The sequence below is a fragment of the Chiroxiphia lanceolata genome, chromosome 3, assembly GCF_009829145.1.
Source record: "Chiroxiphia lanceolata isolate bChiLan1 chromosome 3, bChiLan1.pri, whole genome shotgun sequence".
Classification (NCBI taxonomy): domain Eukaryota; kingdom Metazoa; phylum Chordata; class Aves; order Passeriformes; family Pipridae; genus Chiroxiphia; species Chiroxiphia lanceolata.
In genome coordinates this window covers 68,604,136-68,748,314 of record NC_045639.1, presented here as the reverse complement: position 1 = coordinate 68,748,314, position 144,179 = coordinate 68,604,136, and the positions used below count along the sequence as shown (strand labels likewise).

At 37.0% G+C, this 144,179-nt stretch overlaps 2 long non-coding RNA genes across 2 annotated transcripts; both read left to right on the top strand.

Moving 5' to 3' along the window:
- The first annotated feature begins 83,492 nt into the window (after positions 1-83,492).
- LOC116785223 lies at positions 83,493-103,027 on the top strand. Its single transcript, XR_004356431.1, has 3 exons — positions 83,493-83,966; positions 85,262-85,310; positions 102,339-103,027. It is a non-coding gene; the product is annotated as an uncharacterized LOC116785223 (long non-coding RNA).
- A 456-nt stretch (positions 103,028-103,483) lies between these two features.
- On the top strand, positions 103,484-126,619 carry LOC116785224. Its single transcript, XR_004356432.1, has 3 exons — positions 103,484-103,496; positions 108,024-108,029; positions 126,528-126,619. It is a non-coding gene; the product is annotated as an uncharacterized LOC116785224 (long non-coding RNA).
- Positions 126,620-144,179: the final 17,560 nt, after the last annotated feature.

The following is a 144,179-nucleotide window of genomic DNA, read 5'->3' as shown; positions in this document are numbered from 1 at the left end:
CTTTTGAGCATGTATTTTCAGGAAACAGAAATGCATTTTTATGACTTAAATAGCACACTCATTTCCATGCTTAATTTGTACATGGTTATCACAAACCTTTAAGAGCTTTCCACACATAATCAGTTGGATATTATTTAGCAATTTGCATAAAAAATTTTCATTGAGACTTGGATTTTCCCTGTCTGCTTTTCTATATATACTCTCTGCCTAACATAGTTTGGCATTTCATTATATTTAGGTAGTTTTACCCAGGATGAGTCCAATGCCATCCAGAAAATCGCTGCAGTTAGGAAGTGTTCAGACAGGGATTCTTCAATTGAAGAACTCTATGAAGACCATTTTATCACAATAATATCACATGGAGAAAAAGTGATCTAAAATCCTTCTTTTTTTTTCTAAAAACTCTTTTCAAAGTTCCTATTGAAGAACTGTGTTTTCTGTACAGCAGATTAGATGAAACTTCAGAAAAATCTGGAGGTCATGACAACTGCCCATCTTTCAAGATAACTGGAAAAGCTCTTAAGCTCCTGTGTGGAATAGACAGCTGAAGCAGTAAGAGTCACTTCCCAAAGCACATTTTGTTTCTGAGAAATTGGTTACGATTCAGATACATAGTGTGAGTTATCAGTCATCCAAATGCTCAGCTGGGAAAGCCAGTGTCAGATGACAGGAGTGTTTGTGTGCAGAGTAATGGAATCACTAAAGAAGCACACAAAGAAACACCAGAAACACAGAGTATTTCTGTGCATCTAAGTGAAAACTAAAGAATTCACACTCAGGTAACACATTTGCTGTTAAAAGTAGATGTGCTGTTAAAAGACCTAGTACTACAGATGAATAAAGCACTGCTGGTCGTAAGGCCCTAGAGTGTATAGAATTGAAATTTTTTATATGGTATTTATATCCAGGATGTAATAGAGGAATGCAAGAGAAATATCTGACTTGATGATTAATTTCTTCCCTAAAGGAAAAGCAAAATATAAAATCCCTGAATATTAACTGCTGCAATGTGTTGTAGACTGCTATGAGTTCTGTTATCTCCAGAAGTATTTGAGAAAAAATGTAAAGATTCTTCTTTAAGAAGAGGAGAGAGACTTGATTAAGGAGAAAGGGAGAAAGGGAAGGCAGGTGCTTTGTATCTCCAACATCAAAAGTGAATTATATCTACTTTTACTACTTTATCAGTTGTTAGCAGGTACTAAACAGAATGGGAGCATCAAGTAAGATGAAACTGCTTTGAGCCCAAATACAAATTTCATATTTGATATAAAAGAAAAACAGTTTTGTGTAGCCTCTCTGATTGTGAACTCAGCTATATGGGAAGAACTATCATTACTTCATCTGAAACCAGATTTCTGCTCCAAAAGCTCGATGAAAGGAATGTTGAACCTTTTTTTTTTCTGAAGGAATTATAAAGTTTCTGCAGCTGTGCTCTTTGGGCTCAAAGGGAAGCCCAGAGGCTAAGATCAGCCTCAGATCATTTGTTTGTGCACTTTTAATACTTAAAACTAGAAACACTGAACCAAAGGATTTATGTATTGGCCTGCACAGTACAACCAATACCTTTGAATTTTGTTAGGTTAAAGATCACTATACTTGGCAGGAAGGGGGAAGAAGGCCAAAAGATCTCTATTTCTCTTAAAGTCCCACCTAATCCAAAAGATTTTCACTGGGTGAAGTCAATTACTCTGAAATACTTGGTTCTTCCTCAGCAGCTGCATTTGGTGCTTGCCCATCCAAGACCTCAGCTGAATGAATAATGAGACAGAAATTAAACAATATAAGATTTATTTACTGAAAAAAACCCACCCTGAATTAATCAGTGATGTGTTACAGGTTTCATAGGGAGCTTCAACAGGTTTACAACCTGACCTAGTGATAGTTGTTGTCCAGGTATTGATCAAAATTTTCATGCAGAGGATCAGAGAAAGTTTATGTCATATGAATCTTCCTTTCACCACTGTTTGTATGGGTTAGCTGGAAGGTTAAGATGCTCTTTCCACCGTTAATTGCCTTGGGAGAGTTTTTTGCTGTGCATGTCTAAGCAACTGCTCATGATCCAGTCTATGTTTCTCACGCTTACTGCTTCTTGAAAAACTCTTAAGAGAAAAGGCCTGAAATTTGCTCACATACGTCTATTCTTACAAGATTCCTCCTTGTACAGACTCTTATGGTAAACCCCCTAATAATCATCCACTCTGTAGTGCTACTGCAATAAGATTAAACATTTCAAATTATTGCTGTAAAATTTAATAGTACTTTGTAAACATGATAAAGCTAAAAAATATATGTTCTTTGAAAATATATGCACCAACCAAGAGCCCTCAGTAATTAATTAACACATAATTGAATCCTAATCTCAGGTCTTTCAACATGAATGTTGAAACTTGCTTCATTGATGTCAATAACATTTACTCATAGTAACACTTCTGTAAATAGAGTCAGTGGTTGATCTTTCATATTTGCAATTTCTATTGGTAGATTTTTAAAATGCATTTGTTTCATAGCTGCCAGAGCTATAGAAAATTTTCCAATTGATTTGTAAAAGGTAACTAAATTAAATGGATGAAATTCCTTTAATATTTTAAAAGATATATTGAAATTTTACTACATATATTTCTTTCGGTTGCAACATCACTTTATTAAACATCTTCATAAACATGAAATACATAATAATAGATGATCATGACAACAGTGGCTAATCTTTACTGAAAGACTGACCTTTGCAACTGGAAGGTTGTCTTGGGAATTTTTTTTAGTAATCTAATTGCTCTGAATCTTTGTTGCCAGACCAATTACTTGGTAGAAGGGCTGATTTTCTTCTTTTACTGCTTTAAACATCAAAATGATATGATGATTTATTTAAATTTCCTTTCAGTTTTTTTTATTCTTCTCAGTATGAAAGAGTGAATATATTTTTTTCTTCCTTTGCGGTTGTCAGGTATATTGTAATCATAGAATCATAAAACCTTGGAATGGTTTGTGTTGGAAGGGGCCTTAAAGATAATCTAGTTACATCCTCCATGGACAGGGTTGTAACCCACTAGATCATGCTGCTCAGAGCCCCATAAAACCTGGCCTTGAACACTTCCAGGGTTGAGACATTAAATGCTCAAAAAGGATAGTTCTTTATGCAATACTACTAAGCACCTGGAGAGGCAAACTTGGTATTGGGAATAATGCATCAGGTGATCTGGGAAAATTTCTAGCCAGATATGATGGAATTTAAAGAACTTGAATAACACTCATTAAACTGCATCATCAGGATCATGAAATAAAGCTTGTAAACATCTGAGTTTCTCCAAAGGAGAGGAGATTTCCCTGTGACACTGAAGCCACATTCTCACATCATTTTGAGTACCCTAAACTAAGTGAATAAATATTAAAATAAAAGAACCAGATGCTCCAAGTTGGCACAAGCAGATATATTCTGTTAAAGTTTTGTCAGCAAAATGGGGAAGAATGTAGGGAGAGATTAATTTGGTGAGAGAGAGGCTGTGGGAAGAATTTAGGAAATGAAATCCAGGTGGACGGTCCAGAGAGCTCTCATTGAGCAACATGCCTTTTGTTGATGGTCCTTCCTGGGACCCCTGCACCATGATTCAGGGGTGACCTGGGCAGATCTCAGATGTCCCTGCCATCTAATAGAGCTGATACCAACTGAAAGGGTATTGCAGCCTCAGGGCCTCTCATTGGAAACCCTGGCAAGTGTCAGTGCTGCTGCCTGTGGCAAAAAACTTGACCCATGGAGCAGAACTGTGTACATCTGCCCCAGGAGCTGGAGGGGATGCTATCATTGGAGAAGAGAATTGGAGGAGGCCACTGGCTTCTGTCTTACAGAGTAGAAGGCATAACAAGAGTAGTGTCCCCAGTATCTTCTCAAAGAGTAGGCCTTGCTCAGTTAGCTCCTGCTCCAATATCTTGTGAAAGTTATGAGGCAGCTCTGAGTTCACATCCACCAGAAGCCCATTTGTTTCCGGGGGCCGAGTTATAGATGGCTTCATTGTCTGAAAGACTTCTTGTGGAAACTGTGCACTGTAAGCGACTGTCAGAAGCCTTTTTCTGCTTCTTAGGATCTTTCATCTAGAGACAGACAGACACTTTCAGGCATTTTAACAGTGATGCCCCAAAAACTAGAAGTACACAGGGTGATTGCTTGTGCCATACTCTTAGTCTGTGAGTTAGCAAACTAACTGTACAGAGGTCAGGCATGTTTAGTGAAAAGAGGGTGCTGTTCTGTAAAATATCATTGTATACTACAGATGTTTCTAAAATTTTTTAATGGTTTTGTATGATTTTTTCACATTTCTAATGGCTATCTTTGCCGCAGTTTGCATGTAATTCACAGAAGCAGAAATCAACAATGAATGAAAAATGCATGTGACAGACGAAAAATTCCCTCTGGAAATAAAAAAATCCCTTAGGAAACAGTGCACCCATTTGAAACAATGTCTACACACAGATGCAGAAATGTGCTGCCAGTCACTGAGAACTGTAGTCTTTGGGACCAAGTACGTTTTTCTGGGGTGCTGTTTTCTGCTGACTGAGTGACTGGCAAATAATCAAAGCTACCTACCAAAGAAAAGATTTTTTCAGTTTCAACAACATTTTGAGTCCAGCCTCATACTAGCTTCACACTGAGCCTAGGTTCAGGAAGAGTTGGGGTGTAAACAACATTATTTCAGAGTGTTTCCTTCTTTCTGTAACACTTTGATGTTTGCACAGACATAAACAGAGTTGTAAAGCTTGCTCCATTTTGATTCTCTTGGTTTTACTGTGGATACTAGCATGTGTTTTGATAGCTTCTCTTTCAAGATAAGACTGTTTTATTTCAATTTTGCTGGAATGTGGAACTATGAAGAAAAAGCACTTAGTTTTTTGGCCAACTTGTTTTCCTAGAGTTTCCAAAAAACAGTAATCATTGTCACATTCTTGTCTGTCACATTCCTGTCCACTCCTTTCTCTGCCTCCTATTGCTGTCACCATTTGCCGTGGACATTCCTGCCTGAGCAACAGCCAGGAAAAAAGAGCATGCTGAAGTAATTTATCTGGAAAAACAAGAAGGGTGATACACAGTGTATAACTTCCAGGATGTCTCTTTACTTGCTTTGTTTCCCACATGTAGTACTGGGTGATGCATGGCAGCTGCAAGAGAGATCAGTCTCAATGTTTGGGCTTAATCTGAACTAAGAACTCAAAGTAAAGGTCAGGAGCCATGACCCTAAATAGATTAAACTAAATAGAAAGGTATAAGGAAACCCTGCCATATGAACTGTTAACCTGAGGGGGAAAATCACTTTGCATTCGTCTCTGGACAGAGGTTAAACTGATTTTGGAGTTGTGTGCTTAAGCTTCATGTAGAATAAATTAATATGTCTGCAAAATTGATTAGATGAGAAACAATAATGTATTCATCTTAGATGTTCTTATTAAGTTTTAGTTAAGAGATTACACAAAGCATTAGCATTCACCAAGCTTTTCAACTATTTTTAGGTGGAAAATAAATCTCATAGCCCTAGAGCTTGACATTTTTATTTTCTTAAAGATTAAAATTTTAAAAAAGCACAGTTTTTTTAGAAATAAAAATCCAGAACTTTAATTAGAGACCAAAAAACAAAGACTAAAAGAGAAAGACATTGATAGATGGACAGAAAATGCTGTTATGTTACAGAAAAAGGTTCTGTTTCAAACTTACACCAGAAGTACTTCCTACAAAACAAGGCACTCTTAAAGGAGTTGCTCTGCTAGAAGCCTAACACTATTAATGAATTAGTGAACACTGATTCTGAGTTAAGACATTTGGCTTTTAATAGATTACTTTCCCTACACACTGCTGCCTGTCTTTTTCACGCTACTATGCTGCTGATCACATTATCTTGAATGGGAGTGAGAAGCAAGTTCAATGTATGTGTTCTAGGTACAAAAAATCCTGAATAAAGTAAATAAATATATGTACCTTCTATGAATGTATCCTGCATTCTTGATTAATATATGTAGGTGCAGGAAAGAGTCTTTTATAGACTATGATGAAGTTTTTTTTCTTGTTTTACAAATTTATTAATTCACTTGTTTGCAGTACATTTCCTGGGCTCTGAAAATATGAAGATCGTGTGAAATCATGTGATAATCCTGATGCAGGGGACTTTTTGAATGTATTTTCTGAATTCAGAATTTCTTGTTGCATATAGTTTTTCTGTTGAGTTTGTGCTAGTATATAACAGTATTTGAAGAAAATGTCTTTGCTTTCCAAATTTCCATGTATTTGTACCATTAGACTCACATTATCATCGAAATAACATGAATTTGTGATCAGAAATAGTAATAACATCAATCTTATATTTAACATGTTACACTACAAAACTAAGACTGGTTCAAAAATGGGGATAAGTATGATTTTCGTGTTATTATGAGGAAAGAGTAACAAATGGAAAAATAACTTATGTCTGTTCTAGATCTTCCCAAGTTTTTTTCTTATCAGACAATGTTTCTTCTGAAAGAGATATGTTGTGAGCACGTGGACTTTTATAGGAACAAATATGTATGTCCAAGCCTTGGCAGACAAGGTTTTTCAGGTTTTGTGTGAGATTGTATGGGATTCAAAACCAGAGACATCAGTGTTAATAGAAGACACTATCTATTTTAAATATCCAAGAGTTGTAGTATGAAACACATATCTGGGAAGTAAGAGACTCTGGGAGTATACATACGAAGGAGAGGGAAATTCTTTCCCATCCAACTCCATTTCTCACATCAGGTCCTGAGCACTAACAGACAAGCAATATAATCTGAAGTAATGAAAATGATATGTCATAGCTACAATGAATCAAGAATGATGACATTATGTGGAGAAACAAAACATTATCTCAGACCAAGTAGTGGAGCTGGGAAAAATGCACCATTTTTTTTTCTTTGGACAAGTCCTCCCTGCTTAAAAATATGACATGTGAATATAATTCCATCTGATCCCAGACACATTAATTTCCAAACTAAAATGTTACACGTGTGTTCAGTCTTTAAAGTCTTTTAATTAATTTGTGAATGCATTTGTATAATTTGATTTTCTGGCTTAAATATGAGTCTTTGACTTAAGATAATCTGGGGTTTGAATCTTCCTGACATTTTACTATACTGCTTATTAGAAGACAAGAGGAGTATGTACAAGTTACTTCTTTTCTTATTAATGTTATTTTGCAAATGAAATTCAGAAGGCAATTCCCTCCCTTACTAGAGCTGCCTTGGCTCCAAGGTTAAAATTCCTGGCTGTTTCAAATTTGGAAGGCTTCCCATGATAATCATATTCTATATCAGAGTGTGGTCTGTGTGCTTGGCGTTGCCTTATTTAGATCTGTCAGGCAGTACTGACGAGCTGAAACCAGTTTAACTTTCAGCAGGAGAAGAGTAACAAGAGCCCAGTGCCAGTTTTGAATAAACCAGCAGGAACTCAGCAAGAAGCTCTTCTCAGATAAGCAAAAGCACTGTCCTATGGAGAACTTGTCTCTGCTGAAAGACTGGAGATACATTGTTTTAATGAACTTGCCTCAAGCTGTTGAAATCATTCGACGGAACAGATTTGGGTTTATGAATCTCCTAAATCTCTTTGATTTAAAAAAATATGTGGAAAGTTTGATTTGTATCAAAATTATTTCTATTCTTCCATTATCCCTACCACACACATGCACTCTGCAGGAGTGGCTTTGTGTGTGTCCATGGGTATTCTCTTAGGAAGATGAGGAGCTTTCAGATCAGGATTTGATTTTTTTTTTCTGTACACTGCTTAGCTGTAGATATAAAACTAGCTCATAATTTAAAAAGAGATAAAAAACATTGCTTAATTTGCCTGGCAACAGGAGCATTCAAGTCTGTGTTCTTTTGCTTCAACTCTAAAGAAAGCTCCTTTTTCTTCCCACAGACCAAGATAATTCTGGTGTAAGATTCCTATCTTTCATGTAGCCTCTCTTTCCACTGTCGACTTACTCTGCAAGACCTCATATCTCTGTTGCTTCTGTGCCCACTTTCCTTCAGTGCAAATTTCAAGACTGAGGACAGCAGTATGTGTGGGAGACTGCTGGTGCCTCCTGGCACACAGCCGTAGGGTATAACAGCTTGGCTGACCATCCAGTCAATATTTTGGATAGCAGTCTGAAATTACTGGTACTTGAAATTACTTGTACGAAGCTGCTGCTTAGACTCTAATTCTTCCTGACTGCATTCCTTGTGTATTTAATTCTTTCTTTATTAGTGAAATTGGAATTCTAGCTTAAGAAGGATTGATTTTTCCTTTAAACCTGCTGCTTTTGAGAGGTGGGTATTCAGGATGAAGGAATAGGCTTGTAATCAAACTCCCAGCAGACTCAAGGCATCAGTATTGTATCCTCTCTTGCTATTCCTTGTCTGACCACTGCTGACTGCCTTTAACACATCAGATAGATATTGGACAGGACAGAAGATGATTTCAGTTTTCGCAGTTTGATGCCTATTCTTTGAAAAAATGACGTATCCTGAAATTATTTGGTACAAATGACCCAGCTGAAAATGTATAAATTTGGTATCATGAAGCTATGGATTTTGCAGGAGGTGGCAGTCTGATGGATCACTGTACTAGCTCAGTCATACCATGACATGCTATCCTACTTCTTAAAGTAAAGGGTGATGAAAAAAAAAAAAAAAAAGTCCTTTACCCTTGTCTGTTGACATGGGGTTCAATATGTAAATAGATTAATCTGCATTTTTTACAATTGTTTCTCTGTCCAATTTTCTCAACACCTTTCTTCCCTTTTCTCAGAATGAAAGAAAAGTATGAGGCTGGTTTGCAGGCTTGCCTTCCAAACACTTAGAAAAAAATTAATCTGATTCGGAGCTTTGTGATTAAAATCCAAGGTGTCCCATGCAAAAGTTACCGAGCTGTGAGAAAATCAGAGCTGGGACAGAATCTCAGATAAAGCTTCTGCCTTATGCAAGTAAGCCTGAGGCTGAATTAGATGCTCACTTCTCACATTCTTATACTGAACCCACTTTACATAGGCTGCCTAGCTCTGCATTACAGAGCTGCATGAGGAGAGGCTCTGCCTGTAGTGCTGGGTGTGATGCCTCTTCCTGTGAGCTCAGGCACACGCCTGTTTGGCACTGTGCTCGTGTGCTGGGACTGGCTTTTGCAGGTTGTTTTCATCTATAGCTCCCTTGGTCCTCTGTGATCCCTAAGAAGAGATGCTGGCAAATCAGGGGGTATAGCTCCATTGATGAGGGGGAAAGTGGGAGAAGTTTCTCTCCTGTGCCCATGGGGATTTAGTTTTCTACATGTCTGTAGGGAGGATTTGCAAAAGTGCACAGTCTTGGTGACTGTGGCTTCAGGACTGAGAAGATATGAACTTTCTGTTTTCTTGAAATTATTTAGTTTTCCAATGCCATTGAGACAAATAAAGGTGGAATTATTTCTAAAACCCTTACCTAGGAAAATCAAGGTAGCAGAGAAAAAGGAAAGAGGAAGCATCCCAGTTTCTGGCCCATGGGCTGTTCCTAACAAAATGGAATGATGAGATCACGTTATCCATTTTTACTTATCTATTTGTGGATATAATAACAAGCTATAAATAAAGGCATTTATATCTCTATTATGTAGCAATTTTGTTATAATAGAAATTATAAATCTATATGTCATATTATCTTTTCATATGGATGTTTTTGGACATTTTAAGACAAATTATAAATAAAAGAAGACTTCTCAATGAAAGCTTCCAGCAAATTCCATAAAAATAAGTGGCTGAGCAGAAGACAGAGACCCAAATCAATTCCTGACTAATGAAAAAGTCAGACAGAAGACACTGCTTTATATAGCCTTGTGGGGATGAATCGGCAATAGAGCTTTGGGGACCCAGGTGGGAGATAATGACATAAACTCATTTTATTAATTCTACTTCAGAAAATAACTTATAGTTTATATTAAACCACTAATCCTGTAAAATACTATTTTCTTTCTATTGTATATCAACCTCTTGTCTTGTAATTATTATATACATAGAGTGAGAAAAGCTCAAGTGCCCTCACTGCCCAAAGCTCTTCAGCATCAACGAAGTGAGGTATGCACAGACCAGCCATGTTTCATACTGTAAAGGGAAGAAAAAACTTACCAAAACCAATCAGACTCATGATGATCTAGGGGAAATTATGGCAATCAGTTTGATGCACTAAACTGGGAGAAGAAGTAATTTACCTCTAAATCCATTATTATTGTATCTCATGTTGTGGCCAGTTACCCAGACTGGATGTCTCTATTTCAGGTGCTTTTGCAACCTTTTCTAGTCTCCCTCCCTTTAACTATATGAGGAACTTTGGCTCCTAAGCATAGCAGTCCTGAATCTCAACTTTAAATTTGAGACATATTTAAAATAGTGTGAATAATACTCGACTTAATGTAAAGTTGTAAAGTTATATAAATTCTCAGGGCAATATTGATTGTCCTGGTCTTTCTAAGACCAGTGAGAGCAAACGTTTAGTGGGAAGGAACCACAGTGTAGATTTAATGGCCAGAAGTTAGAATTAGCAACTGACAGTGTTTCTGTGTCTGTGAAAATTATTGCATAAATGATTACAAGTAAAGCCTTACTATATTTAACCATCACCACTGCAACAGATCCATGATAGCTGAAGTATTACAGGGACTTTCACCTGAAGTGAAATCCTGAAGAATGTCCTTCCTGTTCAAGGAAAATGTGTGATACTAGGAACACTAAAGGAAGATTATTTTGCCACATCTGTTTTGCTGTTTCTTGTGTACAGATAAGCCAGGTTCCATCTGCCAGAGTTGTCAGTCTACCACCTTTTATGAGAGCTACATTTGCTACAGCAGTGAAAATAAAATAAAAAATATTGGAGGAAAAAAAGGTTGTTGCCAAATACAGTATGCACAGGGAAACCTAGACACATATTATAGGGTGGAAATGAACTTTAAGTGTGATAGGGATACATGGATATTAGCCCACTTACACTATGGAAAAAATGAAAGTAGCTGACCATGCCTTAAGCAGGAGATATGAAAACCAGATGGCTCTTAAAACTAAGTAGAAATCCACAGCATGTGTAACAAGAGCAACTAGTGAACTGTGGAAACAAGAGCCATTGCAAAGCTTAATTAGCTTTTTTATATTTGATCCAGGATAAAACATTCTGGTGATCCTGTGTTGAGGCCTCTGTCTTTAAAGAAGTATCTCTCCTTGTTATTGCTGCAAAGATCTCCTCTAGGTACCAAATCACTGGAAACAGAGATGTGAACTCAGCTAAAGAGTTGTACTGAATGAGGTAAAATGGTAAGAAACGTTCAAAACAGAAAAGCTTCAGTACAGTTGCAGACAACACATTTTGCAAACACTTAGAAATAAAACTAACTGATGTATAAAAATACAAGCTGTGATGACAGAGCAGTGAAAGTTTATCAACCTCACTATCCACATGTGCTTCTGAACTGTAAGCAGTGGTCAGAAAACTCTGGGTGGAAAATAATGTCAAATACAGAGCTGTAACTGGTAGCACTGGAATAAACAATGTATTATTGACCCTGGGATGAGGACACTGAGAGGAGAATTGAAAGATGTTTGTTCAATAGATAATTCCTGAAATATACAGGTAAAAGAACATTTTTTCAAATTATAGTATTTAGAATAATTCTTAGCTACCCTCATCATTCATTGTTTACAGTTAAATTTAACTTATTACTTTAATCCCATTTTTCAGAGTGGGTTTTCATTATTAAAAGGTATTTGTTATCTTTAGGCCATGCTTCATAAATGTAGCTAGGAATTTCTGAATACAGCTCAAATGTTATCCCAAATGTTATGAATTTCTGAATACAGCTCAAATGTTATCCCAAATGTTATGTTATCCCATGCAGTTTTGTACCATCATTTAATAGCCCCTTTTCTCACTGTTACCAGTTTATTTTGATGACTCTTTAGCACCCATATACATAAGTAACTGCAGAGACTTCCATCCTGATTTAAGGAACAGCATAATAAAGGTTGCCTCTTGGGCAAACTTGGACATCCTCCTGTGTGTGTCTGCATTTGTGCAGATAAAAATTTTTATGTATTATCATTTTCTAGGACCCTTGCTACAGCTTCTGCCCAGCATGGCTGGGTCCCACTTAAGCAAGTGTTCACCATTCTCTTTCCACCTCCTCACTGGTGTCAAGTTTAATGCCTGAGTTTCTGAATGGTTCTGAAATTCTGCTCTGGAGACAGAGTTAATGATTTCTTACCTTCCTCTCTATTTTTCTGTTTCTTATCACTGAATATCTGAGTTCTTCATGAACACCAACTACTTTACGGTCACAAAAATGCTACTCAGAAGGAAGAATTCTTTTTTTTTTGTATTTTGGAGAAAATAGACAATGGGGAATTAATGACTGGATTATTCGTGTCCATCCTGAGACTGAGAAGATCTTAATTTTTTTCCTTTACATTATTAGCAGTGCTCTGTAAGTTAATTTCTACAAATCAGAATCGAGCTCTTAGGTGGGGGAACCAGAAACTGAGGAAAACTCTATTTAATGAAATCTTTCAGAGTTTGTATTAAGTGACTCAACTTGCTACTGCACATGTATTCCTGGCACTTCCGAACCATGTCACTTCCTTCAAGAAGGCTGATGTGAGGCAGAGCACAGAGCAGAGAAGATTCTCTCTCTTAATAGCTCTGGCTCAATTCACCATGCAGACAGCTGTCATACTTTTAAAATACTACTATTTGCAATGGTTGATTATTGTCCTGCTTCTGGATGGTACCACCAGAACTGACAGAATAGGATTTATAATAGTACTTCAGCTTCCTCTCATCTTCCTTGTTCTACCAGTCTGACATGTTTGCACAAATCGGCCTTATGTGGCCTAATCTGTTTGATTTAGCATTCTAGAAATAGCTGATAGACTTGTAAGTTTGACTTACAAGTTTAGTTATGAAAAAGATATTCTGAATCACAGAATGATTATTAGGAAAAAACCCACCCTACCCCTTCCCCCAGTCATTGCCTTATGTTTGCATTCCATTGTTAATAGCTGGTTTCTAAGGGGTTTCCAAGAATATTTTTAAAAAATCCTAAATTTTGAATATTTATATACAGAATTCAGCAACATAATAATAGAATAAGCATTGTCAGTCAGTCAGTAATAATGTAAATGATGTATCTAAATTATTTAAATTCTGGCATTGTTCCTTTACTTACATATTTTTGCTATAAAATTCTAAGCAGTGACTTCAGTTATACAGTCTTTATACAGTTATATCAAGTTTGACAGTCAAGTAAATCAGTATCAGTATACACAGTGTGATTTTGGAGCAGATTTTGGGTCTAGCTTGGTACCTTGCACCCCCTTTTTATTCCAGCACAACAGGTCCCCTTCTGCATGAACCAACTCATTTGTACCAAAATGACCTGTGATTTGTTGCTGGATTAAATGCTAATCATTCTCTGTGTTCCTCCTCCATGGTTTCTGCCACCAGAGTCCTCTTAGTTCTCTTAGTGTTTAATAAGGCATATATTAAGTAAACTCTGAGTGCGTTAACCTTTACATTCCTCTACCCTTCCTACCAACAAAATGAGTTTGTTTGCTGAAGATCTGCTCCGGAGATGCAGGGAAAATATCTGAGAAATTATTCCTTCTCACTTCCCTATGCCAGCAGAGACCCCCACTCCAGGATAAGACTCACATGCCTTGGGTGACACTCACCCCACTCAGTAAGCCAGGTAAATCCTGAAGACTTCTCTGAGTCTCTGAGTTTCCAAGCTCTTGAAGCTCATACTTAGCTAATCAATGAGTGTGGGCTTTCACTCTAGCTGTGAGGAATATTCTCCCCTCCTATTCCTATGGTCTGGAGCATCTGGAGTCACCAATACCTGGGATATTCCTGGCACTCATCTAGTGTGGGCATAGGGAATTTCAAGGTTGATGTGAGACACAGTGCCAAGGCATCGGATGGTTTGGGAGGACAGCATTTTGCAGGACACAGTGCTCGTCTGCATTGGGCACTTCTTATGCTCAGAGGGGAGGCAGGATGGGAAGTACCAGCAATACCAGTGCTTGGACCATACTGGTAGTCATGCGTACTCTCACTCCATATTCCAGACTACATCTCTGGCCATTTGGTTACTCCCTGGCTGTAGAGCTGGTGCTTCAGTCATTCCTAATAGAAGGAGCTGGTAAAATGCCAATGAGTTCTGTTCCTGGATGTCTGTCTCTGCCATGATAAATGCATTATGCTTGATTTACATGCAGAAAAAAACCTCCTAAGACTAATGTTTGGAAATCTCCCATCTCTTACCAGTGGATGGGAGTCTCCCTTCCCTGATTCTTGACTCTATTGTTGAGCTGACTTCTGTTCTGTCAAGTTCCTTTGGGCAATGAGTCTTTGGGTTAATCTTTTACAATATTACAATTTTTTTTTTATTTTTTTTTTTCACTTCTACAGTAACAGGAACTTGGAAAGGAAGAAGAAGAAAATATGAACACATTCTCCAGCACAGCTAAAAAAGATGTTTTTTCAGGCCTACACATTTTTGGGACACCAACAAAACTCATTATCTTACATATGTAATATATATACAAACGTATATATATATATATACACATAATATTATATTATATACATAATATTATATATTATATATCTATTATATGATAGATATATAATACAATATATATACTAAATTATATATATTTATATAAATTATATATTTTATATATTATATATATTGTATACTATATTTTTATACTTATAAATATGTATATTAGATATATTTTATATGCTTTATCGCCTTTAATAGCTTATCTGGATTGTGATCTGCAGAAGTTTATATGTGCAAGCTGGAAATCATTATTTTACTATTATTATTTGTCCATCATATCACAGATGAACTGCAAGGACATCATTACAGAGCTGATAATCGAGGTTTGCCTATGAAGTGAAATGTAACAGTACCCTGCCCTAATTGTGATAGCTTTACACTTTATACCAAGTGACGGTTCCAGTCAGTGCAAATAATGCTTGAGTACATGCGCTTATTTAAACCTACTGTGGTGCATATTATGTTTGATATGAGAAGATTTTTTTCAGGGTAAAGAAATGCCACATTGAGTATGCAATAGTTGTACTGATATACCATAGTAAAAAGGAACTAATGAGATTACATTCACTTTTTCACTACAATCCCCTCTTCAGAAATACTTGTAATGTTCTGAAAACGATACTAAAACTTCAAGGAAGTTCCAAAGATGTTGCAAATGCCAGCCCCTCAATTTTAAGACAAAGAAAGTAGAAAAAGACAGAAGAGAAATGATTATTCTGCTCAGTTGTGGGAAGAATTATTGCATTAAAGATAACATATTGGGTAGTTGTTCTTGGAGCAAGTAATAAGGTGCTGTATAGTCACAGTTTAGACTGTCAAGACTATTCAAGAAGCTCAAAAAGGCTCTATCTGCAAAGGTGATTCCCTTATGTTTTATGTGTCACATGACTGTTCTGAAAAATAATGAGTTAATGATTATAACTTGCAATTAAATAATCTAATTAGTAATTAATGTCATGTTTGCAAATTACTTTAGAAATCATGAGTTCTAAGTGTAATCTTCATCTATAACAATATCTCAATGATAAGTTATTAATTTATTCTCACTGAAGTGAAAAAATCCATACACCAACAGTTTGCTAGGCATTTGTGCATAGTTAAAAAATAGCTTAATTTGAGCTCTTGTTTTTTATTCTGTATTATGAACAGAACCCTCTAGCTAAAGAAATCTCAATCATTTAAAGAAAGGACAGTCAATTTTCAAAGCTCTCTTAGAGAGACAAACAGTTTAACTGGGAGGGTGAAAGGCTCCAGTACATATAAGGTGCATAGCTATTATGCATCCTATAAATACATATGTAATTAAGGGAGGAAAGATTCTAAAAGTCTGACATGTAAATAAGGCTTGTTATCTTTGAATTTTATCTGATCTTAGCTACTGGTGTTAAAGACAAGGCTGCTGAAATAATTAGTCCTCAGGCTAGAATTATATGCACAGTTAGAAAACCTTAAATTGCATCTAGAAATGCCTAATTATTTTATAATTAATAAATAGATTCATATATTATTAATAACTAATAAAATAAAAGTGAATGGATATAATTAATTCATGAACCAGGAAAAAATCGAAACATGGTAAGTGACAAATCATATCAGAAATTTATTTGTTTTTCAGTATTGTTGAATAGTAAAACCAGTGTGGTCATTGTATATGGAAATATGTGTGCGAACTTAGCTTCAGATGCACTTCTCTGTTCCCTAGCTGATTATACAAAATTATTTTTGTTGAAGGATGAAAAATATTTAAAGTTTTTGTAATGCTCATCAAGAAGAGATTTTCCATACCAGTGAGAAGCACATTCTCGACACTGCAGCAGAATACAACGCATGGTTTTAAAGCCACTCAAAACTATGAAACAATTTATAGAACTACTTTATTGAGAACTGTAGAAAAGACATACTACTTAGGCTCAACCTGGTGGTATTGCTGGTGCTAAAAGGTGTCTTGTGTGCAGGGGATCTTAGTAAAACTCTGTCTGGCACCTTGCTGCACTGCCTGTGTCAACCAGTGCCACAGGAATAGCCTTTGTCTTGGGTACCAGAAGAAGTATTTGTGGTGGGCCTGAAATTCTAGAGTCTAAGACAGCCTTTATTCAAACTCATAATAAATTGCTTTTGTTGAACATGATATTCATTTGACTGTGCCATTTTGGGAGGAAAAATAAATGACTGTGGCTATTTCTCCAGCTGAGCTTGAGAGCCTTCAGCAGTTTGCCTTCATTCTGTGAGCACTGGGGATTGCTATGTACAAACAATTTTGAGTTAAGGAACAACAGGACAAAAGCTCAGTGAATGGTGATGGATTTTACTCAGCATAATGGCTAGTTGGTAAAATATTTGTAAAAAGGCACAAGGAACTGTGAGCAGAAAACAGTAGTGATAATTCATATCATTTCAACTCTAGCTGGCTTCCTCCCTGAGATGAAGGAGGTTCCATGCAACCTGGACCCTTTCTCCTCCCTGCAGACCTAGATCTTGCCTTCCTGTCCCTCTGGCTACCTCCCAAGCCCAGTCTGCAGCTGTGGCAGCATCTTTGCCTTAGCCTTTTCTGAAGCAGGAGGCAGCTCAGCTATGGAAGCAAGACTTTCCAGACTGCCGGAGGAATGGGAAATGTCCCACATGGCATTGCTTAACCTGCAAGGCAAAGCAGAAGGCGGCTTCATTCAGAGTTCTTTTATAAATGATGTAGGTCTGTGTTTTTGAAAAAAAGCCTTTATCTTTCCTATATACCCCACTCTTTTGAATGCTTGCCATTCACCTTACCCTTGCCAGTTTTCAGTCCTGAGCTCTTTGCTAGCTGTCTGATATGTCAAATGGTAGTTCCCTGTGGAGAGAGATGCAGAGCCATTTTGTCTGACTTGCTTTGAAATCAGTTCCTGTTACCTCAAAACAAGAAGTAGCAAAGAGTTTGACATAACCTAGCCCAAAGAGGAAAAAAATATGCTCTTGCAAGGAAAAACTGGAAGAATAGCCTTGCACAGGAGAAACACTATGCTCTGGTTTATGTTACTTTGAGGTTGTTTATATTAACATTAAAAGACAAACTCTAGGAAGGAGATAAGTTTACACAATATAGAATATGTGCAGATTCTGATTGCATGATGGAAGCAACACCTGCTGAAAATTTTAAAACTTGCTTATATGTGCAAAACGACACACTTACTTTACTCCTACATCCCAAGTATTATATACATTCCTTACTCTTCTTTGTATTCTTCAATGAGGATTAAATGTACAGGATGCCAATGGAAAATACAGTCTCCACATCTTCTATGTAAACAAGAACTTTTAGCATTTACCCTGAGTAGACTTTTTAAATAAATACCGTATCACTCAGCAAATTTTGCTGAGGCTTGTGTAAAGCTGGAGTTGTTCCATTTTACATACCATCATTATGAACAAGCAATTAGTTCAGAGTGACTGGATTTACTGATTACAAAATCTGTGAATGAACATCCACCATCCCTTTCAAGATCCCACCACGCGACACATAAATCTTTCTTGTCTCTGAGCATGTTCTGATGTCAGAACTGACACCTCACCTACTGAGAATAATCTCCTCATTCAGCCAGGTGAAGAGAAAATAAATGGGAAATGTGGATTAAACCCCAAGAGCACATGAGCTAGAATTAGCAGGATTGATGCAGACAGCTGCTATAATGAAGACTCACTCTCTTGTGCTACATAATATTACACACCTCTTTTCCTCTTTTTATGGGCTGCCTGAACTACGCACCATTGTGAGAGTGGAGATAGCCTGCTTCTCTATGTCTAGCAGAAAGATGAGAACTGGGCAGTGACTTGATAGCAGGTCTGAAATGGCATTAGCAATAACCTGCACTGACACAGCCTATTTCAGCCTGGGCATAAGTGAATAACCTGGGTATCAAAATGTGTGTGTACTCTGCCATCTCTGCAACCATCAATTAGTTTTCCATAGAAACAACATAATTTCTTGTCAATACCATCTTCTGCTCTTTATCCTACCCTTAAAATTGGAGCTGGACTGTCTTAAAACTGAACTTAGTCCTCTTTAAAACTGCAAATACCATTAAAATGAGGAAAGGCAATGCGGAGACAAGCAGACACGTAGTAGTTGCAGCTCTCAGGCAGAAGAGTTGGTCTTTAAAATGAGGTATTGTCTTCGGTTCAGCTTGTCCCCTTCACTTAGTCTCAGCTTTGTCCCCTTTTTAGTTGCACTTCACAGACTATAATTAAAGGGTGTGCAGAAAGCAAGTCTACAGTCTACAAAGATACTTAAATTGTATAAAATGCTGAACTGTTGGTAGCAACAAAAAGCCTTAAGGATATTCGATACTGGAGAAACTTTTAAAATATATTATTACAGGTGGTTTGCTCCATCTCTGGGAACATTCTGTTAGTCTGTAAGCCCAAATGCAATGTGCACTTGTGGTTTTATTGCACTTTCATTAGTGCATAGGATTCATGTAAATACAAGCAAGAAACAAATTTGACCCAAATTGCTGCCTTGAATACCTCTGAAAATACTTCCTTCTCATGCTTAAATACATAAAGCACCTATTAATTTAGCAATATAAAGATTATACGTAGAATAAAATAGGATTGAGTTTCAGATTTATGGGGAATGTTCCCAAACTCACATTTGATACAGATTCAGATATAACTGCCAATGCTGTGCCTATTTCTCTTCTGCAACAACAAAATGGATGAGGAACTCACAGGGAATTTATTATTTCCTTGAAGGTTACCTGGAATATAAAAAAAAGATGCTATCAGAATTAAACTACAAATAAAAGAATAGCTAGAGATAATATACTATGTAGAATGCTCAGTACAATTAACAACTAAAACTCTATAATTTAAGTATTTTTCAAGATTTTCTGACTCTTGATTCCCTGAAGAAGAAAGAGACATTGAATTCAGACTAGTCATGTATCTGGTCGAGTATGTTGAAAACAGATGCTGACCAGCTGAAGTTTGTTTAGCTTGTTCTTTTTCAGGTCTCCTCTGTGGACGGGGTAGTGAGGCCATTAGCATTTTGTGATAAAAAGCAGCATGTTCACAAGGCTGTGGAAACAAGCAAATGCTATCTACTCTAACTCAGTTATAGTTAATTGTGTGTTCATGTCCTAAGACTTAGACCTATAAAAATGAATTATTGACTTAATTAAATTTCACTGCATGATAAGAGGCTTAGTTTTTTCAAGGGTTTTGCATAGTATCTCCATGACATGAGAGGAATTTATTCCTACTGTTTATTTTAGCAGGGATGAGGTTTATTCTGAATACAGTGTGTATGGAAAATAGCCAGTCTGGATGTAATGAAAACACAAGGACTTGTGGCACATTTTGACAAAAGATAATGATTTCATCATGGATGCCTAGAAGAACTCTATCTATAAACATTAGATATTATATATATAGAAAATAAATAAATAAAAAATAAATAGATAAATATATATATAAATTCATATATGGCTTTAAACTGAAAGAGGGTAGGTTTAGAATAGATATTAGGAAGAAATTCTTTCCTGTGAGGATGATGAGACACTGGGACAGGTTGTCCAGAGAAGCTGTGGGTGTTCCATTCTCGGAAGTGTTGAAGGCAAAGACGGATGGGGCTTTGAGCAACCTGCCCATGGCAGGGGGGTTGGACTAGATGATTTTTAAGATCCCTTCCAACCCAAAACCTTCTATGAATCTATGATTCTATGATTTTTTTGTGTAATTTAAAGAAAGGAGTAAATGACCTGAATACCCTTGGCTGTGGATCACCTAATGAGATATTTCTAATAGTTTTTCTTTCCTCCCTTTTCTTTTTTTTCCCAATCACAACATATCAGGGCTGGAAGGGCATAGACAATGAAGTCCTTCAATAGGTAAAGAGCTCTTAGCCCAAAATACTTACCCAGGTTTTTCTTGTGTAATATTATTTCCCTGAAATAAAAATGCATTATACAAAAAAATGCAAGAAAACACTTCCATTCTTATTTGTGAGTGTGATTGCAGATTTGCATTGCTGGAACCCTTCACCTAGGATCCTTTACTGGACTTAAATACCATGGTAATGGATAATGGAAAGCGTGAAGATCTTGCTCACCAACAGCTTGCCGTGTCTGTTTGTTTGTTTTCTCTAGTAAAATTTTGTCTTAAAAATCTGTTCAAAAGCTTTAAGAGCATTGAGACTGCGTGGCTTTCACTGAGGTTGTAATTTGAATACCATGGATTTATTCAGATGTGACAGTGGCCTAATTTGTTTAGAGACCCTTTATTGTTAGTGATGCAAGAAAAGAAAAGAGCTCAAAGCACACACCGAGTTCATTGGTGGCAGTTAGGAAAAGAAAATCTTATTGCTTATAAAGAGAACATATGTGCCATGGAATCCCTCAAAGTAAACATTGAATTCTATGGTGTTTTTTCATAAAGGGTTTCATTTCAAAGAAGAATTGTGCTCTAAACTGTTTGGGGTTTTTTTGTTGTTGTTTTTTTTTTTTTTTTCTCTTAGAAGATACAAACATCTTAAACACATTTTGTCAGATCCGTACATATTTGGACCAAAACTACAGACATTCATATAGTTCTAAACAATCTAATGTCTTTGAAACAGTATTGCTATGGTATGAGAATCACTTAAATGAGTGGGTGCAAAAGCAATCCTGTTTTACCAATAAATGTGGAAAGAAGGGAAAGATCAGTGAGGCTTCTTTATAAAACCTGATTATGGAATTTTTTAGCCTGGAGAAGAGGAGGTTCAGGGGAGACCTCATCACTGTCTACAACTACCTGAAAGGAGGCTGTAGCCAGGTGGGTGTCAATCTCTTCTCCCAGGCAACCAACAGAAGGACAAGAGGGCACGATCTTAAGCTCTGCCAGGGGAGGTTTAGGTTGGATATTAGGAAGAAATTTTTTACAGAGAGAGTAATCAGATGTTGGAATGGTCTGCCCAGGGAGGTGGTGGATTCACCGTCCCTGGAGGTTTTTAAGATGAGACTGGATGTGGCACTTAGTGCCATGGTCTAGTAAGCACAGCAATGTTGGATCAAGGGTTAGACTTGATGATCTTGGAGGTCTTTTCCAACACAGTTGATTCAATGATTCTACGCATTAATAGCAGTCTCTGTACAAAAAATAGATATGCATCTTTATCTGGAACCAAAAGATATGCAAATTTTACATGGATGTAAGACTTTGCTGAGTTCTATCTAAGGATATGTAATAGAGGTCAGCAGTTTGAAAACAAGATTGTTAAAAAGAATATAGAATTAATATTTCTTCTGTCTCTCACTTAAACAAAACCAGTTTCCTTCTGCTCAGCATAAAACTTGGGTTCATCCTGAAGGAACAGTTTCAGTACTTGCAAGAAAAGCAAACATAAGTTTCAGAATTCTATGAAGAAATTCCTTCCAAGTATAACAATCCTACCTTCTTGGTCTATATACTCCTATTCAGTAAGGTCAAAACCACCTTTTGACTCAGAGGCTGGAAGTTCCTGGAGCGTGGTGTACGGGTGTTTGGGTTCCTGAAGCTTTAAGTACAATGGTACGGTGTGATAGCATCACAGGGAATTCTGATGGTGTTTAAGTACCCTTCTCCAAGGTCAGATGGTTTTGATTCCCCCAGCAGAAAACTGGAGTCACTGACTGCTACATCTTTCCTGAGAGCTCTAAACACTGACATGGTATGCTGAAGGGGATTGACACACTACCTGTTATCAGAGACTTTTTCCAGCTGAAAACTATGCGATCAGGTTGATCTGAAATCAGGATCCCTTTTCTGGCTGCCAAACCCATGTTTTTCAATGAGTTTCCTCATTTTTCAGCGAGTTTACCAAAATACCCTCAGAACAGAGATAGCCTTGACCTTTCAGTCTCTCATCTTCCAAATGGTCTCTGAAACAGACCAGACAGGGACCTCTACTCCAGGGCTATGAACTGTAGTTGCCATAGTGTGTCTTGCAAAAAGGAAGACCATTTAGGTCAAGAGGAGCTTTTGTGCCTTTAGGGATCTAACCTCAGTGCAGTAGCCAGAGACCACAGAGGCTAAACTAAGTCAAGTTCCACACCTGTGCTGAGCTACTGGTTCACTCTTGAAAACCTGCCCTGAGGGTTGTATGGGCTATGAGTGATGTAAATGCATTCTACTTCAAGATAAGGGCAATGCTTTCATAGAACAGTTTCAGTATACAAAACCAAAATATATTTTTTTAAATGGCAAATTAAATGAGATACAATGAAGTCTGATGTGGTTTACTCCTGAAGATAAGGAAACATGAGAACAAAGACTCAGTAAGCTGGAACTGATTCTTATTTAACACAGCAGTTTAAATAGCTAAGTATGTTGAATGTGAGACTAACCAAGTTTTCACATTTTGATATGGAAAGACTGTTCATAATTGACTTATTTTATACAAGAAACATTTTTGCTTAAGTAGATATAACAGCTTAATTTCTTGGTTTGGTGCAGAAATATAGCAAAACCATAATCAAAAAAGCGTACAATTGCAACTAAAAACTTATTATTATTTTGGTTTGTAGACTTAAACTGCAAACATGTAAGCAGTGGCCATGGTTCTCACTACCATAAAATATCAATTTGAAATGGTTGCTTTAGTAAGTAGGATATCCTCTTGAAAGTTTTTACAATATTGAAGCTTAAAATAGAACTATAATCACCTGGCTATGCAATTTTGGCTAAACATCTGTAAATAGTCATTAATGAAATCTAAAATACAAGAAAATTTACTAATGTGAAGACAGTTTAAATCAAGTTAATTTCTTATTTTATTTAGAGATCAACTGCTCATTTAATACAAATCTTCATGCAAATCAGGCATAGTATACTGATTTTTTTTCCTCATCAAATTATAAAGGAGCAATGCAGCAAAGCAAGAATTTTCCTGCTTTTAGTAGTGTTGCATCTCTCCTTAAATAGAGATTTTGTCTGGATTATACTTGTAAGTGATGCTAAAACAAGGAGAGCTAAGACTACTACATTATACTCTGATAATTTCTTAGGTGGAGATTTTGAGCAAGAATAGGTCGACAGGAGGAGAGACTTAGGAAATCACCACTAAGAGGCAGCCTTTTTTTTCTTTCTGGTTTAACCATCTAGAATCATTGAACAAGAACACATTACAGACCTACATATTGGTTCATACCCGTGGCTTTTTCTTACTCAAAGGGTCAATACTAGGAGCCTGGACCCCAACTCTTACAGATGTCCAAGGAGCTATGACAAACCATGGATGTATCTGGGTCCCACTTTCCTCACACACAGACTGAGACACAAATTGCAGTGCAAAGGATTGCCAGATCCATTGCATGCTTTCAGGTTCCCTCATCATCCCATTTTACAGCTATACTGTCCACTTTCAAAAAGCTGTAACACAAGCATCATGTTTAAGGCCATAACGAATTAGTGTCTTTTCTGTTGTTAATGGGGATGTTAGACTTTGTTCTGAATAATTAGCAAAAGATTATATCCTTTCTAGTTTTGTATTGAACCTATGTCCAATTGAAACCATCAAGCCTTTCTATAGTCAAAGCATAAAGTGATTTTTTCCTATACTTTTCAAACATAATGTGAATTTGAAACCATTACATAAGGTGCATCTTCTGCATCTCATATGGTGTGCAACTCAAACTGTTACAATGGCAAAAAAGAATTATTGCCTTTTTTATTTTGCAAATAAGCTATTTTTTCCTTTTGTTACTTATACTTACTTCTAATTCTTATTATAGAAAGATTCAATAGAGGAGAATCATTTTACAATTACTCAAACAGCAGACTAATTTTCTAATTAACAATAAAAAAATCATGATATAATAATTGCTCCATTTCCATAGCACATAAGTTATACAAAAAAAGAAATCCTGATGATATAATTGCTTCACATATATTTTATAGTGCCATGAGTGAATTTCTCTTCCACTCTCAATTAAAAATAAAGTTGTTCCATATAATTAGAACCTATTTTCTTCTTCCTTTTTTACATGTATGTAATTAGGAAACAGAAAAGAATATATTTTTGAAAGCAGAACATAATAAAAAATACTCTTTTCTTACATTCTTATATATAGCAAAATATATCTCAAGTTTGAAACTCTACAAATAAAACACTAAAGTTATTAAAAAATAATGAAGACTATAATACAGTTTAAGGTGCTTAATTTTTATTACATTTTACCAGTATTTTTATTTGTCTGAAAATTTTAACTGGAAGTGTAGTTTTGCCATACATGTTATTGATACACAGGAACACACACATATAAATTCACATACAAACATAAAATACAGGAATTTTAATTAGTGACATGGAAAACAGAAAAGCATATTGTTTTCTCAGTAATTTTTCCTTTATTTGTAGTTTCTAAATTTCTTAAAAATCAAAAATGTACTTATGATGTTAAAACTACACTGTTTTCCATATTGCCTAATCTCTTCCAGGAGAAATACATCTATTTTCCCAATGAGTAGGAATTGCATGTTGTATTCTCAAGAAGACACAAATAATTTCACATAATTTCTGGGATATAGAAGTCCTAAAGGGCAGCTGTTTTCCTAGAGAAAGGTCTCATATGTCCAATCTGGGTGCAAACCATAGCATGGGTTATGCAAATAATATTTTTGGATGGAGCCTCTGCATGACATCTGTCAACTGAGATGAATGCAGACTTTGCTACCTGTTTTACTGCTATGAGTGCATAGCTGGTGCTCCCTCAAGTCTGGCAGGATGCAAGATGCAGCCATGGCACCATCCTGGGCAGGTGGGACCTGAGCATCAGAGCTGGCTGCAGCCCCACTGCAGAGAGCAGCACTTTGTTGCCCCAGCCCCAGCCTGGAAAGGCAGCCAAGGGGCCACTGCTCACCCCGGCTGGTGAGGGCTCTTGAGAGGTCTGCCCAGGCTGGGGAATATGAGGATGGTGGAGGAAGGGAAGAGAAGGCACTATGTTGACTGCCTGACCTGGTCAGTTCTTTTGTCCTCACATTTGAGGCAACAGTATTCAGTTTTGCTTACACAGCTGAAAGGCCTTAGACTCCAGCTCTGTTGATATAGCAGCACCACGCTTCTCACTGGAGTTGGACTTGAGGCAACTGGGGTAAATCCTTTGATGCACGGTATCGACGATTTCCAAACAGAGTCAACTTATATTTTTACAGGGGGAAGGAGTGAATAATCTTTCTTTAGCAAGTCTTCTGAACAATACCCTAAGGTGTGGCATGTTAGCTTTCAAGAAGCTGTGCTGGAACAGAATAACAGTATTTTTTTCACTTCTGGTAGAAAATACTGTGACATATTTGGCTAACTTCTCGTCTCACACAAAGTTCAACAGATAAACTGCAGAGATTTAATCCATTTTTTCCACCTCTATGTCAGGATTGTGTGCTTCAGTAGCCCCAAATTTCCTTTTCTCTCAGTCTGGAGACCCATTTATATCCCAAGTGGACAACAGAGGTGTCCAGGAAGTTTGGGAAGTTGCATTGAATGAGGCAAAGTTTGAGGCTTACCATCTGCAGCCAGCTTTATTTTGTAGTACCCACCATGGAGTTTGTAAAGTACAAAACCAGTTGCAGGATTATTCCTTCTTGACATGTTTTGTGGTCAGGGTACTGGACAACTGAGCGTATATTTTTATGTGGTGCATGGATGTAACATTTTGCCTAGACACTTTAGAGATGCACAAGATGGAGCACAGCAATTCAAACAGATGCTGGGATGGTGACTCTGAGTCACAGCCCTTTTGACTTGTGGGAATCCTTGAAAAGGTGTAACACACTCCACTCTGCTCCTCTTTTGGCTGGCCTCCACCTGTCTTGAAACATAACTGAGCAATTACATTAGGAGAAGTCTGAAGTATTTAACTGCAGGTTTTACATTTCAACTTCACTGGTTCTGCAGGGTTAGCACCCACGAGGCACCAGCTGGGTGCAGATCTGACTGAAGAGACCAGATCTTCTGTAGTATTATCTTTATTTAGCTAAATATGGCCAAAGGCATAACTGTCTTTTTATCTGAGGCATGTCAGAACTCTACATCAGGTGTATTGGAACTCCACATCACTAATTTATGGATAAACATTTCTAGCCTTACCATGCTGAACTTCTATATGGTAAAATTGCAGCTCTTCTTTCAGTCTGCTGCATCTGTTTGAGTTCAGCATGAGTTTGACATGAGCTATCGCTGATGTGAGTGTGCTGATCTAATATGCGTACATGCAGAAATGCTTTGCATCATCTATGGTCTGTGCATTACTGGCATTTAAGTCTCACTCAACTGTATCTCACCTCTTTAGTTCCTCCCTCAATGACAGCAAATATTTCTGTGCTTAGCAAGTGAGTGTTAGACTAAGAGGCATCACCAAACTGTTACTCCTCACTAATTCTCTATTTGTCTCTCAAGCAGCCACAGCAAACACACCCCTCAAAAATTTAGAAAATTGTGCTTTAAGTGAAAATGTCCACTCCAGGAAAGGCAGATACTAAGTCAGCAATCCAACTTCCTTCCCAGCTGTGGCTGTATGACAAAAGTGCTGGCATCTCATTCTCTGAGCACCTTGCTCAAATAGAAGCCAGGGGAAGCTGCTTCACTGGTTAATGCTGTGTGAGTGTTCTCTGTACCCTTTCTTTCAGCAGAAATCTCACTTGACTCCCCTTAATATCTCAGTACACAGGCCAGACTAGTCTTGGAAGACTCTGAGGAATTTGGATTTGAAAAGAAATAGGTGTTTTTCTGCTTTTCCTCTATAACCATAAAGCAGTACCTAATCTTGCATAGTGAGAGAACAAGTCTATCCTCCTCTTGATAGAGAAATGAGAGTAAAGCAAAGACATTTTGTCCAGAATTATAAGGCAGCAGCAGGATGTAAAATTTAGATATTCCAATTTCAATTAGCATCCAGGTCATCCTCTGGGAGTACTGAAAGTGCACACATATTATTTCATTACATCTACCCATGTTTGATCTCCCATCAGGAAATCGTTTGCATAAATTCTTTCTTACAGAAAATAAAACTTTTTAAAGGACAATAGTTATTTTAATTTTGATTGAGAGTATGGCAGACTTGAGCAGTGTGTCTTTTTATGAGCTATAAGATCAATCAAGAGTGCTTCTACTTAATATATTATCAACATCGGTGTTGAAGAAGCTTTTGTGTTTCTCTGCCTATCTGCAGCTGAAATTACCACAAAAGATGGCCATGGTATATCTGTGCTGGATTGGACTGCTACAAAAATTAAAAGCATAAAATTAAAGCTAGAATAGGGTTTCTCAGAAATTGTGAGAGCAAAAAAATGGGCAAAAAATAACCTGGCAGGCTCACATAATATTTCTGTATTGCTTCTCAAAGGGTTATTACAGAAACATTTTCAGGAGCACCATTTGCCCAATGTTGTTGTTGCTGTCTGTAAGGAAGCCATTGTTAGAAAGTATGATATTGCTGGCTACATTTTTCACTTGTAATATTAATTACCTCCATCTTTTTTTGACAGTTTGGTTCCTGCATTCTTGTAGTGCATATCTACACGGGAGGAAAATAATTAGGAAAGTGATAATTATGTTGTTAGGTTTAAATACAATTCTCTTGGCTCAGTCACTCAGCCCTTGAACACCTAGGCTTCCTGCAGCAATAGAGGAGATTTGTTTTAACATTTCAATCTTTGTGGCATTATTTCAACTATTTGCACTTAGCAGTAAGTGTTGTTTTTGCTCCCATTTGAAAATTGCTGGCAAGGGTGAGAAGTAGGGGCTTTCTTACATGAGCCAAGGAAACATTTTACACCAGAGGAAAAGAATTTAAGGTTCTGCATTGACGAGTGAACAGGGATTGTTCTGATGTGCGCTGTACGCCCAAAAAATCCTGTGCACATGAATCTTGTGTGGTTTGTGGTTTATTGAAACCCCATCGTTTAACTATGGAGTGTGAATTTATTCTTATGTACCCAAGAAAGTCAAAGCATTTATGGTAGCAGTACTCCTTCAAGTTTGGCTGACTTTGAAGCATTACATACATTGATTCTGTATTTGTCCTGTTGCTCCTGTGAAGAATACTTTTTTCTTTTTTCCTCCAACATAAAATGATTTTACCAACATAAAAAGAATGCTATCCACATTGCTGGTGCCACATCTTCCCCTCAGGTTTTGGTCTGACAAGCCTAGCATCCTATCAGCCTTGTGTCCACATTTAGAAAGCCATGTATTTCAGAGAAGAGAGAAAAACTTACATCTTGTAGGAAATGTGTAGGTTTTCCCAGTGCCTGGCAACATGACTGCTTGCCCTCCTCTCCCAAGAGAAGTCAATCAGATGAGATTAAACCACTGATGGTTGAACATAATGGTACTGGTCTCCAGCATTTCTCTCCCAATAACACACAACACCTGGTCTATGTTCTGTCTTTTTAACTTTGCCCTACAAAAAGGGTTGAAATATACCACTAAAACTGTGTTGCAGTTTTTGCAGCCACTCTCAGATGGGAACTTATTCCTGACTTTCTGTACAGCTTGCTGCTGTTTCATGTAACTTGCTGTGGTAGGTTCACCAAGCCTGCAACTGGGCACTCACACAGACACTTGCTTCCAGCTTGCTCCCAGCCAGATAGGAGAGGGAATCAGAAAACAAAAACCAGGACGGATCTAGATAAAGACAGTTTAATAAGTGAAGTAAAAAAAGCTGTGTGCTCAAAGAAAACAAAATAAGGAATTTATTTACTGTTTGCTGTTGGCAGGCAGATGTCTAGTCTCTTTCCTTGGAAGAAGGGCCACAGCATCTGCAATGGTTACTTGGGAAAGAAAATGCCGTGACCATGAAGGTCCCTCCTTCCTCCATTTTTTTCCCTGAGCTTTTATTGCTGAGCATAATGTCATCTGGCAAGAAGTATCACTTCAGTCAGTTTATGTAAGCTGTCCCAGTTGCGTCCCCTTCTAGCTTCTTCTAGACCCCAAGTCTACTTGTTGTACAGCTGAGTGAGGTGAAAAAACCCTCAAAATATATGAAAACCTTGATGCTGTGCAAGCACTGTTTATAAACTGACAAGTCACCGGTGTGTAATCAGCACTGTTTTAGTCACAAATCCAGTCCATATGAAGAAAATTGACTTCACCCCAGCCAGAGCTGGCACATCTGCCCCCAAGTTCATCAAGGAACATGATTGTCTTCTGATGGAAAGATCTCTAAAAGTTTCAAGCTATGAGTCAAGAGAAAAGTAATACAGGCCATGGGATGCTAATATTCTGAATAGTCAATGATTTCAGGGATAAACTTGCTCTTAGACATGGTTCAAAATATATAGATGTGTCCAGAGGAACCATATTGGATATAAGTAGGATTCACACTGAAAAAGTTCTATGCCAAGAGTAAAAGGCTTGGGAACAATTCAAATATTCAGCTATAGATTGCTTCCAATTTAGTTTCTGCATGCATTGAAGGGAAGTTCTTTTTTCATGTAGAAATCTCCAGAAAGGAACTCAAATGTACCACTTTAGCCAATTAAGTATGCGCACTCAGAAACAGAAAAAACTGGATATTTCTGTTTCCATGAATATAATAATTTAGATACACAGAAGGATCAAATCACATTGAATACTTAGGATTTTTTTTCTTGACAAGTTAGGAGTTATGAAAAGAAAACTATTGCTGCTCAGAAAGTCTATAAAGTCTATCCAAAATATGAACTATACCAAACCTTTAAAAGAAACAGGTTTTTAAAAAAACAGAAACCACAAAAAACTCTTGATAAATAGGTTAGATTTGTTTGTTTGTTTGTTTGTTTGTTTTTGGTGTTGGTTGTTTGTTCTTTTTTTGGTTGTTGGGTTTGTTGGTTTTTTTTTTAATATCTCCAAAATTTACCTTCCTTTTAATAACAGTTACTTTGAAACAAGCTTTAAAACACTTTTTATGACTAGTCCAGCTTGTTGCATGAGGCAGGAGGGATCATGAAACAGGTTCTGAGCTGTGCGGTGTTTATCACAGGTTCAGTTCATTCCTGTGTTGTATGTACATCATGTAACATGCTCTCCTGGTCAATTTGAATCCAAAAAATTATTTTTCATGGACTGCTCTATCTGCATTACAGGAGTTCAGCAACAAAGCCTGCTCCGTTGTGTATTGCTGTGGAGACATGGGACGCCTGAAGAGCTACCATATGTCATCATGAGCTACTTCTGTCCAAGCAATGCAATACCTTATGATTTTTAGCCGTGAGGAATTTAGCCGTGAGCACTGAGTTCAGACAACCCCAGAAAAAAACTGGCACTTATATGTCACTATTTTTTTTGCCTAAAATAAAATCTAGTTTCTAGTAATACAGGGAAGGAGACTAAGGCTGGGCATCTGAGATTCCATTCACACCCTCGCGTTCCCAATCATGATGTCAGAAGATGACATCGTTTCAGTGGTGAAGGAAAAGAGAAAAAATTAGGGATTTGTGTTGGGTAAAAGTAGTCATTGAGCCTAAGAAGTCTTTGTTCCTTTCTAGGGGAAGTATATTGCAGGAAAATCTGTGGCAGTTGTGTAAGAGATTGTGAATTGCATCTATTTATCATCTCAGTGACTGTACACATACCTGTATGCTTTTGCACACAAACACACACAGAGGCACACGTACATGCACACAGTGACTTCAGCCTCCTATCTTTCATAAATACAGTAAATAAATCAGTAACAAGACAGCAAATGTCAATATGGAGAAATATCTCTTTTTCCTTACACTCTCTTACAGAACGCATAAATCCTATCCAAGCACTCTGGAATTGTAATAAATAAATCCAAGGTCTTTTCAAATCTTTGATATAGTAAAGGACACATTCAGAAGAGGGCAATAGATACAAAAATCCAGATCCATTCCAGCATCCAGGCTCCTGACTCGCCAATCTTATTGAGACATTCAAAGCTTATAGAAGGATTAGGAGCTTAAATTCTTTATTGAATTTCAGCCAAAGACATTTCAGCTCATTTTTAGAGTAACAATAAGAAAAAGTTTTCCAAGTGGAAGTTCAGTGGGTGCAATTAAAACCTTTATGGGGAATAAATCATGCTATTGTCCAGGTCTGTGCTTGTTTTATTGACATGAGCTGAGGCAACTCATGTACACTTTATAATTTTCTATAAAATCTGAACTCAGATTCACCAAAGATTTGTGATTTTTTTTCTCTGTCTGTGACTACACACACACAAAAAGCTTATCCTTAATATCTCCCACAGATAAAAAATATAGAAATGCTTTTGGGGAGTTCCACTCCTTACAGATGATCAGAGTATGACTCAAATATTTCTGGTAGGCAGTGAACAGACCACTGTACAATCTGAGCTGTAAGAATTTTAGTTTACTTTTTTTATTTTTCTTTTTCAATGGTAGTTTAACATTCATCCAAGTTCCCAGACAAATTTAATTACCAATGACATGAACTTAGTGAAATACTGTTAAGGCCAGCATAACAGGTCTGCTGTTATCCTGTCAAGGCCAATTAGATAAAAAGATTTTTTTTTCTATGTCAATTCCCCAAAGAGAAAAATAAAATGTAACTCCATTTGACAAGTGCTAGTAACTACTCGGAATCACTGAATGGAGACATTTGTAATGGTAGTTAAGCTGGACAAAATCAGGAAATTAAATTTGGTGTGTTACACAGGGCAGGTTCCAGGTTTACTTGTGGTGGAAATAGGAGGAACTGTAAACCATCTCTTAGAACTGATAAATAAGACAAACTGTAGAGTTGCAAAGAACATTTTTACAGATCTACTAGAGATATTGTTCTTCAAATGAGGAAAGAGAACCTAAAGCAAAAGGTAAAAAAAATTGAAGTTTTTTCACATAATCTACATCATTGGAGCACATGAATCAAACACCATTCATACTTGCATCATACTTTGAAGGTCATGGCTGTTTGAAAGGAAAAGAAACATTTTTTTAGTGGTCCATATTAATACTACTTCTATCACAACTATAATGTAAGGGAGCTACTCACAGAAGCGCGTAGGCATAGGTTGGAAGAGGTCCTCAGGCAAAGCTGTGATTTCCTCCCCATATCAGTCAGTAGAGCTTTAGGAAAGGTTAATCCTACACTCAGTCCTGACCCTCAAAAGCTATCTCCCTTTTTGCCTACAGACAGCTGAAGAAATACTGTGCCTCTGGAACACAGTGCAACCACTGTAACAGGTGTGTCAGTACCCACAGTAAATGAGGAAAAGGTACAGTGTGATCTGATCTGATGCTAATTCATAGTCCTGTTTATTCATTTTACACAGAATCTGAGGAACTGAAGAGCATATTTCAGTGAAATAGATAGAATCAAGTATTCCATATCGCTGACATTACAGTACTAAAATACTTTAAAGGGTCTGGTATTTCTGCCAAGGAAGCAAGATAAAGTTTTTCATTGATATTAAGGGCAGAAATTAATGCAAATTCGGCATCATGAATCTTGACTATAGACCTTAAAATGCTTACTTAGGGAATATATGGCTAATGTATTGTCTACATGAAACTTGTATTGTGCAATAATTGTCATTTGAGGCACAGAGGAGCCTGGTAAACTTCTATTCAAGTAAGCAATGAAACCCTTCTCATTATATTGCTACTAATGTTAGCATAGTAACATGAGAAACTGAAAAAGGACCCAGGAAGAATTAGGTTACTGCATATAGGCTGATTTCTGTCAGTAGAGCTAGAGAATGAAGTGTGTAAGCAGGTGTATTGTCAATAACACAAACACTCCAGTATATCAGTACCAGATACAGTGATTAGCACAGATGCCACAGTAAGAACTCTTAAACACTGTGAAAAATATATCAGAAACCCCCATAATGTTATGCCTTCTAAGAGGTAAAAGATTTCTTCTTCTAAGAAAAATGCCAAAGAGATGAGAGGGCAACTCACTCCAGCCTGAGCACTGTGAAGGAGCCACACCTCTGTTTCTTGGGAGCCAACAATTCATGCTGAGATGTGAATTCTCATGGAAGCCTTGGCCTGAGGCTGAGAATGTGGTCTCCCTCTCCTCTTGCCATGTCTGATTTGTGCTGTGACCTAACTCAGCCCTTTGCCAAATCCCTCTTCCCCCACTGGGCTGTGACCACTCACCTCTAAAACCCATTCTGAACTTTGGGGCTCTAGTTCCTGAAGAGATGAAAAGTTGTAGGAGAAGAAGGAGAAGAAACTTTCAAAGGCTCTTAAGAAAGTTAGAGTTAATGACTTTCAAAGAAGTTTAAGCTCCTAAATGATGTAACATCCTCTTGGAAGGAACAGTCTTATGTCTATCAACTTACTAGGAATATTTAAACATCTGCAGTCAAAGTATTTCTGCTCAAGTGTGGAAAAAAATTCAGATCATCCCAGCTTGCAATTATTTATTTCCTTGGATAATGTTATACACAGAGATACAATGAGGAGACAATTTAAGAATTAATTTGCACAAATTTTACATGAATTTATTAAAAGATATATGCCCTTGCACTCCCAAATTAAAGGGGAGATTGAAAATTACACCTTCTGAGCAAAGCAAGAAACAAAAGTCAATATCTCTATAATGTTATGCTTGACCTAAGCTTCTAAATATGTATTAAATGGCATGTTTCTCATTATCTGTGGAATGTAAGTTCTGCTGTCCTTTATTTGATTTAACATTTTACACAAGTGAAAGGGCTAAATAATTTGATAAAAAAGCAAAGTATACATTGGGCTTTGCAATAAATTTGCGTAGCTAAGTTTCTACATAGCTTGTTTTATTGTGTTGTAAAATAGTGTGTAAACTTACAAAATTTGATTTATTTACACTTTTTTTTCTTCTTTACCTTCCTAATTATCTGTAAATCTCTTTGATTAACCTAAGAGATATTGGTTGATATATAATTAATATTTTCCACTTTGGGAAAGTTTTTTAAGACAAATAAAAGCCTTTTAATAACTGTGGGTTTCCTTTTTTGCTTCTAGCAGTACACACATAAAATACAATCTTCTACATTCACTATTCTCAGGTTAATTAAAAAAAAAATTATCTTGTTCAGTGACCTTTTGAATAACCTGTTTAAGACGAATGACACCCCAAAGACTGTTTATCCTCACAGTATGTAGATGTGTACTATGATAGACTGTACTCTTTAGAATTATCATGGGCATCAGATTTAAAGTTAAAGCAAGCTGGGAGGTACCAATAAAAGAAAACTAAATATGCTCGTCTATTCTTTCAAAAACAATTGAAAACAGCTTTATGTCACTATGAACTACAAGTGTAAATTTATTCTTTCTTGCAGAGGCAGTTTTTTGTCCTTCATTCGTTTTTTTATAACAATAGAGTCAGATATATCTATGAACTGATTTTGGAGAAAGCATTTGCTTTTCTCTGCATTAGGGAGGAAACACTCTTGCAAAGCACAGCTACATGTCTGGATAATTGATAATACACAAGGAGAGATTGTCTAGGAAAAAGCTAAGAGAAAAGTGGTAGACTAAAAACCCTTTTCTCCTTCAGCTGTAAGGCACGTCATAGTGGGAATCCAGTGGCTGGTGTTCTGTTGGTGGCTACAGCTAAAGGCATAGCAACATCCGCATTCCACTGATGCAATGGGGAAGAACTTACCACGGCAAAATCCAATTTTATCAGGCCTGAGCATGTAACACCCCCCCAATGCCTTACACATTCATGTTTCCATGGCAAGCAAACCTCTAGGGTGCAGGAGACCTACAATAGGTCCCCCAGATAGGCAATGAGTGACCAGGGCTTCAGGATACTAAGCTGACTGCAGTCTATAAGAGATGATCTAAGAGAAGAGGGATGGCCTATATGCTAGTAAATAGAGACTGGAGAGTAAGAGACAACAAAAGAAGAAAATCAAAACAAGATGAAAAACAATAGAGTGCCAGAAAGTTTTGGAGTGGCCTGCTTTGCCAAGATGTCTGCAACTTAAGGATTCTGAAATCCGAAGAAAATAATTATTCTGCCTGCTGCTAATGGAAGGTATCAACCATAGTTTAGACATGTGAATCTGCCAAACCCTGTGTCTTATTTTACCAGTATAGAAAATGTCTGTATTTGTCAAATATCACCATTACATCTACTGCTCTCCATCTAATCTTTCACTCTAAGCCAAGCCACTGAGACAGTAGCAACCACAGTTCCTTTACATCTAAAAACCCGTCCTGAAGCAAAAGAGGCTGCCATGAACTTGTGTTTTGTTGTTGCAACCCCAAAAGATATAGAGTAATTTTTTTAAGATCACATCACTGGTTTGAATCACTGGTGACTTAAGCCAAACTGCATCACTGATTGCATATCAACACACAGTAAAGAAAAAATACATCTATTCACTTGGACCAAACACTTGACGAGCACACGGAAAAATGATGAAGACAAACCTGCCATAAATATTCAGACCAGGTAGGAATTTCACAATAAGAGATATAATGGGGAAAGTAGTAATTTTCCACCTACAAGAAACTTTCTGCACACTTGGGCAAAAGTTTCCTGTTAAAAACATGTCAAAAAGGAGAGACTGAAATCAGTAAAAACATAAAAAAATTCACAGACAAAACCCCAGCCAGTACAGAGAGTAAAGAAAGTTTCTGCTGTAATAGATCTTTAACTGATTTAGATCACCATGGATCTAGAAATATCCAGTGAAATTTTGCTGGTTTATACCAGGCAAAGATTACAATTTTGAACCCAAAAACTAAAACTCAACTACCTATTTTCTGTAGTTACATTTCCTTTTTATATGAGAAGATGAAAAAATAGTTATAACTTTTTCCTGTCAACTGAAATTCATCAGAAAGAGAAATGGAGCCATGAAGAATACACATTAAGTTGTACAGAGCTTTTTGACACGTTTAACTGACTCCTCTTTAGCCAAAGCAAAGGCTTCTATATGCAAGTGAGGGAGAGAGCAGGACCCAACATGAAGTTCATCAAGGAACTCCTTTTTCAATACCTTGAAGAGCTCCTAGATACCATGATAATTAGAGCTTAAAATAGCTCTAAGTTAGAAATATACATTCTAATGACTACCTATTATGCTACTAGTTTTCTAAAGATCTTTCATTAAGACTGTGGGAGATGGTCTTAGTGATAAATTACAGTGTATAGATAGAAGAAGGACTTAATTATCATCTTCTATTTTTAATGTTGCATGAATCTAAATAACACTAAATGATAACCTAATTATGTACTGGCTGCAATTCCTGCAAATAACATGTTCAGAAGAAGATGTTCATATCTTTTGCTCCTATGGTTAATCCAAGCTCTTTTCAGTATTACAGCAAACACTTTGTGGCTGTTTTTCAGTGCTGAGTAGTCCTCCTTGTGTTACTGTTCAGAAGAACATGACAACATCTTATTTCCTTTGATGGCTTTTCCACTTGAACTTACAATGTGTATATTTTTGCCTTGTCATTGTTTGGGTGGAAGTGACAGAGGGACTTGTGCCTTTGAATCTCTTTTCCTCTTTTAATTCTTACTGAAACTTGGCTGTTAGGCAAAAATATTTTCTTCAAGCACCAGTAACAGCTACACAAGAGCATCTCATTCCACTAAAAACTGAAAAAAGATAAAAAGTGTGATTAATAATGAGATGGTGACAGAGTATCATTTTACAATAAATCTTCCATGAAGGACAACTGTATCCCTCAAGGTCTTCTCCTTACTTTAACACATGCAGTGATCACAGTTAAACAAGGAAAATGCTTATTGACATCTCACATTTTGGTCTTTATCCTTTTAACACTCTCTTGAAAACTGCATTTCTTTTCCCTCAGGCAGAACTAGTACGGGAGATATGGGTCCAAAGTCACTCAACAGGGAATATCTACTGAGTATTTGTGCTAACAAATGAAAACTCATTTGAAAATTATCTAATCTTCTCCCTTTCAAAACAAACAGATAAACAAAAATAAAAAAGGAAACTGCTATGAAACGCTTTTAATGTGAGCCTTCTCTGTCTATACTGCGTAATTACTAACATTTCATTTAGGAGGTCACATTCATCAGTCTGTTTAAATAAACAGTGCCAACTGTGTCATGTAAAGCTGTGGGCAGCTGGTACTGATGCCTGCAGTCCTATCAGCCCCCTCTGCAAAACAACTCTTCTCTGGGCTCGCCCTTGTGCTACACCCATTTCTTCCTCTCAGCATCAGTCTCTTCCACCACTTTGTCAGAGCTACTGTTGAACCAGAGATCTCATTTCATTTTCTGTTGCAAATGAATGAGAGTTTGAAGGTAATTTTGAGAGTGTTTATGGATGGGCTAACAGGGGATTCCTGAATAAACAAAAATTTATTTGGAGACAGTCAAATATCATATAAACAGAAAATATGCACTGGGTAAACTAAGTAGAAGTGGACCTGCAAGACTCTCAGTTCATTAAATGGGTGTGAATCTGTTAGGCAACTCAATGTGATTTTCACTGAGATGATTCTGGTCATATTCCACAAATAAGACAGGATAAATATATTTATGTTGAAAGCTCTACTGTCAAGGAATCTTGATTAGATGTTGATTGCTCAGCCAAGGCAATGATTTCACTAGAAACTGTGGTGGAAAAGTTTAAAAGAAGCAATCAGAACACCGGAACAAATGTGGGCAATAAGTAGCTATATCTTTTATATTTTTTACCCAAGGTTTGGAGATGCACATACAGCATTTGTATTTTTACATATATTTACGTTTTCTTGCATAGATTTCTTTGTCTCTACAGAAATGAGTAAATTGGGAAAGGTAATAGCACTTGTTAATAAGACAGACTGATCCTTCCTTCATCCTTCAAACAATCTTCTTTATTCTCCTAAAGTTTCCTTTGACTTCACCAGAAGAGAGTGACTTCACCTCTTCATAGAATGAAACAGACAAATGAGAACACTTAGAAGAGGATTTAACTCCTCAAATACACAAGACTTTCAATGATGTTGAAAAGAGCTTTTCCTTAGTAATGCTCAGGAGAGCTTTCAGGCTTTGTATCAATATTTTTGCATTCCAGTTTTTTTCAAAAGAAATTTCTTCCTTTAGTGCTGGTTCTCAGCAAGGAGGAGACCAGAGTGAGAATCTGTTTGCTACAAGGGCAGAGAAAACAAGAGAGTTTTCCTGAAAGTTCAGCAGATTTGATTCCTCTCCTGAGTAATCATAGTGTAGACTCACAATTGAGTGTAGGTTTGTGATGGGATTTTCTATGATGTTTCCCATACTGAGGCCACTGCTGTTGTCAGAATTATCACAGTTGACTCACAGTTTACCACTAAACACTTTTTATCATTGTTATTTTGTAGCACAGAAGAATGTGACCCTCTGACATTTGAAAATGCTAAAGTAACAGTGTCTGTTTTCTGAAATTCCCTTAAGATAACCATGGCTTTTGCGTTAATTGGATGGTTTTGTTGGTCACTGAGATTATCTCCAGATATTCTTTCTTACTAAAAAACATATGTGTTTAGCTCCTCTGCAGAAGAATTGCAAATTCAATTGCAAGAAGACGAATTGCAAATTCAATTGCAAGAAGACAAATTATGGTCTACACCACTACATCTCCGAGAGGATGAGAGTATGGGTCACAGGATGCTCCTCTCATGCACTGTAATATAACATATTTGAAAAGGGAGAAATGTTTTCGAACAGTACTTTGTCTGTCACTGTTTTCAAACGGGATATTTAAGCAAGAATTTTGATTAAATAGTTGATTTGATCTGATTTAAAATACCAAGCAAAATGACATACTTATATTACATATTATATACATATTGTATATATATACTTATAAATGCAAATTATATATACTGACACATGTACATTATATTGTATGTGTATATAGTACTCTCTAGATATTACTTTATAAAATATTTACTTTATAGATATGGTACATTAAATAAATAAATATACATCTATATTCATACTTTAAAAACCCTGTAGTTGGCTCACAGTTAACACGAGAATCTAATAAACCATCACTGCTCCAAACAGCCTCCTTGTGACACCAGTCTGTCTCCCGACAGCCTCTCAGCTCCTACCAATTTTCCTTCTCTAGCTAGATCCAGCCATTTTGTTTACAAATCAGCTTTGTCTATTAGTCATTTAACAAACTTCAAAAGTCCTGTAGCATAACTAGCTAATTGCTTACCAGTTAGGAAATAGTGATTACGATTTTTTCCTTCCACAGATCCCTGCAGCCATGGTCAGGCTTATTTTATATTTAGGGGAATTGATAGGTAGGATTTAAACACAATTTGAATATTTAGAGGGGGAATCTGTTTTTGCAACCTTCAATGTCAAAGTCTGCCCAAGAGCAGACTTCTGTACTGGAAGCATGTCTTTGTCATGTAAAGTGCGGTGTGGCTTCAACGTGACGCAAATGTGCAGCAATAAGACAAGCCATAAACATTACGACTTTCCAGCTCCTGGCAGGTACTGATGCTTGTTTCCATGGCACTGGATCAGATTCCTGACAGTTCTGACCTGCAGATTGCAGCTAGCTGTCACTGTATCGCAGAACATTTTCCTTTGACATTAGAATACTCAGCGTTTTAGCCAACACTTTCCACGTCTGGAAAAACAGGTGTATGTATTTCCCTCCAAAAATTTTGCATCTGATCTGTAGTTTTAGTCTGCATGCAAGTGTGGAGAGAGACAGAGAGAGAGAGAGAGAGAGAGACAGACAGACAGACAGACAGACAGATCCACTGCCGTAGAATATATCATCATTCATTAAGTGCAGAGTCAGAGCTAAGGAACTAGACATAACACATTAAGCGGAAAACATTACTTGGAATTCAATGCCTGTTTTCAACAAATTTCAGGATGTTGCTTGGGTATGAACTTTCTGAGATAATATAAATAACAGAATAAACTCACATGCTTATTCTTCAGTGCTGGAGGCCTCTCTGAGCTGAGAGAAGGAAGATATGGACTTCTTGCAAGCCTATATCTCTGCTCGTGTGAAACTAGCAGAACTCTTGGAAGCTCTCAGAGGCATCTAGAGAAGAGACAGAGGACAGCAGTTCTTGGAAACATGCAATACCTTTGAAAAGGTAGAGTGAGTTTTAACTAAAACCAAACTCTCTTACAGTTCCACAAGCCCATCATTTAGGAGCTGAGCCAACCACAATCTGAGCATGGTAAGGTTAAAATTTAGCAAGAGATCTGGATTTCATATCTGATTAATCCATCATGAAGATATGCCCAAAGTTAAAGGTGTTTCTTGTAGCAACTGCAATCAAGACAGGTAAAAGGCTAAGTCTTCTGCGTTGCTTTTCCAAATGCATACCATGTTAAAGTTAGTTAAAAGAAGAGACTTAGACTGTCTTGTGATTTCGTGGTATCTGCAACAGTTAAATAAGAACAGTAAAACTTGGTTCTGCTCCTTTTCCTCTAGGCATGGCTAGAATGATGCTCCTTTTGTAGACTCAATGCTCAAGCAGCAGGGAGAGAAGATGTTAAATGAAAATCTCCCCTTTCTCTTTCCCCGTGATCTGCTCCCATTTGTGGAGTCTCCTCTGAGCACTGGTGTTGTGCTACAACACCAGACCTCTCAATGAAAGGGGTAGAGGTGGAGAAAAGGATCCTCGCCTTGTGCTGAAGCTTGAAGCCCCAGGGAAGTTGATCCCAGCTGCTCACACAAGGTCACACTGGCTCAGGGGAAGGGGTTAATGAGAATAGAGAGAATTCATCTCTTGCCACCCATAGAATAATTATACATATATATGCATGCATTTAAATATACATCTTCTGAGGAAATCATGTGTGTCTGTCTTTTGGGAATTTAACTCTGTGTTACAGGTGGGGGTCTAAGGGGGAGACCAAAGGAGAGGTTCATGTTTCAAAAAGTCTGAGCTATGACCAGTGACAGAAATGAAAAGAATGCCTTTTCTAGTATCTCTTAATGCCCTTCAGAAACATTCATCTTTCTTACACAGGTTTGCTTTTCTGTCATGTTTGAGTATCCTTTCCTATGTTTTCCCAGTTGTGCAGTATGTTGTAGGTCATTTCTTTTCCTGCCTATATGCTGCTGCAATAAGTTTCCTATAGTATTTTTAGGTTCCCAAAGAGTACCAGAACTACCAACAGTACATGGGGTGAGATGAATTACAGTTATTACTTTAAAAAGTGTAAACTGAGTCAGAGAAACTTTCAGATAGGGCAATTTTATGGGAAGGAAGCCAGGTCTCTGGAATTTCACTTTCCTGCTTTAACCCTTAGAATACAACCAGGAACAAAATAATGTATTCTGGAACTGAACAATGAATTTTTTTGGTAAGTGTTGTAAGTCAAATGCTTTCTGTATTCACTAAAGCCTAAGCTAATGGCTTCCTTGAGCTTTGCGTGCACACTCCTCAGGGGTGTGTGCACAAGCCAAAAAGGAGAGAAAGGAGATTGCAGCAAATACTTGGCTCCAGTATGTGCATTACATCTCTCACAAGGGAAATAGTGAGAAAGGTTTGAAAAATGCAAGCCAGTGCATTTTATGCAGGCCAGAGGTAAAGAAACATTTTCAAAATCTCCTTTTAGTTGTGCTTCTGCAAGAGATCTTTATCTACATGCAGAATATAAACATATAGTTAGTATGTTTACATATATAAAATAAATAACAGGACAAAAATAAATAAATAATAATAAAGAACTGTTAGCCAATTTAACCCTTATATAACTCATCTGGAGTTACCCAAGATGGGAATATGACTTCAGAAATCAGCAGTGGCCTCACTGAAGAATTGCACAAATTTATATTTTCAAAAGTAATTTTCATAATAACATAAATTTCATTATGTTCTGGAATAGAATGAACTTATGCTGCAGAATAAAAGCTGGGATGGAAGTGATGGTCTAAACCATACATCTAAAGGGAAAGTAAAAAAAAATAAGGCTGGGAGAACACACTACTTAAATCTTACATATTCCTCTTCCTGACTTTCAGAGAGGTGATGAAGACTTAGAGGTGACAGTTTAACGCAACTTTGCACTGGCTGAGTCCAGTTCCTTGCCTGCCATTAAGGAGCAAAGAAAGCACATAGTGCAGTCCTCAAAAGAAATAACATCACAGATTTTATGACTAATCCCTTACTTATTACCTTTGTTCTCATTTGGGAACCAACCACTTGACTTCAGAGACATGGATACTAAAAACATTAAAATCTCCTTCCATATTTTCTAAGGCTCTGTTTGGAGAACCTGTGGTCCAGACCACCTCTGTGCTGTATGCAGTATCATCAACCTGAGGTAAGAACTTGAAAGACAATTTTACTTTCTCCAACGCTGTGTTCCATTTTTAAGTGCAGCAGCTACATTTCTTTATGTGACATTTAGCTGCTATCTGCATGGGCAACTCATTACTGGAGCCTAAATTATGCTCCTTCTGCTCCCAGCAAAGATCTGTGTCCAGTAGATTTGATTGACTGGAGCTATGGGAGCACAATAACCCTAAAGCATGAGATTTTCAGGATAGCAAATCCCAGATGGTGGGACATTTAACAGTAGCAAAGACTTTTCTCAAATCTTTAGGGAAGTAGGGACAACTTCATGAGGTCTCAAAACAAGACCTGGCTCTCATTTGCAGGAGATGTAGAAGCTAGGTAAATAAAAGAGAGTTATGCTGAAGCGTAAGTAGAGTACTTAAGTAGTATTATCCTATCTGTAAAGAAGTGAGACTGGTTCATGGTCTCACTCACAGGACACTGAAAGCGCTGCCACACACCCAAACTGGCACAGTGTTTTCATACCTGGTGCAGATGCTCCCACCCTTTCATCATTCTGTGATTAGAAACGCTCAGAGCAGCCAAAGAGGTGCCTGAAGAGGATGACTAAAACGTAATGAAACTGTGCAAAAGCAGTAGAAAAATGGTGAGAGAATACTGTGCTCAGAAAAATTAAGCAGAATGCGTTCTCTCCCTTCCTTTCACAAGAGGGAATGTCAGATCTTTGATACACCCATTTCCTGCTTCTTTAAGTTGGGCAAAGAGCAAAAAAAAAAAACAGTCTTATGAAAACAAGAACCAAAAACTACAATGAGTTTGAGGTTGTATTAACAGTATTTCGTGTGAAAGCACACCTTGCACATGCTTACTGTTCAAGGTTCAACCAAAACTCAGATAAAAATGTATGCGTAGAAGAATTGGTTAGAGAAATAAATCTCCAAAACATGAATGCTTTCACCTCTTTCTTTGGAGAGACATGACATATACAATTACTGTAAGTGTACTGACTGAAAGGGGACCTCATTAATGTATATAAATATCTAAAGGGTGGGCGTCAATAGGGTGGAGCCAGCCTCTTCTTGGTGCTGCCAACCAACAGAACAAGAGGCAACAGGCAGAAGCCGAGGCACAGGAAATTCTGCCTGAACAAGAGGAAGAACTTTTTACCATGTGAGTGACCATGCACTAGAACAGGTTGTCCAGAGAGGCTGTGGATTTTCCCTCACTGGTAAAGTTCAAAAATTATAAGGGTGCAATCCTGTGCCAGGTGCCCTGGGATGAACCTGTCTGAGCAGGGAGGTTGGACCAGATGAACCACTGTGGTCCCTTTCAACTTGACCAATTCTATGATCTTGTAAGAAAGTCAGAACACGTATCTAAATGGAGCATATTTGAAAGTTATCCATAAAGGACTGTCTCAGGTGTTGCAGTCAGTCAACACTCAGTATTTAAGATGTACAGTCATGATATACCTGGAATAATTTTTTGTTTGTTTGTTTCCTGATAGAAGTAAAAAGAGGGTATTTGACTGTTCAGGTACCAAATGTTGCTTATTACTAACCATTCTGCTATAAGTTTTTGACTGTATTTGTGAACACTATGGCACTCTGGGATTCTCCCCACAGGACATTATTTCTTATTACAGAATACTGCTATTGATTTTTCTTGGTTGTGGTTCATTTTTTCTTTAGGTCAAATTGGAGAAATGAAGGGGGAAAAAGGATCAAGACTTTAATTTAAGATAAAACTCATTTCAACAAAAACTGAGAGAAAGCAACAGTCTGTAAAGTACTGCTGCTGTTGGTGGCCCCAATGACTTTCTTTGATCATTACTATCATAATACAGCATTGCTCCCATATTCTAAAAGAAAGGATAGGGTTTTTTTATTTTTTTCATTTCTATTGATGACAAAATTATAGGTTAAACAATTATTTGGTTATTTTAATAGTGCTGACATTTAGAGAGCTGTGTACAGAGGTGGGCATATTACAACCCGTGATCTTTGTAAAGACATCTTCTTTTAGATGTGCTTCTTTTAACTTCATTATTTTCCCTTTACATCATATTCACTTTCTTGCATTTAGGAAGTGCAATGAAAAGGACAGTTATCTATATTTAGAGTAAGACACTGAAAAATACAGTGACATCAACAGTAGCTGAGGCTTTTGGGACAAATTGATTAGGAGGACTAGAAATATTTCTTTTTCATTTAATCTCTCTGGTGAAAGTTATTTTCATAAGCTTCTCTGAAGATAAAAGATTGATAGTGTCAACATCTCCATCTCTCATGAGGAAACTATATTTGACCTGCTAATGCCACTACTGACTTTTCTTTCCAAAGGCTGGTCCCTTCCAAATTACCATCCTCAAAAGTTTAACGTTCCCCTTGTTTCCTCTCTTTGTGCTTATGCATAGCAGAGGCCTCTGAAGGATGACGCCAATCCTTTTCAATACAGGAATGTTCCCAAGGAAATGGATGGTTCCTGGGCCTGAGGGAGGCAAGGAGCAGAGCAGGATGTGTTGCAGTACACAAAGCTAAGTCTCTCTAGTAAAGGTTATGGCACCTGCAAGAAAGAGATGGACAGGATGTGAGTGATGCACAGGAAGTGATGCAGGCAGGAAACATGAAAGCCAAGTAAAGAGATTTCCAAAGTAAAACAGGAAAATGGTTGAAAGGAATGAAAACTAAATGACATGGAAAAAGACGATGGAGGTTTATTGTGGTTTGTTTTCATTTGGTCCAGTAGTAAAGCTTTGGTAAAACAACTTATGGGCACTTCCTAAACTGAGGTAGCATGGAGACCTTTGCAGCTTAGGTGTGAGGTCTTCAAACAGCCTCGTAAGTTGCAAATGTTTCGTGTGCATTTGTATGCAGTGTGCACTACAACTGTATGTGCGGAAAGTACAATAAAGCCTATATGTGCTCCAAAAGGGTCATTTCAAATAGACAGTAATCTCAAATTTCCTTTCCCTACCATAAAATCCCTTCTGTGACAAACTCTAAAGATTCTATCTATCTTTTCATACCAGTGAATTCAGCAAGTTTGCATCCAAATTGCACTAGTGTCTCTGGAACTGGAATCAGGCTCACTCTGTTTTTCTGGGACATACTTTAACTTTGACAGGATGCAGACTGGATCTTGACATATAGTACACTGTATTTCTGGAGGTTAAAGCAGCTCAGAGGTCTATTTATTCCTCTCAGTTTATTTCTGGTGTCACTACTATGTAACATTAATTATGCAGTTATTCTATCCCCATAGGGGAGACTAACAAAACTAAAACATTTTTAGAACTATATGTCACTGTAGTTTTCAGGACCTTTACTACCTTAGAAATATGGCATCATCATTTACCTCACTTCCCTCACACAGTTTGCTAAAACCTGTTATACCAAGAATATGACATAACTAGTGTCTTGAAAGTGTTATTTACACAAATGAAGTCAGTTACATTAAGCTGCTCTGATACTTCACATAAGAATATTGTAAAGAACTGGCATTTTTATTGTCATTGTAATTATTATTAAAAATATCCAGTGCTATTAAAAATTGTACTATTAGTGTTCATAATGGGTTCATTTCTTATGATGAACTAAATTCAAAGGGACTACACTGATGGACCTTTTTCTGCTCTGCTGTTTTTCAAGCCCTGAACTGCTTCAAATATAACTTTTGGATTAGTAAAAAAGCAACAACAGTGCTTTCTGATACAGCAAAAAGGAGATGACGATTACAATGTATAGACTCTAATACAAGCATATCACAAGATGGGGCCAAAGAGACTCGATAGGAGGACTGAAATTAAAAGTTTAAGTCTTCAAACAGTTATTTTCCAGTAGTGCTATGATTCATATGTCCCAGAAAAAATCACTTTCAAGAAAATAAAGAGTGCTGAAAAACAATTTGGTTTTTCAAGAAAGAATATCAAATTTTGGACTCTACATTGAAAATAAAGTTAAATACAGTTGAGTCTCATTAAACAAAATGCTAAGAAAAAATGTTTACTCTTCTCTCTAAGAAGAGAATAGGCTAGAATCTAGCAAAATGAGGGAAAGAGCTTTTAACCTAAAATGCCTTGGAGCCTCTTCATATACTTGAAGAATTCATTTGTGACTTCAACAAGGTATGGGATAATATAAACTCCATTCCTGCAGTTGTGATTAAGTGACAGTATGGCTTTGTGAGGTCAACGTCTAGTGCACTTTGACAATGAAACCTGATGTTGCTTCCAGTGTTTACGCAGCCTCTTTCTGAAGTTGCTCTCTTTCACTAACAAAACAATTCCATTCTGGACTGAACCCCATTCTGACTTAAAACAACTCATCCTGGAGTTTATGTGGCCTGCGACTTTTGAAAGGGCTAAGGAGATTTCCAGAAGAGAGGGAAATGAGCGGTAGGTGTGGCATTTCCAGTGGAAGAGGTCCTGTTTGCAAAACACACATTTTAGGGGTTTGTTTGCTTTGGTTTTGTTAGTTATATGATAAGCATGAGGTGAAGACAGACTTCACGTATTTCTATCTGATAACACTATTAGGATAAAGAAAAAAAGCTATGTGTGTTCCTGAGGAAAGGGATATTTTTGCAACTCATGAATGACGCCTTTCAGCTCCAGCACTGGCACAGGACACCAGTCTTGGAGATGGCGATGTTAATCCAGAGCCTTTGTGCTGAAGTGCTACGTTTTCTAAAATTGGGTTACTTTGGCTTCATGTGTTCAGATTGGTAAGGATCAAAAGTAATGTTTGATGACTTCTTATGAGGTTCTACAAAATGGATTTGATAGACCACTGGCATGGTTCTTGCCTTGTAAAGAGTCACAGTGTTGAGGATGTTTTTTGTGCACTGAACAGACGATGCCCTTACACTGGGCGGGACCCCTAGCCATACCAAACAACCTCTGAAAAAATATAAGCCCTGCTTACCAGATCTGTGGATCCAGATCCTGAAGGAATTCCTAATTCTTCCACATGTTTCTCGCTCTCGTTCCCTGCAGTGATGGATACCTGCATGTTCAAGTGCTGTTGTACAAAAGCCAAATATAAAACAAGACATACCTCCCTTAACAGAAAGCTTATTAAAACCAGAGCAGTAGCCTGCAATCTAGTGCTCACAGAACCAGGTTCTAATTTTTGCTGAAACTAACTGGTGTCCAGTTCATTCAGTGACAGCTCATCCTGAGCTGAAGGTAGATTTTCTTTTCTGAAGGAAAAAACAACCGGTGAAACTGTATTCAACTGCAGATCCGTGGAGCAATACTGAAGTTACCTGGTGGAGGCTACTTTGGCCTAATGTGTCTCTGGCTCTGTTTTTACCTCTGTCACTGTTCCTTCATGATTCTTGCTTACAGAAAGCAAATGTGTGGCTCTAGCCTATGCCATGAAGCAGGTGCACTACCCGTGAAATTGGGCCAAAGCCCAAAACTAGTCCCTTTCCTGGCACAAAAGACTCACAGCTTGTCTTCTCTGGATCTCAGGGTTAGATTTACTTCTCAGAGATGCTAGGGAGCATTTGTTTGCTGGACTTAATTATTACACCATTTCTACTGAATCCATTCTTATCTCTGTGGAGATGTATAGAAAAAATGCTACCTCTATCTTGATATGGTAACAAAACGATTCCTGATAGAGTTATGTAACTCACACTGCATTTCAAGGGTGTCCCATGTGGGCAATAGATTGGATACAAAGTTATTTTTATTTTCACATATCCATCTGCCACAATTCATGTTTTATCAAAGCAGTTTGCATGATTTCAGGCAAGGCTGTTAAAGAGCATTGGTTTCTGCAGTTGCCATGGATACCGAGCAACACGTTTTCATTTTATGACATGATAATATTTTACAATTCTGTGTTTATTTTTTTGATGACACTAGCTTCTCCATCCAACTCTCAAATATAGCTTGTGATAAAACCTTGACAGAAGGAAATTAGTGGTCTAAACGTAAGGATTGCCCTGCTTGTAACTGCAACAAGGAACCAGGCAAAACTAGACCACTGACATGTCCTTTTAATTAGGCTGAAATCAGGGAGCACTAGGAGATGGTGTTTTCATGGGCCACTCAAGAAGTTGTCTTCCTCTTCAACATGATCCCATGCTCGTTAAAGAATTGCTTTATGCTTTTTGAGAGAGTATGATTTTTTGTTTATGTTCATGCCAGGAGGTCTCTCTTTCTTCCAGATTCTGCAGTGTGATGCAGGAGAATTATTTGTCAACATACCTCTTTCCTTTACAAACTCAAGTGAGCTCTCTGCTGATGTGAATTAGTATTCCAGTTTATAACAACTAAACTTTCGTATGTATCCAGTATCACACAACCCTTTACTCCACAATACCAGCTGCCCTCTTCTCTCGGAGGGTAGCTTAGTGCATTTCAGTGATGTTGCGCCTATAGTAGCTGGACACTGTAAAGCACTTTGGGGTCTTCCTGACAAACACTGCTCTGTAAGTGAAATCTATTATTAACTGTTAGGAGAAGTATAGTCCTTCTAAAATTTCATCTGCTTCTCACTTAGCCAGCTGTAAAAGTTTTTTAGAGACCTTTTTCCTTACTCTTTTTCTTACATTTTCAGACCAGATATGAGATCTGTGATTTATCAGCACTGAGATTTCATTGTTGTACAGCAATATGTCTTAAAATATGTTCTTCCAAAATGTGCTGCAAGTCGAGTTGTGACAAATCCAGTGAAAGCTGAGGGCAAACGTTCCTTCTGCAGAACCTGACTTTAATATTTGAATAAGCCCTTTCTGTTCAGTGACATGAATTCTGGACAGCTAAGAGACTTGAAAGTAGGTATTTGCTTGTGTGGGAAAGCTCAACCCCTCATTAAACCCCAGATTTAAAGAAAGTGAAATGAGGAATAGTCAGTGAATCTTCATTGCTGTCATGAGAAGTTGTGACAATTAACATCAGATTAAAGCTATAGAATTTGGCAATCTAAAACTACAACTACAATTTCAGAAATAATTACAAATAAACAGAAATAAATGTCTATACTTGGTGGGACTGTAACAGAACGAGGGCATGGATATAGTTAACAACCAGGCTCTTCTTGGTGGTGCCAAGCCATGGTACAAGAGGCAACAGGTAGAAACCGATGCACAGGAAGTTCCACCCGAATATGAGGAAGAACTTCTTTACTGTGTGGGTGACTAAGCACTGGAATAGGTTGCCCAGAGAGGTTATGGAGTCTCCCTCTCTCACTGGAGATAGACAAAAACTGTCTATACCCAGTTCTGTGCCATGTGCTCTAGGATGACCTTGCTTGAGCAGGGAGGTTGGACAAGATGACCATCTGTGGTTCCTTCAAAGCTTAATCATTCTGTGATTCTGTGAACATGGATGCAAAAAACCCCTTTGGATGTGCTATCCACATGTAGCTCATATCCATCTGCACTCCCTAGCTTTATATCTGAGCTGGTGTTTGTCTTGATAACACTGGGCCTGGGGTCACTGGTTAATTCATAAAAACTGTGGCAGCTAGCAGGCACCAAGCAATTTTCTATTAGCATTACCCTAGCTGGCTACACCCGTGCAAGTTCAAATCAGTAAGTCCAAAGTAATCTGTATGGTGTGTTCCTGAACCCAGAAATGTATTAGACTGCCATTCCCAAAGATGAAGCCAAAATTCTTTCTTTTTTTCAAAGGGAGTAGCACTATTGTATGATTGAGTGCTCCTACTAGCATTAGGCATAAATAGTTGAAGGGGTGGTTGGAGTCCATGTTTCTTGTGGTCCGCTTGGCCTGGCTTACCTGAGTTCCTCTGCCATGTCTTTGCTGTGGTTCACCTATTCAGGTTCACCTGTTACCTGCCTCTGTGATGGATATTCTCAATGGACATGCATGATGTAGTGTAGCTTTCTTTGAAATAGGAGAAGGCAGCTGGGATTCACTGCCTGCAGTTTGGATAAAAAGAACACCAGTGTTGGGCATGGCTTGGCTTTGGAGGCTTTGGTGAGGACAAGTTGGAGGAAGAATTAGAAATGGCCTGGAAAATAGAAATAATGGAATAATGGTACCCGCTTTGTAAAGAAAGAGAGTGACAGTAGGCTAGGGGAAGTTGGGGAAGTTAGGAGGGGAAGAGTGTTAAAAAAATCTCCATATTTGGCAGTATATGGGATTAGATTCCTGCCTGGTGAAGGTGTGATGCAAGAATGGGTGAGGGGACACTGACAGAGATTCAAGACTAGAGTTGAGCTATTTCCTTTGTGAAGCATTTTTACTTTACACTCAATTTGTTAAATTGATTAGAATACAATTACCAGCCCACTAGATAGAAGGATGTTTCTTATGCTTGTCTCTCTCTTCTAACTCTCAAATGAAGCATGGCCTGCTGTTTGACAACATAAAATTAACAATAATTTTCTGCCTTTTAAAATAAATATTTGAAGCTGTTAACTGTGGCAGAGAATGCTAAAAGTGGTTCAAAACAAGATCACTTCAACACGAAAGCTTGTCTAAATGACAGAAACAATTCATCCATTCAGCTCCTCCTTCATGTGAGGGCATTCTTATTTTGTTTTAAGAATACATACTGCAAATCAGTGAAAAATTGCTTTCTAAAGACCTGTAGTTCAGCTGGAAACATTTTAATCCTTAGAGAAAGCTTGTGTTTCAACAAAGCTATTTATGTGGTTCAGTGGGATGTACTTTCATACCCTGTCTCTATTTACAGTCTTGACTAGTACAACACACTTGTTTAGAAAATGCATTTGCCTTACCTCTTCTACTCTTAGAGAAGCAAACCAGCACAATGAACGACAGGCAACAGTGACAAGACAGTCTTGTATTTGGTACAGGATGCTGCTCAAAAGGCAAAAGAAAAACAGTCTGTAACAACAAATTACCACTATTTTTACAGTTCCTTTTAACCACAAGTTGATTCTTTCTACTCAGTAAAATAAGCTCCAGAGGAACTACCGGGAACCAGTAAATATTAGCTGTAGACATAACTGGCAATTACTGATTCAGAGAGGTGCTGGTACCCTTAATACCTCCTCGTAGCAATGACAGTTTGGGGCATTTTCCAAATTGCTTTTCTAGAGTGATTAGTGCCACTAATTTTTCAATGCAACTGAAGCTCTTTTATTCTACCTTTCCTTTTACAACCCGTCTTTATCTTTGACTGAAATTGTAGCTGCATTCTATACCTTAATTTGATGCCCATCAGTTATTCCAGTAGCCCTAGAAAGATAAAGTACGGTAATCCTTGTATTAAATAGTACACTAAATAATTTCTTGCAATTTTCTTGAAAAGTTTTAATCAATCTCTTGATTTTTAAAATTGTCTATTCTGGTAGCTAAAAGCCACTGGTCACCAAAACAGTGCCAGCATTTTCACAAGTTGTTGCTAGTGTGCTTCAAGACTAACCTGCAGAGAAAATTTATTATGAGCTTCCAAAGGCCCTGAGGCATTAAAACATTTTGTTTGATTAGGGTTTGAATTTCTAAGAATCTCTATGCATGACAAATATTTTTATACGTTTAGGATATAATTATATATTATCATATACTTTTTATTTTTAATCATTGATGATGATAAAAACATGCTGTTCCCAGATTTTTGGCCAATAGACAGTTGTGTCAAACACAAAAGTTTCATAATATGTTGGCTGAGAGTGCCTTACTTACTTCTTCTTCCCCAGATTAGGACTGTTTTCAAACATCAGCTGTGTTTCTGTTTATCATACAGTTTTTGCATTATATTTGGGAAAAAATATTACCTGCTCCAATTGAGAGTGCTTCTATTATCACACAATATATTACTCTAGAATTGATATGACAACAATCTTGATCTACTCCTTGTCAACAGAGTGGATCTTGTGAGCAAAGTGGAGATTGGTGGCCATCTTGGCCACAGTGACTAGAAGGCAATCGAGTTTAAAATCTCTGTTGACAGGAAAAGTGCCAGTAAAACCTCAACACTGAACATGAGGAGAGCAGACTTCAGGCTGCTCGGGGAATTCATGAGTGAAGTCCCCTGAGAAAATGTTTTTGTAGGTGCTGGGGTCCATCATGCTGGTCACATTTCAAACATCACCTCCTAATGGCACAGGAGCAGGCGATCCCCAAATGTCAGAAGTCAAATAAGCAAAGCAGAAGGCCAGTTTGGCTGAGCAGGAATCTTCTCTTGGAAGTAAGGCAAAAAGGAAGGTATATGCCCAGTGGAAGCAAGACCAAGTGACATGGGAGGAATACAGAGATGCTGCTGGCTGCTGTAGAGAGAAAATTCATGTGGCCATAGCTCAGCTGAAGTTGAAGCTTACCAGAAACGTGGAGGACAATAGAAAGAGTTTTTTTCAAATATATTAATGGCAATAGGCAGCATAGAATTATCATCAACCTGTTACAGGATGAAGATGGTCACCTCACAAACAGGGACAGAGACAAGGCAGGGGTGTTTAATGCTTTCTTTGCCTTTGTCTTCAACATGGATGAAGGCCCAAGGGAGTCTCCATGTCCTGAGCTGGAGGACCATGGCTGTAAGAATGATCAGCTCCCAGTTGACCCTAAAATTATGTGGGATCTGCTGCTCCAGCTGGATCCCTACAGTCTATGGGGCCTGAAGGAATTCATCCCAGAATCCTCAAAGAGCTCTTTGATGTCATTGCAAAACCTCTCAATGATTTTTGAACAGTCTTGGGAATCCAGAGAGCTCCCAGCTGACTGAAAGGTGGTGAATATTTTCCAGAAGGGCAAGAAGGAGTACCGCAGAAATTACAGGCCTACCAGTCTCACTGCAGTGCTTGGTAAAGTTATGGAGAATATTATTGCGGGAGGTATTGAAAACTACTTGAAAGACAACAGTCATTGGTCATAGCCAGCATGGCTTCGTGAGAGGGAAACCCTACTTCTCAAACCTGATTTCCTTTTATGACAAGGTAATCCACCTAGCTGATCAGGGAAAGCCAGTTGACGTAATCTCTTTGGATTTCAGTGAAGCTTTCAATACTGTCCCTCACAGGATCCTTATGGACAAATTGTCCAGCCCACAGCTGGACACATCACGTGGTGGGTGAGCAACTGGCTCATGGGTCGAGCACAGAGGGTGATACTGAATGGGGTAACATCAGGCTGGTGACCTGTCTCATTAGTGGGATTCTGCAGGGTTCCATCTTGGGCCCTGCACTCTTCAACCTCTTTGTGAATGGCTTGGACACAGGACTGGAAGGGATACTGAGCAAGTTTGCAAACAAAACAAAACTGGGAGGAGCTGTTGACTCCCTTGAAGGAAAAGAGGCCCTACAGAGAGACCTTACAAATTAGAGGACTGGGCAATCATCAACCATATGAAGTTCAACAAGGGAAAATGACAGATTCTGCACTTGGGATGAGGCAACCCTGGAGGTATGTATGTGGGGATATGATATATATATACAGACTGAGGAATGAGATGCTGGAAAGCAGTGCCACAGAAAGGGACCTGGGGGTCCTGGTCAATGGCAAGCTGAATATGAGTCTGCAGTGCCCTGGCAGCCAGGAGGGTAAACTGTGTCTGGGGGGCAAAGCATTGCCAGGCAGTCAAGAGAGGGGATTGTTCTGCTCTGCTCTGCACTGGTGCAGCCTCACCTTGAATATTGTGTGCAGTTTTGGGCAGTGCAATATAGGAAAGATATAAAGCGACTAGAGAGTGTCCAAAGGAAGGCAATGAAGATGGTGAAGGGCCCTGAGGGGAAGCCGTACGAGGAGTGGTTGAAGTCATTTGGTCTGTTCAGCCTGGAGAAGAGGAGACTGAGGGGAAACCTCATTGCAGTCTACAACCTGCCTGTGAGGCAAAGTGGAGGGGCAGACACTCATCTCTTCTCTGTGGTGACCAACAACAGGATCTAAGGGAATGGTAGAAAGTTGTGTTGGGGAGGTTTAGGCTGGACATTAGAAAAATGTTCTTCAGTCAGAGGGTGGTTGAGCACTGGAACACGTTCCTCAGGGAAGTGGTCACAGCACCAAGCTTGACAGAGTTCAAGAAGCATTTGAACAATACTCTCATGCACATGGTGTAATTCTTGGGGATGGTCCTGTGCAGGTCCAGAAGCTGGACTTGATCCTTGTGAGCCCTTACAACTTCGCATATTCTGTGATTCTGTGAATCAGCCACGTGAAGACAACAGTACACTCATCTGTATCTTCCAGTACCATTACTCCTTCCAGATTAATTGTGTATCTCCCACAAATGGCTATACAGTAACTGAAGACAGATAACGTCTCAGACCTGAAAATATTTTTCTTGCTTTCCTGTATCTTGCTGATGTAATGTGATATCTGTAAAACTGCATTATAGAATCATAGAATGTCCTGAATTGGAAGAGACCCACAAGGATCATTGAGTCCAACTCTTAGCACTGCACAGGATATCCCAAAGAGTCACACCATGTGCCTGAGAGCATTGTCCAAACACTTCTTGAACTCTGTGAGGCTTGATGCAGTGAACATTGCCCTGGGGAGCCTGTGATAAACTTTAATACTGTTGCTGCCCATCTCTGAACAAAATTTTCTCCGGTTTACTCAGAGTTCATTTCCACTCTTCAGTTCTATTTATATAACCATCTTCTGCTGATGTGTAAAGTGTTCTCACTGACTTTCTTATCATATGCTCACCTGTTCACCATGCATAAAGAATGGTTCCATTTTGCTGGCCCTGTTGATGTTTTTCTCTAAACAAAGTTATAAAGTGCTGTCTGTATTTCAGAGTCTTACATTTGTTTTATATAAACTGGCAGTTCGAAAAATATTCCAGTACAATTTCAACAGTTGCAATTAGCCATTACTAATGATAAAATGATTCCAGTCAATCCATCTGGATACATATCTGTATGAACGTAAAGTCCAGCAAGGAATCCTACTTATTTTTTTGAATGTGGGTTTTTTCATATTCTAGGTCTGTGTTGCTTTGTATGATGATGTACTATTGATCTGGTTTAATAGAAGTAAGTTTTGTAGTATCCATATATTTCCAAACTCTGCTCATGAATTTAGTGTCTTGAAAGGATAGATTTGAAATTATGTATCAGTAAATCACTTAATGGTTTTAGAAAACTGGGTTCACTGTGTTGCAAATGCCATATAGATTCAATATAGATTGTATGAAGAATTTTTTAGAATTTATTGTTCTAACTAAAGGTGAAAAATACAGTAAACATCTATGATTTATACATCGGGAATATTGACTGTTGCAACAATAGTTTGAAAGCCTTATTCAGAGGAATGTCAACTTTGTAACAGATTCTGCTGGCTCTCCTTTTACTAGAAGCACACCCACATTCCTCATGAATGCATTATTTATGATCTCACACTGCCTAATTCTTTTCCCCTAGTAATTATGCAACCAGCAAATACTCATACTATGAGCAAATCTTCACTAATAGTGCTAAAGATTCTCTTTTTTAACCCCTTAGCTGATCTTTCAACTCACCTTTTTAAAGATCCAAGTATCTCCCTCCATTTAAGGCAAACTCCTTGTGACACCAGGAGTTGCTCAGAATTTTATCGGAAGAGACATAACAGGTTTCATGCAGGTTTCAGTCATCTCATGCACTTGGCGTTCTACACTGTGTTCCACTGTATCCTTGGCAGCTGGCTAATATATCCTATTTATTTGCTATCACAAGATCTCATCTCTATGTAAATATGCTCAAAAGAATGAGAATTAATAAGATTTTTATATGTTGATACATCTATATTGTTGACAATATATTTTTAGTAGTTTCGTTCCTTCCTCCTACTTAATATCTCAGTAACTCAGTTCAGACTAACTGCACAAGGAAGTGAATTGCACACTCAAACCTTTATTTTTCACTGTAACCAGCTATCTGGCCTAGCATCTATTTTCCACAGGGACCTCACTTTACATTTTCCTCTGCTACCATCCCTTTGCCATCTTTTCAGATCAGGATCTCAAGGCAAAAACTGACTAGAACTACCCAGCTTTTTCAATTCAAGTTAAAAATTACATATTTTCTATTCCAAAATGAAAGATTGGTGATTAAAGTTGTACAGAAATACCAAAAGGCAAATTTTGTTAAATTTAGATATGGGCAAGAATCAAATTTCTCTTCAGGATTTATAGGTGATATTATGAATTAATCAATTTACTCATTAATGAAGGCAATAAGTTCATAACTGAGGGTCTATTGCTCTTTGTCCATTGAAAATACTCAGGAAAGATATATTCAAAGTGTTTTGTTGGGTTTTGGTTTGATTTGGTTTGTTTTTTTCATGGGGATGTGTGCTGTGGCATGAGTTCAATAAATGTTATGATCTGTCCCTTTTACACTTAAAAGCACAAACACAAGGTTTTTCATCTACAAAACTTTTTCTCCAGTTCTTTCTGGGCATAGTAAAGTCAAAAGTATGGGCAAGATTAAATATATGCCTTATCTAAACCACTGCACAGCATGAGAAGGAAGTAGCAGCAGTCAGGCTCCAAATAAAAAACTAGACCTGTTCCTTATGTTAACTTTTCCAGACAGGTGGATGCTGTCACCATGGTCCAGTGTCTACACTGCTTGCAGCCTGTGAAAAGGTGTGAAACATTTTGCACCAAGCTGCTGCTGTGAAATCTTGTACATTCATTAGGAAACCAGCTTCCTGTGTCTAGTTATATTTACACCAGTACTTTCCTTTTCCTCTTTTTTTTGTTTTGTTTTGTTATGAAAGCTTCATAACAACTGTTGAAGATAGTTCTTTAGCTGGTGTAAATGAAAAAAGATAAGACCACTAGTATCACTTGAGGAGGCTCTGCTTCCTTCTTTTCTTACTGAATGAGGGAGAAAAGGTGGGGAGAAAAAAAGAGTGCCACGGTCCACGAGGTAAGGGGGATGGGACCGGGCACTGCAAAAAGGGTTCTTGGCACAGTTGGAGAGTGTACAGCAATGCCCCTTTATTCAGGGGGTACAAGGATTTAAATAAACGAGGTTTGAGGGGCAGATTCCAAACCAGGGAGGCGCAAGAGATTGACAGCTCAGGGAGAAATGTGATAGGGGGACAGGGGAAAGGTGGGTGGAAATCCTGGGTCTCTGAGGGAACTGGCCAATGGTAGCTCTCCCTGCACTGTGTTAACTTACAACCAATCAGTGGCAGAGGAGTGGGAAAACAGGGGAGAACAAAGACACAAACAACTTTTGAAGGGAAAATCTGAGGGAGAAATGGGGATAATATGGAGGTACAGCAGAATTCATAAAATTTAACAATGAACTGGGGTGCATAAGAATTCATAAGTACACAACAATAAACTGGGGAAAAACTGCCAGTCTGCTGGGTGGATTGTCCAGTCAGTAACAAGTCCATTTAGATTCCATTAATGCTTCTCCAGGCAACATATCTCTCCCATTCAATCTTTTCATCCATCACAGAAGAGAGACCTGGAACCTCAAAAACTTCCAAGATTTGTCTGGACCTGATTCCCATCTGTCTCCTTCTGATATGTAAGAGTCTCTGGAGGGAACCTGTCCTACCCACAGGGCTGGGCAACTTAAGCTTTTAGTGGTATTTTAAGTTGTCTAGATAACCTGAAGTCAGCTGACGGTGGTGTAAGCATGATATATATTTAGATGTTCCTTGCAAGTTACTAAAGGTATGTAGGCACAAAAATCAGCAGCTACTTCATGCAATGCAATGTACTTACTGAACATAATTTAAATATAGATTTAATTTAGTGCCTTTATATATATTTTGTAAATACATTTCTCTATGCACCCCTGTGAGTAAGTAAATGCTCCTCAAGATATACTTCTGTGACTTGTGCTTTTCCATTGTTCAAGAGATAAGGTGCTAAAGAGGAAGTCCTGACCTTGCTGAAGTCAATGATAAGGCTATTCTCTCCACCGGGGTTAGAATTTCACCTGGGTGTTTATTTTGATTTCTAAAGGTTGCCTTTGACAACAGTGTATTGACGCAGTATGTTTTGAGGCTATCAAAACAGTGACTTAGAGAAAGAGCTACTTAACTACTGGGTAATAACCTTCCCGACTAACACCCTACATGTAACAGGGGTTTTTTTTTGCAGAAGATTTAGCTGTAGATAATTCCTGTCAAGCAGTGTTCTTAACAAGAAAATAAAAAAAATTTAAAAAAAATTACAAAAGAACTGAACTCTACCGTTTTAGAAACATGCATTTTCTAATTTTTATAGCATGCTCATTTTCACAGGCTAGTAAATGAATTTCTCTTTTTCCCTTAAAAAAAAAATAAAATACTGTTGTAAGACTAAGGGTAATCCCCAGTGGGCTTGACATTTTTCCAGAAGAAATTAAGAGCAGAAATTCATCAAACATTAATGTTAAGAAGTCAGAAATTCTGGAATGTTTGTCCAAAGTCCCAAGACCCTGAGCAAACATTGTCATCCTGCTGGGCTCCAGCCGAAAATCAGAGCCAAAATAAACAGAGGCAGAAACTCCATCTGACTGATCCTGTGGAAACAGCTGTAACCACTTAGGTGGAAAACCACCTCAAATTCTTCTCCCAGAAAACACTGATGACATGGGAGATGGCAAGCAGGAAAGCCCTGTCAGGGTCTCTCTTCAACTGTGGTCAGGAAAATATTTTCTTTCTCCACAACTGTAAATAGAACAGTTCAACCCTGGTCACAATAAAATGCAACCAGCATAAAAGTTAAATACCTTCTTTTTCTTGTAATTTTCTCTTGTGTATTTCTTAGTGTTTGATCTTAAGATCCCTTCTGCAAAGGTCCTCTCTTCAAGAAAAGCTCTTCTTCCATATGAAACCCATACTTGTATCCAAAAGTGTAATATGATGAGGCTCCAGTGTTTGTGTTGAGATTGTGATTTACAAAGTTGTCTGAAACATACCCACTTCTTGATTTGCTGAAATGATGCCAGCATTCAGACTAAACACCTTCTGTTCAGCCTTTTTCTTATTATTCTCTTTAGACAGCTTTTGTGAGTGCTATTTGGCAGAAAAAATAGGAAGCATGTTGGAAGAAATAGCAAACATAAACAAAGCTTAAGGAGAAAGAACTCCAGTTTGAGTTGTCCAAGCTGCACATGTCTTCCCTAAGGAATCTGAGAGGTAGAGGAAACAGAAAGAGAGGATGAAATGGGAACAACTGAGGAGGGCTAAGAAGAAAAGAAAACTGGATAACTCACTCCATGCTTTCTTTTTATGTGAAACAGTGCTTAAGCCTAAGCTGGATCTTTAAGGTGGAATGGAGAGCACAGCAGGAACATAGTCTGCTTTCAAATTTTAAGCATTGCCAAAGGCAATAATTCTGGATTCCCTATTTTTGTAGAAGGGCAGTGCTCATTTTCCTGAGATTTGCACTCTGGTCCAGAAATTATATTTAGTTTTAGCCCATCAGCAGGCTTAGTACAAACACATAGATGGTAACATTTTCAGATGTTGTTAACATGGAAAAATCGTTACCATTTCTTGTCCTCTGTGTCTTCTCACATTCATCAAGACTGTGACCTACCTGTTTAACTGCAATTAATTTCAGCTGGTTTTCCTGTATATCAGTTAAGAGCACCTTATTTTCATTCTTTCTGATTAAGTCGATGTATAACAGTGGCATTGGTTTTCCTGGCAAGCCATTTTTTCAGGGAAAAGTTTTATATTAAAAATAAATGGCCTCTTACAAGCTTCTGCAAAATTAAACAAGAGCTATAACAGGCCTCAAACTTGTAACATTTCCTTATTTTTCACATAGCTTTTTCCGTCTTTATGACACAGAATACTTTGAACTTGTCTCCTTTCCCCCAAGCTTTCCTCCTGCCTCCTCATCATTCTTTATGGTCATAGATCCTTCTCCTTCTTGCAGAGAATCTGCATACAGTATAGCTAGGGACCGTTTGCACAACAACTTGAAGCACAATTGGCGTGTTTTTTTGTATATCATTCAAAACAGGTGCAATTACATGCAATGCAGGTACCACTCTGGGTATTTCCCATGCAGTAGAGATCCTTCAGGCATGTAGCTGCTTGAGATGTATGTGAAGGAATACATTGCTTGAAATCCTCCTTAAGTCTTCGTAGGAACAACTTATATTTTGCTCCTTATATAAGGTATAAATCAGAGAAATAGCCCATAGAATATAGGCCAATACAGGTATTTGCTACTTTACAAGCAACCCACTGCAAGACCTTTAATATGGGTTCATCATAGTTAAGTGGATTCAGGTTTGTGTTTCCAAATGTCACAGCTAGCACATGTGGGAGGTATGAGCTGAGGAAATGCACAATGGTCAGCAGAAAAACAACTCCTCATTTCCTAGGTCTGAAATCATTCCTACTGGGAAGGAGTGAACATAAGCAAAGACAATGTGGTAGTGGAGACAGAAGGGTGGTGTTTGGAGAAGTAATCCACAGAAACCGTATGATTAACTGACTAATGCTACCTTGACTGCTGGTGCCAAAATGATGTAAGCTGAAACACCAGAAAGAAGATTCCATTATTATTATATGTATCCTTTTTCCACAGCTGCAGCTGGACAAGAGCCCAGGAGCCCAGAGAGGCTCCCTTTCTCAGAATAACAGCAAGGACATCTGCTGTAGCTATGAAGGTCAGAAAAGTAAAGTTTGTGGTGGGATGTACCACAGATGACACCTCTCTTTGGGCAGACAGGTCCCTGGACTCAGATCCGGTAGAGGCATATGATCTTTCTCCAAGCCTCAGAGGAGGGGACCAGGTGTGATCTCTCAGTTTTGTAACAACTAAGTTGTCTTCAGGCCTCCATTGCAGTGCTGGGAAGAGCATGATGTGGAGTGACTTTCTGCCTCTAGCCTATCCTTTGCTACTTTTTAAGATTCCCAACAGATACAGTAGCAGATAACACCAGCTGGAAGACCAGCATAGAACCTATACAGAAATGCCTAGGAACCTCTTGAAAGTTAGATTTGGGCAAAGCTGAGCAGCCAAGCTAGCTGCAGCAAATTCAGCAAACAAGTAAGCAGAGACAATAATGGAAGTCTGCTTTAGAACTGGGTTTTGGCTCACCAAGCAAGGCTGCATTCAGAAATGCTGGAGGAGAAAATCACACTGTCATGAGTTGCAGTTCCCTCTGTGATGTTTCAGTTCTTCTTGCAGTCTGAAACCAGTTCTCCAAGGATCATGGTCCAGTCTAAGTCAATCTGTTCTCTAATAGTTTCTTTGGCATTCGTCAGAGCACATGAACATGAAGAGCATCTGTCTAGAGATTAGTATGACTGGAGGAGCAGCTGTGCAGTTCCACTGCCTATATGCTTAATGATCTCCTGTGAGGGTTTGTGGCTCAAAACAGTAAAGATTTTAGAGGCAGGCTTTAGAAAAGTCTTAAAAAGAGCTATTAGTATTGGATAAACAGTGTAAATATGTATTGTCATTTTCAGCAGAGTTATTTCAATCCTTGTGTCTTTTGAAATTGATTAAACTGACTAAATATAAAAATAGATTCCATTACACTGAATCACACAAACCCTTTGTTGTTATGCATTGTGTTCAGACAGGAACAAAAGAATTTCCAACAGAAAATTTATAAACTGTGGTTAATTCCCATTGTCCCTGCCCAGAAAAGTGTTAATTCCCTTTAATCCTTTGCTCTTGTCTAATATGCTGAAAAGCACTTCTACTGCCATTGCTGATCAGATTATCAATGTCTACTAGGACCCAGCACTAGATAGTGACTAACCTGCCTACTTCAGGTGACAAGGTGATTGCTTATTCAATAAGAAGGTTTTGCCTGTCATGTTACATATCTGCAGCAATGGCTAAAAATGTTACCATTAATTAATCCTGAGCCAGATGGTTAGTCTATATGATATAATCAGAGCTCAAACCAGCTTGTGGTAGACTATTGCCCACATCATGAAAAACAAACAAATAAATCCATAAACACATGGTGATATCATCCTTGTTGGAAATCAAAGTGGGAATGCCAAAGGCAAAATATCTGGGAGTGTGGAAATATTCTCTCATCACTGCATGGAAGAATGTAGACAGTCTGTAGAGTTAACACTAGGATGGTTATGCTTTTCTCTGAACGGAAGATGGATGAAGAAATATAAGCCTGTCAGCTCAATACTGTTCGTCAGCACGAAATTTCCTATTAGAAGAAAACAACAAATTAATCTTTAATTTTTAGGAAGACAAGAGCCTTTTGGTTTTGCCAAGCCATCTGCTCCAGTCCCCTGCTACAAGGACTGAGCTGGTAACACACAGCCCTGAGGGCGAGATCCTAATCATTAAAAGCACAAAATGTGCCAGGAGCCTCTTCAAAAACCTGACTCTTGGTATTCTGAGTATTAACCTCTCCAAGCCATCCAGAGATTTGTTGATTGGCTTCTGTGAGGTACTCACCTAGTATGAGTGGGCGTGATGCCATGGTAGCAGGTGGACTAGGGCATAGATTTACCAGTGGACATGGGGCTTTGTGAAAACTGAGGAGGACTGTCTTTCCATGCAAGATTGTTGATTTATTCTTTGTGAAAAATCCCCACATAGGATAAAGTACAAAGTACATCACCCCTCCTCCTGCCTGAAGTTGGAATGATTCACATGATTCACATCAAAATCTCCAAAACAAAGATTTTTTTAAAATTATTTTCCTCCGTATGAACATGATTTATAACAGAATCTTTACTCCTTAATGCATGTGAATGTTTTGGTTTGGTTTGTTTTTTAATCTGAGGAATCCATTAATTTTAACGTAATTATTAATTTTCTCTCAGAATTTTAGATTAAAAGGAAAAATATCAGATAGAAGTAATTTGTTCATATTATCCTCAAAAAATATTTTTAGTGGAGTTTATTCAGAACAGAAGGCAGCTTTAGGTAGCAAAGTGCCTAGGTCTGTTGCAAGAGTGAGAAAGAAGGGAAAATTATAGTGTTCTTGAAAAATGTTCCTAAATTCAAAGGAGAAAAGCAGATCTTTAAGGAAGAGTTAGTACATTAGTTCTAGCTAGTACATCAGCCTCTGCAGGCCTAGCTTCCCAGTTCGGAATGGTAGGCACCCATATACATTTTGAAATGCAGGCAGTACATAATAGATCAGGCCTGGCTTTATTTCGAAGAAAGAAGAAGCAGCATTACCTCCTGCTGTTCTCCCAGTAACCTTCTAGTTATGTGGTTTACTCCAAGGCAGAAATCTGCTCTTAAGCTGTACTGCAAATCTGTGTGTGTCTGCATATATGTGGAGGATGGAAGATGGTGTGTCTTACACATGCAGTACAGTTTATGAACCTTTGGATGCTAGAAATTAAAGGAATGGCTATCCTTCAACTTTCCCGGTGAAGTTGGAACCATGAGCCTTCACGGACACAAGCCACAGAGGAGTCTGTGACCCATGGAGAATTTGGGCTCCCACCCATGCTACAGTACTCCTACTGCAGTCATGTGCTATCCTACAAGTGAATAGGGAAAAGAGCCAGAAGTATCTGTCCCCCCCACTAGCTGAGTCCTATAACTTTTATAATAGATTTGGTTTCCTTCTTTTCTTATTTTCCTTCCACATGCACAGTTTCTACTGTTGCTGGCTGCAGGATAAGTGGGGAGACCGAGTGGCCTGTCAGGATTTTCCGGGGCCCAGTGATCTATCTGCTTTCCTGATCCATTGGCTTGCACTCATGTGGGTAAATAGGACTTTAGTGTGATTACACACTTCCTGGCCCAGTGCTCACTCTACCATTTGGTTCTGTGAAAGGTTTCCCTCTCTGGTAGGTAGAAACCAGTTTCTGTGTGCTCCTTGCCTTAAATGAACAGCTAAGGCTAATGACTCTGGGGGCTTTCTAGTGAGGAGAGGCAGTCTTTAAGTTCAGGCACCTAGGGGGTTAGGAGGTTTCCAAAGGAGCAGAACTTCGGGGTGTAAGATGGAATCTGGACTGAATCCTTGTCCTCTGCTCAAGATCTCAGCAAAGAAACTTTCAAACAGCTTTTTTTGCAGGGCTGGGTAGATAACTTTCATCATTCCTGTCCACAAGTGATCTGTGACCTCATCTGCCTACGCTTTGAGCTAACTTGACATTGAACAATGGTGCTTGAGCCTCACCTGGGATGTAAAGGTGATGTGGTTGCATATTTGCATGTAGGTTTTTTGAAGATATGGTATTTCAGCAATGAAAAGCTGATGCTAGAACACAGTCTGCTTCACATGTCCTACCCTTTACAGGATGCCATCACTTGCCCAAGCCAGAGACCCTTGTGGCACCACTGAGTTTCTGAAATGAACACACAGGGCGGCAGAGGCTCAGTCATATCACAGAAACTGACCTAATAATGTCCAATGAAATACTATTGGATTCTGGGCAGAAGCACAGTATTGAGACATTACTGGTTTGTCAGGTGATTAGACTCTTGTAGTAGCAGAACCTTTTCACTGGAGTTTGACACAACTAGGTTTTGCAAAAGATTGAGGTGAACAAAAGAACGCTGTATTTTGCTAACTCTGACTTTTCCTCTCAAATAAATTTCAGAGGATGCTGGGAAGTTATTTTCTTTTTTCTTCAGTTGAAGATGTTCCTAAAGAGAACTACTTCTAGCTAGCTATCATCCATTTCTCAGTTATTAAGCATCTGGAAAAGAATGAAAGAGTTCCACAAGCTTTAGTGCCAGTACAAGAAAACTGATGTGCTATGTTTGAATCCAAAGGAGAGCTGAAGGTATTTTCAAATGGAAGAAAGGCCATGTCTGTCAAAATTGATTCTCCAAGTGGTTAAAGAATGTTTTCCAAGGGGGGAATATTTCCATGTACTTAAATATCATAAACACAGAAACTTAAAATAGCAATTGTCTTCAACATCCTTAACATGTACCTAAGTGTCAGAGGAAACATACAAGATCTTGCAGCGTAAGCTGTTGAGTTCTGTTTTTCTATTTTTTTTTTCCATATAGCATCAGTAGCATTTTAATATGTCTTTTTAATTTTTACCATCTTTTGTCTTAAACGACCTGCACCATAGGAACATTCATTCTTCACACTTACAGGAATGTTTATTTTTGTATAAATTACAACAGATGTGCACATATTTGTATGTGCACTAAAAACTATGTAGTTATGACAGAGTTGAAACTGGCTGCAATATAGAAATTTTAGAGAATACTGATGTGGGCAAAACCCCATTTCTTGCAAATTTATTTGTTGGAACCGAATCTCTAAATTCTATTGAACTGATATGTTCTAACATTGTATCCAGAGATACGTTATTCCAATCATGTATGTTAAACAAAGGTCCAAAAATAATTTTTGTTCCAGGATTATAAACCTTCAAAAAATAGTGGTTTAGAATGGAAAGCATGACAGCCCTCATCTATAGCATCTCAAATGCAGTGCTGTAATGTCCCTATCATCTCTTCAAAAGGTATGTCACTTAAATATGTAGGAATACTTGTCATATTGTGAACACTTGCAAGTAACAATTGGAGCAAATTTGCATAAACATATTAGAGATAGAAAAGCATATGCCTAGAGATCTTAATAGCACAGAAAAAATACAGCCAATGGTAAGAATAAAATTGCACGTACATTCAGGTTGTCTCTATTCCTTTCATTTCATTTTCAGAAACTCTGAGTGAGCCTTGCCTAGTTGTGTGTGAATTCTTTGTTGTTCTCAATGATTATTTTTATGAGCAAAGGATAAAATATCTTTTTTCTCCCTCAATTTGCAAATATATGTAAAAACCTAATTTTGGATATTTTTCTTGTGTAAAAAGCAGGGGGGTTTAAGTATTTTGAAATCACAGTATAAAGATCCTCCATAAATGCTGCTATAGGAGTATGTAGGCTCTCTCAATTGCAAAGACCTATGTAAATACCACAGGGACCTTCAGGTACTGAAGTACTGGATTCAGTTCTGGGGCACCCAGGATATGAAGGATATAGACGTTCTAGGGGAAGGGCCTGGGGATGAGGATTTGACTCATTAAGGTTCAAAACACTGTCAATTCACAAAGAGAGGTTCCAGAGTCACTTTTATAAATGATTTGAACATCACCACTTGAGCCAGTTTATACAGAGAGCTTTGTGTCACTAAACACAATTTGCCCACAGGAAAGCTGTGCTGTAATGTAATGTAATGCATTTGGGAATGTATCTGCCCGTGCCACACATAATCAAAGTCCAGTAGCTGTTTCCATTAAAAATCTGCTCCAACCACTGAGCTCTCTGATAAAAGTCTCAAAATAAGGGGATAAGATGGTCATATTTGAATAAATACAGAAATAAAAGGACAAAAAAGACAGAAGACATAGGGTAGGGTTACAGAGGAAGGGAAGAATATGAAGGAAAATTGCAACTTTAAAAAGCCTTTTTAACATCTTCCCGGTTCATTGGCCCTGCTGCTGCTCCCCGGTTCATTTCCCCCTGAGGGAAAAGAGATTTCAAAGATTACCAAGTGGTAAAATTTGTGATACTCACTCACTGATATTTAAAAATATTTTGAGAGATCCAATTATGTGGAATAGAAGGATGCTGTTACACAGGGCTGTCTACGTTTAAGACGGCAGTGCTCTTCCAGTTAGCCTCATGTTTGGTATTATTCTGGCTCTTTAATTAAAAGCAGGCTTTTCCACTCCTCTCATCCCTCCCCATTCAGCTTTCAGCTTGGATGCAGAAGGTCACGTACAGTGTGTATATGTGTGTTTATATCATATGTATTTTCTTAGCATCTCAACAACCTGTAGGAAATAGCTTCCACAAAAGGAAAATACTCTGGGACTGGTGCTGTGAAACACGAAACTGCCATCTCTGTACGAACATAGGAAGGCAATGAAATTTTAGAAAAACTTTCAGATTTTTTTCATGTTAAAGTCAGATGTTTCCAGACCAGAGACTGCTTTACTGCAGATCAGATTATATCACTAGCTTGCTCCCTTTTATTAATTTAAGCTGGCTGTGCTGAATGGAAAAGCCTCCCAGTCACCAGTGGTTAGGAGTTAACAGGACAGCCGAGGAGAGCTCACATACCTCAGCAGTTTTATTCAAAAATTCCATTTAAAAATGAAGAAGTTTTACAGGGCAGTATAAACTCAAACCTCTCTTACTCAAGACCCACATTTACCTCTGTCTACACAGGTGCAGCCTACCTCACCTGAATCTTTTTCATGCAAACTTAGTTAGGACACTCCCATTTAAAAAAAAAAAAACAAAACAAACATAAGTCAGGAGCAAATTAATCCTGATCCCATCTAGTCCATTTTGTCCTGTATCTTTTCTTACTCTACATGTTTTAGGTGTAGCACTAAGGACTCTACAAGGGCAAGAGGGAAAATATGAAGATTATTTCCTTTGTTCCTTTATTCCTTGATTTAGATAAACCTGTTTTATGAAATTCTCTACATATATACATACATACACACAAGCACATACCCACACATAAATATACAAGAAATCTATCTGGTGATGTTCTGATATTAATACTTCTTTTCTAAATCACTTTTTTCCCTTGCAATTTAATATCAAACAGATTTGAAATTGAGAGTGCTCTAATGAAGCACAAATGATGGAGAGACAATTATGCTACTTATGCCACTTCAGACATTTAATCAGAAATATGCATTTTTGAACAAGGATATTTTTAGCTCATAATCTCATATTTCTCTGTCCAGTTACTATGGCCAGTTCACTACTTTTGAAAGAAAAACACTGCATTAACTACCTCAGGTGAGAAAAAGAATAGTTCTAAAGAACCAAAGAAACAAGTTAAAATAAAGTTTTAGTGGTAAAGGAAAATTTTCATATTTTGATAAACTGTCATTACCTTAGCCAATGATTTTTCTCATTTTTACTCTTCTGATTCTCTCCCCCACTCCACCAAGTGAGAGTGAGCGAGCATCTGTGTGGAACTTTGCTGGTTAGGTAAGCATTAGGAAGCCCTTTATCCTGCATTTTAGCAGAGTGTAACAATTAAGATTTCTTTTTATTGAGAAGTTTATTCTTCTGTGAAACAGTCCCTCTGTGACAAAACTTGTGAGGGCATGGAGCAGGTGGCTGTAGCTCATGTTTCTCCTAGCATTTCTACGGACTTGCATTAGAGAGCCAAGTTGACCACCAAAGGGAGGCCAAAGCCTGCTGATCGTGCCTTTGAGACTGAATCAGCACCCACAGGAAAGTAGAACACAGGTAAGGAGTGGAAAAAAGAGACAAACATCATACTTATCTACCAAAAACAAGGTCCAAGAAACTGCAGGACGATCAGCAGCTCAGTCTCTAGGAAGATTGGAAAGCAAACCCTCCCTGAAGCCATTTCCAGTCACACAAAGGACAGAATCAGGTGGTGCCTGGGAATAGGCAGCATGGATTAAGCAAGGGTAAAAGTCACGTCTGGCCCAGCTGGTGACATGAGTGGTTGTGCAGATAAGGGGAAAACAGTGACATAAAGGAAAAAAAATCACTGTGAGACGTCTGCACTAGAATGTGTTTCCCAGAGTGGATGGACTTTCTCCTCTCTGGAGACAAAACTGAAATGGACACAACCATGGGCAACTTGCTTTAACTGTCCCTGCCTTAAATATGGGATTGATCCTGAGATATTCTGAGGGTTATGTACTTCTGTGATTCTGTGACAAAGTGAAGTGTATGATCCCAGAGAGCTTCTAGTGCATTGGGAAAATAATCAGGACTCTGAATTTTAAATGCCAGAGAGTAGCAGAATACAGTGTGCCAACATGCTTAGGAAACTCTTCTGCATATCTCCTTACTTGCTCACCTCCCCTCCTGTTAGATGATTCAAATGTACTCATTGTTTTTCAATGGTCCTATTGATAATGAGTGAAAAGAATTTATTTTCAAATGTGGTTTTTTTTCTATGTCTGGTTTTCCTGACAAGATGACTAGATAAAGATGTAAAAAAAATAATAGTCACATTTAGTTTTCTGCTGACTGACTGTCTTGGAATGTAGTCACTGACCTGCTGATATGTGTCTTGGATGTACGGTCAGAAAATTAGAATAGCTAGAATAACATGTGTTGATCTTGGATCCGAGCCTGATTTTGTATATTTTTAAGTAATCAAATTTACCTAAATGTTGGAAGAATGAGGAAGCAATCTCCCCACCCATTTTCAGGAAGAATCAGCTATAAAAGTATAAAGATTTATACTTTATATTTCAAACTGTGTAGCCAATTAGATTTTTTAGTTACTTGTTTTACCATATAGTTAATTTTTTCTGTCTCTTTTCGTAGAGCTAATCAGGCGTACACAGTTGCTTCAAGAATTGCAATGTTAAACTGTAAACACTTCAAAACTCTTTGTATGGAAAAGAAAAATTTTGAAGGAAGAGAATAATTTTGTTACATTTTTAATTATTTTTTTTTACACTTTTTTTATCTAGACATTTATGAACACTTACCAAACTGCAAGGAAAATTTTTCCCAAGAAATAATAAATTTGCCTAAACCCATCATTTCACCGTTACTGTTTTTAGAATCCTTTATGACTCCCAGACTAATTTTCCAAATCCTTTCAGCTGGGGAAAATGTGGGGTTTATTTTATCTTCCCTTTATTCAACAATGTGCTATACTCTCATTCATCTCTCCATACAAGTCTGTTTAAAACCACCTTTCAGGGCTCCCAGACAGTAACTCAAGTGTCACACTTAAATCACTGTGTAGTATGGGATTTTTAGGCTGTTTTTTACTAGACTGTTTGAAGAGTGTCCTGGAATGCAAGTGTCCCACCTCCATGTTCAATATTTATTCTTTAAGCAGAAGATTCATTCCAAGTCTTGTGCTCAATAATAGCTGAAGGATTTCTTATGAAACAGCAGTTGTAACAGACGATTTCACAGTTTAATGAACAAGCTACTGTTTTGGAAGCTAGGAGCTATGGACTTAAGTTCCTTCAGGTACATGTGGAACTGGGATCTTTAGTCACTTCCTATAACATAAGAGTTTTTGAATCCAGCTCTTCAATTCCTCTTCCTTTACAATACATTTAATGTTTTATTTCACTATAATACATTTACTCAATCTGAATTTTCAGATTCTTAAAAACTCTACCTATAAGAAAGATCCAATGTCAGAAATGTTCTGATCCTGTCAGATCTGATGCAATTAAAATAACCTCTTTGCTAAACATAGCAACCCTTAAAAAGAGCCTTGGAAAACAGATGTGCTAATATTCTTGAATGGAAAACACTATATACTCACCACCATCCATTCTTTAGCTTAGAATGGAAAATAAATGACACCAGTTTTCAGAAGTTCCTATTTAAAGATTCATTGTGCCTCTGGCAAATGTCAACAATCAGGATGAGAGAGAGGAAAGTGTAGGTGATCATAAAGGGAAAATTTGGCTGTCAGTTTGTGTTTAGAATTTCCCTGTGGGGAAGGGGGGGAGGTAGAGAAGGTGAAATTTCATCTGCTCTCTAGAAAGTCATTCTTTTAATTTGAGAAGTCCTCAAGATAGGGCTGTACTTCTGAGATATCTGAGCTATAGTAAGTGGTTTTGTTCCACAAAATCTGAAAACTACAGATTAAATCAATGTGCACAGTTGGTAGCGACACTATTTTAACAGCAGTGAAATAAAATGACTGGTTCTATGACAAAAATATCCTTTTAATTGTCCAGTCTGGGCAATGACCCAACGTAAAAACAAGCAGGCTAAATGGCCCATTGCCAGATCTCTCAAGAAACAATTATAATATTGTTCTTCTATTCCTTGTGTTGGCTGAGTTCCTATTTCTTAATCTGTCTATTAGGGCTGACATTATTATTTTCTCTTTATTTGCTTTTTAAGATGTGTTTTTAGAATTTTGCTTTTGATCTATCTCTCAGCCTCTTTCTCACACATTTCTGCTTTGCTACTGAATTTTCTCATCTGTTCCATTTCCATGTGGAAAATGGGATTGTTTGTTTGGTTTGGTGTTTTCTTTTGTTCGTTTGTTTTGTTTTCTGTTTGTTTGTTTGTTTGTTTGTTGGGGGTTTTGTTTGTTTGTCTGGTTTTTTGTTGTTGTTTTTTTTTGTCCTGACATTGTTTGTAAGTGTTAGTTGTGAGGTTAACACAATTCTATCTAGTTTCTATTCACTTCCCTAATTTACCCAGAATGGGATCATGCTATGAAATACTGAAAAATAAGCCAATTGTACCTTTAGAGAAGGGAATTGTACTAAAAGGGTCCCATTCTTCAGGGAAAAAAAAAGGCATCAAAGGAAAGATTACCACAGATGACATATATTGGTGAGGTGGCATGCAGACGGTAAGTTCAAGAGAAGTATCCAAAGAGGCAATATGCGCTTAGCACGGAAATCAGTGCTGAGGGAAGCACACAGATATTCACATTACACTGAAGAAGCATCTGGAAGACATACAACATCCATTATTGTGCTTCCCTATGCTCTGTATGAGGCACTTGAATGGAAGTGCCTCCTTTCATGTGGCACTGATGGAAGCAAGAATAAAGAAACAAGGTTTTCCAATGAGCTTATGTCAGAGGACCTTGCCACTGTTATTGCTGATGAGCTTTTTGTTTCCATTTATAGGGGCAAATTAAAACTTAGAAATTCAAAAGGAGTTTGAAAAGTAGGCACAGCGATATTCCCTGCAAAGTGAATGCTGTTATAGCAATCTGGATACTGTGGCATGTATGAAATTGCTTTAATAGTAAACTTAATGCAAGTCTGTCTCTCATGCAGAGTCCTGCTGACTGTTCCTTGTGACTTGAAAGGGGAAAGAATTGACATTAAGAAATTAAGAATGATAAATGGGTAGGAGAAGAGAAGATAGTTCCATTTTGAGAAGTAACAGTGGACTGAAAGGAAAGCCAGTTTAGCCCCAGAGAAGTAGGGAAGCACCAGTCTCTGCCGCCCCCATTTACTCTCAAGATAGATCTTGTGGGGAAGGAATTCTAAAAGAAAGGTCCCTAGGGAACTAAGAATGAAAAATACTTTTAAACATAAAGTAGATCAAATTTTATTTAGTTTGTTTCTCTGTGACCCTATCTCATACGTTTGAGTTGAGATCCTCACTTCCGGTTTTTCCGCATGAAACCAACACATTTTCTCCATTGTCTGATATTAAAAATGAACGCAGAAATAGCTGTCAATCCAGGGAACAGTATCTCTAGTAGTAGTGAACTGATTAAAGTGATGAATTAAAGCAACCACAAGGGCACACCAGTAACATAACAGACATTTTGGAGGGCCAGAAGCTGGGTTAGCCTTCAAATACTTCTGATAGCTTGAGAGCTGAGATTGCCAGGGACCAACTTCTAAGGAAAAGCCTAACCTGAACTGCACCGACCAGCAGGGAGCAGGCAGCAGAGACACAGCACTCAGCCCTATGCCATTTCCAAGCTGTCATGCATGCTCAAAGCTTGGCATCACAGAATCACAGAATCACAGAATTGTTTAGGTTGGAAGGAACCTTAAAGATCATGTAGTTCCAACCTACTGGCCATGGGAGGGGAAACCTTCCACTAGACCAAGTTGCTTAAAGCCCCATCCAAACTGGCCTTGAACTGTTCCTCGAACAGCGATGGGGCATTCACAACTTCTCAGGGCAACCTCTTCAGTGCCTCATCACCCTCACAGTAAAAAAATTTCTTCCTTTTCACATTTTTAGGCGTTGCCGAGCTGGGCATTGCAATGCCACAGTTCTTTTGAGATCTGGAACTTTTGTCCTGAAAAATCTATGTATATAAGCAGATTTTTGGCAGAACACTTTAGAAAATGTTCAGAAGGAATGAATCTCAAATATTTCTCCAAGACGAACTGGAGGAACTGTGTCTGTCCCCTTAGGATTAAGACTGACACTGAAGGAGCACGTGAGTAGGAACAGTGTGCCACTAAACACACTATCAAAGCAAAACTGAAGAAATCATGTGGATTTCTTTCTCCCTTCTACAATCTCAGTGGTCCTTTTGAAGTACAGTCTAAAAGCAAGCACAGATCCACTCAGACACAGAGATCTTCATCCTATCTGTACTGATTAAAGAGAGAACCACATCACCCACGACCTCACTAAAACATTCATTTTTATCTGTAGCTCTTTGTTGTCAGAAAGTGATCAGAATGATTGCATTTCAACAGTAACAAAGTTAGAATTGATTATTATTATCATTTTTAATGGAAAGCAATTGTCCTTGCAGGGTGAAATTTAAAGATAACAAGCTGGAACCATGAACGGTTTTATTAACATAGTGAGCTGAATTCCTCTCCCCCCTCCAAACACAAACCCATGCTGCGCCTATGAAATGAAAGCTGTCTTTAATGAAACAAGGAAATGATATGACTGAATGAATGGAGCTGCCTAACAGACCTGTGACTGGTAACTGAAGAGACTCTTGCTGAGAGAAATGGACTGTGAATGTTCATTACAGAAACACCGATTAAGAGATAAAGGACAACAATCTGACCCCAAAACAAATGTCATTTAAGATCTGTCCCCTATCAACTTTTTATCCTCACCTATAAATTTCTCTTGAAGTACCGGAGCCATGTCATTCAAAGAGCTTTCTCACAGCCTGCTGGCCATTTCTGCAAAGGTCATCTTTAATTGGGGTTACTATCTGGAAATAAAAGTTAAGTACATATTTCTATACAATTTAGGAGACTACCTCTAATTACTGGGAGAATATATACTTCTTATCAGCATCTCAGATATGATTGTACTATATTTTTTTTGTTCATATAATGTATTTCCTCTTAATTTTTCCCCCATCCCCTCTTCTTTCAGGGCTGTTTTGAAACGTTAGTATCAGTATGTCCAGCTATACAAAACAACTGTATCCAGTACCCTCTTTTTACAGAAGAAGGGTATAACCCTGGTGGTTATGTATGTAAGGACAACATTGAATCCCTGTATTGTAGTGACTCATTCCACCTGGTAAATCACAGTCTTTTTTGTTTGTTTGTTTGTTTGTTTTTGTTTGTTTGTTTGTTTGTTTTAATGGTCAGATTGGTCTAGTTCTGCTTCTTTAATGACTCATCTTGTGGTAGTCCCTATCTTTTTAGGCCAGATTTTTTTGCAGCTTTCCCTATTTTTATGAATTTTATTCGTTTTTTTGTTTCTCTCTCTTCACCATCTGCTCATCAGTTTTCCCTTAGTTTCATTAAGAATAGGAGTAAAAATAACTGCATTAGCTCTGATCAAATGTTTAGTTATCTTATTATCACACTTTTGGTAGTCACGAGTAATGAATATTAAAAAAGCAGGTAATGAAGAGTTATTCCCTCTGCATGGCTTCCCAGCTTGTAGCAGTTAGCAATTTAAGGACTTCCTTTGCAGTAGGTTGTGTCCAGGTCATTGACTTTGTTAGCCTGCTCACAGCCTCTCTTACATCTATTCTTTTTCTAGTCTATATCTATTTTTAGTCTGCACAACATCCTGTGGCACTACTGGCACAATGTGTGAAAAGAAATTCTTCCTTTTATTTTTTGGATTGTAATCATGCTACTGCTTAATTTCATTGGATGACTTCATACTTGGCTACTGTGAGAAATATCTCAACTTTATTCATGATTTTATGAATCTTGATCTGTACTATACTAACTTTTAGATGTTCTCTATCCATCATGAGGATTCTTGCACTTTTTGCTTACTACTTTGTATTTCTTCTTGAATGAAGTTAGCTCAGTACTTCTGGTAATTCTTGTTTCCAGTGTTGTTCCTTTTGCATCTAATTATATCTTTTCTGAGATAAGAAAACTAAAACTGCATGCAGCATTCAAGAATAGATGTAAAATATTGTCTATGTTTGCTTGCATGCATGTTTTCCTTTCTTGCTTTTTAAATGTATCTGTACTTTCTGTATGGCATTTTTTAGCACCAACGTTTTCCTCAAATTGTACACAGTGCTCCTCAGATATCTGTTCTACCTCTTATCATGGACATCATCATAGGTGTAAATAAGTATGCTATTTTTGTCTACAGTGTGTATTGCTTTGCATTCATGAATACTGAATTCAACCTAATTTTTTCCATGGTCATTCCTAAGTTTAACTACCCTGAAAAAATCCGTATATGATCTCTTATCATGATAATTGAAATAAAGTGTTTAAACCACTGGTAGATAATATATTTTGTATTAGAATTTTGTTTGACTTTTTGGTTAAATAATGTCTGGTACTCATGATCTCATGGTATTCTTTCTGCCCATTTTTTCCCAAAATCTCCTGTAACTGGAAGGCAGGGGGATGAGGTAGAGGTGTTTGGATCAGATAACCTTCAGAGGTCCTTTCAAATCTCAACCATTATGTCATGCTGTGATTCTACCATAATACTTATTTTCGACATTTCTTCCCTACATGGCCAGAATATGGTATAGGAACCCCCTATACCCCTCTATCTATATCGATATAAAGAGTCAGTCCACTCAGCTTTTCTGTCATTTTCCTTTAGTTTTCCTTTTCAACTGAATTCTCTGTTGGCCATATTACCTCTCAGCAAGCTTCCTACTCATGAGGATTTCAAAATATTTTTATTACTAGTTTTTATGCTCTTAGCAAGTTGCTAAAAAAATATTTTCTGGCTGACCGTATTACAGTTTGCATTTAACCTGATGAGCTTTAATCTCTTTTCTATTTTCTTCAGCTAAATATTACTTCTGATTTTGTGGCATGGTTTTTAGTCTTTTGGTAACTTGGTGGTGTGTATATTTACTGTAAGCTTCTAATTTAATGACTTTAAATGCTTTTTATTCCTATTTCCTTTCAAGTAAAAAAGTTTGTCTTAAAAAGCTTCTTGAAGAAAAGATTTTTAAAGATAAATGATACATAGTAGATCCCAGGATTTTTTTTTTCTCCAGTCATTAAGACTGTTTCATTCAAGTATATTATGGTTACTGCTACAGAATGATTCTTCAAGAATAGGATTTATGGATTTTCAGTTCTTTTTCTTTATCTCAAAGAATTTTTGAGAACATCAGTAATACTCATTAGTCCTCAGTGCTGTGACAGTAAGTTACTTCTTCAACTAACTCTGAAAAGTGGAACACAACCTCCTTCCGTGTACTACAACTGACTCTACAGCCAGTGATAGACCTGCAGGCTGAGGGATTGCTTCTTGATCATATAACTATTACTGTCAATTCTTCACAAACCGTATTAAGAAATGAATTTTTTAATTACCACAACATGGAAATTCCTTTGAAATTCTGATTCCTGGTGATTTTAATAACAGAAAAAGAAGATTCCTCCTCCTCTTGCATCTTATTATTTTTGGAGACTTTTTTTGTTGTTTATAGGAAAAAAATACTTACACTAATATAACTTGCTAAGTAAAATGTCCCTTTGGCAACTATCCCAGAACAGCAACTATAAACACATGTTTAGGTTTTAAGCAGTGTTATAGACTAGATAATTTATCATTTCCCTGCTACAGCCATTTCATTTCAAGCCATTAGTCAGATCCTTCTAAATAAATCACAACTAACAAAATTTTAATAATCCATATAAAGGAAATGACATTGTTGTCTTTTCTGTATTTGCAGAGAAAACTTGTAAGGAAAATATAGCAGAGGTGTAAAATGCTTACTTTGCTTTCTACCTTATTAAATTATATTCCTGGATATTTTGTTTCACTGGGGAATTTGACCTTTCGATAACACTGATCTTATTTCTCTGTTTTCAAGCATACATTCTTTTGTGTTTTGTTTGGCTGAGGAACCCTTCCCTCACTCTTCTAGTCTGTAGGTTAGTCATCGTATTTCCCAAATTAATTTGAGCTGAGAGAAAGCTTTTCAGGCATGCTTTTCATATAAATCTAGCATGTAGGCTGATGAGAAAGAGTTATACTACTGCTTACTGAGATTTTTTTTTACCAACAATCATTGAAGATTTGGAACATAATTTACCTACGTTCTGAAGGAGAAATATAGGCATTTGAATGTGGCCCACTGCTGATTGCTGTCTGCAGTAATGTATTGACTGTGTGAATGCTCCCAGCAATAAGTTTTTTCTTTGCCTTAATAAAAGTGGCTATCATTAAGACTTTAAAAGAACTTTTCTTGTTCTAGAAAGTGGATCTAAGAAAAAGACTGCACAACTTAAGAAATGTCAGTTTTAAACACTCCAGGAAGTTTTCAAATAGCTTAGATAAGTGTTTTCATCTATGCATTTTTTTAAATCAGACCAGGGTGGCCCAAGGAAAAGCCTATCAACGTAAACCCATTAAGAGTGTCATGAATGAAGGGAGGATGGGAGAGAGGACAGGAGGATTGTCTTTCATGATCCCTCTGTTTGATTGTGACTATATTTAAATTTGAGACCTTATTATATTTACAGCTATGACTACATTGTTATGACAGCAGCAACACTGCTATCCCTTTTACAGTTAAAGAACAACTATTTACATATCCCTTCATACAACTTGAGTTTCATTCCTTTCTTAAACCCATTTCAATTGTGAATTATGAATGAATACACTTTGCCTGTCCCCTCACCTGTCTTTGTCTGGGAAAAGTTACTTAAGAGCAACTGAAATGCAAGTAGTTGGACAGGGAGGGGTAGTTGTTTAAAGCCTTCTGAGGTTGTGGCTCTTGACACTTTGCCTAAATTTTTACCCATTCTTCCCTGTAACCCAAACCATGCTATACGTCCTGCTTTCAGACACACATGCTTCATTGTCACAATACTACGGCTCAAGAGCAAGCAAGCCACTCTCTTGTTTCTTGGAAAGAGGGGCCCGTCTGCCTGTCTGTCAAGTGTGTGAACTTCTGCCGCTCTCCAGAGTGCCAGCAGAAAGCAAATCTCATAGTGCCTGCCATTTCCTAGCCAACACCAGCACAATGGAGAGCATGTAAACAGTTGGCTGGGCTGATTGTTACAATGACTGAAGCAAATCAAGGGCAGCTTTGCCAGGAACAATGAAATCTGCACTCTGTATGCAAATTCCTCCCTGCTTTCACTTCTGTTTCCCATCTGTGCCAGCATGGTCTTAGCAAACCTCCTATGAACTACATAACAAGTTGCAAAACCTTGCAGATCACTGGTCTTTTATTATAAGCTTTCATTTTCACTTTACACAAAACATGCCTGAAAGCAGAACCTGGGTGCACAGCTGTACTCCTTCAGGCAGCTGTAGTTTCCCCTCCCTCATTTTTTTTTAATACTGGACTTTGTCTTCTTATTTGCAGTGTTATTAAAGAAAGTAATAGAAAAATGAAACAAGGAAAGGGTGACTACATTCTGTGAATCCCATGATTCTCCATATATTTCTGTCAATCACAGCACAGGCTGGCTATTAGATTTATCAAATTCATTATGGTTCAGGAATGCCTTACATCACTTAGGAAGCAGCATTATTTTTATCTTTCTTGCAGAAATAACCTGGTATGTCAGTGCTGAGGTTCCAGCACCTGCTTTACCCTTTGCTATGGGTGAATGGCTACATGCCAGGTGCTGAATTTAAGCATTTGCTCTCCTTACTGATATGAAGCTTAAAAGGTTCTAGAGGCCAGTTTCCTGGCTTTCAATGTTGCACTAAACTGCTCCACGCAAGCTGTTTTATTTTGTGCTGCTGGAAATGTATTGGTCATTTCTGGGCCCTTACGCTGAAACAGTTATAATGTTAATTCAGTTATAACTATTCCTGCTTTGTCAGAATATGCATTTTCACTCAGCCCATTCTTACCTATAGTTGTAATTGCAATGGTTTGTTTTGACTGCTAGCAGTCATTACTAACGGGCATTTAATGGACATTCTTTGTTATTAGTTTGAGTTGTAAGAAACTGTTGTACTTTTGTTTCTAGAGACTGCACCTCATGTTGGAAAATTATTTCAAAGCTGTTTATATGAACCACAAGCAAGGGTTGTCCTCAAGGGGTACCACACCTGGTGACGTATATGGTTGCCTGCTGTGGTTTGCTGTATTGCTTGGCTTATGCTGATAACCCTGGCTTTGCACACACGCTGTGTTGCATATTACAAAACATAGCATGGATCCAACACAGTATATGAATGCTGAAGAAGGATGAGGAAGAGGAGTTCATCACAGAATAACTGTTGCTTTCTTATTTTGGTTCCTGATTAGAGAACTGTTCGGTTTCACACTAATTGGTTTCATTCACACATGGAGATCCTGTCCAGATGATCAATTTTTTTTCCCTAATCTTCTGGAGATAACATGATAGGACTGAAGAGCTGAATCAGATGTCTCTGAATTAAGGCTCTCTAAGGATTTAAAGGGGAGATGTTTTGACCAGTCTGCAAGATACAGGAAGTCTCTCAAATGCTTTTTGTCTTCATGAGTGAGGCTTGTGTGAATGGAGCAGAAGCATGGCCAACACCGAGTATAAGCAGATCAGTGAACTGAATTGAAGAGAAAAAAGCAGAAATGCCCCCATCCTGAGGGAAGGTAGCAGAAGATAGGAATCCAAACCGAAATTGATAAACCAGAATCCAATATTACTGAAGAAGACAGTCACAAGCCCACACTGGGTTCGTTTTGTAGCTGTGATCTATGGCCCTGAAAAGGTCGGTTAGTGTAAGCAGAAAGTAACCTGAAACTAAAACTAGATGTTCTGGGGATACACAGAAGCCTGGATGGAAAAATATTTATGGAGGTGCTTGTATTAAGAAAGTAAGCAATTTTTATTTATGCATTATATGTTACCACAAAAAGCAAATCAAAACCATTTAAATGTTTGGGGTTTTTTTCATTCTTTATATCTTTCCTTTTCTTCCTTTTCTTTTTCTTTTGCCTTTCTGCCTGCAAGAAGATCCCTCCTTACAAGAAGCTAAACAGTGTCACATGTAGCCAGCCATTAACAAAGTATCCATATCCCAAGTACAGCAACTTTGAGTGCTTTGTCTAAAAGCAAGTTTCCATTGTTATGTAAAGCTTTGCACAGACTCAGTTGTGTGGTAAGGTGACTAGCTTCCTCCAGCAGCAAAACATTTGGTGAAAATGTTGTGTACATCTGGATTGGACATAAACATTAGCTCAGTGACAAGTAATATCATTTCTAATGTTTCTGTATAAGCAGAACAGTAATGAGACTTATCTTTAAAAGCCTCTGAGCTAATCCTCCTTAAAGATATTTTGCTTGATGTTGTGTTCCATTTTTTTCAAAACTTATGGATATAAGTCTTTCAGTCAGTTCATGTTTATATCATTAGTGTATTAAGAAATGAGTGACCAATTGGCCTGTAAAACCTGGTTTAACAAAAACCTCTACTTAGCACGGAGTTTCAGACTTTGTTTAATATTAGAGAAAACAAATAAAAAAGAAAGCAAAACAAATGCTTTAGTTAGACCTTTCCTGATGACATTCTACTTTAATTTGCCTTCATTCTTCTTTGCCTTCAGCCCAGACATTTGATCTTTATAAAATATACTTTCCAACAAAAGAAAATATTGTACATCCTTACCTGCAAAGCATCCAGACTGTTCATTACTTAATCAGTTGTGGAAGCAAAGTCTCACAATTTGGATTGTTTAAAGAAGCTGTATTTAACTTATGGTTAGGTATTATTCTCCCAAGACTTTTTTGAAAGACCAGAGAAAGGTCTTGTCCTGTGTGGTTTTTACATCCAAATAACATTTGAATTGTAGATAAAGATTGTTTTCAGAGGAATTATGGTCAGCATGCTACAATATGTATTGGAAAAAAATTAAATGATGAAGGCTGTATATCAATTCTTTACAAGGTAAGGCTTTCAATATAAATCAATTCATTAGCCCATGTCCCTTGGCTGTTGTTTATGGCAATACTGACAAAAGTGCAGAGCTTTACAGCAGAGTGAGTATGCAGAGCATGCAAATAGATAAACAGCTATTACCTGGAGGAAACAGTACAGCAACAAATGAAGTTTAGATTTTTCTATCAAGTCAGCACTTTAGCGGGGCAATTCAAGTTTGTGACCTCCTGTCACATACCTGAGCTGGAGCCAACACCAATTGGCAGCAAAAGTGTAGAGATCATTTCTCTTATAATCCCTCCTGCTATATTTCTTGGGATGGAATTTTGACATATGTCAGGCATAATTTCCCCTTTTGAAAGAGGCAGAATTTAATTTGATTTCCCCCTTGTCTCCTGGGTTTTTTAGAAATGAGAGTTTATACAATTTAGACAAATGTTACAGAATTATGACTAGAATGCTTATCTTTTTCTTTTTTTTTTGTCTGGTTGTTCAAGAGCAAATATATTTTGCTGCAAACTGTTCCTTGCTTTTTACTAAGGGGGTTTTGTGTTCAGCATTATCTTTTGAAGTGAGATAGATTGATACTTTCCCTTTTTCATGTTCTTATATTTAAAGGTGCACTTCACAACTGAAGAAAAACAAACACATTTTCAATAGAACTTTGTATTAGATTTGATACTATTTTAAATGTTACAAGTTTGTTTACCAGCATGCAGAGCAGTAAATAATGAAATCTAAAATACCCATTTAAAGTTAAATGGATTAAACATTGGTAAAGTATAATTATATAAATTTCATTCAGGCAAAATATTATTGATATCTGAATATTTAGATACTATATAGATGAAATTGCCACTAAATTGCAGCTGACCTCAACTACGTCAAATATTTTCAAAGCCAAATAAATAGAAATATTTCTTTATTTCTTTTCTAAGCACATTATTTCTCACTTTTATTCCTAATTCTCAATCTTTTGAGACTTGTTAGCCAAACACAAGTTTCTTCAACACATTGCACAGTCTTATTTGCATTTAAAAATAGAGTTCTTGCTTTTTATAGTATTACTTTTGCACAGGGAATGGTAAAACCTGTGGTGCTAAAAGATTCAAAATAGCTCTATCAGATTAGACTTCTACAACATTTATAGTTACATTAATAATGGAGATAACTGAATATTTCAGAATAAAAAATTTGGCTTTAGTTTCTTGCTTGTAAACTGTCTTCTGTAAGATTTCCTGTATTAAGCAAAGATTCTCAGCTAGTGCAAGTCAGTGTGTTTTCACTTCATGCAGTACAGATGAGGATCTAGACAGTGAAAAGTTCATAAATATTCATTTTGCTAGGTGTGCAACTCAGTTTTGACAGGGTGATAAATCACAGGGTTTCTTTTCCTTCAAGAAAAGATTGTGTAAGAACTTGAAGAACATGTGTTTCTGAGTACAAAAGTGTAGGGCAGAAGGAGTTTTAACAAAAATTGATGCATAAAGCATTATTATTCCTTTTTTTTCCACAACTCTTTCTGTCAGTAAAATTAAGAACTTTAAAAGGTATAAGACAAACAGAATGCCACGAGAGTCACAAAAGTTATCACAAAAGTAGTTTTTGTGAATGCTTAACAAGATGGCTGTGTGCTCTACAAAGGCTATAGTCCATAGTCTAAAGCCTAAAAAGCAAGAGATACCAGGTAGATACAGAAAGGACTGAGAGAGAAATATGAAAGACAGAACCTGTAGTCAGTGATTTGGTGTCTACATGTTACAGAGATTGTCTTTAAAACTATTGCAAATGATGCGACATGAAGGAATCTCTGGGCCATAAAAATCCAAATACTGGCTAGAGAGTTGTTTTTACTTCCAGCTGATACTAAAATAAACAAATATGTGGTAGAATCATCCGATTAATCATTACTTGCTTATGACTGCTGCTCTGACATAGAGAGGAAGAGACACATACCTACCTGCACACTCCATGGTGAAGGCTCTACTCATGCCTAAGTGACTCACAGTTTGAATGTGGCTCAGATTCTTGATTTTGTACTCCGTGATCTAAAAGGGGTCTTTGAAATGGCATCTGCCTGTCTTTTAGTCACCAAACTGAAAGATCAATCACCAGACTGAAGTCGTGTGTCAACATGAGTAAATGGTCTCCCACTCTGTGGTGACACAATGCCCCTCCCCCCTCCATGAGCTGCATCATGACCTCAGAAACGCTTGTTAGGCCTTAGCCTTGAAGAACAACATCTGGGCTAAGCTTCTCTTGATTTTATCAGAAACACTGTCTGCTCCCAAGAATTTATGTTCTCTAACAATCTCCTGTTTTCTAACCAACTGCCCCAGAAAATTATTTTTCTTGCCTGACTAACAACCCAAATGGAACAACATTGTTGTTACTGAACTTTCAAAGAAAGTTGCTGACCTGAATTGCAGCCAGGATGGAAAATTGCTATGACTAAAGCCATCTGTCTTGCAACCCTATAAATAGTGGTCCTTAAGTGATACCCTTTGAGCTCTCCTAGACCACAGTGGGCTGTGGCCAGCAATCTCACTCTGAGTGGCACATCTTTCAGAGCCAGAGAACTCTCATTTGCTGTACTTGAAGAACTGCTGCCGAACACCGACAACGGAGCCTCACTCGTCAAGGCTCAACCCTTCACCTATTGAGAAGATGCAAAGACATCCAACATGAGTACTTCACTGAACTTGAGGGGAATTTTTCACAGGTACATATTTGTATATACTCCTGTGCATGCGAATGTGAATATGCTATAGCAAATGTACTATGAATGTTATTCTCTTAGATTCTTAAGTATGTTAGATTCATAAGTTAGGCCTACAAAAGGGTTACGATTGTACTATAGTAAATTCTATAAAATCTTTTGTTAAATTGTTTAAATTAGGCTATTGATTAAGTGTCGTTAAGCACTGTTAAAACCTTTAGGCCTGAAATGTTGGTCAAGTCTGCGGTGAAGTTTGGCAAGGAGGTCCATTCTGAAGCTTATGGCTCAGTGGGAATGTTCTTTATTCTTTTTTATCCTTACCTTGTCCCATCCTTAATTTTTTTCATCCCCAGCCTACATGTAAGTAATTTTAGGTGTATTTTACTTTTAGAATGATAGATGTTAGATTTTACTCTGATTTTTCTTTGTGTGCTTTAACCATCTAGGAATTAGTAGAGTGAACTTTGCCAATGAGCTTTGTTGTGCTTACACTTTTGCATTAAACCTGTTTTTGTTGATACCTTTTGCTGGAGATTCTTTGAGTGACCTAAACAACTCATTCATGACAGACCCTATCCTACCCTTTCTGAGGAGCACTCATAATGACAAAGAAACAGAGGAACTCCAATGTTCACAAAGCGTAGCAGACTGCAGATCTCTCATGTGAAGGCATAGGATGACTAATCCTTCCCTGACATCTCCCATAGATGGTTTAATCTTCCAGTGTCCTTCTCCAGACAGATATGTCTTGGGGAGGAACGGGGGACAAGCTAGTCTGTATACAACAGAAAATTAATAACATTTATATGAATTCAATTTAGTGAAGATTAGTTACATTCTTCAAGAGGATGAGGGTGATGATTTCTATTCCGGATACATTTTACCTTTTCTCATTGAGAATTTGCCTGATCTGGAGACTTTTATCAGAATGCTTTGAATCTCTGTGTATTAGGATTAATAATTAAAGTACTAAATATTTTTAATTGTAAAATTGCAAATGCAGCCATAATACAGTTGAACAGAATCTACTTAGCATGCCTGCTGCAAAAAGGGACCTATGATATTTTCATGAATGTTTTATATTGCAGATAGGCAGACTCATTCAGTTCTTAATGGTGCCTAATAATAGCATTGCAAACAGTTTTCTAAGGAGGCAAGCTGTGTTGCTAAATTTATATGGTGTCACCTATCTCATCAAAAATAATCCTTCTGATGATTGCAAGATTATTCTGCATACAACACGGACGCACACACACGCACTGACACACTCCCTCATCTCTTTCTGTCTCTGCTTACAGACACTCACATGGAGTAAGCAGCAACACATGACGCTCATCTTTTAAATGGGTAACAACTTCAACCTCCCTGAGTTACCATTTTCCCTCCACGACTGTATATACCTGAGTAGATGAGGAAAATAAGATAAATAGTGAAAGACAGAGCAATCTGACATTTTAATCACTGTTATTGCTCTAGTCACATTTCAATGTTTTGCTGAAGAGGAGAAACTGGAAAGAATGAGAGGTAATGAGATAAGGAGAAATGCTTGTCAAGACGTGCCACTGCTTATCAGCATGTTCTCGTCTAAGCAGACACCATATATTTCTTTCAACACTTTCTACATTGTCCTTCATACAAATATGCTGGAAATGAGGGAATAATTTACAGGAAAAAAAATGTGCAGTAACCTCAGAGTGTGCTTTTGTTGTCACTCATTTTTCAAAGTGTTGTTAATGATTGTGTATATCACATGAGGTTGCTTCTGCTTCCTCTCTAAAAAAATATAACTTCCAAATCAGGAAGAGGGTAAGAGGAAATCACTGAGGCTTCCACTTCATGGAGGATTAGTCAGGAGATCATTAGTAAGTAGGTGACCAGAACCTAAGTAATCTAAGAACAATTTTTTTTTTCTCCTAGAAGGGATTTATTAAATCCAAGAAATCTTTTTAGCTATTCAGATTGCTATGACACTTAGTGACTCAAATAGGAAATTTCACCGAGTTCCCTCATCAGATAAGTATTTGATGACCAGCTTTAAAAAGGACGCAGTTGGATTCCTATCTAACTCAGTATGCCAAGGCTCTGGCCAGAAATGATTTCGCCAAGCCTTATCTTAAAAGCAGACAGTCACATTCCTGACCTATGACAGAAGGAGCGGTCTCTCCCTAAGCACTCTTTGCTATTTGAGTATTTTTACTTAAGCAAATGTAGAAGAGACAAAGCCAGCTGGTTCATTTATTTTGCCAGAATGTCTTACATAATTTTTCACACTCGTCTTTTTTTCAATGGCCAAATGACAGAACATTTGAGGCATCCAAATGAGATCTCTCACGGAGCCTTCGTCCATCTCTAATGCACAACAGAGCCACAGCCGGCAGGGAGATGCTCTCCAACCCACCTGGAAGTGGCTGTAGAACTAAGTCATTCCTCTGCTTTTCAAATGGTAAAATTTATTGCTCTGTACAAGAGCAAAAAGCATTCTCTTTTTTTCATAATGAACATCTCAGGAAGTGTTTGTTCTTAAGAATTCTTGCTCTTCAAGACTTGGTTTTGTCGTTATCTTTATTGTTTTTCCAGCCAAAAACTTTTCTGATTTCAGATCAGACAACTGTGTTTTATAGGACTTTTTTTTTTAACAGGAAGACAAAATTGTTTTGACATGGACAGTGAGATGTATGGATTTTCTGAAAGAATCTGTATTTTATGGCTCTAATCTACCTGAGGATTAAAAAATTATATCAATTAATTCAAGGAGTTTCATTGGTTTTGTTGTTCATTTATTTCTCTTTCAATTTAGGCTGAATTCATCCCAGTGTAGTATAGCTACAAGGTTCAAGAATTGCTTAATATTCATTACACCTTTAAAACTAAATGTTGTTTTTGTTGAGACTTCTACTAATGGATATTAGTACATCATATTACATATTACATCATATTATGACTTCACTCCTGTTGCCAACAATTGTCTCACTTTATCCATACACGATTATAAAGTGATAGCAATATGATAGTCAAGAAAATAATATGATGTGTCTTCAATGCACCCAGAAAATACAAGCTTATCTTATTAAACAGTTCGAGTCCCAGCATTCTTGAACTTTTGTAACGATGTCCTGCCTCTCTTGTAGGAAAAAAATTTATATTAATCAGTTTGAAATGATTTAGAATACCTTTGTCTGGACAAGCTTTGAGAATAATTTTTCATTGCCCCATGTGCAATTACAACTCAACCACCTTTGAACACTTGCGGTAGCAGTGTTCATGGACCTAGCTCACCTCAGCCAAAATATTAAAGTGTTTTCCAAATACATATTTTGGGTCTCTATAATGACATGAGATAAAGCACAGCAGGACTCCCTTTCCAGTTAGCATATATGTCCTGCACTGAGAATTAGACTCCCTGATAAGTCACAAAATACTTGCATTTGGAGTCATTATTGAATATGAAAAACTCCAAAGAATTTAATAGACATTGTACTAATAGCAGTCTTGGGTTTATTAGATTTGCCCCCCATTATCTTCCATCTAGCAATTCACACAAACGTAGCTCTTTCACAGCACTTTAGAGGCTCTCTACCTCCTTTCCAGCTAATAAGACATTATACTGCTTTACAGCAGCTGGAAGTGTGTGCCTTTCTCTCATGAGTGCAGACTTGCTCCATCATGCATCTCAGCTATGTGTGATTTGCCCTGCAGAGTGAGTCTTCTGCTGTGGTATATAATCTGAACCTGGGAGAAAGAAGGGAGAAGAGTTCAGCTCAACCTGTTCCTGTTTTGGTTTCATGCACTACTGTCCACTAGGACTTCAGTCTGTATTAAATGTGCATTATAACACTATAAAATATCCTAAATTCAAAAGAAACTGTAGAGGATGGAGGACATCAGGCATATGCAAAAAATATACCTAAGTGGGGACAGTGTTTGTACTTTAATTTGTTTTACAGGCGTATCCCTAAATAAAATTCCTCAAATATTTTCAATCTTGTGTTCAAAACTCTGTAAGTAAAATTTTATCTGATTCTTCATGATGAACTGTTTACAATGTCTTGTGAATTACAGTACAGTGTAAGTACTGTACTACATGCAGACAAATAGAATTTTTCCCACTGAACTATGCATTGATCATCAAATGATAAATCCATGGCTGTTTATCTACAGGGAAAAAAACATTGGACCTCTATTCATTATCTGCAAAATTTTTCAGCAATCTTCAGTGAAATACAAAAGACCAATGTACTCCCACAAAAGCCTTATGTCTAGCCATCATAGAATTGAAAAAATAGTTCCTTAATTAAAAATTAGCTAACATTATCCCACATTTCATAATCATGTCCACATATCTGAGAAATCTTTGCTCATGGGAATCGGAAATGGAAAGTGAAAGTGCTGTGCTCACTTGATTTTTGTCTGGCCTAGCCAATAACACAGTAATTGATTTTACATTATTTTTCAGTGGCTTAAGGAGCTGTAATTAATCTCCTTGTAGTTTTGTTAAATGCAAATCCCATAAAGCTGTCTAATATGCTTATGAGACCAAAACACCAGGCCAGTGGCTTAGGATCTGTATCATGCTGCTAAGCACACCCCTTTATGTAGCTTTTACTGATGAGCTTACAGACAGGAGCGGTGAGATGGTGAAAGCTGAAGTCTATGATTTAATGATCGTGTCTTACGCAAATGCTACCAAACATAAAAACAACAGGGACAGATTTTAATTTTGGCTGGTGTTCAAGACTTTTTATTTGTTATAGGATGGCCAGTTAGAGATAATGAGTGTTTCTTCTGGCCTAATGTCATCTTGGCAGAAGATTCAAAAGGTTTACACTGGGGCTTCCAGTTACTATCAACACTCAAAGCTCTGCAGACATCTCTGAATATGTAGAGAACAATAATCTTGAATTTGGAGGTTAAAAGAAAGAAGGTGTTAATACAGATGCTCACTTGCTAATTTTTAAGTAAAGGATATTTTCTTGCTAACCCGATTGGAAGACCCAATTTGCCATTTTACCAAGCGGAAAAAAAATCCTTAGCTGGAGAAACAAAAGACATGCTCTGTGGTTAAAGGCTACTGAATCATTTGCTGGTTTCATGGTAGAAATTGCATAGAGAATGTGAAATTCACTTGTATACGTTTTTATATTCTAAGCTTTCTAACAGAAAACCTTTAAATAGCATCAGTAAAAAAATAAAAAGAAAGATCTGACAGGAACGCTGAGCAGTTTCAACTCTGAATATAGATTTGGCTCCTTCAAGTGTAGATTAAAGTGAGCTTGAAATGAAATAAACAGAACAGCTTCAGAAGTGTAGAGCTGAAGGGAAGTCATCCATCACAATGGAGGAATGTTTGATCTGATGTACAGTAGTTTAGCTCACAAACTTCATTGCTAAAAACATCTATCTCTGTGCTCACTGGAAGTTCTAATAATACAAGGCATGTCCTGAAGAAATTCAATATGCCAAGTAATTGTGAGCATCAGTCTTATGGAATGTGTAAAAAATAGACACAGTGGACATCTAGATACATTCTCTTTCTTCTGTGCTTGACGAGACTGAAAAATAAGTCCCATAGCAACACTTACATAAAATGTCCCAGTTATTTAACAAGTTTTTATATGATTTTCTATTCTAAAAGAAGATATTCAAATGTTTGTTTCTTAACTGTATGCTGATTGACAACTGAATGTTCATGGGAACATTCCTGTCTTTCCTTCTCCTTGTTCTAGACGCTCCCATCTTATTAATCAATTAAAGATTTTTATTATGCTTATTACATATTGCAATTTCCACAGTATTCAGATGTATCAAGGAGTACAGTCTGCCCCAAAGGGTTGTCTTCCAAAAATATTAAGCAGGTGGCAGTTCAGAAATAACCTAAGATAACTGGTTATGTTCAGTCTTGTGACAGATTATTTTTAAATATCTAGTTAAATGTCATCCACAAATAACACATCTGATAATTTTATCAGCTTGTTTTTTTCCTCTTCCTTTTCAATCATTTTAATTTATAATGTGTGAACAGAGTATCCTCCTTCCAGGCAACAAAAAAGAAGCTATTTTGACACTTTCAGGGTAGAAAGAAAAATGCCATTTTCTTCTTGGAGAAGATAGTTACCATTTCTGTGATACTTCAAGGTTAATTTCTGTTGTTTGAAAGAGATTACACTTTGACTATGCTGCATCTTGACCTCTAATGCACTTGTAAAATGCAATGCCTTAAAGAGAACACAGAACTCTTAGTAAAGTCATAGCTTAATTGCAGTATGAACAGACACTCGAATCTGACATACAAGTCCTTCTCCAGAATATATACATGAGATGTAGAAGCATGAAAACAACATGCACAAACCTATAGCGTGGTAAAGATGTAGAAGAATAGGCAGCTATTAGTACAGTAATCCTGTACTACTGGGTAGTAACTGCAAGTAAAGAGTACACTGACAAAGAACTAAGGTGTCTCACATAATTATGTCAAAAGAAGTTGTTGTAACACTTTCTCGTAGGATTTCTTCATATTCAGATTAGAACAAAACACAAAGATCATATTGAATAACATAATTTTAATTCTTGTATAACAATTGTAAATAGAAAATTTTCAGATTTCCCCCAATTTAATGCAGGTGTTTTGTGATGGGTTTTGCTTTTTGCTGAGTTTTGTTTTGTTTATTTTTTTAATTGTGGCTATAGACGTGATGTTTTCAAACTTGAAAATATTGATTGGATGATCATCTTTATTGGAGATAAAAATTTGCCTTGGCAAAACACACTGCCTTTTGCTTTATCGATTTTTTTCTTGTTTTGATGTCTTCAAACTTCATGAAAGTGGAAAAGGTAAGCGTTGACCCTTCTGTTTTCATAAGTCACTGATTAACTCTCCTCTTTCAACAACTGGCCCTCAAAATCCCTGGGGCAGCAGCCATAAATGTAGAAATCGGTGGTTTGTCATGTGTATCCATTGTATATGACAACCATAACATTTAGCTAGGTACCAAAATATCTGAATAGAAAAGAGATACCATGTTTATTAAAAATATACATCAATATCAGTCATCTTTTCAGAAAATACTTGGAATTCTAAAGTGCTTGTAGATTCTTCTTCCAAATACTCTTCCCTTTTGTGTATGGTGTTTACATATCTTAATGTAGACAGCAATTAGCTCATTTATTGCTTGTCTCTACCTCAGTTTCTTTCCCCATGAAGTAGGCTTTCAGAATATTTAGACTACAATTTCCTGGTCTATGTTTTCAGTAACACAGGCATATGTCTTCTTATTAAAAAGAACAATCTTTTTTTTATTCTCCTGGAGAATGTGATTAGTTTCAAAGGTAGATGCCAAACCCCTATTTTTGTTTTCTCTTTTATCAAGTATCTTCTAGCTGGAGAACCACTTCTTTTCAGCACAAATCTTCCAACCAGCTGTCACCAGTGCACACAAGAACATTACCACCTTAAAGCTTGTCAGTTCAATTTTGCACTTATCTTCATCACTTGCTATCTTAGGGAAAGTCTCATTACTCTTCCCACTCTTCTAAGTCAGGTCCTAGATCAATACAACAAAAGAAGTATTACAGCTTCCAGAAGGTAAAACACCCAAACAGTTTGAATTTAAAATTCCATCTAGTGATGCCATAATATCATCAGGTCATAGAAAGCTGTGATATAGGCAGTTTAATACAGTCATGAGTTAACACATGGTAACATCGAACAACTCAAAGAACATTTAAGCTCAGGAAGGAAAGGGGTGAAAGCTGTGATGGCTACAGTGGTGCACATAATTATACATGCTGTATAGTCAGATGCCTCTAACCAAAATTTTCTGGAAAATCACAAGGTTAATGACAAGTGTGACTGATAATTTGTTCCTTGGTGTTGCTTAGGAGGGAAAAATGGGTCTTATTAGTGCTTATAGTAACATTAATGGAGGTGTCACTGTTGGAGATAGTTTATGAAAAATGTAATAAATCTGGACATTTTAATACATGCCTACTGCTGTAAACATAAGGTTTACCAAATTAATCAAGTTGGTAATAACACATAAAAGGTCTTTCATGAAGCCTTACATTGATAAAACTTTAAAGTCTGCTTTCAGTGACAAAAAGCATCCTCAAGCTGCCCGAATTACAAGATCAGATACTATGTCAATAACAAACACAGAAATAAAAAATTGACCCCTCAGATTAGGCTAGTTATTGCAGTACTCACAAACAGTATAGAACCTTTGTTAAATCTGATCTTGTTGTCCATGCACCCTTCATAACTCGTACAGGAAATAGGGAAATCCTGTCAAAGGGTGGTAGCAGTATTTCACATCACGACTGTCTGGAAGCCTTGCTTGAAAAGTTTTATTTTAAAAACCATTGTGTCTTAGTAACAGAGGAAGACTGAACATCAGTAGTTTCAACAGCTCTGGTATTAACAGTTGTTAAATGCAAATAATGAATATGGTAACTAGCTAAAATGCAGGCAGGTGTCTGGCATCTAAGTTTATTCTGTAACCCAAATCTTTCAATAGTAGAAAATGGAAATGAGAATACTGACGCATTTTGTGTGGGGCTTAACAGCACTAACACTGCTGGACTGCACTGAAAAAAATCCCGCTTTACTCATCATCTCTATTCTGAGTTTGCATCTGTCTGTCATTATAAACCTAAAAGCAGCTCTAACACCACACGTAGTAATACTTCCTAGCCACTTAAATTTTTAAAAGGTAAGTTACAAAGATCATATTAAGTAATTTAACACCTTAATGGGAAATACAAAAACACAGCTAGAAATGTACAGTCTTTTTTTCACACTGTTTTTAATGTGTATCTCAAGAACTAGAGTATGAATTGTGTGGCTTGAGCCAAAAATACCTCATAAAGACGAAAAATATAAACAGGTGACTCAGGTGTATCCTCTTGCTGAAGATCCCATCTATGATGGCCTTACCAGTTGCTGGAGGACTGGTTTCTCTATTAATTAAGGAAAAATGGAAAATATGGCACAGCTTCTTAAGTAATATAGTTATGACTGACAGAAAAGACAGTATAAGCATAAAGGAGCTTCCTAGTGATCTGAGAGAGAGAGAATAATCCTTCCTTGTCACTGCAGATGAGTTATGTATCAGCTCCACTAAAGTTATAGAATATCATAGAACAATGATAGGAAAAGCAGCAGATTCGTCACTGCAGAGAGCCACGTACAATGGATGAACTAGCTCTGGCAGCCAATTCCCTTAAGAAAGGCAAAGTAAAAATTGGTCTTGACAACAACTGAACCAAATTTAAGAATTATTTGACTAATCTTTTAATGTATGTTCAGCTATGTAGAAAATCCCTGAGCACTCCCACAACCAATTAAATATGTCTACTGCTTTGCAAGGTCTCACAGTCTAACCAATTAACTTATTAAGCTGAGAGTAATTTTTTTTCAGCCTGTATTTAGCTCTGAAGTATGCTGACTTTATTAACAGGAAGTTTTTGATTGCTTGAAAGTTGTTTTTTATTTTCCAGTTACCTTAATGAATTTTTTTTTCTCTCATTCTATGAACTCTGACTTGAATCATGTAGATGTATCATCTCATTTGGAGCTAGAGCAGAGTAGCTCTTAATATAACTGCCTATCACAGGGAGGTCACTCTGTGTGAGTGGTAACAGCTGGATCCAAATGTTTGAACGTTTTCATGGCTTTCCAAATTAGCCCAAAAGACAGAATAATTTCATATCTGTCTTGATATACGTCAGAAAACATTTCAGAAGATTTCTTCCCACAGATAGCATGGCTGTCAGGACATGACTGCTAGAATAGGTGCTTCAGTACCTCTTACTGTAATTTCCATGGAGAAATAGAACCATGACAGGAACAAAGGCCTACTAAACGGAGTTGATAGGATCAGGAAGGGGTCTGGTAATGCTCCTTTACACAGAAACCATAGATAACAACTCCTTAAAATTAGTGTCTGAGGAAAGCAATGTTTAATTTTTTACTAAGGCTATCAGAGAATTTTGCTTATGAGAGCCCTTGTAACAAAAGCAGCATCAGGAAAGCTCACAGGGATAAGAAATTAAGTTCCTCTAGGACTTTTATGTCCTTTGACTGTGGAATCAAAAAAAAAAAAAAATAAAAAGGAAAAAAGAAAAGCATTTTTTAAGAATGAAAGGTTTAGGGACTTTTGAGAAAGCTGAAAAACTCAGCAGGGGATCTCTCTTCCTATGCTTCCTCTCCTTCTCCCATGGTGATAAAAAATAATATTATATTTTAGCATGTGTAATCTGTAGCATTCATATTGATTCATACCTAATGTGTGGGTACCTATCTGAAGAGGCCATTTATCTAGACCATCTCAAGCTTACTGTTAGGAGTCGTGTCAGCTACAGCTAAAGTCAACTGCACCTTGTTCAACTTTAAAGAGTTTCAGGCTGTTTGTAGAGCTACACTGCTGTAGTAGGCTTTGTTCCTGTCATGGTGGATCACTCTCACGTCTGTGCAGTACTTTTTCATAGGCTATATTATGGGAGACTGATCCTAATTGCCAGTCAATCTTAATTTTTGGGGAGAAGCAGCCATATATTGCCATCTTCAGTGTCTTGGTCATACAAGATGAAAAGATCTCTTTTTATCTTTTTATTTTTTATCTTTTATTTTAGTCTGCTTTGTGGCAAATGTACTGATAAATACAAGAATTATTGAACCATTTTTCCAGGATTAGTGCTTTAGACATTCAACTAATATTGTATTAATCCATATTAATTATTGCAATCATAGATTCTACGCATTACCAACAAATGCTCAAATGCAAATGTGGCAAGTTATCTTTTGATCTTAGAAAATTTAGAAATAAACATTTCAGTTATTTGAACATGAATTCCAGCATCTGAAAAGCTCGTGTTTTGTCGTTTTTCTTCTCTTTAAATTTAATGTTGAGATTAGGATTCTAAACCTTAAAAATTTAGCTTATTGAAAGAAAATCACAGTCCACACTTACACTGAAACAAAACAACATTCAATACAATATATTACTTAAATTCCCAAATTATATTTTCACCTAATTCAATGTGAATATAATCCATGTTGGAAACAGAAGCTGAAAGAAAGAAATTGGTCATCGCTAATTATTGCTGGAAGAGATGAATCAGCTCCATGTTATCTTTATTTGAATTCTAATGTAGAAGAGCATAACTTAGGTTTGAATATGGACACAGAGATGTGCAAAAGGGCCATATGTTCATCTCTTACCTACTCAGCCTAAGATGGTTGCAACTTTCAAAAATTGTAGCTCACTTTTTTGTTGTTTGTTTGTTGTTTTTCTTTTGTTGTTGTTGAAGAACATTTACACAGTGATAAAGCTGCGGCTACCATTTACTGTAGCTTGATTCCACCTTCAGCACTTTCTTGTACGTTTAGGCAATAAGCTTTGGGCAAATATTTTTTTTATTTCCTATAATATAGCTCTCGTATAATCTATTGTGGGACAGCAGGTCTTAATTGACTCTCCGCTGAATTTGTTGGTTTAGGCCTTCTTTTCACCCTCTTTCTGGCTTCAGTGCATTGTATGATAACTTCCTGGTCCCCACTAGGCTTGTAAGGGACAAAATAAACTACACAACCCAATCTCTGCTTTCCTTTATACCTCTTCATCCCACTTCCTTAAAACAGGCCATATAAAATCATCCCTGTACAAACCTTGACCTTATCTGCTCAGATGGAGCTCTTGCCCCCTAATATTCTATAAATGTTTCTGATGTCAGTCTCCAAAATTGCTGAGTCTAATGCCAACCTTTAAGTTCTCTTTTACCCTGCAGTTTGGCCCATTAGGGTTTTTCTAATGCCTTTTGTCATTGGTTTGTAATGGAATTTGATTTTTAGGCCAAGAGTGGTGTATTTGAGCTGTGTTCTTGCTTTGTTGTTCCTTTGATGCTGACATTTCAGATTGGCACTGTCTGGCTGTGCCTGTTTCCTGCTTCTTGTTATTCTGTTGGAGTGGGCTCTTTGGAGCTCACCCAAAAACTGTGATAAGGTATCTGGAAATGTGTTTTGCAAGGTAACACAAAGCTGACATGCTCAGCTGAGACAATTAGCTATTGTAAACTACAGCAAATGATTAAACATCACGGTGTCTTACCTTGGGTACTGACAAAGCAACAGAGTGACTGACTGGATGAAAGCACCAATTAAAAGATAGACAGCAGATGAAAATAGGAAGGTAAAGAATTATTGTGCTCTAGGATCTAGGTAGTACCTGCCTAAGATGACCTCTCTGTGAGGCAAAAATCTCTTGCTGCCCTTCAGTAAAATAAGTATAGCCCATGGGAAAGTGACAGATCAAGATGAAACAGGTGCAGGTGTTGATCCATGAGGTAATGGGAACAAGGACAGAACTGCGTGTGTTTGGAGTGAGCAACCCTTGGCCCCCAGGAGCCTCACCAGATAAACTCAGAAAAGATCTATTCAGCTGTGACCAGGTGCAGTTGGGGGGAAAATAGTAAGCATGAGGGAGGACAGGACAAAGATGCCAAGAGGTCAGGAAACTTCAGGGGAGCTGAGGCCATGCCTCCTCTTTCTTTGCTGGAACCTCTTCCTCCGTTCCTAAGGAGTACAGTATCCACATTCCCACTCCCTCTTCCCTTTGGTGTTATAGCCCCTGCTATAACCAGTGTTTCACATCCAAGTATCCCTAACGTCTTCTCAAGTTCCCAAGATTTGGCAGATAGCTGGGGGAGGTCCCGCTCCTAGTGTGGGGGAGTCTCAGGCCTGGGCTAGGGAAAAGAGCCAGAAAAGAGTTTAAGAGGAAGAGCTATTGTTGCCAGGAAATGTCCTCTTCCCATCTTTCCAGTTGTCCCTCCTGTCTTTGGCACTAGCAACAGAAATCCAGTTACAAAGATGAGGTGGGGATTTGCTGATCATCCTGTAAAGGCACAATTTTCTTTCCTCAGCCATACACAGAACAGTCAATTAGCCATCCCATGTTTGCTGTAACATTTTTTTTGCATCCTGCCTCACTCTGGGATTTCATAAAGTTGTATATCTACCTTATATTATTTCACAGAATCATAGAATGATTTGGATTATAAGGGGACCTTGAAGATCACCTGGGAAGGCTATTTGCCATAGCCTGTCCACATATCATAGTATTACCAACATACCATGTAATGGTATGAGGTTGTGTTAGGGGAGGTTAGATATTAAGAAAAGGTTTTTCATACAGAAGGGGGTTGGTCACTGGAACAGGCTCCCCAGGGAAGTGGCCACAGCCTGTCTGAGCTCAAGAAGTGTTTGGACAACACTCTCAGGCACATTGCAGGGCTGTCTCATGTAGGACCAGGAGCTGGACTTCAGTGATCCTAGTGGGTCCTTTCCAACTCAGAATATTCTGTAATTCTATGATTTTATGTTTATTCCCTTTTGGGATCATGCCTTGTAAGTGCCTTTGATGCTCCAGAGATTTCTGTGTGCCCTGTTATCAGCATTATTAGAATCCCAGTGCAGCTTATGTGAAGTGAAAGGAAAGCAGGATGCTCGAAATCTTTTGAATTTCCTATAAGCCAGCAGGAAAACACATATATATAGTAATAGTGACAAGCCTGCAAGAATTATCTATGCATGCATTTTGTAGTCTTGATGATAGACTGACATTTGTTCTTGAAGGTGAAGGATAGAACGGAAGTGGAAAGGCAAGATTTTGTTTACTGAACCTAATAAATTGTCAATGTTTCACATCCCCATGATTACTTTTGGTGACCTCTGGAGAGGTCATGACCCCCTCACTGAAGAGACCCTGGCTTCAAACATGACATAAACAGAGTCAAGGAAATACTGTTACTGGCTTTTTATTGCATAGAGCTTTCTCTATGAACTTTTCCCTATGAACTAGTTGTGAGTTTTTTAATTTTGATTGATCTTTGACTGATCCTGACTTTCCTAATTATACCATACTGTTGGGATTTTGGTGAAAGCAGGGCGAGGAATCAATCCCTTCCTTGCTCTTTCAGTCTCATTCCTCCACTTCTTCATCCTGTCTGCTCAGAATTAGTGTGATTTAATTAAATTTACTTGCATGACGACAACAAAATGAAAAAAGTATTGTCCTAAAGGTGACTTGTTTAAAATTCCTGACCAAAGAATCAGAACCGTATGGATTAAGAGAATGAGTTTAATTTGATCTTCCCAAGGGCCTGAACTCCAAATGCACCGAAGGTGGAATTTGTGCTTATTAGGCTGAGAAGTGGAGATTTCCGTGATGATTGAGGTTGGAAGACACTGACTTCTTCCAGTGGGGGAGGATGACTCCTGCACTACCTGCAGATTGGCAGATGAGGTATTAGGAGCTCTTTCCAGTGAATCATAAGAGCCAAGTGAGACTGAGACACATGGTAGCACCAGGAGGAAGTGATGAGTGACAACAGAGCTTTTGCTGCAGGCAACAGGGGCTCCAGTTGCTTACTTAATCTGCTGTTGGGGGACATGTTCGTCTTTCTAGGCGGACAGGTTTGGGATATTGTGGGAAGAAGGCCAAATTTTGTCTAGCCCTCAGGTAACAGCAGACCCCTTCTACTTTTTCATGTGTGCACCAATGATAGTATCAGAGAACACCAAGAATATTTCAAGCATGACTACTGTGCTCTGGAGGAGATGATCAAGAGCACATTAGTCCAGGTGGAGTATCCTTGATCCTGACGGGGAAGGGGGAGCTAGGGCTTGAGAAGGAGTGGACATATCTTGAAGGTCAACAACTGGTTGTGCAGCTGGTGTCAACAACAGGGCTTTGGTTTCTATGACCATCAGACATTTGTTGAGAAATAAGGACTGCTATGAAGAGAGAAGACCCACACAGTTAAGTCATGGAAAAGCCAACAGGCTGACCAAACTGATGAGGACACCTTTAAACTAGGAACAATGGGGGAGACACATGAAGAGCTTCTATCCAGTAAGAAAGTCCAACCCAGTGTATTCTATGATTCTATGACAAGTTTGGCAAGCATAGTGTACAGAGTGATATGGAGAGAACAGACCTCATAACCAAGTCCAGCAAAGGGCCATGAGGTTGATCAAGAACTGAAGCATCTGTCATACGAGGAGAGTCCAAGAGAGCTGGGCTTGTTCAGCTTGGATAAGAAAAAGCTCAGGAGTATCTTCAATGTGATAAATACCTGATGCAGGAGTAGTAAAAAGCGTGGAGCCAAACTTTCCCAGGGCACCCAGTGACAGGGTGAGGGTGAATGTCATATGTCATATCTCTGTGTATATAGAAATGGAATGGTCAAGTTAGGCAGAGGTGCAGAAATTAACACAAACTAACATGGCTAGAGTAACATTAAGAAAAACAATTTAAAAAACCACTTTACTATTGAATTCTTACTGTAGCATCTAAGAAACATTACAGCTCAGACTAGACTAGAAGACTATTATAAGTACAACCCACTGCCTGAAGTAATCATGGTTTATCGTAAACAAAATTTAGTTTATTAAACACATTTTAATTTGATGAAAATCATCAGGTTCATCATTGCCTCTACAACAGACCCCATAGGCTAATTCAGAGGAGATAAGAAATGATCACAAGGATACCCCTAGAACAGAAACTGCGGAATACCCAGAGGTAGAACAGTGACATACTTAAGATTTGGTTGTGGATATGGAATTCAAAATTACTCTTGCAGTTCTAGTTGATGACTTCTACATCTGAACATGAACATGACATTTTACTCATCTCCTCTATAATGCTACTCGTTTATTCCCATTTACTGTTTTAAGATGCTACTTTCAGCTTTCTGCATTCTGCATTCTGCCTCTCTCTTTCTTTTTCTTTAAAAAAAGTGCATTTCTGAATAACTTTTTTCATCTTCTCTGACCCAAAGGTCAGACTGTCTTTGACCTCTGCATTTTTCACTCAGCTTGTCTTGCAGAATATACCACCTAAGGAGTCCTTCTGCTGTGCCTTTTGCAACTGGACTTGTCTATTTCATACTGACCTTTTTAGCCACTAGCGTGCTTGTAACAAATGTGGGTAGAACCCTTTCCAAATCTTTGTTCACAAAGCCCAGCCATGATGATGATGACTTTTCCCTGCATAGATCGCAAAGTTGTTACTTCAAAACCCTTTTTTCTTGACATGCATTTTAGACTGACCTGTTTTCAGATGCTATGTTTTTTGCTAAATTCTCCTAAAACCCACAATGTAATAATGTACTAAATGAACAGACCATTATATTTATTATATCAGATGGCTTTCATTCTTCACATTGTACAAATGGGATGACTTATGTTGGTAAGGATTATTCACAGCTTTCCAGAATTTAACACATATTATGAACCATTTACCATTACAATCTCTCTTCACTTCCTATTTTCCAAAACTTTTGCCCTTCCGACGAAAAGTTTCAGCATCTCTGTTTTTCTAGAAGGTTACTTCATTTTTTAAGAAAATTTAAGCACAATTTCTTTGGTTGTTTTTAAGTTGCTTCATATGGCCTACTGTTCTTTTAGCTTAATATGGTGTCCTGGGTTACACAAATACTCTAGTATCCACCTTTTCTTGTCTCCCAGTACGCCTACTAATTTAGACCGTGAGGAGAGACTTAAGATAAGGATGGTACTCTATTATCCTAGAGGAAGAATGTATCCACCAGTGTGAAAAGACTGGAAGTGTGATGACTCAGAGGGCGTGCACACCTGACCCCTCAAACTATGGGCTTGGTACTATTTCCTTGTCCTTACACAAATGACTCATCTGTGATAACTCCCCTTGGAAAATTCACTCACATAGCCTGAAGATATTCATCTCTGCTGACGGCCATAATGGATCCACCTGTGTCAAAGACTCTTGAAATGTCCCATGATCCAGTATTAATCATCCAGTGAAGAACTTCTCGCCCCAGGGGAGGTGTCAGAGACATTCCCACCTACCCTGGGCCCAATACTTTTTCTTTTAAACAAGCACACACAGAAACAACTATGCCTGTTTTCCATGGTAGACACGGAACAGAGAAGGGAAGTCTTCACCAGTAGGACCTGCATCTTTTATTGAAACAGTGAGGAATTCTGCTTCTGAGCATGCTTGTTAGTCATCTTAACACACCCATAAGTAAAGCTTGGTGGAATGCTATCACCTTTTTATTCCTCACTGACAGTCTGGATGAAGCAGTTATTCATAAGAAGACCCATTTGCTCAAAATTTTTTTCTGAGACTTTTAACATCTAATTAAATATATATAGATCCTTGAAATATTCAGAATATATCCACTCTACCAAGAGACCAGAGTGTGAGATACTACAAGTATTGAAATACATTAGCCCTGGAATTCTAAATTTCTGTCACTGATAGTCACCTAGGAGCCTGGCAGACCTTTAGGTACAATTTGTTATTGTTGAAACAGCGACAGGCTGATGTGGTGATTGATGAACGATAACAATTACTATAGCCATGTGATACCATACATATGACAGCTAGTTCAAGAGCGCATAAAAAGAAAATTCTAAACCAAAAAGAATAATAAAACATAGAAAGTATAGTTACAGGTTTTAGAGGTTTTAGAGGTTCTCCAACAAATTTAGCTTAAATAGTGTTACCAAAATTCAAACTCTAATGAAAGAAAGGGAAATTACATTTCCAATATTTTCTATGAAAAACTATTGTCTGGTGATTTCCCAGCACTTCTTTTAAGCAATAGGAAATTTAATCTGATTTTATTTGCTTTTCCATGTGTTCAAAGAAAAAAGTGAAGGTTTCTGGGAAAAAAAAGATCATAATTCACATCTGCTGTCTTGTAGTAAGCCGACTTGGCAATCTGGGCTCCTACAAGAAGGGTCAACATATTTTCATTTTTTTTACTTGGAACTTTGGCTCTGTGCATAGTGCAGTCATAAGATTTTAAGTTTTGTCTAGGCATCATATTGCCTGATGACACATAGTCCTATAGCTAAAATTCATAGGAACTGGCCAGAATACTAAAGATATGTTTTAAAGGTATTTTGTCATCCATCTTCTTTAGATACATTTGAAAATCTTAGTTACGTGTAATGACTTTGAACTGAAGCATAAGTCAAGTTTCTGACAGTGATTTTTTAAAAAGAGTGTTCTTCTTTCTTACAAATAATTTAGTGTAACAACTGGGAAACAAAACAAACAAACAGAATAAATAATAATAATAAAGGAGTAACTTTTTTTCATGTTAAAAAAGTCAAAATAATTTTTGAAACTATTCTACAAAATAACAATGAGAAATATCTACAAGGGACTTTTCAGATGGTATAGCCATTTCAGTTTCTTTTCCTTGTCAAATAAATTTTTCAATAAAAAGCCGTCAAGCAATGCTTTGAAATGAACTTTATTTTTTCTCTTTAATAAGAGTTCTAAAATGCCTCCATTTAACTTTTCCTTTTTCCACCTTCTTTTCCAGCTGGGTCAACTGTTGCTGTGTGGCATGATCTGCAGAGAACTGATGGCACATTTCTTATGCCTGAAGCCTGTCAAAGCAGAGTGAGAACTTCAGCCATAGCCTCACACCAGGCAGTCCCAGTAGCAGTAGGGGCGCTGAAACTGCCAAGAATATTAAATGCTCAAAAGCTGTGATTGGCATTTTGAAGGAGCACAGCTTCAAAAATACTGAAAAGTACTTGCAAAAGTGTCCTAGTCACTTTTAAGCTTAAGTCTCATCTAAACAATTTTTACTATTTTTTGAAAAGAAAAATTTCTTATGTTAGTGTCTCAGTAAGATTTCCTAAAAGGTCCCATTCCAGCACACACATAGTTATATTTAACTTCCTGAATACGTGGTTAATCTTAATTCATATTGACACTGACTCCTGCATGTCAGGCCTTGATGTTTTCAGGGTCCAGAGCTCCTTTTTGAATTTGTAGAATAAGTATAAATGAAAGAAGAAGGAGAAGGATGAAAATTACAATACTAACTTGCTTAAAGGTATTTAGTCCAACATGAACATTTTTATCTTGTCACAATTTCCAATATTTCATTTTTGTTTACATCTTCAATCAAAGCTTAAATCAAAATATCAGACTAGTCTTACCTGTACTGGTTTGTTTTGAAAAGTTTCACTTACATATTTCATGGTTGAAAATAAAAATTACAAAATTAAAAACACCCTGCATTTCTCATAGAAAAAATATTTCTCTGAGGTAGACCTCATTAAACATCAGAGTAGTTAATGGCTTGATGTTGCAGATTTTATAACAGTCACATCATATTCAGTCACTTAACCAGGAAATTGTCAAAGAGGCAAAGAAATCATATAGAGAATAACTATGGGCATGATAAAAGAGAAAGAAAATACCTTCAAATAAATCTATTATTTTTCAGACAATAGCATAGTTTGGAGAGAGGAGGGCTTTACATTTGTAAGGGAACCAATAAATCAGAGTGATTCCTCTGGTATACTAGTTTTCTACTCATTCTTTACTAGCTACCCACAATCCAAACTTTTACTAAGGACACATCTGAGGCCCTGACACATGTTCAAACAAAGAGGAAAATGCCTACATTGTCAAAACACCTGAAAGAGTCTTCTTCAGGCTGAGAAGCATTACAGTTCTACAGTCTGTAGAACATGTATTTAATTGAAAACACAGAACATGACTGTTAGACTGAGTCTTAATGGACAAGAATATTGGCAAGCTGCTCTTGGTGTTGGTGTAAAACAATTACTCGTGGTTCAGGTTGACTTCAAAGGGAAATCACCTCATTAAGACGAGTGTTGGAAATGCATCTCCCTAGGTGCTAGTGGTGTTTCATTCCTTCCACTTACTAAGTCAGCCAGTTTGTTTGCTCACACAGTTCATATTGTCTCTGCAAGGGAAACAATAGATTTTTAAAAGAAATCTTAAAAATATAAAGGCAAACCCTTATATAAAACCTGAAAATGTGAGTTCTTAGGGATTTTATTGACCTGCACCAGCAGGTTAAGAGTAAGAGAAATCTCTTATTGTATATTTATTTTTGTTAAAGGAATTATGCAAACGAAACTATCAAAACAATGAGAATAATTAATTTTCTTCCCAGTTACTCCATCATGTCATAATTCTATTAAAATATTTATGTTCCAACTTGTTAAGAATTTTTTTTTACAACGTTTCTGTGTTATAGTTTATGCTTTGACTTTGCTCATTCTGCATATTACAGAGGGCCACCAGCTAGGTTTCAAAGTACTTCTTTCCAGCCACTTAAACTGAGATGACTAATACCATCTGACCTGCAGTCTGCCATGAACAGACTATGCTTCACTAGCTCCATCACAGCAAAGAAACTCCAACAAGATATCTGGTTCTCATTGCTGTGGTTTATGATACATTAGAAAAGCTCTATTTCTTAACAGGATATTCCTTGGATCCTTTCCTAGAAGTCAGGGGATTAGATGCAAACCAGCTTCCAACCTTTCAGCCTTTCCAAAGCTGTAGTTAGAGCTGTCAGAGGAAGCAATCAATCACCCAAGCTGAAACTGAGAGGATACGTCTTCACAGCTGTGGAATCATCCTGTCTCTTCACAGAGGAATAGTTGCAGACTAAGTATGTAAATGGCAGAATTTCATTTTCTTTAGTGTGAAAAAGTATGACTTACTTCCCCTCTTCCTGGCTGTGTTATTCCCTGTCATGTAAGCTGGTGCCTGTCAAACAAGGAATTCCCCATCAAGTACTCACTCCATTAAAACTGCTATCGGATGAAGACAATTGGGAATGCTATCAAAGGAAAGGTCACTGCAGCAGTTCCTTGTTCAGACAATAATGGTGTTTCTATATTATAGCAAGGCTAATGAGAAACAACAAAACTTCAAAGACACCAAGTAAATTAGGACTTCTACCACATGGCAACACAGGCAACTGATGCTGTGAAATCAGTTCCCCTACTGTTTGGACAAATTGCTTTTGTTTTATTGGATATATGTAAATGTGTTCCTATGACTATTTTGGAATGGTTTTGGTACATCATACACTTTAATAAAATTGGTGAAATTACATTAAATAGTATTAGTATAGCATAGTATAGTATAATATAGTATAGTATAATACAGTATAATACAATTAGAGCATTATAATTATTTATCATGAAAGTGATGGTAAAAAGAAGTTATTTAATATAAGTGAACAAGTGTTCATTTTTAAAATTCAGAAAACAAGAAAATAAAGCTAGGAAAATTAATAAGGAATTATTTGCATGATATTGGAAGAGTAGCTTTTTTAGAACTGCTTTCACTAAGATGAGAGTCTCACCTCCCCTTTGTTATTTTAGTCTCCCACACTGAAGAAACCATTAGTATGTTCTTTCATTAGTATGAAGATTTTTTCCTTATTATTTGTAAGAATTTGGCTTCCATTGTACAGCTACAAGAGAGACAGCAGTACTAAATTAAAGGTAATTGTTCAGAAAAACTGAGTCTTGTAAAGGTAAAGATACCTAATCTACTTGTACCTGCAGGTAAATGCTTCATTAGAGCAGAAATTTGACTACTTTGTGACCAGCTGGAAAACAATATCTGATGCTGTAAATGTAATAGTGGGATAAATCTCATCCACGTTATACAGCTATGGGAACCTCCACACTAGTATTGTCGTTCAGATCATTAGTGCTCATTTGAAGCAAATCTCCCAGTTATCCAGAATTTACTAAGCATCAGTTCATATGAGAGCAGACTCAAAGCATACAAATGGACTTCTTAAGCTAAGGCAAAAGATTATTCCAGGAACGCATCTAACACACTACACCTGCTAATGGTAGACCTTCTAATGTACATTCCGGGCAGCAAGACTAGGACCCAGACAAGTAAAATCTCCCAAACAGACACAGAGTACGTATCAGTACCTCAGAATCCACACACACATTTGTGCTTCACTCCACAAATGTTCTCCTACTGTACCACACTATGCTCTATCATACTACAGTATACCTATACGACATACCCTTACATCTGTGGAATTATCTTCATAGGCAGTGGAAAGAAAAAAAGAACAGTTTTAGGCTGAAATTCAGGGGAACTATTTCACATGTGTATCTGTAGGGGAAGGAGAGGGGAGCTGCTCTAAAAAGGACATCTGGACAATAGCATGTGGTTTTATAAATCCATCTTTGGGGTTTGAAATGGGACACGGTATGGCCATCAATTAAGCTGCCATCTCTGACAGTTTGTCTGCACTAACTTATAAGGTGTTGCACAGGAATTTGTGGCAGCCCAAGGAGCAGAATTTAATTCTGATAGAGTCCATCTTTCAGACCCCAAATTTTTCAGAAATATTCCTTCAGATTCAATTACACTAGTCATGAAACAAAGAATATTTGTATTTTGTTAAGTACTTTTTGATCCTTTAATTCAGAGTATTTTTAGTTATTGGTGGGAAGAGAATGTTTAGCAGAACCATTTTTGTCAGAGGAAAAATTGATAAAGGAGACCGGTACTATTCTGTTCTCATTTCATATTTCATACTGGACATTTAAAAGCATTATACTTCCACTGTAGTAATTGTCTCCCCATATTCAAGTAAGAATTAATTATTTTTAAAATAGACTACAGTAGAAATGAACTACCACGTGAATTTCAAAAAGCAGGAATGTGCAGAAGTTCCTAAACATTCCTAAACATTGCCATGCATGCAAATGTTTTGTTTCTACTGACAATGACATCTCCTAGAAAGCTTCATTCTGCTTTCAACAGATAAGGATGTGCACTATATACCACATTCATCTCCCTAACTGTATAAAACTAAACCTTAATTAACTCTTTAGCACAGTTGCCAAAGATTCAGAATTGATAGGCATGAACAGCTGAAGCTCATAAAAGATATGTAGGGGAAAAGTCAAATAAAAATATAATATAATAAAATAGATTAAAGATTATAATAACTTTAATGAAAACATGTTGAATTCCCTCTATTCTTTTTGTCAATGATGATGAAAATAGAGTGTCAATACCAATGTAATTCTAAAAGAGAATCATGGTTGTACCTGTGTAAACAATAGTTTACTAATGGTGTATTCTGAAATAATGTCGTTCTATAGGTATAGAGAAAACAGCTGCGTGACACTTAAGAAACAGTATGTAAATATTTCATTCAGCTAATCTCTGTGAAAATAAAATGGAAATAATTTTGCACTTTTTACCATCTTAAGTTACATTTTATAATGATACCAGTTTAATATTTTCCATAGAGATTGTTAAACTAAGCTGGAGGTGAATTGCAATTCTAACAATCTTCTTTCCTTTAATAATTGTTTTGAGTAACTTACAGAAAAATAAACACTGAACAGCAAATTCATTCTCATGTAAAGTTGTGTCTAAGATAAAAATACATATTAAAAGTCAATGCTGCACCTAAATATGAATGTGACTCATCAAGACATTCTCCATGTGAATCCCAGACAAATACGGAACTAAGTATCCATGACGAGTTTAAGAACACAGATAGCTTCACATGAGGTAAAGGAAATAATCTACTAAAATTCATCATTCTTGAAATAGAAAAATGTTATGGTCATCTGAAGATTATTAATGAAGTATCCGAATATTTTAGAGAGTGAGATTGTAATTAGAGATACTGAATATGTTATATGGGTAGTATATTTGAACTACATATGAAAGTAATACTTTGTACATGCAATTTACACATATTATACATAGTCTGTATCTCCAACTATAAATGTTTAACTAAGTTAATTGATCTTTTTTCAGTCTTTAACTATTTCTTTTTATAAAAATATATGAACTGGTGAAAGATTTTATCATTACATAAGTCACTGTCTGCAAAACTCAAAAGTATTCAGGGAACTCCATAATTAGTTCATTGACAAAACTGAGCACCAGAAAAAAATTTAAACCTTGGGGCATAGTTAAAATTTGTAATCACTCAATTTATTTTTTTTTTCTATTTTGAGCCTTTTTTGGAACTGATGAATAGCATAATTTCTGCTTTTCCTGGGCTAATTATTGTAGAAGTAAATTATAGGTTTTTATTCCATAATGAGTCTGTCTAACCTCCAGCAACCTTGTTGGCTGAGATCTTGGTGTCTGAATCAGCTTTACTCTTACATTTCTCAGCAATGAGACACCTGGAGCACTCCCAGTTGGACACATCATGCTGCAGGACGCTGTGATTTTGTATATGTGAGCAGCAAGATCAGACTGCTCCTGGAGCTGGCAACAAGGCAGAGACAGTGACTACTCTGACTGGGGCACGGTGCCCAAGCCAAGACCAGGGTGGTGAAAACCCACCAGCTGCCTGGGTTTGAGTCTAAATGGAGCTCTGGCACAACAGGTAGAGTGTTCCCCTGGTGGGAGTCCAGGGGTGGTGGCGGATCAAACAGGTTGACTTACTCCAAACACTTTATGTGTGCAGGAGAAATTTCTTTGCCTGTTATCATACAAATAGTAATGTGAGAATATGCTAGATGAATAAGAAAACTCACAGATTATCACTCTAAACACACCAGTGGGTGCTGGAGTCAGCTGGGACATCCCCACAGGTTTCTGCACATGGGTCTGGGCTCTCTGTTTTAGTTCAGAAGGGGCACCTCCACCTTGCCCGAGCCATGAGGTACTTGTGCTTGGTCCTGTCTTTGCTATCTCACTGGCTGCTCTGCTGGGATTGAGCTTAGATCTGAGTGTGGATACCCTTGTCTCCAGTTCTCTTTCAGGCCTATCTCCTTTAATTCTTTCCTGGGCTTCCTGTCTGGGACCAGGCTCATCTATTACCCTTCCTGGGATCCCTGGGAGAGGTTGTGCCTATCGTTTCCCTGGCCTTGCTCGGGTGGAGAGGGTACAGACTGCCCTGGGGCCACCCTCTTATCCCAGCTCATCCCCCTTGTGGCTTGGCTCCTGCTGTTCCCCCTCACTGGAGCACTGATAACAGGCACTGAATGAATACATGAGCCTGCAGTTAAGCAGAGGTGGAGCAAGACCTTCTTATTTCTGCAAATACGATCTATTTATACAGATGCAAATTTGACAAGCAAGTTCTAGAGTAATTCAAGAGACTCAAATCCAAACTGGAAGAATTTGTTTAATTCTACTTTATGTATGTATGTCAGATACAAAAATTTGGTATTTTTGAATTTAAACCTAGATACCACTTTCTCTTTCCCTATTTGAATTAACTATTGCCAATGCTTCTCTATATACTCATCCACAAATCCTCATTTTAATCAGATATTTCATCCCTAAAGAGTCTGTGTCTAGAGAGAGGACATGAATGGCTTTGGGGCTCAGATCACACCTTGGCATATGTAACTGTGTTAACAGAATTTGGCTGGTTACCAGATTTTTACCCATTAATGGCCAATCATTTATTATCATTCAAAATTCTATTCAGTGATCTGCAGTATCTACACAGTAAATTTATGGATATTATTCAACCTTCTTTCTCATGCAGATGATATTTCTAAGAGGTTGCATTTTTTGCTAGCTGCTAACCCTTTGGAATTTTCCTTTAAAACAAGGCTTAAGCAAAATCTCTGCTGGTTGATGGATGGGATTTTGCTGCCTGAAACCAGATGCAGTTCAGATGATCTGGCTTTAAGTTTGCAACCAGTGCTTTTTCATAATTTATTTTCCTTAGGACTCTGTTCTGCAACTTGACTGAATACTATAGATAGACCCACCTCTCCAAGGTCAGAGGAGAATTTCTACATGATCCGGTACCCATCTACTATCTGCAAAGTGTGTTTGCTTTACCTTGGCACATATCACACACTTCTGAACAATCTTATCTGTTCTGTTTCTTGATGGTGTGGACTATCTGCTATGTAGCCTACAAAGCTCTAACAAGGGCCTTGAAAATTCACGATGAAGTCCTTGATCTGTCATTGATAAGGTCTATGATGAATGTATTTAAGATACTGTTCAGATACTATTACAGCTGGGGCTACACAGGAGACAATTATTTGTTTCATATTTCCTATTATCTCTTCCCAAGCATACTACTACGAACCAAGACAGACCTATGAGTCTTAAAGCAGGGAAAACACAGGAACAAAGCAATATCTTCCACGGCCATATACCAATCAAATAAGAGTACAAATAACTATTTCAAAGGAAATACTCTCACATTAGAAAAGCATTAGTGGAAAACCTAATTTCTTCTTAGCACCAATTTTTTTCCTGTTATTTCCACTGTATGCCATACCCTGTTCAGAACTTCAGTCCTCTATTTTGAGGGGGAGCTCCTCCAGTCAATTTCCTGTAACACATTCCTCTCATCCCATTCCCTCTCAGGACAGTAACTGAGCTTCCAGGTGCTCCCCTTGAGCAATATCCTGCAATCTTTCTTTTTCATGGGAGTCTGGTCATATCCAGCAAGGATCGGCATCTCCTCATGGTAAATATTCTGTCCTCTTGCTGTAGGAAAATTAAACAGTTTTGTTTCACTAATTAAATTATAGTAGTGTGTGCTGGTTTAAAGGTAAACTGGCAGGGGAAATGAACTTCACTCAAAAGAGAGATTATAAATCAGCATAACAATTTAATAAAATAATACAATAAATACGATTATACAGACAAACAGTTGGTTTTAACCCACAAAACGAAATGTATAACCCAGCACCCTGGGGCATGAACAGGGTGGTGTTCGTTGGGCTCCCTGAGTCCAAAGTAAAAGGAGAGGGAAAAACCTGTTGGTGAGAGTGCTGTTGCAGTCTGGTCAAGAGTGATGATTGCAGTCCAGTCGAGAGTGGTGGCTACCACTCTCTGGTTGAGAGTGATGTTCTGCAGTCTGGTTGAGAGTGGTGGTCTGCAGTCTTCCTCTGGATCCCACGAGTGATTAAAAAAGTCCCAAGACTCCAAGATTATATATCCTCCAGTTCAGGCAGGAATGCCCAGTGCCTCCCTCAGGGTGGGGAGTTCCACAATGGGTGTGAGGACAGGAGCATCCTCTTATCTCACAGGCCTCTTAACACCCAATTTATAGTCTGAGGAGTCAGGCTGCTCTGGGCAGATGGTGTAAATGGTCTATTGATAACAGTTTCTGGGAAATGGCATGGAAGGCTATAGAATACACAGTTTTGGGTTACACCCATCCAGTGATGAACTGGTCCCAGCTGTTCTAACTAGGACAGAGTGCTACAGTAGCAGCAGTATTTCTCATTTATGATCTTGTCTCATCTGACTGGTGATGATTTGTTACCATCTTCATCTTTCCTTTGTAGAATTACTTAATGCTCCATGACCTTCTCTGAGTGCAAATCAAGAATTATGTGCTTCAGCTGATTGATTTTATTTGTTCACTCTGTACACTTTGCTCCTTTTGTAGTGGCATAGGCAGGTTTATTTCAGAAAAAAGAGGATGAGTGAAGTGCTGTGGTATTACTACTACGTGAGACAAAACAGAGTGGCTTTGGATTTTATTTTTATTTTGCTGAACCACTACTTGAATGAAAAACATAATAAGGACTGCAAATTTAAAGAGCAGTTACCGTAATTCAGTCACTGACTTTTAAAATCCTAAATAAATGTTTCTCTATAGAAAGCCTCGGAAAACAGTAATGAAAGTATATTACCTCTAGCAATGGATTAATTTACACACCCTTAAAACTACATATACTCTAACGTATGAGCATCCCCTCACATAAAACAGTAGAACAATTATGACTTCCCATCCTTTTCCAGTCAGAGGTGTCTTGAGAACAACCAGTGTGTTTGCTGAAGACTATACAAAGAGGTGGAGTATGATTTGCCTTTGAGGACTGATATTTATCCAGCCCTTTCCCTGATAGATTTGGTCCTGGAAGAATTGACCTGAAGCCCTAATACAGAAAGGTCCTCAATGTGCTGATGAGGAGCAGCCCTCTGAGCAGCTCCCAATGGGTGTCTGCATGTAAAAGCACTGCAATGGGGCCTTTAGGAAAACATATGAATATCACTGGTTAAGATATCCATCTTTGAATGGCAGCCAAGTATCAGCTAAGTGTGCTTTGTTTAGAAAAAACTGACTCTTCAACATGTCAGGGACTAAAAGTTATGGAGCAACAACTGTTGCTGTCAGGTGCCACACAGACAGAGTTAGGAAATTATATTAAATAGGAACAGCAGGGCAATGAAGAAACATCAAATATGTCAGTTGAGTAAATAAAGTTTGAAGATGTTTTCGAAGTGAGAACTTCAATGCCAATTGCCTGGTGCTGGGACTGCAATAGCTCACCTGGTGTAGTCAGAGGTGCCCTTGAAAAATACAGTTTTAGGAGCTGAGAACTAACCCATGCAACAACTGGGATTTATTTTGGTGGTTTTTTTTCTCATTTTGAATGACCACAGTGAAACACAGAAGTTCCACCTGAATATGAGGAAGAACTTCTTTACTGTGAGGGTGACAGAGGACTGGAACAGCTTGCCCAGAAGGGTTATGGAATTCTCCTTCTCTGGAGATGTTCAAAAGCCATCAATTCTCAGTAAAGTGCTCTAGGGTAACCTGCTTCAACAGGGAGGTCGGACTAGATGACCTCCAGTAGTCTCTTCAAACCTTTATCCATTCTGTGATTCTGTGATTCTGTGATTCTGTGGGAACACAGTGTTTAGGCAATACCACACTAAGAGCGGACCACAATTGTGTGTATCTGAAAGTACTTTAATAAGACTTGTAGCTTACTTTTTGAAGAAAATGGCTCTTCTGATTTCTGTGAGAGTATTTGGGCCTTCTGAATTGACTCTAGCCAGTTGTTTCCACAACTGAGGCCAATGTTGTTTGCTTGTATCAGATTACATAAGAGGGTCTTTTCATGTAAGGACAAGATTTTTTTCTTTTTTCTTGTCTTAATATGTGTTATCTACGTTTTCTTCTTGGGCAGAGTTCCTGTCTGGAAAAGAATAGGGTAAAGATAGCAAGTTGTGTGTGTGCGCAGAAGCCCATGAGTGAGGGATAATGACACATCTATCTGCTTAGAACACAGCTGTGCTGCCTGCATGGGTCTCCCAAGATCATCTCTGGTTCATCCAGGCTGTGGATCTGAAGTGGGCATGAGAAGCAGGGATGATGATGCACTGTGGCAAACACTTTTCTCATCTTGAGTTCAGCTAATTTCCAGTCCTTTCTGGATCATCTGAGTGCTAACTCGTACTGTTTGAGTGATGTGAATGTCAGTGCTGAAGGACAGAGGCAGATATGCCTTTTATGTTGAGCAAAGCAGTGGGATAAGGTTTAGATGACCCCTGTTCAAAGTGATATCTCTTCGGGATGAGTGAAAGTTTGTCACTACTAGCATTTTTCAAAGCACCTCAGGACATTGGCATTCACTTCTATTTAGTCCAAAATCATAGAATCATAGAATAGCTTGAGTTGGAGGGAACTATAAAGACCATCTAGTTCCAGCCCCCCTGCTGTGGGCAGGGATACCTCCTACTAAACCAGGTTGCTCAAAGCCCTATTCAACCTAGCCTTGGAGCATCCACAACTTCTCTGGGTAACCTGCTCCACCCTCACAGTAAAGAATTTCTTCCTAACATCTAATCTAAACCTACCTTCTAAGTTTACAGCCATTCCCCTTTGTCCTGTCATTACATACTCTGCTAAACTTTAAGACATCCTTTTAATGGAGGAAAAATAGTGAGAAAGGAGAGGAGAGAGAACAGAAATAAGAATAGAAAAAGTCTGAATTAGCTAGGAACTGATTTTTTGTGGTCTTTTTTTATTGTTATAGATAGATGTTATGATTGAGATCTATTGTTGTATCACCACAAGAACAACTTATACAAATATATAATAAATGATAGGATGTGTATTAGAGAAAAAGGAGACTTCAAACTTAGCGGAAACTAAGTTTGAACTTGGCATTTGTATTTGTGCATAATATGCTCAGTTGGCTACTGAAATACAGGAAAAGAAAAACTTGCATCTTTGAAATCAGAATTATTCTTTGAGACCTTTCCTTGTCTTTGTGTGTGTGTGCGTTCATGCGAATTTGCCATGAAAGTTCATATATTCCTTACAGAAATCTGAACTAATCTGAATAAATCTGAACTGGCATGACTAGTTTTATTTAATATCTGTATTGCAGATTAGTGAGCAACAGGGATATTTAGGCTCAGATAAGTGTTTTTAGTATAATTAAGTAGAACCCACAATCTTGGGTGCACTAAATACTACAGTCTATTTTAATATATTCTAAGCAATGGAATTTCACAATGTAGATGGCACGTTATTTATTACAAGGCTTATTGGTTATATTGTTCCAACATTTTAGAACTCTGAAATAATTTCCAAAATACAGAATAAATCTTTACTCACTCCTAGTCAGGATTTATTGTTTTCTAGTCTATGGTATGACAATAATATTTATTAGACAGAATGAAAAACAGTCAGAAAAGTGAGTAGTAAAAAGTCTTGTCCTCCCAACTGCACATACATTCCTCTAAGTCATTATTTTAACCCTCCTAGCAATGCTATAAGAAGCACATATAGGGATAATCTGAACACTCTTATGGAGAATGGAAAAGCAACTTGGCTTTTCATGTGCAGCTGGGGGTAGGATATTGTTCTTTGCATCACAGAGGTTGTCTCTTCCGATGAATACATGCATTTACCATGAGAAGAAGTCAGCAGTAACTGTTAAATATTCCTAACTGTAAAATAGCAATTATCTGTAAACTATTTTGTAACCTAAATATTCCACTTGTAAATGCTTGTGTTATGAAGTGTTTTGCAATTAATTAGTTAAATAAAACTACATTAATTATTCTGCATGTTGCTATAAAAAAGCAAGAGAAATTGTTCCCATTAGGGAACTAGAGGAAAACCTTATTTCTGAAAGCTTGGTTAACATGCTTGCTCTGTTTTCAAGAATGAGCTATTGTTTTTTTGAAAAAGGTCAGCAACTTATAAGATGCCATGTACAGAGCAAAGACGTATATACTGAGGGCTCATCGAGGTGGAAAACAAACTCTGTCAAAATATGAATTTTGGCCAGTGTCATATGTGTTTCTTAATCCAGTTTGTATGAGGTTTTATTCACTCACTAAACTTTCAGAGAACTTCAGAACTTCTGTTTTTCCCCCCACAGAAAACCTGAATTATTTCAGTATATTTAGTATATAAATATATATATACAATATATGTGAGATATATATTGTATGCTTTATTACATATCTTTCAATGGAAGCTATCTTTAGGCTTGCAGGTGCAATATTCCTCTTTTTCCAAGGAAACAAGGAGGTCTTATGAATTTTCCTATAGTCTTAAGAGCTATAAATGTCAAGTCAGAGCCCAGAGGTAAGGAACTTAAAACCACATTATTTCTTCATGATTTTTTTCTAGAAAATGTCTCACTTTTGATTTATCTATAAGTTTACTGACTGCTTGACCCAGAACCATGTGAAGTCATGTTACTACATTTACTGTAGGGCCCAGGCAATGTGTCTACAGGATGTGCACTACTACCTAATGCATTATAGTTCTGCTGGCAAAACACACTTCTTATGAGACTAGGTTCAAAAGATCATACTTCAAACACTGGCAAAATTAGTTATATGCCTATAAACTAAAAATAGGCCTGCAAACAATCTAGTAGTATGAACTGACCCATCACACTTAGGGAACTTTAATAAACTTTGTTTTGTTTGGATGTCTACCTGTAGACCTCTTTCATCTGAAAATTAGAGTTGAAATTTCCATAGGGTGCAATGATTCTTAATTATTTCTTATTATTATTTTATATTTTCATTCTCAGAACAGAAATGCCATGGCCACAGTCTATTTCAGATTTCATTTTAATCTTTATTTATTTTTCACTCCCACTTTTCATAATATTTGAGGGGTTTCCCAAAAAAACAGCAGAAAATGCAAAGGTTTACAAAATGAAAAGAAATCAAAGAATGCTTTATGCCACTTCAAGTCTTTAATGCCTGCTTAGAATATAGCAAGACAACGTTTCTTTGCTTTGTAAGAACATGTCCTAATCCTATGGCTGTTGCTTACCCTTCTGTTGCTCTGCCTCTATTTATTGACAACCGTGCATACTTTAGGTGAAACTGAGGTATTACCATGCATTTTAAGACAATAAACACACAAGTGGCAGATTTTCACTGTCAGTTTTATGAAATTATTTATCTTTTTCTTAATGTTTTTTCCTACAGTGCCTCATGTTCAGTCTTCCACAGGCAGATGTATTTTTTAGTAGTGAGCTTCTCAAATGTGGCTTTGCAATGATTGTGACATTAAATAGTGTAAATTTTTTACCATCATTAACTTGAGTTCCATTCTTATCACTGAACTCTATCATTAAAATTATTTCAAAAAATCTTCAGAAAAGAAAGAGGATAAAAGGCATGCTATATACTCCTAAATATATGTTTTCTGACAACACCCAACTGTTTAAATGTATAAGATTTATACATATACATCACAAATTACTTTTTTCCCCCCCTGATTATTTTCCATCTTTCATCTTTTCTCTCACTTGCTAAGGAGACTTTTGGAAATCCCTTAATGAATCCTGGACTTTTAACAGTTTGTTGTTTTCTTTTTCACATAAAACTATTTGGATTGCAATATTTACAATCCTGTGAAGCAGTAGGGGCTGTATAGCATTAGAATGAGTGCAGAGCAGTAAAGGTAGCTTTATGACTCATTTATTTCTGAAGCTTGGAAAAGGGCTGATTGGAATATCTAGCAAAGAAAAACATAATTAAAAGATGAACCTGGCTATTCATCCTTCCCAACAGACTCTGATAGTCAGAAAATAGTGTCAAGGTGGCCACCCTGCACTTTCACAGCTACTTTCTCAAGCTCTGGGAGTGGATGTATAAAAGCATCAGGCTGCATCTAGGGCACGGGAAGAAGGAAAAAACATGTGATACCAACAGAGAACAAATTCTGTCAGTACTGGATGTATTATTCGTGCTTTAGTGTTCATTGTAAATCCTGGCTGGTGCTTGCAGCTGCTTTGAAAAGTATTAGATGAAAATATATTGAGACCGGTGAATATTGTAAAGTCTCCTGATTCACCTGTGTCCATATTTTCAGGAAATGAGAAATAATGAAATTGACAATTCTGGATACTTTGATGCCAGAACTCCAGAACTAAATAACTGTGAATGTCAATATAGATTTTGAAATCTATATATTTTGGCTTTATTTTTCAATAAAACTGAAGTGTTTTCTTATGCCCAGTTTCAGACTACCATGTGATCATGTGTACATGATTTCCATTTTGTCTGCATCATGAAATTGAAAGATTATAAACTGTCAGTTCTAAGAGGGCAAATAATTACTGAGGTAATCTAATGTCTTTGAAAACTGCAGTCCTTCAACAAAAAGGTTGACATAAGCATGCAACATTTTCTATAGATGTATTAAAAATATATATTAGGCTAATATGCTTTATTTTCTCTTTTCAGCTTCCTATTCTCCTTGTGTCAACCCATAATTTTGTTCTTTGGAAAGATATTAAGATATCTTCAGTTATTCTTCATATTAGTGAACATATAGCCATTTATTAACAGGTTATAATTTAATCCCAGTAGTGAACTGGATCACTGAAATGAACAGGAGCCTTTCAGGGAATTTTTTTATAGGTTTGATTGTAGAAAAAAAAAGGAATGGGTTCATTTTCTAGTTTTCAGAATGATTCTTGATATCTATAAAGTGAGATTGGAGACCTGAGACCTGACCAGGCACACACGATGTTTACGAAGAACTTATCAGAGAAGCAAGCAGAGCTCTGTAGCCATGGTATCATAGGGCAGCAGGGAGTTGTTTCATCCATATCTCGGGTTTAAAACAGAATCAACTACACTTGTGTTTTTTTCTGACAGAAATTTGACTATTTTTCTTAAGGTTTAAACTTTTGTAACTATGAAGAGACCCAAATTAGGTTTACCTTATGACCACTCAATCCTCCTCCTGTTGTAAATACAAAGCAGAGTAACAACAGATAATATTTGTGTTGGCCCATTCCATGAGCAACTTGTCTATAATATGTTCAGTTGGATACTGAAATACAAGTAAAGAGAACCCTACAATAGACATCTTTGAAATCAAAATTATTCTTCCAGACTTTTCCTTGTCTTTACGTGTGTGTACATGGACACTATTTGCTGTGAAAGTTCATATATTCTTTACAGTAATCTGAACTTTATATAGATGTTTTATATACTGTTCATTGTACATTTGTGCTCTGTCTTACTTTGCGACTTGCTTAGATATGTCTTTGGGAATGCTTTCTAGGAAGTGACACATTGTTTTAAACTAAATTATAAACATCACAGTTTTATTACTTGCTAAAAATTAAAATCTTGGGAGTGTCCAAATTATTCTAAAGATTCCCAGAAAGGTCGTTATTTCCAGGTTTTGTGTAAGTTTAATAAGTTCTGTAAAGTAATCTGAGGCATTGCTATAGTTCACCATCTTCATAAGTCTATATCACCTTCCCTCTTTCTGAAACCCTGACTACTGTTTTTCTGCTGGACATATGTGATAACAAAGTGGTGTCTGCACAGAAGCAGAATTTTATAAGGTTACCAGAAAATGCATCAATAAGGTTACCAGAAAATGCATCAATAAAATAATAATAAGGTAATATTGTATTCTATTTTCTTCAGTTGATTCTTACACGTATTTTCAAAGCACACAGAGTATAAAACAAGGCATTGCAAGGCTCAACCAGTTTAAAAATAAATGTTGGGCAACAAACAAAAAATCTTGGCATAATACAGCTGCTGGAATCATTGTACTATACAGCAGAGTTCAATTATTTCTTTTCAGGAAGAAAACCACAACAGTGTACAAGAGACTGTACCAGTAAGAGTGGCATGCAAAAAAACCCCCAGGAATCCCTTTTTTTTCTTCTGAAATCAGCAGAACATCAAATACAAAAGTGAGCTTCATAGAGAGAAATGAACTTTGCCGAAAGGAATCTTTCTATGAAGCACCCTGATTTAATATTGGAGTGTTTAAGTAACTTCTTTAATAATAATAATAAGAGTTTGACTTCTCCTAACGAAAAAAAATACCTTCAGCAAATTAGAAGTGTTCTTTGCTATATCCCACTCCACCATTCCATTCCAGGCCCTGTTCAAACTCAATCTCTTTTATCAAATTTATCAAGCCTCCTACTGTAAGAACCCTTTTTAAATGCTGAAACACTTATATTGCATGGTCCTTTGCATTGTCTGCTTGCACATTTTACCAAGGAGTAATCCACATCTTCCACAGGAGAGGTGTGCAAGTATGGGATATCATGGCCCGGAGACAGAAACATGGGGTAACACACTATGGTATGGGTAATTTTGTGGGGATGGCATGTAACTCTGTAAGCATGGGTGTGGGCGTGTGTAGGTCTTAGGGTTAATTGCAGAAAGATGTTTAGAAAAATGTAGATGTTTATTAACATTTTCTAAGCATCTAATACTTTTGGTTTACTTTTATTGCTGTTACTGAATTTTAATTTTGTAGTTTACTGGTTGGTAGTAATTGTATGTCATTAATAAATAAAAAACCTTTTCACTCTTGATTTGGTAAACTATGTGAACTAATATTTCTTTTCATTGTGACAAACATTCTCTGTGTCTGTAGAAAAATACGATATAGAAGACTAGGTTCACACTGTTTTAGGGCTAATTTGATTCATGACAGAGAGAAAGCCTAAAAGTTGCTCAAACCTGCTCATATAGTAACAGTCTAAGCATATTGAGAAGTCTCCAAAGCATTGCAGGATTACCTAGGATCACTGGAGTTTTATTTACAGTTTCTCTCCCTATTCTTTCCCACTCTATAGACCATTATAACTGCACCTCTTTTGGTAGCTGTGTAATATTAAGGAATTTCTCTGGGCAATTCCTTTTTTACTTCAGATTGTTTTGTGCTGAAGCAGCAGAGTGCTAAGACTGGAATTCATAAATCAAATGAACAGCATAAAACTGGGGCAGAAAGTAAGTAAATATTAATACCTGACACCACTAAAGCAAGAATGAATAGCGTCTGTGGGTATTTACATCTCAGTCTAGTTTTGTTGCTAGCACCCTGTTACAGGCTTTGTCACTGACTGGGATCTGATGTGCTTGGCTTGGCTGTTTGTTTGGGGCTTGCTGGTGAGATGCTCATGGAGAGAGCAGGGAGAGCCACTTTCAAGTGGGGCAACTGTCATGGGGTTCCAACGTTCCTGTCTCTGTTGTCCCTCACCTATGATGTGTTTCTATGCCATGCTCTGCTATTGCTATCACTTTCATTTATATTTCTGCACAGATGTAATAATACAAGGATATTGAGAAGGAATATCTTCTACAAAGTTGAGAATTTAAGTAAGAGCAGAGAGTATTATTGTGAATCACATTAATACAATCTTTTTCTGCTTTTAGTCACAATTTTTTGTGTAGCAGACTTGGAAAGATCACACATACTGGAGTATTCTCCTTATAACACATGCTACACTTGGTTCACTTTAGCTTGTATAGACCAGAAATTATTTGCAAAATTTCGTATCTGAAAACAGTTCCCTTTCTTTTTCCTTTTTGGTATCACCATGTCTGTTTGGTATCACCATGTTTGGTATCCCATCACTACAACCCCTAAACACTTGCAGCAGTATCTAAAGACTTTTTATTTGAAAAAATACTTATTTTAAAAATTATGAGTGTAAACTATGGTTGCAGTATTATTAATGGAGATCTATTTAGCTGGCTTAATGCAGGCATCTACTTGAGGTGTGGTTCAGTGGACTTAGGTGGCCTGGTATCTTCCCTCTAGATTGACTAGATCTCCATGACCAGGCAAGGATCTTTGACACACAGTACATACGAAGGCCTGCATAGTATACACCTAATATATAATGTATATACCTATGAATCTGGACCAGAATCCCCAGCCTTTACTCTCAGTCAGTACTCTCTAGGAAAGACAGTTTCAAAGACATCCAACTCCCCATCCAATATTTAGCCAGAATTTCTACTTTGACTGTATTGATAGTGAACATTATGTACATGACTGCAGTATTTGGTGCATTGAAATAAGAGCCCACATTGCAAGAATCTTTTGTGTCTCAGCGTTTGTGTTGCACAAAAGAGCTGATGTGTCCTCTAGACTTTGATCATTATCTAATTAGGATTTTTGTTTGTTTTTTTTTTCCTAACGGGCCACGTGCCCCCTTTGGGAGTAAATAAAACAACATTGGCAGGATTGCTTTGCTATTGTTTTCTAAAGCTGTTAAAAAGCAAGCTATCACTAGTCAAACACCACTCAGCAGAAGATCTGAAAGCAGTATGCGTGCCCTCGGTGACACTGCTACTTCAGAGACTCTGCTGGGAGAGAAGACTGATGCGAATTGGAGCTTGTGTTAATGTGTTTTCCTCTTCATGAAGCTTATTGTTGTTCAGACGTGTCCCAGAAAGTTAAAGAGTGTATTTTGGGCAGCCTAATCTTTTGGGGAATGTAGGTCAGCCTAAAGCAGCAGCAGAATCTGTGATTTTCCACACCGACTTGCACAGAGCAGAAAACTTAGAATCATAGCAGATAAACAGGCCCAAGAACATTGACAGAAAGTCAGGAGTAACAGAAAAATGTCAGACATTTATCTGGATGACAGAAAAATATGTTTGATTGCTGACACACTCTGACTCATATTTCCTGAGGATGGCTGAGATACGATGCATGCTAGCTATGAAGTTAAATAGTAAGATTTTTACAGCAACTTGGCATTTTTCTTTTAAATTATTGTTATTCTTCAAACACTCAGAAGCATTTTAAAATGATGAGAGATGTACTTTGTAAAGACCAAGCAGTGGAGGATACTCTCATCTGAATGCTGACTGACTTTGCAGGCTTGTCTGACATGTTTCTTGATGGGTTCCTGTTATCTCATAATCTTTGGAGGTGTAGCAATAGCTGGAAGTGTGTACCAACAAAAATCTGCTTTTATTGTGAAGCACTTCCAGACAGTAGTGGCTGTGTAGTGATGAGTGACATCCCCAATAATGCTGCCTAGCAATACCACTCCATCATATTCAAACCTGGCTTTGGTGTAAAAGGAAGAGAAGGGAAGAGAAATGGGAGGAAGTTTTATCTATTAAGATTATTAAGAGACATGATGGACATCTGTTAAGCAAAAATATTGTAAAGAAGGTCTGCCCTGTAAAAGTATTTTCGTTTGGTAATTATTCAAATAAAATAATAGCAGTAAAATACACTAGCTAGGAGGATATGTAAACAGCATTAGCAGTGGATATCTGCAGGGCTGCTCTTGGGGAGAAAGATTTCCAAGTCTTTTACTTTCACTGCTTTATCAGATGACTCAAGAGGCTGAGGAGAAACAGTTTCTGCTCTTTTCAGTCACGCTTTAAGAGTCTTAGGGATCTTAAAATCACAGTGGGTACTCTCAGAACTACTTTCTCTGCATTAGCAATTTCTAGTTGCTCTTACTGTTGTGTGGCTACTTACACAAATGTAGATTCAGTAGTACTAGAAGGAAAGAGGTTCCTTGTTGGGAATCGACTCCTTAAAAACTTTGTTTGGTGTTACAGTACATGGGGTGAAGTAGTTTTGGAGTTTGGGCAAATAGAGTATGGTATGAAGTGTACTTGCTTTCCTGGATTTTTTGGAGGGCAGTCAAACATCCATCAGTGTCTACAGTGATTAATGATATAGACTGAACTCACTAAGGTATGGTATTAATTTGTATGTTAATGTAATAATCTACATGGAAGAGGCAAAAAGATTTGCTGTATGTCACATTCCTGTCAGCTTTTCCAAGCATCATTTTGGTGGCTCATAAGTTTAATAAGTACTTGGTAGTACTCAGAACAGTGACCCATTTAACTCGCTCATGTTTGTCCACAAGTGGTTAATAATTGGTCTTTTAAACAGAGTTTGCCGTCCACACATGTGAAAATGAAAATGTGAAAATGTGAAAGAGCCAAGATAAGCACAGCAGCTTATCTTGGTTTTTGCATGTTTTTATGTGCCTCCATAGAGCTGAACTTTAATGAATAAGTGGTATATTCCTTTCTGATACCTACGAACAATAGGTCAGTGCATGGTGTGTTTTATTTGGATACCTCTGTTCATCTTGGTTTGGGTTTGTAAATTAGAAAAATTAAATATACATTACAGTTGGTTTTATGATGTTTTTGACAGCGAATTGAAAGAGCTGATCTTGCACTGGTCCTTCATTTCATAGTATTCTCTTATTCAATAACTATATGCCACTGTTGAAAGGATGTTGATACATTGTGGTAATAGGATGAATGTATCTGACTATTGAAATCCGTTCAAGTTCTCTCTCTATTTTTTTTTCCAACCTAAATAACCCTTGCAATTTTTTTCATATATATATGTGTATATATATATATGCATGTATACCCTGCCATATCAAAATATATCCCTTTTCTATGAGAGATTTCTTTATAACAAATTGTTAATCCAATTTTCATTCTTCTTTAAATTAGTTAGAATAGATGTTCCTCTGTATATTCAGTGTAAATTCATCCAAACTTTAGACTGTGTTGAGCTATCCTAATATTTCAACTAATAAGCATTAGAGAATCCTGCAAATTCAAAACACTTCAAAATATATGAGAAAATTTACAAAAACTATAGTTTTACACAGTTTCCTTGCAAAGTAACTTAAAGACAATAAAATACATATTTGAGTGCAGAAGGAAATTTGTCTTTTCAATTTGCCTCATACCTAATTATTCTTTAAGACAAAATAAAACCAATGACAGTTCTGTGAACTAAGGTAATTTTTTTTAAGGTATTAATGTATTAGGCTACTTGAATCAGGCTGGAACGGCATAACAGAAATAATAGCATTGTGTTTTGATTGATTAAGATAATTTGAGTGAAGGCTGAATTGATTCTTATGACTAGTTTCACACATCTGAAGGCACCAGAGTGAGCCTCTTTACTGGGACTTCCTCTTCTCTTACATTTGGCCATCCCCAGGGAAGCATCCTGTAAAGTCGGTAGTGAGATATACATATCTAGATTATCACTTTAAAGATGAATAAAGATAGGTGTTTAAGATACATGAAAAATAATCATTGTCTGGAGACATTTCCTTCATTTCAGGAGGAATCCTGAATGATTTTAACTGTTAGTTGAATCTTCTCCCAGGAAACTTCTCTAGTAATCTTCTCACCTGTTCAGGTCCATCCAGAAAAAACACTAAGTGCCACTACAAAACACAGCAAGTTCAGAAAGAAGCTTCATTTTACCATTAGTTCCAATTTAGGCAGTAATTCCGTAATATAATGTTCTGTTTTTAAGTCACTATTTCCAGATCTTTTATGTTCCTGGAATACAGCTTTATGCTGTCTTAAAACAGATGTACTAAACTATATAACCTTTGAGCTGATAAGCAGTTTTAAGTGTTCTGGTGTGTCCTTTACCTTGCTATTAACCTTCTTTCACACATTATCTGACTGGTAGTTTTCATGTTTATCATTGCTGTAAGTATTATCTCCTATTTCAAGGTAAACTTTTATTAACTTTAGTAAAATTACTGCTATTCTTTCAATATTTATACGTATATATATAAAAAAAGATAAAGTTGAAATACCGTATTTCTTTTAGATTTCTAAATATGTTGCTATTAAAAGCAGCATCAACAAATTAGGACTTTGTGGTCAAAGTTTATGTTGGTTTAATTATACAGTTTTAAAAGTATAAGTCTCTTCTGACAAAAAAATTCATCACCTGTGGAAGACATAGATTATGAATTATTCAGTCCTGCTTACTAAGGTCAAGATAAGTGTATTCCCCACTGTACAACTTGTAGATATCCCTCCTTTAAAATTCTCACAGGTTGCAATTCTGTTTTTCAATCTTATCTGAGTGATCAACATTTCTTTCTCTTCAAGTTCCTTATCAGAGTAGCCCTTTGAACCCACTTTTAGCAGTATCATGTAGCAGAGTAGTAAAAAATGCTACTCTGATGAATTGTGTATCGTCTTGCACTTCCAAAGGGAAAAAATACAAAAGAAAAAAAGTAGAATTAATTTAAACTGCTGAACTTGAACATAGTGTTATAATCCAGCTGTATTTCAGAAAACTAAACTATGCTGATCCTTCTAATGTTACAGGCATAACTTAGAGTAAAACAGGCTGATACATTCAAGTGCTGGGTGTATGAATTGCTGGGATGCTCAGGAGCACTACTGCTTTTATCTGTGCAGTTTGTGTATTACAACCGCTTGTTTCAGTTATATATTTACTTAAAGCTGTCTGCAACTATCCAAATGCAGATGATTTTATTGGACCCTTAGTCCATTTTGTGTAAGAGGGACATGTTTCTTTATTAAATATTATCTCGACTATCAGTGATGTTTGAGCTACTAAGTTTAATATAAAGTCCATATATATTTTGAAGCCTGCAAGTATTTCCTCAGAGGTCCAATCAGACGTTGTTCTTATTTTTGCCAGTGACACTTTGTGTGACCAACTGTAGAGCAGTTTCACAGCAAGGTCTTAAGCTTTGATATTAATTTTTTCCTCTTATCTAACAAGGCCTTAATGTGTATGCTCCTGATACTGTCTGAGATATCACAGTGCTAGAAGTTATGGCACAGAACCTAGAGGAGGTCCACCTTCTGAAAGGGCAGCTGGAGCCCAAGCAGGCTTTCTTAAAATCCCAGTGGACATTTATGTTTAGCCTCTTAGATTTTTCCTATCATAGATAACTATCTCTTTAGTCTGAAGTGTTGCCCCCATAAAGATGGTATGAATTTTATGATGAGGCAGAAGAGGGAAGAAGGGTTACAACTTGAGAAGCTGCAAGGATAAGTATATTTCATAACTTGTTTTAAGTGTTTCAGTACATACTTCCAATCTAGCAGACATAAAATTTTAAAGTCAAAAGCAAAGGCACAATGAAGAAATAATGAACAAAATATACGTGCGAATCTAAGAATTAAAAATTTTCCTTATCACTGGCTTGAGTGGGACTGCACAGTTTTAGGATTGGGTCTATATCAGTAATCAGGCAGATTCAAACAGTCCATGCAGAGAGTTCATGCCCATGGACAAAAGGGAGAGCATCACCCTATGTATGACAAACACATGGCTACTTCTGCCTGTCTCCTAAGGAGCTCTCTGCTCAGATATGCTACTTGGCTAGGGTCAGGAAATTTCATCTTATTCCATGAGATAAAAAAAAATACACTTAAAATTCAGACTGTGTTTAAAGTTGTCACTGTGGAAATCTAACCCCAAAATAGGTTGTTCACTTACCTATTCACATCACTTTGAATGCAGATTTATTTTTTGCTTGACTTACTATAAAACTCTTTTTTTTCCTAGTAAGCACTTTCCACAAAAAAGTTTCCAGATAATTTGCTATTTCATTCCTATTTTTTCCCAGATCTGTGTATACCTATGATAACCATTATGTGCCTGAGTTTTTAGAATAAGTTACTTACCAATAATTTTATAGTTTTATTGTCTATTATTCCTGGGCAAAATTCTCAGGCGTTGTCAGTCATGTAGCTTCATTGATTTCACTGATGCCATTTGACAGGTTGGACCATTTGAATAGGTTTCATTTGATGATCTGATTTTATGTACAAGTCATCAACTACAGACAGCTATGGAGGGCAGTTATGCATATTCCAAGCTGAATTAGGGTGTTGATCCAACAAGACAGTTATAGACATAGTCAAGTTTTATGAGGTCATGTAGGTAATACTACTTAGCATTAAGCAGGTGTTTTGGTGTTCTGCAGAGCATGAACTAAATATGGTTGTTTAGAAACCCATAAACTTTTGTAGTGTCCTCTAGCCAAGCAGTAAATACAGAGAGTATGTAAAGTACAAGTACTAACATAAACAGACAAGGTACCATTAAAAATAAAGGTCTGCTTTAAAAATGGGATTGAAAATGTGCTTTGCCATTCTGACAATTCCCTGCTACCAACGAAGTACTTGAGTGCTGAGTGAATGGAATAATGTCTAAAAACATTAGAACCAGCCCAAAGTCCTGTAAAGAGAACATGGAACATGTGCTGGAATGGAATATGCAAGGCTCTGCAGTAACACCAAGCAGAAAATATCATCTGGATAACACGTTCTTTAAAATCTTTTCTTTGTCCCCTCTGATCCCAAAATTTTTGTTTAAAACTCTGGGGAGAAAAAAGTGCTGTTATCTAGAAGTGTCCCATGAAAAAATAAGCAGTATTTCTGATGAACTCTTGAGGTGATTTTGTTTATACTTTTGGTCACTGTAAATATTTTGAATGATGATTACTCCAGCAGTAGTTTAATGAGGTCAAATAATGGTTTGATTTTAGTTATAATAAAAGATTCTCTTCAAAACAGATAAATCAGAAGAACTAAAATAAAGATTAAGCTTGGTTTCATCTAATAATTCTGGTTCTTAATTCTAAAGCTAATAGTAGAGTGCTATTAATTCAAGTTTTACTGCTTACATTGGTTAAATTAAAGGTAAATATTGGTTTGCCTTTAACAGATACTGTTTATTTTTATAATTGCTGAATAAAGTTTATGAGATGTTTAGATCTTCAAAAGAGAGACTTCTTGCAGAAAAACTTATTCAACAACTGCTGAGGAATAGAAAATCTTATACATGAACTTATACATGAACTATACTCCAAGCGCTTCCCTCTACCCTCTTTCTAATGTTTGATTCCATTTGTGAAAACACAGATTAACTACCACCATATTTATTGAAATTTAGCTTGGCTTTTTTCCCCTGGAATAATTTTATTACTCAAGCATATCTTTGCAGATATGACTAAATAATTACACTTGTAATCCATATTAATTGATTTATTGTTACTAGGCCTTTCCAGAGCAGGAACAGAAAGATGCAAGTGATCAATCTGTGCTGTATGCTAAATTATAGATGGTATTTTTAATGTAAAATGGACACAAACAACACGGAGTTTTTAATGACATTATCAACTGTGTTATAAAATGAAAAATTCAGACCGAAAATCTACCACTTTCTGTCTTGATATCAGAGTCTAAAAGCTGAAGATAAAAAGCCTAGACAAGTTGGATTCATGATTGATGAACACCATCTAATAAGATGTAAAATGCCCATATTGAAAAAGAGAACAACCACCAAAAACCAAGCCAAACCAAAACCCCAAGCCAACGAAAAAAATTAATTTTTTTAATATTTTTTTTTTACAATAGTATGGGCCAATATTTAGGCAGAACTTTGCCTCTGGAAACAGATTTGTCTGGAAATAGAGTATCAGAAAGTAAAACAAAGGAGAAAAAGAGCTTACTTTTCACAATATGAGAGACACATTCTATCAAGTGCTATGACAGAGACTATTCCCAGTGAAATTGTTTTCATGTCTGCAAAAGTAAAATGTACATCTTTTGGAAATGTTTTTTCTCTGTGGTTTACTTTTGCCTCCTCTCACTACAATGCAGTGTGAAATAAACTGACAGGTCTTTTAACTATTAGTTTTGTACCATGTGGTTTAATATTTTTATTTAGCTTAAGGATGTATTTCTCCATGGAGAGAAGGTATACCAGAAGGGTATGTGCATGAGAGGAAGATAAATGGAGGATGGAAAAGCCTAAACCTACTTAAAATATATAGAAACTATAGCATCAAAAGTGTTCAAGAGTTCATCTTATGTGATAACCCACCTCCTAGGAAATATTTGCTGAGTCCTGAAATGCAATTTCCAGGTTTATTATGCAAATGACATAGAATGAGAAAGTTCTCATCCTTACTATGATAACTGAGGTTTGAAGTTGTTTTGTCATATGGAGGTTTTTTGTATTTGTGATTTCTGTATGGAAAAGTGTTCAATGGCTGAACATACCTAAAGCGTTTGACCAATCTACCCACAGGTAAACTCATTTTCTCTGTAGCTTTACATGACCTGGTTTCAAGTGTCTTACAATAGCAGAAAATCCTGTTTAAGTAAGAATTTGCATTATTGTGTTTATTTTTTTAATGATACCATATTTGATCCTTTCATCACTTCAGACAAGAAGAAAAAGTTTTTGCATTGATACCAGCACCATGCAAATGTCCTGCGGGGCTGACCTCAAGAGACTATGATAAAAACTTTCTTGAGTAGCTTCAGACATGAGACTTAGTGTTTGACTGGAACAAAACCTCAATTTAATTTTGTTTTCCTAATGGCAAATCCAAAATGTGGTCTGATTTTTTGTTTTAAAGCCTTGCTTGATAGAATTGAACTGCTTTTTATTCTGAATCCTACATTTCTTCCAACTAACTTCACAAACAAATTAAGTCTACCTTATTTTAAAAGAGAGATATCCTGACTTTCTCGTTGACATCTCAGCTGACATCTTGGTTAAAGTTACTAACTTCTTCATTGAAGGGTGCATTTTTCTGCCAAGTTCATGGAATAGTTTTCAAGATAACATTGTATTACAATGATGAAAATGTTCTTGATTGTAGTGTAAACATGTAAACCATGTTTCCTCACCCTGACGAAAATCTACACAGTCACCGCATTTCAGGTAATTTTTTTCTGAGATTTTACAAGAACTTAAGCCCCTTTTAGTTTAGTTTCTTTTTTTTCTGGTAGGTTTGATGAAACTTTTTTTGTCAGCCTGTGTCCAAATTAATTGATAACAGACAGGTCTTTAAATTTCTTCAAGATATGCAACAAGCTACATTAAATTAAAAGTCTTTCTTATACATTAAATCTTACACGTCCTCCCCAACAATTTCTTCTTTATGATTAAGAAAGGAAGAATATATCTTGTAGCTTTTCAGTTTGAGAGTATCAGAGAAGAGAAAAATGAAGTGACTTGGCTATGGGATGACCTGATCAGACTGAAAGTAAGAACTTGAAGTGTAGTATCCACTTTTGCTACAGGCACGCTGGTGGCTTATGAGGCCAATACGATAGTGCCTTCCCAAATCTTCGTTCGCGAAGCCAAGCCATGGATGGATGGAAGTGTAGTGCAGCTTTATTGCTTATCAGATGTCAGTCATCAGCAGGGCAGCACACCCTTGGCTAAATCACAATCCCTTTAACAGTCTCTTGTTTCATTCTTGGTGAACTTCAAAGAGAATATTTCACAGATCATTCTGTGAAAGCTGTCATTTGACAGCTTAGGTTGGTTCTTTGGAAATGAGTCTGTTTCTATTTAGTTTTCTAACATTCTAAGTATTAAGCATCCTCCCTTGAAATAGAAATTTCTTTGACAATCATAGCCTAAAATCCCTTTAGTGATCTTATATGAACACACACAAGAGGATTAAATAAAAATAAAGCAGCAAGAAGCTAAACCAGACCTTGCATAGAATTCTCTGCTTTGTATTTCCAGATGCATAACCCACATCTCCAGCTATAGACACTGCCCTAAAAATGCAAGTCATTGAAGAAAAACATATAGCCTGCCTTATCACATAACCTCTGCACCCAGAGACTGCGAGGGTTAATAGGTTGTGAGGACCAAAAGACGGCAAAATACCGTGATCAAGGAGACTCCAAAGTAAGGTAAGTTTTCTCTTGTATTATCTGATCTGTACTGCTCAGTCACATTTCTCCCAACATACAAATTCATGCTTCATATGTAAATTATACAGACAATATATAAAGTCCATAATATACTATACATATAGATGTAATATGTATATATATTATGCATATAATATGCATTTTCTAATAATGATAGGGTTAAGTATACAAAAATATATTTGTCATACAGCTGTTCAGTTAATAGATTTGCATTTTGTCTAAGAAAAAGTGTCCAATATAAATAGACCTGTCCATTTTATTTCATCATACAAATGTGCTGGGTAGCCATTATTTTATCTGGATTTTTTTAATAGGACTTTAAATAAGGAGAAAAACTGTTTTGCAATTTTACTTCTTAAGATAATTAAAGGATTGTCCAGAGTGATCTCATCTAAGCAATCAGTCCAAACATCCTTGTTCAGCAATTTGTGAGCTTACATTTTAAAACTGGTTGTCATGTTCACTTACTGCCATCTTTGTAAAAACACTTAGGACTTTATCCTCTGATGATTATGAGAATTTCACAAATTCCCCACTTTAGTTATTCATGGACAACTTAGGATTCTTTGTCACTATTAATTTTGTCCCACTTTCTTCTCACGTTGTATATTTGCAGAATGAAATTATATGTGTAGTGAATTAATGCACATGCTGTATCAGCTAAGGCTCCTAAAGAGCATAATATCTTTGGCTACAGAAGATAGACAGGACCAGAATCTCTTTGCTGAGTTATACCCAAATTCATTTCAAAGTATTGGCATCAGTTAACAGCACATGATGTATTAAATCCATACTCAAAAAAAAAGGTTTGACTTTTTCAAAGAAATGCTTACTGTGTTTAGGTAGGGTTTATAAAAATCTGTTATCAACCGCATTTATTGTAAATTAATTAATACATTTTTCCCAATCTTGACCTATGACTATTACTTCTTTAGTTTTATACATTATACAAAGTACTAGTTGATGTCTTTGGCAGAGCTAACTTCACAGAATCATAGAATATTCTGAGTTGGAAGGGACCCACAAGGATCATTGAGTCCAGCTCTTAAGTGAATGGCCCAGATGGGGATCAAACCCACAACTTTGGTGTTATTAGTACCATGCTCTAGCCAACTTATCTAAGCTTGAACTCCAATTTTTTTTTCAGTGAGCTCTCTCAGATTTTTAAACTGACATGAGCTTGTTGAAGCCACATATGGTCTAATGAATGTCTAAAAAATGGTCTGATATTGCAAAGAGAGGGAGTGACAGCTCTACCTTCCTTTGCCAATACAATCTCTTACTCCTTAGCACATTCAAACCTCTGTAACAAGCCCCTGACCAGGGACATTTACACTGTCAAACATTTTCATCTCAAAAACTTTGCCTCTAAGAATTGGAATAAACTTGGGCATGGAGGGTGTGTATATTGGGTGTTTGAAAAAAACTGAAATAAATTTTTGACTAGAACATAGATTTTTCTTTAAAAGTATTGCTTCTGTCCTTAAAAGATGTTACAGATTTGTTGGACTCTGGGATGGAAAATGATAGTTCCTGAGATCTCCCAGCACTCTGTCCCAAAGGGTAAAGCCAAAGTTCATTCTCTAGGGAAGAACAGAAACATGGAGACATGACACAGCTGAACCACATTTTTCAAGACTTATATCTATTTGCATTTATAGAGATACTTCTCTATATAATATTTCAGATGTCAATCAAGGATGTTGCTGCTTTCAAAGTAATATCTGGTTTTATTATTATTTTAAGCATTTTCTATTTTGACAGCAGCAGCACAGCAGCTGCAGAAGAAAAGCCAATTTTAGGTGAGGTGAAAGGGAAATGCCATTATATTAAAAAATCCAAATTTTGTGTCAAAGTGTTCTCATTAATACACTTAGACAACCTGTGTGAGAGGATGACACAACCAGGTGCTTTTTTCTTGTTTGGAATCTTTATTCTTTTCTAAAACTCACTAACAAGCTCCATTTCTGTTCTATTCTGTACTTAATCCTGACCCAAAACCAAGGGCAAAGCTCTTGATTAATGTTATGTGAAAATATCCTCCATATGTCTTTTCATGTCAATCAATAAATTGTGTTACAAAAACATGCAAACTCCTTTGATATCAACTTGGCCTTTTGAAGGTCCATAAAGGTGGTTCACAAGGATTTACATCTACAGCATCTGTACAGGAAAATAAAATAATTCTTAGTGACTATTTGTACAAAGAAATACAGAGTTTAATTTGTCATTATTGGTAGAATTCATAACCTAATCTATAAAAATGAATTAACATTTACATAACTCCAAGATGTATTTGTAAATCCTCAGTTCCATGTCTTTTAAGCAGATGTATTATTCATTTATGCAGAAATAAAAGCTTATACAAACTCAGAAATCTGTAAAAAGGCACCTGAACAAATGGCATAAAATGAGTGACCACAGAAAGTTAGATTAGGTAGAGGCTGAGAGCCCTTCTCTCATTTCGAAGACATCATTGATATGCAGTATCTGCAAACTCAAAGACTCAGCATCCAATTACAGTCAGGCACATCACCTTTAAAAGATTGTTGTATCTGTTTTTTAATATTCCATCATGTTGCTAGGAATGAGAAAGAACAGAGTGAACTTTGCTGACATAGCATCCTGAGTTGTGGAAAGTTGCATCTAATAGTTTGCAAAAAACTTTTTCGTCTGAATATTGTGAATAAAGATATTGAATAAGAACATCAGGACTGGTTCATGAATAGTCTGACACCTACAATAATAAGAGGTTTTGTGATAAGTTATAATAATAAGTATGTTGTTTAACCTTCTGAAATATGTTGTAGTGTTTTCCCCTTGTGTTGCCTCAGGTTATCAAAGAACCAAAGCCCTTTTAAGAAACCCATCATGAGACTAAGGCCTTAAAAAGAGGTAGGGCCAAAAATATATTCTAGTATTTCTTTGATAAGTCTGTAGTATCTTATGGAATATTCAAGTGTAAGTCTCATTCCACCAGGAAAACAACAAACCCCTTGTTCCTGGTAGGTACTTTTTCCTTTCCCCTCTCTCCTCTTTTAGCTACCCAATATCGTATCTTTTTATTCCATCTGTTGTCCTCCACGTAAAGGGTACATCTGGATCTTGTGCATCTTGGGGAGCAATTTCTTGCTGTAAAACACAACCTGTGAAATAGCCACACTTGTGAAATAATCAGGAAATAATGGTATGAACTATACTTTGTGGAAGTCATGCACGTGCAATTTCTCATGTTTTTGTTTGTTTGTTTGTTTGTTTGTTATTTTTTTCCCTTATGAACAAATTAAATGAAAAAAATATATAATATCTATTGTTAAAATGACTGGCCATGACTTTGAGTAGTGAAAGACTGATGAGTAACATGAAATAAAATCAAAGGAGTCAGTTCTTATTAAAAAGAGGAGTTTTGGAACTAAACATTACTACAGAAGTAAATTTCCTGTGATAGATGACTGTATTATAATCTATTGGAGGATTGGTGTATATAAATAACATAGTTATATTTAAGATAGACTGCATTTCAGCACCACTGATTTCCTCTTTGTTTGCCAGAGCCATGCACCTAGTACTGTTCAGCAGAGGTCAGAATCGATTTCACTCAAATCAACATTTCTATTGTCTTATGAGAGTTTAATGAATTGAATGGATTTTAGACTCCTTTAATCTTAACATATTACTAAATGAGTTCCATATTTGTTTATTAGCTTGTTTGCTATATTTGCATGCTGGGCAATGAGTTTCATGTTCCACTAAAGAAATTGACCTGATTTTTGCCTACTAGCACTTCAAGATTAGTACTGCCCTTGGATTCCCTATAGTCTTCTCTAACATTTATTTAATTTTAAATTAATATTTAAGACTTTAAACTATATCATTTCCACTGTAGAATAACACATTGATAAGTAGTCAGATGAAGAGGAGGTTTCTTTCCTACTTCTGTGTTAAAATATATATATATATATACATGCATATATATATGAATGCTACATTTTCAAATTTGCTATGCATTACCAGTCCAGTCTATAATCGAAGCATTACTTACTCACATTCCCTTTCTAGGCTCTTACAAAGTCCCTTTCTTACACCAGTGCAAGTTTCCCAGACAGTTGATGAATAATCAAACTGACAGGGTGGAAGAGTAAATGCCCAGTAGTTTTTTCACGCAGACACTGCTACAGGTTTTTTTTAACTGATAATTTCCCTTTAGTCTTGACTTTTTGCAAAATTGATGATTTTATGTTTTAAAATATTAAAATCTCCCACCAGCCCTGTGCATTTGAAATGCCCATGCCATAATCTGCCACTGTGTAAGGACAAAAGGTAAACTAAGAATATGACATTCTTAAATTACAGTTGTCTTCATATTATAATTCAATTTACACAGATTGTATTTTCTCGATCCCCCCACCCCGAGCTGGAGGGAAAAGTTATATTTACTGTGCTTTAGAAAATCGAGCCAGATCTGACCTTGTGTACGTGAAGATACTTTGGACAAGAGGTCTTCTGATTGGATACAGTTTGCACTTCTTTATAGAACTTTGCAATAGCCTTATCCAGAAAATACCCTTCTGAGTTTAATTAGTTCTGGCATGCTGATACATCAACAGACAACATGGCTCTGTACGAGCTGTGCAAGGGCCTGCTTTGTAGTCTAAGCTCCACAGAGTTCATAAACTGTGCCTTAGTATTATTTGGCAAACCAAAGGACAAACTGTTAGTTGATGTCTTTTTTAGTCTCATTAATGTAGTAGGAAATTTCAATGTAAATGGATGCCATTATTGCTATCTCATCAGACAGTTGGTCTACTTGTAAAGATGAAGCTACAGCAGAAGTGCAGCAAGAACACATCAGCCTTGGATAATCTATTTTCTTGACCACAAAACAATCCTGAACATGACCTGCAGATCCAGAAGTAAGATGTCTAAGAAGTGAGAAATAGAAAATGAGCTTCAGATCATGAAATTTTACTAAAATGTGCTATCACATCGTGCACCCATTATGCATCAGTGAGTAAAAATGTATTTGCTTTTCAGCAATAGCATCCAAAAGGTGGCAAGTCACACTTTCTTCAAGAGCTCTAGTGTTATTTTTCTGTTCTTCTCCATGGTTCATTTATTCTTGGTGTAAGTTGACACATATTGCTGGTATCAAGCATGATTAGACATGCAAGAGCAGGCAAGAACAATTGTTTTTTTGTTTTCTTTTTTTTCCTGAAAGTAAAGTACATTTCCCTAAAAGAAAAATGTTTGTTAGTTGTATTATTAGAATTTCTTCCATCCATAAATCTCAGCACATTGAAGTATTCCCCAGTCTCACAGTGTGAAAAAAAAAAATCGAAACAAAATAGGGAATAGGGAAAGAAGTAGAAAATAGGAAAAATAAATAAGAAAGTATGGAGCATACAGTTTTGTCCTTTTTAGAAGGTAGTGCTTAAGTTTTTCCTCTCAAAATCCTATTTGTGTATTAAGCCCGCCTACTCATTCTGTTCCATGTTACAGCTCATGGGCACTGTCATAGCAGTAGGTTAAGTTCCTCATTGCTACAGTGTATTCTCACATATTTCTGATGTGTGTGCTGCAGAAATCTTAACTCTGTTTTTAATTCCCCTTGGAGAAATGTCTGTGAGAAATCAGAAAAATAAAAATAAAAATAACAAACCCCTATCAAACAGTTTTAAATAAATGGATAGTGGCCAATAATCTCTTTCTCGTTCCGGTGCACATCATCCCATCTTATTGGTAGAAAATATGTGGCAATCTTATCAATAAAATGAGCTATATAATAACTCTCAAAGATGTAATGAAAAGTTTTCCAGAGATCTTAATGAAATGAGGAAAATTATGAAGATTTATTGATACTATTGTAATTAGGATGGACCAGACTCAACTACCACAGTGGACACAGGCAAAAGAATGGATATAGATAACCAAAACAGCAGTCACACAGACTTTGAGACAAGTACCAAAACTGTAATGTCTCCTATTCCTCGATGTGTATCTAGTCTTAATGGGTTAGGCATTTATTTTCTCCAAAAAGTCTGACAATGTGCTCCACTCTGTCTCCATGGATGGACAGACTGAACTCAGAGGAACTGAAGTTTGGTTGCTGCCTGAGCTCTGCCAGGACACCTCAGAAATGCCATAGTGGTGCCTAATTAGATCAAAAGAGAGATGCTCTCTACATATATCCCACATGCATGATACAACGGTGAATTCTCTATGGTTCTTAACACTTGGACATTTAACAGTCTGATGCTGTTCTTCCATTGCATTTTATCAAGTGATTGGTTTATTACTAGAAAAACAATTACTACTGTTTACCTTATATATGTATGCCTGATTTGTGTAAACATGATGTATGACCAGTACTGTCCATCTTGATTCGGAGAGCAAGTTTCATACAAACAAAGGAGCCCCAAAAGGTTTATGCAGCTTACTGTTGAGGTGAAGAAAAAAATTAATGTAATAAAAAGAAAGTGGAATAACAGCAACTGTATAACAGTATGTCAATGAGGAACTCCATCCACAAAGGGTGAGCTATAAATATTTGCAATGTTGGTGACATATTTTATAGTCATTTCAAATTTGTCTAAAAGATTAAAAATGGCTAATGATTTTTTTCCTCTAAATTTTACAAGAAAAATAATTTTCATTTATAGACCAGTTCTAAGTGAACTAAGTGTGGATTCTAAATCAGGTGATATTTTAGTTTTCCTTCCTTCCTTCCTTCCTTCCTTCCTTCCTTCCTTCCTTCAACAAATAAATAATTTGGCTAGTTTTATGTCAGAGGAACTTATATAAAAATATAATGATATAGACGTAAACTCTTCCTCACTATATTCAAAACGAGGTTCCACAATATTTTTAACCTGGAATCTGATTCAATATTCAAATATGGAAGAGTAGCCCTTATGCGCAGGTAATAGGTGAAATCACAGACACATATTAAATAATTGTAATAAAATCAGCACAACTGCATCCATAAATTTATCATCTGCTAAAGTCCCTGTAAGAACAATTGTTATGAAAATGTTTTATGATATTTCAGTCCTGCAATATGAAAATACTTAAATACACAATAAAAGGATTTTTCTGCTTGACTAAAACAATAGCTTTCAAGCTGAAACAGTGCATGAAATGCAATCAGATTGGAAACTCCTGGAGGGTTAAGTCTGTAAATACAATACAGCATGAGCAGAAGCACTTATAAAGATGGAGGGGGGGATATATTTCAAACATGTGGTACATGTAAAACCTGAGTGTCATTCTGAGTTTTATCGTGAGTGAAAATTTCTTGCTATGAATTGATTCTTTTCTCCTCTCTGTCAGTGCCTGTGTCATCAATGCCTCTTGCAGACAGAGGTGGTTTGTAATAGCCTCCTCAATCCTTGTACCCACTCAGTTTCCACGGCAGGATTGGGCTCTACTTTTTTTCCTCATCGTTCAGATACTATTTTAAGAGTTCATATGACTGTTATAGAGCTTTCAAAAAATCTGTCAAAGATCAAATGGCAGATAGTTACGAATTGTTATCATAGTAGAGTGTAAGTTTCAGACCGATAAAAAGCTGTTTTCTTTCTTTCTTTCTTTCTGTTTTTTTCTCTTTTTATAGATGTAATGAGAGAACTAGATTCTACACCCAGTCCTCATAAAGACAATTGTGCCCCTATGTGATTATTAGGATCAAATGTTTATGTGTAGAAGCTCAATAAAGAGCATGACTTTGCATCCCTGAAATTGAAACGCTTTAATTATTTATAAGCAGTTTCATGAACAGTTACTGGAATAGTAACAAATCTACAGGATTTAGGCAATCAGGTGTCAAATCATCAAGACTTTAAGCAGCTAGCATATTTACCCTATATTCATATTTGAACAAAATATTTATTAAGTGACTTCCAATAGCAGATGAATTAGTAAAAATGTGCTTCTTCAACTGAAAAGTTAGCAAAATATAAAGGAATATAATGACTTGCTACAAATAACCAGATTCTTTCTCATTTTGCCTATTAAATAGATAGGAGATGTTAGAAAGAGGTAGAGAACTTTCTCATATCTTAATTCCCATTTATCTGTTGATAGTATTGGAATAATAATGTTAAATATATACCATACCTTAGCTGCTGTTGCAAGATCTTCTGAATATTTATGAAGTACAAGTTGAAGGGGGTTTTTTCATGAAAAAATAGCAGGAAGTTGAATTTAGTGCTGTAATACTTCTTTGAAATATAATAGTATATTTTCCTACTTTCTTATTGTTCTCTGGCACACTGCTCCAAGTTATTCAGCAAATCACAGTAAATTGTTGTATTACCCTTGCCTAGGCTGCAAAAAGACATGTCAAAATCTGTTTCAAGAAACCCTGCCTCTGTCTTTTGAGTCTTCTTCAAGGTGACTGCCTTCCTCATGCCATCCTCCACAGAACATATCCATTAAGGAATCACCAAAGCAGAGAAAGCAGTCAACAGCAATGAGCACTAACCCATACTTGCACTGATTTCAGTTCAAGAAGTCGCTGGTAACAAGATCATAAGCTAATGCAAACAGGCCTTGAGAGCTAAGAGCTCTGGGGAATAGCTCCCTGCATCTGTGGTTCCGTCACAAGAAATCAGGTTACACTGTCTAGGAGTAGGTGTAACATCAAAAAATGCCAGACTGGGGACAGAGAAATGATGGTGCAATGGCAAACGTGTAATATATACAAGAAATCCACTGAATATAATAATAATTACAAAAAAAACCCCAAAAAACTGAAACCTAATAGTCCATAATATTTATTTGTTTTGAATCCCAGATAATGATGTCAGTAAACACAATAAATGTGAATGGTTAAAATTTTAATTAACAAAACCATTTAGATGATTCTAAAATATGGTTTAAATGGGTATTGGTCATTGATAATTAACATAAAAAAAAAAAAAGGACAAATTACTAATTCCAGTGAGCAAGAATTTGAGCCTAGTAAGGGAAATGCATGATGTGGGCCTACTAAATAACAGAAACCATCTAAAGTCTGCAGTATCTTTTCCACGCATCCTTATGTAAGTAACTTAAAAATCATGGTATTCCTTAGTGTTGGAGTAAATGAGAATGAAGTGACCAACAAGAAATGCTAATAAGAGCAGGATGCCTTGATATTGCTGTTGTGAAATTGTCAGTGAAACTGATATTCATTATCTGAAATTTCTTCTCCAGTCCTCAGGCACCTGTAATTGAGAAGATTAATTAGTTCTTTTAAAACAGAAGTGTTGGTAGACCAGTCATCCAGGTAAAATGGGGCCTAACTAGAGAGCAGCTGAGTCCTCATGATCTGGTTTAGACTGGGATTATTTCTCAACCTTTTGTTTTGCAGAACAAAATTTGATGCTAATTGGGTTCAGTAAAAAAACGTTAAGTGAGCCTTTCTTTATAGTCCAGGGGGTGTTAGTTGAAGGGTTGATTTCCTTTGTTTACATGGGTTTTACATTTCGTATTAAAAATCATCAGCTAAACTATTGAATTCAATGTTCCTTTTTCTATTTACAGATTCATTTCAGAAGTCCCAATTACCTGAGTACTGAAAGGAAGAACTTATAGCCGCTTTTAAAGTAAGTGATGCAGCAATTTTGTACATTTTCCTTCTGATTTTTGTTTTATTGACATTAAGAGTTTTTATGTTTGCATCTGCCTAAATTTATGGAGTCATGAAATTTTCCCTTTTGTTGTAATAAGCAAGAACAGGACATGGTAGAGAAGGGAGGAAGACTGTGGAGAAGAGACAGGAGGAAGATGAAGGTCCCTGGAGATTCCCTGTGCTTTCAGGGTGCTATAAATTGTGGCACTATTCTCAGAGAGTTTGAAAATAATAACAATTTTACTATTACTAAGCAGCCTAGATGTCCTATTTTCTGAATAAAAATAAATGGCTAAAGAAGGGAGCTGCTAGACCTGATGCCAGCTGTTTCAAAGACTGGAGAACATCTGTGATATTACCTTAGATAATAACAAGAAATAATTTATAAAGTATGTTGCACTATTCACATTATCAACAATTAAACTGAGAACAAAAGTTCTGAATTTACAGCAGGTCAATAAAAGGCCCAGTATAAGCAAGGTCATTTCTAACTAAGTTCCACAAACATATATGCAGGAAAGCATTAATAATGGAATTTAAGTGTATTTAGAAGTGTGTAACTGAGGGGTAATAATTTTTAAAAACTCATCATTTGTTGGTCAAAAGCTATACTTTTTACTATATTGTTTGAAGTTGATTTCATGGAAAACTGTTTTATTAAAGAGCATTTTACAAAAAGATTAATAAGTAGTATAAATTAACACATTTTTCATATTTACATATGTTTGGATTTTTTTAGGGAAATTTAAAATTTTAACTGTCATTTTACTGGAAATTTTTATTTAATAATAGATCTAAATTTTTGTTATTTCTGATTCTCACTTGTCTGCAATTTTCATTTTAGACTGTTGTTCAATAAATCAGGAACAGAAGTAACATTCTAATTAATGACTAATTGTGAATTTAAAGTTCAAAACAAACAGTTCAAATTCATATGTTAGGATACAAAAGGGGAAAGAAACCTGCAAATAATTTCTAGTTGAGAATTCTTAGGAGAGCTTTGTAATCTGCTTTTGAATATTTCATGCAGAAAAAAAAGGCAGAATCCAGTAAATAAATTATTCATTGTGAATTATTCACTCATCTGTATCCTGGTAAGAGCTTAAATATAATTTCACTATGTTGGACCATGATGTGATGACACCTAGTGTTGTAATATTGAAATAATCTATTCTATCAGAATATGAAAAAAATCCCAGCAATTTGGTGTGTGTAATGAAGGCTGCCTTCCGACTCTAATAGGTCTGCTTGATCCAGTTTTCAGAAATATTTTATACAGAAGAAACAAAACTGGACCAAGCTTTCTGAAAGGATAAAAGCAGCATTAGGGTTAGCAAAAGTTATATGGTATTATAACTAGTCCAGAGGAGAGGCATAAAGATGATCAGAGGGCTGGAGCCTTATAGCACCTTCAAGTACCAAAAAGGGGCCTGCAAGATAGCTGGAGAGGGACTTTTTACCACGGTAGATAGTGATAAGACAAGGAGGAATGGCTTCAAAGTGAAAGAAGACAGATTTAGATTAGATATTAGGAAGAAATTCTTTATTGTGAGGGTGATGAGGCACTGGAACAGGTTGTCCGGGGAAGTTGTGGATGTCCCATCCCTGCAAGTGCTCAAGGCCAGACTGGATGGAGTTCTTGGACAATGCTCTCAAGCACATGGTGTGATACTTGTGGCGTCCTGCACAGAGCCAGGAGTTGGACTCGATGATCCTAATGAGTCCCTTCCAACTCAGGATGTTCTATGACTCTACAATTCTATGATTTCAGCAACCTGGTCTAGGGGAAGGTGTTCCTCCTCATGGCAGGGGGTTTGGAACTAAATGATCTTTAGGGTCCCTTCCAACCAAAACATTTCATGATTCTATAGAATCATAGATTGCCATGATCATCAAGACATAGAACATCCATTAAGATAAAACTGGTTGTAAAAGAGGCTACAAAAATTTTAAATCCTTTAAAATGAATTTTTATCCACCCAAGTGGCAATAGTTATTTAAATAAAAAGAAAATTTTCCATTGATTTGGCTGGACTCTCATATTTAAAGTGTACTGATTTGGAAAATGTTGAGAATTCATCATCCCTTTTCATTGAATAGACGTTTCTGTTCTCAATAATGCCTCAACAGATCTTGATTCTGACATCTGTATTACATATACTCACAACACAATTCCAATATTAAAAATTAAAAATTCTTTGTATGTTGCCATAAGATTGGTCAGGATAATGGGGATTTAAACTGATCCAGAATGAAATACAGATATCCATAGGCTTTGCAGTAAATTATTTCTAAAAATCATTCTCAGGTGTATCAGTGAAACCTAGTTTTACAAAGGCTGCTAATTTTGTGCCAGGGAAATTCCAGAACTTTCTTTAAATTATGCACAATGCCCTCTGTTTTGTTGAATGATGGTGATTCTGCTGAATTGAAGCTTGATCATGGAAAATTTGGAACCATTTAGCAAAGCTGAACAGAAAACTATTTCAGCTTTAAAGATTCATATAATTCTTTCGACATAATCAACGGCACTACCTGAGTGCTTACTGCTAAGTGAACATTTCAGTGTTTTGTTAAATTGAACTTTAGCTAGCCGTGAAATTAATACCTACAAACCCAGTCAGACAGTCAGTGCAAAATAAAAAAAATACTGAAACTAGGCAAAACCAGTACACCTATACATAGAGCTACCCTTGTATTCAGAAAGAGTCAAATGACTTTCAGGCCATTAAATACATCTGACAGTATATTGTGTTTTTCTTTCAACTAGTTTTAAATTTGTCATGATTTGTAATAGCTCTCTTCAACCTCTGGCCACTTGTTTGTGCTTTGAACTGTAGAGTTAAAAAAAAAGATCAAAAACCTATTTTGTCTCTGAAAACCTGAAGTCGTAGAGAATGGAAAGACATTAAACACAAAATTCAACCTGAAGACATAAAAGAAACCACTGTAATTATAAGGTTGAATTTGAAATAAACATGTTTTTCCAAAGCATAATAGGTATCACATGATATGACATGATTGACAGCACTGCTTGTCACCATTTCCAAGTATAACAGATCTTCAGCGAAGATAGTGAGTGATGCTATGGTTGTGTGTGTCACTTTGCATAATACAGACTTACTGATTCAAGCTCTGTCATCATCCTTGTCATCTCTAAAGATCTCTGTCAATGGAGTTCAAAACCCAGTCTAACTTTCCCACAAATTATTAACTTATGATGGAAATTCTTCAAATATTTTGAGATAGAAAATTATATAGCCCCCATGCAACTTTGCTTTTATGCTTTGTCCCAGTGAATTCACACCAGGATGTGTGTGTCCTGATCCTCAATGTGGCAGTCAGTACATTGAGTCTACTTCTGTGTTTCACAGAGCAGAGCAAGGCAGCCTCGTGAACAGAAGAACTGTACAGTGGGATACACGATGCCCAGGATACCAAGAGAGGAAAGCCTAATCCAACCAAGAAGAATGCGACAGGGAAGCATGTTCTAGATTGCTTACTCAGACTGATGCACTGGCCTGTGGCCTTTGTCACTCTTTAGGATTGGAATTGATAGACAGAAGTCCCTTTATGCGTTTAAAGGCCTGAAGAAAAGCAGAGAAAAAGCACATAATTTTCATTTCAGCCTGGTGGCTAGACAATACTGGGGTTCTTGGTACTACTTTCCTGAACAACAGTACCACCTCAGAAGTGGATGCAATACACCACTGTATTGCATTTCTTTCTATCCCTCCTTCTAAGAAAGGACAGATTTGGGGCAACTAATGGAGAGCAAAAACCTTTGCATTTTTCTTCTGGTAGTGAGCACATTCTCCTGGAATCGTGAATCTTGGATTTCAGTTCATGTCAATACAGTTCATGACAAAGACTTTTTAATTCAGAAAAGATAAACATCCCCCAAAGTAGACAGCATAGCAGCCATGACCTTAATACAATCCAGCAGTTTTGTCCTTACTACTTGTCCTAGTATTTTCTATTTTATCTGTGTAACAAAATAGTTGGCAAAAAGATCTTGGATCAGTTAGAACTTCTTGTTGATACAAAAAATACATATTTCTTACATTCATGATATTTCCTGCACTGTTATTGTCAGCACACAAGTCAGAAAGTCTCTATGTCAAAACTAATCAAGATACCTTTGGTTTTTTTCTTCCACAGTTATTTCAGTTTCTTTTCCTAGAGTCAGCAACTACAGCATGAATCAATCATATAGGCAGACAGATCTTCCTT